Source organism: Poecile atricapillus, chromosome 13, assembly GCF_030490865.1.
Source record: "Poecile atricapillus isolate bPoeAtr1 chromosome 13, bPoeAtr1.hap1, whole genome shotgun sequence".
In the NCBI taxonomy this organism is placed as follows: Eukaryota; Metazoa; Chordata; class Aves; order Passeriformes; family Paridae; genus Poecile; species Poecile atricapillus.
The window spans coordinates 1,246,801-1,385,433 of NC_081261.1; the positions used below are offsets into that span (position 1 = coordinate 1,246,801).

Here is a 138,633-nt window from a genome sequence, read left to right on the forward strand (position 1 = left end):
CTTGTTTTAGTGACACAAAACACAGACAGAAACTCAACAGTGCAGGCAGGAAGGAGCCATCCCGGTGATGCCGCTCCGGCAGCTGCCGGTGGGCTGGGAATCGCCTGGGGAATTGCATCACGGTGCTAATGACAGAATATTAATGAGGTGTTTGACCTCGGGCATCCTTGAGCGTAGCAGGAGGTGCCGGGGAACAGCCCCGGCTGCTGCTCCGCCTGGGGAGTGTTGTACAGTCTAACAAGAACACAGCTTTTTCTTTGATTTTTTTTTTACTTTGCTTTTCCAAAGAGAGGCGGGGAGCGGAGCCTGGCGTCAGAGGGGATGGGAGCAGCCCGGAGTGACCCAGTGCTGGCCACACCATGCTGGGACCAGCCCGGAGTGACCCAGTGCTGGCCACACCATGCTGGGACCATGCCGGGAGAGGAGCCCTGCCAGCCCCAGCCCACAGTTCTGCTTTCCTCAGAGAATCCGCCCTGAGTTTCATCCATCCACTCTGTGCCCTGGGGGCACTCCTGGGCTCAGGCTGCAGCCCCCAGACTTGCCCAAAACTTACTCAGGTATAAATCCTTGCCTGGCACACCCAACTCCCTCCTTTTCCTGCGATCTGCATTAGAAACACATCTGTGATTTCACTGGAAATCCATGATGAATCCATTTCACTATGAAATCCACCGGCACGGTGCATCCCAGAAGCTCCAGCCTCAGTTTACAGTTCATTGCAATTCCAATTCAGTCTCGGAATTCATTAACGCCAGCCAAACACGACCACGAATGTGGGCTTAAAATAATCCCTGGCTGGTGTCTGCCACAGGCTCTTCCTCGGGCTGCTGTAAATAGCCCCCACACGTCACCTGACGTAAGGTTCGTCGGGATATTCTGGGATATTCAAATGGGAAAGGGATTTTGATCCCTTCCTCTGAGGGATCTGCCATCGGGCTGCCCTAAATCTCACCACAGCTCTCCAGAATCCCCCCTGTGCTACTGAAGTTACCCAGGAGCCCTTTACACCGCTTCTGTTACCTCAAGAATTTGCAGGGAAATAAATATTAAAATGTTAAACTCCTGGTTTTGTAGTTTTCCTTCAAACCTGAAAGATAATTAGGTATCATGGGTTTACAAATTAAGCCATGAGAGCTGAATTGCTGCCCACCAAAGAAACCGCAAAGAACCCAAGACAGGGGCAGGGACACAAAAAAGGAGCGGGCCCGGGCCCGGCAATGGCGCGGCAGGAGCGGCGGGGGCGATAGAGAGTACAGCTCTGCGGGCGCTGCCGCTCTGGCCGCCAGAGGACGCTTTCTCTATGGTCCAGGGGGACTAATTCTCTATGACCTTGGAGGACTCTTTCTCTATGACCCTGGAGGACTCGCTCTCTATGACCCTGGAGGTCTAATTCTCTATGACTCTGGAGGACTCTCTCTATGGTCCGGGAGGACTCTCTCTCTCTCTATGGCGGCCGCATCCGGCCCACAAGGCCGCATGTCCCGGCATGCCCCGTGGCCGCCGCTAGTCCCGCCGCTCCCGCGGCCGCCTCACTTCCGGCCCGGGAGTTAAGATGGCGACGCCCATGCACCGGCTGATTGCCCGCAGACAGGCGTGAGTGGGAGCGGGGGGCCGCGCTGGGCGGGCACGGGCTGAGGAGCGGCTCCCGGCGTTTTCCCGGCGCTCCGAGGCCTTCCTGCCGTTCCGCTGTGTCCCGGGGGCGCGCAGCCCAAAACACGGCTGGGGCGGAACGATGGCGGCCCCGGGTGTCCGTGCACGGCCGGGGTTTGAGCTCGAGGGTGGCGGGGGCTCCTTTCCTGCCCAGGGCTTTCCTCAGTGCGGTTCTGAGGAGCCTGAGGGAGTTGTTGGGCTCTGGCGCCCGGCGGGGAGCGTTGGGAGCGGCACCGGGGGGCTCGGGAGGAGCCATTGCTTTTTCAGCTCTTCGTTGCTTTGGGTGTTGCTTTTTTCCTTAAACTAATTTATTTCTCTTGTTTTAATTTTTGAACTGTGGGGTTTTTGTCCAGTCACAATGTGCAGAATGTGGGCAGCTGTTTACATTTTCCTAGTGGAAAGTAACTTGAGATTTCAAAGTACTCCTGGATTATTTGTTCTGAGTTGCTGTTTTATCTGAGTTGAGGACTCAGTGTTTAGATTTGATGTCTTTGAGGTTGCCGGGTCTGTGCTGAGCTGTCCCTCCATCAGCCTTTGCTCCAGGCCTGGGATCACTCATCCCTGCTAAAAGTTTCCTTCAGTTTTGTGCTTCCCATTCGTGTCAGACTCCTTAGTGCTGGTGTTCTCCCGTTAATTTTCTCGGGTTTAGGGTTTAATCCTCACCTTTTTGGCTCCCACGGGGTTGTCTGCTGGTGTGAGCAGCTCTGCAGACGCTCAGTGATGGGCTGTAAACATCCAGAGCTGTTCCTGTGGGGTCTGAGGGAGACAAACCCTGGTTTTGGGGGTTGATATTGATGAAGAGGAGGGGGAGTCGTGGCTCTGCTGATTGTAGCTGCTGTGGCGAGGAGACAAAGGCAAAGCAACCCCCTCTGAGCTGCTGGCTTCTGTTCATTCCCAGATATTCTGATTCCTGCCCGAGTCCAAGCTCATTGTGCTCTGCAGGCTGGGAGTTTAATCAAGTTTTCGTGCTGAGAATTTCTGAGGCTTGAGGATGAAGCCAAATGCTCTGCATTGGGAACGTGATGAATGCTCAGCACAAGATTCCCTTCAGGAACTGGCACAAAAAGTGGTGGCTGAAGCTGAGGGAGAAGCAATTCACAGCTTTGCTCATTGCTGATCTGTCCCTTCATCCTCATCCATGAGTCTGGGAGCTTCCCAGGTTAGCCAGGCTGCAATTTCAGATAGTTTACATGGGCTGGCCTCGAACAATTCATATTTTGGTGCTTGGAACAAGAGCTGAAGGTGGCAGGAGGAGACAGCAGTGGCAGGGAACTGAAGTGGCACAGCCCTGAGCCCAGAACTAATTTTGGTTGTGACCTTGAGGAGGACCCGGGCTGGGTGAGTTCCCTTGTCTGTAAAGGAGGAGAGCAGCTGGGAGAGGAGGCAAAACAGCTTCAGAGCTCCAGCATGAAAATAAGAGTGTTTTCCTTTCCCTGATTTCTAAAAATGCCCATGGGATTTTACCAGAGTGAGAAGTGAGACTGAGTGTGAAATCTCCCTGCTGCTGCAGGTGTTTGGGCACGGGGCACTCAGGGAGGTTTGGCTCCATTCACTCTGCTCAGAATTTGGGACCCTGATTGTCCCAAAGATAAACTTCATGCCAGGCTTGCCCAGCTCCTGGGTGTAGCTTGTTTGGATTTACTGGGAGCCTCTCAGAGAGCCCTGGGCTGTGGGTGAGAATTGGGCAGTTTGGGACTTGGGTGTTACAGTTCAGGAACTGGAAATGAAGCTGCTGTTCTAAAACAGGATTTCAGTGATTTCTCTGCAACCAGAACCACATTGAGCTGTGTGATTGTTGCCCTGTGAAAGTGTTTTAATAAATGAAGATCTGGATTCTGTATCTATTTGGTGTTACTGCCCATGTCCTGATTCAGAAGAAAACCTGAAGCACTTGTGGACATCTGGTTTAATCACAGCTTGATTAAAACTGCATGATAAAAAAACCTGACTATTTTTTCACTGGGTAGGACAGTCCTGGAATGAGTTACTTAACCAATTCTGTGTTTTTCTAGGGAGGCAAACAAGCAGCATGTGAGGTGTCAGAAGTGTTTAGAGTTTGGCCACTGGACATATGAATGTACAGGGAAGAGAAAATACCTGCACAGGCCTTCAAGGACAGCTCAGCTGGCCAAAATCCTTAAGGAGAAAGAAAAGCAGCTCCTGCTGCAACAGAGGTAAGACTGGCAGGATGAAATGTCTGGTTTATGATTGAAATAAAAGAAAAGATGTTGTCCCAGACCATTTTCTGTGATCTTTTCCTCCAGATTTTGGGTGTGTGTTTAATGTTAGAGCTGATTTGTGTGTTAGGTGAAATATGTACACTCAGGTCCCAGAGAATTAAAATCAACATTTTAATTTCATTAACACCTGCTCATCTGAAATACATTTAAAGCTGTTTTGGCCTGTCTGAAACAAAAGCCACACACTGAGCCCAAGTTAAATTAGTTGGAGTCTTTCTGGTAGTGGAGCAGTTTCCTGGATTCCCTGGCTGGTTGGTTTGGTGTGGATGTGCTGCCCAAGCAGATTTACAGTGAAAGCTGGAGATGGATTTGTAGCAAACCCCGTGTCCAGGTCTGCTGCTCAGAGCTGCAGTTAAACCTGGCCCAGCCCCACTCCTGCTGCTCCCTGGAGCTGAGGGGTCAGACAGGTGAGGGGCAGTTGGGTTTTCAGCTTCAACTCAAGCATGGAGTAAGAACATCTCCCTGAATTGCACCACTGCTTCCTCTTGTGGCAGCCGAGAAAATGGAAGGAACAGCAAAACCTGAACAGAACTCTGCGTGTGGCACCTGATTTCCTTTCCACTTTGCCCTGGGAGTGCATCTTAATGCTTCCCCCAGGTTAACAATTGTTTTAACAAGCAGAAGTAGTGCAGCACCTCAGTTTGCTGTGGAATTCCTCGATGTCAGGGTCGTTCCTGCCGCTCTGCTCCCGTTGGGTTTTGGGAGCAGGAGAGGAACAGGGGCACTCCCAGTGCCACTCCTTGCACCTGGAATTCCTGAGGGTTTGGCCACGTGTCCTCAGTCCCTGCCACTTCCAGCTCATCCCCCTGCCAGGGTGGGAGGTAGGGAGAGCATTCCCAGCTTCTGCTGCCTCCTGATGGGACAGGGAAGGGTGGGAGCTCAGGCAGGCCGGGCTCTTTGTCCTCCTCAGCTGCTTCAGCTCAGCAGCAGCTCTGAGTCACAGGGCTGATGCCCTGCCTGGAGTGGAGACTCTTACCTTGTGAGCAGAGTGATGTAAAGTGATTGATTTTGAAATTAATTTTGATCCAGTGAGTAATTGGGAAGTAATTAGTCACCCAGTGTTGTAGATAGATCAGGAGTGCTTGGGCTCTGACAATTGGCACCTTTGGAGGCAGAGTCTCTCCAGGGACTCAAGATTTTTAGGCTAACTTTAAGGCTCAGATTATTTCCTTGTTGCTTTTCTGCCACTTTTCTGGTGGAGATTTGGGGCTCTTACAGTGAGAGAGGAATGTTCTGGGAAAAAGCCTCTCGTGGAAGGAAGCCTGAGTAATCCCTAGGTGGGAGCAGTGTTTAATCCTGGTAAATGGGGCTGGATTCACGGGGGTTATGTCATCAAAAGCTCCTTAGCTGTGCCAGGAGGGATCCTGTTCCTTAGCTGCCAGTGCTACACTTCCAAGGCCTTTTCCTCATGGAAAAACAACTTCCAGGGTCACAGCTGTGTGACACTTTTTGTGTCACTTGCTGTGGGAGGTTCTTCCTTGCCCTGGGAGAAGTTTGGTGTCCCAGGGGTTGGTTTTGGAGAGCCTGTGTCACCACCTTTAAAGAGCCACACAGGAATCATTAACCAGAAGGCAAACCCAGCCTAAAAAGGTCAATATTTACCTCTGCCAACCTCATCCAGGCTTTTTCAGCATGAAGTCCTTTCCCAGTTGTTCCAGGCTCCCTGAGCTTGCCTGGCACTGGCCCCACAGTTCTGGGGTGAGCCCCTCAGTGCCTGCCCAGCCTAGAGCAGGGCTGGGAGAGCAGGGAGCTGAGGAAATGTTCCACCAGGTGCTGATGGAGCTCTGAGCCCAGCCCTGAGCTGAGGGAGTGTCCAGAGCAGAGCAGGAACTCCTGGAGTAGCTCCTAAAAAACCCACACCTCACACAGGAGAGGGAGGCACTCCCTGAGTCAGGTCCTGTCTCCTCAAAGGTGCTTTGGGGTTGAATTCTGTTCTCACTGTGACTCCTCTTACCTGGGAACCCCCTGGTTACCTGCAGAGCTTGGGAATGTAAATATGGATGGGAGGGATTGGAATGTGAATATCAGTGAATCTTCCCCTGGCACACAGGAGAGCGTGGGGAGCGTGGAAAGCTCTGGTGTGAGGATAATGTTTTCATACCTTGTGTGTGAAAATAAAAAATTGGAGAAATCTCATTTTTCTGGTGGCACACAAAGAGCTTCCTTCTGTGGCACCACTAAAACTGTGTGAGGTGATGAGCACTTGGGAATCTGAAAGGCACAAAGCTGGAAAGCATCAGTATAAATGGATTTTTCTGTTTCTTTCTGCACTTGAAAGAAATGTGAAAGCTACAGGCTAAGTCAAGCTTTTACCCTTGATCTCAATCAATTCACTTGTTGCTAAATATAGTTACACACAACTTCTTTGTATCCTTTTCTCCTGTGCCTTTCACATCCCAGCTGCTGCTGCCCGTACAAAACGAGGAAAAGGGCAGAGAGGAGCATAAATAGCACAGAAAATTAGAGCTGAATTGCTGCCTGTTCCTCCCCTGGCTCACAGGTGGGTTTTGCTCTGCTTTGCACAGGACTGAGCTGCCCAGTACCCTTTGAATGTTAAACTCAGCCTCAGTGTGCTGCTATTCAGTTAATTTTCCTATTGCATTAATCAAAGCCATTATTTTTTTTCCCCCTTAATTAGCTCTGGAGAAAGTGCTGCAGAAAAGAAGACCAAGAAGAAAAGGTACGTGGGGGTTGGTGGGACTGGCCCTGCCCTGATGTTCCTGCAGGACTTTGGGAGGAGGGTGGCAAAAGTCAGCTTTTGGTTTTACTGCTTTGAGGCTGTTACCAGCTTTTGTCTGACAAACATCTGGAGAATTTCTACTCCTCCCTGTCCAAAAACTCTCAGAATTTTATTCTCTGTTTTTCTCCCTGCTGATTCTCCTCCCCCTGCATGATCTTGCTGTAGTAATAAAAGTTCCTATTTCTGCCCCAGAGTCCATCAGGGGTCTCTGAAACAAGACTGGCACAGGGATCTCTCATTGCTCCACCTGCCCATCCTGCTCTGACTTCTGCTCTTTTCCTTCCCTTCTCCTGCCAGTTCTCTCTCTCTCTCTCAAGCTTTGTCTAGAGGATGAAATAAAACATCTTAAAAACCCCCTTGATCCCAAACTAAACCAAAATCCAGGAAATGAGCCTGTCCCTCTCCAAGTCCTGGTTGGAGCCAAGAACTCTTTTGACATTGTTTGTACTTTACTTTGCATTAATGTTTACTTGGGAATTTGCTTTCTTAGCAAATGGAAAGGAGGAACAGCCAGAACTGTGGCTGTAACACTCCTGGAATCATGTTGGAGTTTTCCACCAGGGACTGTCTTTGCATCTCTTCCCCTTTGTTGTCACTTCTGGGTCTCTCAGTGTGATCTAACCCAGTTTTCAGGAGGAATTTAAAGGCCAGGCCTTTGCTGTGTGTGGCAGGCAGTAAATAAGGCAGAGCAGATCTTTAAAGTGTTCCTTTATTCCAGGCTGCCCTGTGGAATGTGGTTTGTTGGAATGCTGGGCTGTCTCAGTGTGTTTTAGCAAGGGCTGCTTTCCCAGAAGTGCCAATTTATTGCTGGACTTACTCAGGACTGGTGAGATCATGAATTAACTGGTTTTGAGCTGGGCAGCTCAGGCCTCTTCCTGCCTCAGCTTCCTCAGACACTGCAGCCTTTGCTGGTGTAATTATTTACAGAGTGTTTGAGCTCCAAACCAGTGCAAAAACGGACAGAGCAAAAGGGTTCATAGGGAAGGGAGTGGTTTGGGCACTTTTTCATTGGAATTTTAAAACACTTGTAAATCTGCATTATTCTTCTGCTTCTATGCAAGCACTGAATCCATCATCCATATAAATTCATTTCCAGTCAGCTTGATATTTAGAATTTCATTATAATATGGGAAGAATTAAATGTGGAGAATCCAGCAAATTTATAAGTTCCAGATTTAAAATAAAACTCTGTCCAAGTTTGGGTTCTGGCAGGAGGAGCACGAAGCTTTTCCACAGAGTGTGTTTATTTTGATATAAACACTAATAAGGGAGCTCAGGCCTAACCAGAAAAACAGGCTGAGGCAGAGCAGCTGCTGAGCTGTGACCTCAGGTGACAGAGCCACCTTCCTTGGCCTCAGTGTCCCACCAGAGTCAGAGATGAACTCTTGGAAACTTGCCCTGAGGAGGATGAGTGCTCCTGCTTTAAAAATTCTGTGCTTTCTCAGGGGTGTGATAACCCCAAAGTCTTGGATTACCAGCCTGCAGCCTCTGCAGCCACGTTCCCAAACTCTGTTTTGTGTTGGGGTTTTACCTGTTCCCATCTCCCTGCTCCTGCTGTCAGTACCAGCCCACGTGTTGCCTCTCCTGAGAACAAGTTCCTGCCTGTTTCCTCTCCCCAGCTCTTGCTTCCCTCTGGGAGAGGCAGCTTTAAGTGCAGAATCCTGATATTCCTGGGGATGGGTTTTGGGATAAACCCAAACATTGGCTGTCCATGGATTGCTGCTGTGGATTTTGTGAAAGGTGATCAGGAAGAGCAAGTTCAGAGTTACTCAGGGGCTCCTCTGATTCCTGCCCATCTCATGGAACTGCTCAGACTGAAACTACTACTCCCACTTTTTATTTTCCTTGTCTTAGTGCTGGTTTTTTTTTTTCCCAGAAATGGCAGTGTTTAGGCAGCCCTTTTGGATGTGTGTGTGATGAGCAGTCGTGTCTGCACAGAGATAGCAGATTACAGATGTGTTATAAAAACTTCAGTGCTTTGTGGCTTAATCCACACCCACATTTGTCAGCTGACAGGGCTGATATGATGAAAAAACCTCACACTCTTCAATAACCTTAACACAGGCACTTCCTGAGTTGTTACATTTACCCAAACCCTCTGATAAAAAACACTGCATGAATTTTCTAATGGAAACAAGATTCTGCATTATGATTTATGATTTTTGGATGCTCTTTGATTGACTTTGGTGGGAAGGCAGGTGAACCAGTCTCTTGTACTTTGGGGAAAGATCTCTGGGAGAACTGAGTTGTCCTTTCTTGGAGTTCATGTCACCCCCCTTAATCAGAGATGTTGATATTGAGAACAATGGCCCCAGGAAGGGCTGAACATGGAAAAAAATGCAGAGCATACAGAAATCCTCTCTGCTCTGTTCATCATTCTGTCTTAATCTTGGATTGTTTCCACCCTTCTCCTCCACCTGGAAAACACAATCATCCTGTAGTGGCAGGTACTTTGTTTTCTTTTGCCAGGGGTAATCTAAGAACAGTTTTTGCTGTGAACAGCTCTGACCTTGGTGAAATCACTGCTGAAACCTGCCCTGACTCTTGCAGAGGCAGAATTTGGCTGTTGCAGTGGTGAGGCAGGGGCTGAGCCGGGCTCATTTTCCCCAAGGCTGGGGTAGCACAGGGCAGTGGGGCCAGTAAAGCCCTGCTCAGGGCTAGGAACGAGCTCCTGGGCAGCTTTCCCTGCCTGCCTCTCTCTGCAGTCCTGCTGGGTTATGGCATGCCCTGGGGCCACTCTGCCATTGCCCAAATGGCCAAAATCCACTCAGCCAGGAGTGGAAAAGGGAGGGGAGGGCACAGGAATGCATCTTAGATGGTGAGGCCTGGAAATTTCGATGGTGGGGTGTGGAAATTTTCAAGGCAAAGAATTGATCTGTGGATGATTACAACAGAGCAGAGGGAACACGGTGTGATGGGCTCTGCCAGGGCTGGGCTCAGCTCTCTCTTCTCCCTCAGGTCCAAGAGTGTGACCAGTTCCAGCAGCAGCAGCAGCGACAGCTCAGCCAGCGACTCCTCCTCTGACAGCGAGGATTCCTCTACCTCCTCCTCCTCCTCTGACAGTGACAGTGAGGACAGCAACTCCTCCTCCTCCTCCTCCTCCCCCTCCTCCAGCAGCTCTTCCTCCTCCTCCGACTTCGAGTCGGATTCCAGCTCCTCCAGCAGCAGCAGCAGCAGCAGCAGCACAGACAGCAGCTCTGAGGATGAGCCCCCGAAGAAGAAGAAGAAGAAATAGCTGGGGAGGTGCAGGACTGGTGTGGAGTGAGTGACACAGCCCTCCCTGGGGCCTGGAGCACATCTGCCAAACATTCAGTGGTCAACATTTCTACTGCTCCAGTTTCTAAGTGTTTTGCGTAGTTGTTCACAGGACATGGAAGGTATTAAATGGCACGTGAGACTTACTGAGAGAGTATTTTTGTGGTTTATCCTTTTATGGAAGATTTTACTTTTTTAGTTCCAGAAAAAAAAATAAAATTAAAAGAGTTCTATCATCAGATTTGTTTATATGAGCTAAAGTCCAGTAACCTGGATGTTTACATGCTGGAAAGCAAAAGCTTTTTATTGCAGATTATGCTGTGCATCGTGTGCTGTTCTTCTGTTAATGACAGCTTCACTTCCATTGAGAAAAAAACCCTCCAAACTGCTCAAAGCAGAAGTTTTTCAGTGCTGCTGTGGAGCTCTGGCATTGTTGAAGCTGAATGCACAACGTGTCCCACACAGAGCCTCCCATCTCGCTGGTGACAAATGGATTCTGTGTGCTGAGCTTGTGTTCCAGTGGCTTTTCCTGATGCTTCCAGGTCGAGTCTTAACTGCACCATCCAGTTGAGCTGTGTTGATTTGTTCCTGGTCAATGTAGTGCTTGTCCTGCCCACAGGCTCTGGGCTTTTCACTCCCCTGTGTCCTTGGCTCGTGTGTTGGAGGTGTTTGCTGAGACACAGAGTGCTGGTGTTGGAAAGCAGCAGCTCAGTGAATCGGGTGCTGCTTTAGGAGGTTCATCTTTGTGCCTTTTTTTTGTAAATTCAGTGTAAAAGCCCCAGTGAGACAAGTTCTGCAGAAGTCCACCAGAATATTCCCATCCATAACATGGCCAGCAAAACCAGAGGAATCATGGCAAACAGAACTGGATTTTCACTGGATGCTCAGTAAGAAGGAAACTCCTTGGAAATGAAGGTCTCAAAGGGAAGTGTTCCCCTTTGGATGTGTTTCCCAGGGAATGTGTGAGATGCAGGATTGCAGTGCTGCAGGAATTCAGTCCTTCCTTGATTGTGGGAATGGCCCTGGAGCAGCAGGAGAGTGCAAAACCCCCCCAAACCCAACGAAAGCAGATCCAAACACGCTGCAGAACGGGGATTGCTGGATGCAGAGTGGGAATTATCTGTTTCTGATGGATTGAAGCAGTTGTCATTAGTATTTTATTTGGTGATGGAGGGGGCATCATTTGTGGAAGAATTCTGAAGTATCTTGGTTTAGGTTAAATACAGTAACTAAACTATTTTTTATATTTTTATGGAAAAATAGTGTGTAGAGTTAATTTGGAATAAACTGTACTTATTTAAATGTTTGAAAACACCTGTGCTCTGTGTCTGTCTGTGACCACTCCTGTGTTTTACAGAACACACTGCAGACTGTAAATAAAACTACCAGAAAGGTGTTTAAGTCTTGTGGAGTGAATGTACCATTTAATGGGAAAATGAATAAATTATTAAACAGTAGATGCTAAGTTGATGCTTACTGCAAATATCTAAAATATTTGTGGTGTTTGTGTGCAGGTTTCAGCTGGAGTTGCCCTGGCATTCCCTCACAGAGGGGCAGGATTGCTCCCCAGGAAGTTCTCCAGCCAGAAGTCAGTCTGTATCCAGACTTTTTTTAAAACAAAACCAGTTTAGTTTCAAATACAACGTTTGTATTGGCTTATTTTATTTTTCTTCTTGCCTTTTCTGGTTACTTTGTCTCTACATGTTCTTATTTTACAGATTAAACCCCAGAGCCTGGCCAGAGCCTTACCCTCCTTCATCCGTCACTACCTCACTTCCTGCTCTCCTGCTGGATTAGGAATTTTATAAAAACCCTGTTAACCAGGAATTGTTCCAGGCCTGTTTAATCCCTCCCACTCCAAGCAAAGCTGCCACTGCTCATTGCGGGGGAGCAGTTGATGCAGCCTGGCAGGAAAACAGCCTCAGGAAAATCCGTCACCTTTCAAGGAGAAACGCTGGGAACAGAGGGGAGGGCAGGAAAAGGGAGAGACAGCCCCATTTCTGAGTGCAGGCCTTTCTTAATGCAAACAGCTGCCACTCAAACAGCTTTTGGCTGCTCTGGATGCAAGTGCATTGCACAGTCTCTGGATTAGTGCATTGATTTATTTTCTTAGGGAGGAGTCCTTAATAAATAGGAGGTTCTCCAGTGATGGATTTGCTTTGTGAAGTTGTGTTTGTCCGAGCCCTGGGACAATGAATGGGTCCTGGCTGAGGTGGATCTGCACAGCCTCCTTTGTTCACCCAAGTGTGTGCTGCCAGCCTTGACCCCAGAGCGGCGGAGAATCCCAGAATCCCAGGATGGTTTGGGTGGGAAGGACCCTAAAGCCCATCCAGTGCCATCCCTGCCATGGCAGGAACACCTCCCACTGTCCCAGGCTGCTCCAAGCCCTGTCCAGCCTGGCCTTGGGCACTGCCAGGGATCCAGGGACACCCACAGCTGCTCTGGGCACCTGTGCCAGGGCTCACCACCCTCCCAGCCGGGAATTCCTGCCCAACATCCCATCTATCCCTGCCCTCTGGCACTGGGAGCCATTCCCTGCGCCCTAAACCTCCATCCCTTGGAAATCTTCTCTCTCCATCTTTCCTGCAGCTCCTTCAGGCACTGGGAGGACACAATTGGGTGACCCCGAACCTTCTCCCCTCCCGGCTGAACCATCCCGGCTCTCCCGGCCGATCCCGAGCTGATCCCGGGCCGTTCCCGGGCCATTCCCGGGCCGATCCCGGGCTGTTCCCGGGCCGATCCCGAGCTGATCCCGAGCTGATCCCGGGCTGATCCCGGGCTGTTCCCGGGCTGATCCCGGCCGTTCCCGGGCTGATCCCGGGCCGTTCCCGGGCTGATCCCGGCCGTTCCCGGGCTGATCCCGGGCCGTTCCCGGGCTGATCCCGGCCGTTCCCGAGCTCATCCCGGGCCGTTCCCGGGCTCATCCCGGGCCGATCCCGGGCTGATCCCGAGCTGATCCTGGGCTGATCCCGGGCCGCTCCCGGGCCGCTCCCGGGCCGATCCCGGGCCGTTCCCGGGCTCATCCCGGGCCGATCCCGGGCTGATCCCGAGCTGATCCCGGGCCGATCCCGGCCGATCCCGGGCTGACCCCGAGCTGATCCCGGCCGTTCCCGGGGTTCCGCGTCCCTCCCTCCCGCCGCCGCCAGGGGGCGCCGCGCCCGCGGGAGCGCTCCCCGCGCGCTGCCCACGTGACTCTCCCGCCGTCGCGCGAGGTGGGCGGGGTCTGGATCACGCCACGCCCCCCACGCGCGCGCGCTCCGCCGGGGTCACGTGTGTTCCCGCGCGTCACGTGATCGGGGCGGCGGCGGCGCGCGGGGGCCGCCGGGAAGCGCCAGGCGGGACCGGGCCGGGATCGGGATCAGGACCGGGACCGGGCCCAGCGCAGCCCCGGCCGAGCCGCGGTCCTGCCCGAGCCCTGCGAGCCGCCAGCCCGGCGCCGGCCCGCCATGGACCGCCGGGACCCCTACGGAGCGGCCGCCCCCTTGTGAGCCGCCCCCCCTCCCCCGGGCCGGGCCCGCCCCGCGCCCCCCGGCGCTCCGTGACTCGCCGCCGGCTCTTCGGGCCTCATCGTTCGCCGGTGGCGGCAGCCAGGAGATGGTCCGGGCCTAGCGGAGCGGCCAGCGCAGGTGAGCGCGCCCGGGCCGGGCCTCCCGCCGGCACCGGGGCAGCGCCGGGGCCGCGCCGCGCCCGCCCCGGGCACTCCCGGGCACTCCCGGGACATCCCGGCCGCCCCCCCGGGCGGAACCGGCGGGCCCGAGGCTGGGACCGGCCGCTCCAGGCGCATCTCCCGCCGGGAGCCGCGGATTTCCCCGCGCTCGCGGCCCGCGGTGCCGCCCTGCGGAGGGCGGGGGTCCCTCCCCGGGAAGCGCCGCCCGGGGCATCCCCTGGAACGGGGATCTGCGGCGGGCTCGCCGCTGCGCTGCCCTCCCCGCTGATGGATTTAATCCTGTTCCGGTAATTGACGTCAGGGCTTTGTTCCTTCCCCTTTGCTCTCCGCGGTTTGGGGCCGGCGCCGCTCGGGATGGAGCGGGCGGGACCGGCTCGGGCCGCGGGGCTCGGGGGCTCCGCGGGGCTCGGGGGCTCCCGGGATCGGCCTCGGGCAGCTCCTGCCGCAGCTCGGGGAACGAAGAGTCGGGGTTCGGACACAATCCCGTCCCGGAGTGAGTGGGTGGCTGTTATGTAAAGCCTCATCCCTGGTGGGGGGTTCTGCTGGACTTTGTAAAAGAGGAGTCGCTTAACGTTCCTGGACTCTGGGCTGGCTTTTTTCCTTTTTTCTCCCCTTTTCCTATGAACAAAACAAAGCAAGAAAGTGTTGAGATGTGTAAGCCAGGTATTGGTGTGTTCAGTGCTGTGTCTGTGGTTCTCTTCTGGAAAGGAACAAGTGGTTAACTGAATTTTGGGGGAGAACTGAGTGCTTGTCCCTAAACCTCACTCACAGCCGGGGCAGATGCTGTACAATGGAAAAGGAGCATGAAAAGGGGCAGGTGTGGGACCTGCTGTTCCCCCTGCTCATCTCTCTCCTCTTTATGGCCTTGTTTGATCATTTTCTCAGGAATACTGGTGATTTTAAACATTTCTGTGTTTCCAGTGATGGCAGCCAGGCCCCCACCTGCCCCTGTGGGACTGGACAGGCCCTTCCTCAGTGTCCCTCTTTAGAATGAACTGGTTCTGCTCAGGGCTGTGTGTTTGTTTGTCACCTGTGTTCCCTCCCATCTTCTGATCTCTCAGGTGTATTTCTAGTTCCTGACATTCCTTTAAAACTACTGAATTCTTCTTTCAGGTCCCTGGCAAATGGGGATTTGCAGCCTGGGGGGGTTATTGCAAAACAGGGTCTAGTGAAGTGCTTTGCAGGAGTGGTTGTGCACCTGATTGGTCATTTCATGTCTCCTCTAATGAGGGAAACGTGATTAAACTCCCTGTGCTGCTGTTGTGTGTCAGCCTCGAGGTGTGGGACCGTCCCAGTGTCACACTGGAGTTACTCAGTGGTTATACTGGGATGGGAGCAGGTCTTGTTCAGGAACAAAAGGGAAAATTCGTCTTTTGGCATGATGAATATCTTGGCTTTATTAATGTATCAATGTCAGTGTTTGTCATTTGCTGCCTCCCGTACAGGGTGTTTGCAGGAGTGAGACAATCCTGGCATATCCTGAGCTGGGAGGGACCCACAGGATCATCCAGTGCCACCCCTGGCCCTGCACAGACCCCAAACAATCCCAGCTCCATCCCTGGAGCGCTGTCCAAGCTCTCCTGGAGCTCTGGCAGCCTCGGGGCTGGGACCATTCCCTGGGGAGCCTGGGCAGTGCCAGCACCCTCTGGGGGAAGAACCTTTCCCAAAATCCAACCCAAACCTCCCCTGGCCCAGCTCCAGCCCTTCCCTGGCTGCTGTCCCTGTCCCAGGAGCAGGGATTGGAGCTGCAGCCCCCAGTGAGCTCTGACCTCAGGCTCCTCTTCTCCAGCAGAACAAACCAAGTGCCCTCAGCAGCTCCTTCATGGTCCTTCCTCACCCTTCCCCATCCCCATGTCCCTTCTTTGGATGCTGTCAGCATTTTATCTTTTTTATATTGTGGCACCAAAAAGTGCCCCCAGGACTCCAGTACAGTTAAATAGCAATGAAGGAAAACACTGAATTTCAACTCTAATCTCAAAAGCTGTCTCAGGTTCCTGATATTTCCTCTAAACATCTTTGCAGTTCTTGTTTTATGACTTCTCTCCCTGTCTGAAACATCGAGTGAGTGAGACTGAGCCCCTGGGGTCAGTTTTTGTGTGAGAAGCCACACAGCAACCTACAAAAATAATTCATATTTATATGTTTAGCATTCTTGCCAGTTCTAGTGACCTGAACTTGATAAAACACGATAAAACCCCAGTGAAATACGACTTGGATTTCTAGGATGTTTTTTTAGGAACCTGGAATGTGCAGATGCTTTTGCACGGTTACGACCCAGATCTTTAATGAGAAGATGCCACATTTCTGTCTGCACAAACCATAGAGTTTGCTTCTTGGGGGCTTTGTAGACAAAGAGAAATGTGTCCTGAGGTTGCAGCTGGTCCATGGCAGGGTGGCATTTGCACTCCAGTTGCTGCTGTGGCTGCTGGCGGGTGTGTTCTGCCCCGGTGTTTTCCAGCGTGGGTGCTCCCGTGTCGGATGTGACTAAGGACATCTGTGACCTGTGCCTTACTGACTGAGACAGCAGCTCTGGCATCTTCTGATGCCTGCCACCAGGGACTCTGGGACCAGGTGCTGCTGGAGCTGTCCTTGTGTCCCTCACTGCGTTTTCAGTGAGCCAAAGCTGCTCCTGACTGCTCCCTTCCCTTCCTGCTCATCCTCTTGGTTTGGGAGTTTTTGTGATCATCACTGCTTGTCCTCTTGCTCAGATCATCAGAAATTTGCAGTGTTGAGGGCGGAAATACTGAGAGTCGAGTCTTGAGAGCTGAGCCAGGAAATCAGCACCTCTGCCATAGGCAGATTTGGGCACATGGAGAGACCTTGAGCAGCTTCCAAGAGGCCACAGCAACATGTGTGCTGAGCTGGGAGGAGTATGAGTTACAGTGTGGTGTTTGGAGTCCCCCAGTGTGAGGATGTAGGGATAGTCTGGAGTTTTTGGTGACTGAGGTTTCTTTTCTGTGGCAATAATTGTTCTTGGCCACATCATTTCAGTTTGTTACTCACCTGTGGTTTGCTCTACAGGCCTATTTCCTTTCCCCCACTGCTGTGGTGTCACAGTTATCTTCAGCAGAGGCTCAGAAATAACGAAGTTTGAGATTAGATACCTAAACTTCAGTTTAGATTAGATCCACTGAAGGAATCCTTCCCTGGGAGGGTGGCCAGGCCCTGGATCCCTGGCAGTGCCCAAGGCCAGGTTGGATGAGGCTTGGAGCAGCCTGGGACAGTGGGAGGTGTCCCTGCCCATGGTGACACTGGATGATTTTTAAGGTCACTTCCTACCAGAATCCCTTGTCCTCCTTTGCCTTCAGTGTCTACCTCAGACCAAAACCAAAATGAGGTTGGTGTCACCTTCTCTAAACTGGAAGAACAGAGCACCCCGAGCTGTGGGGAGATGGAGAGGCCATAGGATGAAGAGGGAGTGTCTGGAAACGAGTCAGGAAACTTTAGCAGATTACATTTAGCTAGAGCAGGGTTAGATGCATATAAAATATCTTGCTAACTGTGTTAAACTAAGAAAATAAGCAATCAAGTTCATAGAATTGCAAAACTCAGGATGAAAGAACTTGTGTGGCAGTTATTCTTCTCTTGCAGGATGGTTCCTTCTCTGCAGTCACTAATGACTAAGGAGATGCTCTGCAGCTTGTGAAATGACAGGGCTGCTGTCAGTGCTTAGGAAATCCAAGCACAGCCCCTGCTCCTTCCTGTCACCGATTCTCTGCTGAGCGCACTCAGCCCCTGGAGCTGTGCCGCTCTCTGGCCGTGGCTCTCTCCTGCAGGAGTCCAGGTTTATTCTCTTTTTAGCTGCTTGCACTAGATGCCCCTGTTCCAGCTGAATTAACACTTCCCACTTTGGAGCAGCGCTGGTGCTCTCTGAGGTGACCGTGTGCTCCTTGGGGCTGGGCCAGCCTCGGACGTGCCGGCCAAAATTCCGTGTTCCTGGAGCTGGGAGGTCGTTGCCTCACGCACTCGTGTCTCAGTCGGTGTCTGCCATCTCCCCAGGCTCTCAGACTTTTATTACTTTCCAAGTTTCTTTTTTCATCTCTGTGTTTCAAACCCCTCTTTTCCCTGTCTTTTCTCCCCGGTGTTTGGAGTTCCTCAGGTTGTCTTGTCTCTTGTTCTTACTTGGTTCATTAATTCTTGCTGATGAGTGTAAAACCTGGGTTATTAACTGCCAGTAGCACCAGGTACCAGCAGGAAAAAAAAAAAATCTCCTTATACTCCATGCTGCACAAACCTGGAATAAGGGAAGTTCTTGCCCTGAAGTCTTGAACTAATTTTCTGTTAGCAGCTCATTAAGAGAAATCTTCCTGTTCATCTTTTTATGGAAAACAACACCTCATGAGGCAGATCAGAGCCCTCTTTTACTGACTTTTTTTTTTTTTTTAACAGTTCATCTTAGTTTTTATTCATGTCACAACATTTATTGATAAATTGCTTGAACGTGCTGCTTTCATGTTTTATAATTAAACAAATAGAGTGTACTTGTGCTAATGTGTAATCCCCTAGTGATGGTGTTTTCCAGGAGAGGCAGTTTTATCACTCCCTGTGGACAGGTGTGCTCCTCTGCAGCCTCACAGCAGTTTCCCACTATTCCCAGTGCTGCACTGGGAGCATGAGGAGGGAGGAGACCAGAGGCAGGGTAATGGTGTGCTTCTCTTCAGCGTGCTTGTTCCTGAAGGATTGATGTTCCCACGTTATTTGCAGTTTCCAAGGGCAGCTTTAAGCTGTTTCTCCTTTGGGCTGGAGCTTCTCAGCTGCCTCATGGAGGGCAGAAATGAGCCCTGGAATGGTTGAGCTCCTCCTGCAGCTCCTGGGGTGGCTGAGAGTTGGGAAGTGTCAGGAAAGGTCTCCAACAAAAGCAGATCCCGAAGCTTTGAGCTTTTCCAGCTCTGTAACCTTTGCTGTGTGTGGTGTTAGAACAGGAGGACAGCCAGGTTTTGGTGTTGCTTTTTCATCTCCTGAAGTGGGGGTGAGCCCTTGGTGCCTCACTGTAGCTGGGTCATACATCACTTTTACTGACAGGCATTTTCCAGTTTAAGAAGAAAATAATGTTTAATTTGCAGAACCAGACACTGGGAAAACAATGTTTGTGATCAGTGACAAGTTAAACTCCTGAGACAGAGGAAACTGTTTCCACTTGTCCTTAGCAGGGATTCTAAGATTTCACCGAGATAAATTGTTCCAGAGTAGATATTTCCCTCAACAGTTGGTTCCTGTGGAAACTTCACGCCATTGAACAGTCATTCAGCTTTTCACTTTATTTTCCTTTGAAAGTCCTGATGTTCACTTTCCTTGGTGTGATCCTGTTGAAGGTGTCTGATTTTAAATGTGTTGGATACTTATATTGGTTGTCTGCTATATTTTTATATAAATCAGGCTTTACACACTGTGTACTGCCATGTATTTCCCCATTCCTGCTGACAGGACTATAAAAGCTCAAACCTGATCATAATTGTCCAGCTTTGTGCATTCACATGGAGGTTTTTGGTTTTTTTTATTTCTGCATTTAATTTAATTTCCAAAAGACGCTAAAGAGATTTCAGTGATGGAAGTGCTTAAATGGTTTTAATCAGGCTTTGATGTGCACAAATCATTAAAGCGAGGAGGATGAAGAGATAAGAGTCCACAATTCCCTTTGTATGGTTTGGCTGCAGAGGAACTCACAGGAGGAGGAAGTGTTCAGGAAATCCCAAAGGCGCAGAAGCAGCGACAGGACAAGGGAAAATGGCCTCAAGCTGTGCCAGGAGAGCTTCAGGCTGGATATTGGGAAAATTCCTTCATGGAAAGGCTTCCACACACTGCCCAGGGAATGCTGGAGTTCCCATCCCTGCATGGGTTTAAATTAAATTAAAGTGTGCAGGTGGCACCTGGGGGCTTGGAGCGGTGGTGGGCAGTGGGAATGGTTGGATTTGAGGAACTTGGAGGGCTTTTCCAGCCTAAACAATTCTATAATTCTGTTTTTCCCACAGGGAAAGGGAATAGCAAACCGAAAAAAAAGCTGCATCAAAATGGGAATTTAGTTTGTGTGATGTCGTGCGTTTCGTGGGCAGAGGAATTACCAGAGTTTCTGTGGGGAAAAAAAAAAGTAATTTGAGAGATCTGCCAATGTAACTTTCCAGTGTTGCATTGCAATTAACATAAGCATTTCCTTATTTAAAGATAATTTTAAAATTATTTGGTCAAAATCCAGATTTGAAAACATTAAGATGGAAATTTCAGAAAACTGAATATGGGAAACAGGTTGAAGAACTTAAAGGAACATATTGTAACTTCAGCAAGTTTTCCTGTGCTTTGGCATAAATAAAATGAACCTGTAGGAAATTGCTGAGTGAAAAATGCTTGATTTGACAAAGATCTCCTAATATTGTATTTCTGTAACTTCAAGAGGCCTTGAAGCACAAATATTGTCCAAGAGGAGGCTAAATGGATTTATGTACTGATATTTTCCCTTTCTCCTGGGCTCTTTTTATGTGTCCTCTATGGAACAGAGCTTCCTGAGAGTTTGTTTGTGTGTTTTAAGGAGGTTTTTATATTCTGGAGTGAGGTGCTTTGTTTGTTTGGCATTTCCCATTAAACCTTCCAGTTCACCTCCAACTCTTACTGGTGTGGAGCTACTGTGGCCACATGGAATATTGGTTTAAATCGCCTGGTGAAGTTTGGGATTTCTAAATAATTAATTTGTTTTTAAAATCAATTAATTTAGGTTTAATTTAGCCTTCTGATGCTGATAGGATGAATTAGCATCATATTATAGCGTTGATTTGCCATGCTGGAAACTGGTGTTTGGTGTAAACCAGCCTTTAAAAGATAAAGGGTGAAAAGGTTTTTCCTGGAGCAATTGCTCGTGCTGAAAGAGCTCCACTAATTATATTTAATGAGCAAAAAACACAAGTAAGGACTTTGCACTGTGACACATTCTTAGCCAATAATTACCAGAAATATGTTTTAATAGGAGAGAGTTTTAACAAGTAGTCTTCAGCTTAAATTTGTTAATCACTAATAACCTCCTAAAAATTGCTTTCTTCAGTATTTTTTCTTCAGTTTCTTTTTTTTTTTTTTTCTTCAGCCTTCTCCTTTTTATTTTTTGTGGAAAAAGTTGCATTATTTCCTGGCCACGTGAAGCAAGGTCCATGGTGAATTGGCGTTCAAAAATGTTTTTGTTTGTTTCTTCTTATTTATTCAAAGGAATGTTCAAATCTGTCCAGTCATGATTTGCTGACAAACTTGAAGCTCAAGATGGTCAGAAATGGGTGTGGTTTAATCTTCATTGCTATTTTAGGGGTTGAAATTTGGATCTCATTAGCTGCTCTAATGGGCTGATTCCTTGCTATACAATTTATTTCAATGCATTATTCAATTTTTAAAAAATTACTATGTGTGACTATAAATACTGAGTCATACCTTTAAAAAAATTTAATTTCAACTTGTGCTTAGAAGTTCTTCTAATTAATGGAATTAGTTCTAATACTTCTAATTAATGGAATTAGAAGAATTCCATTAATTACACCCTCAGCTAGGGGTGTCCATCAATGCCTGGTCCTGTTCAGCACAGCCTGGGAGCTTTAGGTGCTCTCACCATGGAATTTCTGTGGTGCTTGGAAGCAGATTTGGCTCTTCCAGAGACATTTCCAGGCTCCAGCTCTGACCCAGCTCGCTGTGAAGTTGCCTCTTGCCTGAAGGGTTTTGAAACCCAGTTGAATTCTGTGTTTTGTAGTTTCAGGTCTTTTGGTTTAAGCCCACATCCAGAAAAGTGAAAAAGGTTGTAAGAACTTCGGGGGAAAAAAACCCAAACATCATTATTATGGGAAAATATGATGTCATTTATATCAAAAGAGTTTTACAGCTAAATTAACATTTATCAACTGTTTTCCTGAGGTAAAAGACATTACACTAAATGCCCTGTTACTCAGTGGGGACAGAAATACGAATGTTTTTCTCAGTCTGCTCAGGGGGATTATAAAGTACAGGTGTAAAGATTATAAAGTACAGTATTTAGTGTAGGTAGGATGAGAAGTGAAAACTTTCCAACATTTTAGGCAGTGTTTGTTTGGAAGCACAGCACATCAAAGCTGTGGCTTTCCTGCTGCATTTCAGCTTCCCTCTGTAGATACTTCTGGGCCCTTCCTCTCACTTCCAAATTTTTCTGCTCTGCCTGCAGATCTTAAATGCTCCTCTTCCCGAGGTTTTTCCTGAGTTTTAGCTACTCTGTGCTCTCATCTTTGGCGTGATTAAATCTAAAAAGAAAGTTTGAAGGTACCAGGAAGCATCCCAGGTCTCAAAGCTGTCATGCTCTGACAGCAGATTTTAGACAGGTAGGAAATGATGCTGAGTTTGGTAAATCCTTTGCATACAAGCTAGGGCTGAAAATTGGGAGGGAAAACTTGTATTCCTACTTTTCTGGTACTCAGAATTATGGATTCTGTGAAATCTTTGAGCTGTAAAGCAATCCTAGAACTGCTGCAGCTGCCAGTGGGGAGCACTGGCCCTGTGAGGGTTCAAGCCATCCCTTTTGAAAAGATATTGATAATAATTAATTGATGATAATTTAGAAAATATATCGATGCTGACATGGATCCAGCCCGGTGGTTGTGGTGCTTCCCCTGCAGTTGTTCTGGGAATCTGCACACGGATTTCCCTTTAGGCCTCTCAGTTGTTCTGTGGCTCACCCTGAGTGGTTTCCCGTGGTTCTGAGGAGAGTTAAATCATTGAACAATGAAGTTTTTCATTCTGGTTGCTCTGCTGAGCTGCTCCCCAGCATCCTCCTGCTCTTCCTCCATCCCTCACAGCCACATTGCAGAATTATTATCCCAAACCCTGATGCTCAGTTCAGTGAGGGATGCAGCACAGTGGGTGAACCTTGGTCGTGATGGGAAGTCCAAGATAAATGTCCTGTGGGCCAGTGCAGACAGATGATCTTACACTGGGGCTGGAGGAAGTGACAGTTAAACCAGAGTGAAGCATCTGATAAACTTCTTCTCTCCTTTCTTTTCCTGTAGTTGAGATGGAAGAAGGATGTGAACCTCAAATGTGATTTTGCCTTTTGCATTTTCACTCCTGGTTTAGATGGCACCTCATTAAAACCTTATCTGCTGTTTCAAATCTTACCCGGAGCAGATTTATTAGAGAATTTCTGTCAAGTGAATCCTTTCTTAATCCTAATGCCACAGAGTTCATAGCACTCAAATGTAATGATGTCTTTTATGAAAGTAAATTATTGGGAGGAAGTCAGAATGATAATACCCAGATTAATGTTAGATGTCTGAATAACTATTGCTTAATAAAATCTAAATGCCAATTGTCTTGGCGTCAAAGTTTAAGCAGGTGAACATGTAGGCACAGGAATTGGGTTATTAAGTTTCTGCCCAATTAAAGGGCAGAAATTTGTTGGGAAACTGTTGGAATATGCTTTGGTTAGCCTGTGTGGACATGAAAGAATTGCATGTAAAAATGCTGAATTTGTAATGGTCCATCTTTGCACTGGGGGAATTAGAGACTCCCAGCGATGAGGGGTGGAAAGGATGGGGAGGATGTCCTTGGTTGAGTGGGAGATGGAATTGGGCTGAGCAGGGATTTAACTGAGAAAGAAAAGAGTGGTCCTGGTGGATGGCTGAGCTCAAGGTCAGCCTGCACTGCTGGACTTGGTGATCTTCTCAGGGCAAGGGATTTCAGTGCCTGGTTAAGAAAGCCCCCTGTTCCTCAGAGTAGATACTGCAGGATGAAGCACACAGAAATGTAAGGGCTTGAGAAGGTAAAGTTGAAATTCAGCTTTGCTGAGCAGCAGCAGCTTCACTTCCCCCTCCTGTCTGGGGCTGGTTCTTGTGGCAGGAGTTGGTTGAGGCTCCAGTGATCTGACCTGGGATCCTGACCTGCCCTTGGGGTAGGTGCAGAAAATGACAATTTTAGTGGCTTTGTGGCCTTATGGTGTCAGTCCCTGAGGTTCTTCTCCTCTGAGTCAGGGATGGCACTGTGGCATCTCCCAGGATGGAGGGACCCTCCCTCTGCTCCCTGGCCATGGAGAGGGGAGGAGGGAGCAGGGATCTGTGCTGTCACCTGCAAGGCTTCCCTGTTCCACTCCCATTCCAGAAGAGACGAGACAGAAAGGAGGGACTGAAGTTCTTTGAGCTCTGCTCCCTGTGAAGGAAAAGAGTTGGGAATTAATTTCTGTGTTCATCAGGGAGGGGGGACCAGATGTTTTCCCTCTTGGGTAGCACTTCTGCACAAAAATGAGACACTTCAGATGTGTGGTTGTGCATTTTTGAGGTCCCTTGAGTGAATAACATCAAACCAGTCTTGCAAATCTTGGATATAAACAATTTTAAGCTGTTCTAGTAGCATGATTTAAAAATGGACTTAGAAATGGTTTTAAATGAGCTGCACTGCAAGTGCAGAATTTAGAAATGTCCTCCTTGACTTGCCTTCTAAAATCCAGTTGCTGGGGGCTCACTTTTACCTTAGTTCTTTTACCTTACCTTGGCAGGAGGAGTGGAACTGGATGATTTTTAAAGTCTCTTCCAACCCAAACCCCGTTTCTCTCTTGCTTCTGTGTGCTGAGTCTCACCTGTGATGAATGATGCACCCAGTTCTCATCTGGACTTGTTAAATGAAATGTTACACTTGCAGAGCCTCTTTCTAAAGGATCCCCAAGTCCTTTTCCAGTGGTTAGTGTTGATTTACAAGTGATCCCTGGAATTCTTCTATGCACCTTTGCTGTGTGTTGGCTTTTCAGGTGGAAGATGCTGACTGATCCTCAGGTAACCTGCTATTTGTGGGATGAAGGGGACTCTGGCAGCTCAAACTCCAAAGCAGGATGTAATTCCTTGCACCATCACTTGTCTGAGACGCTGGAATTAAGGCCGTGCTCCCACAGAAGGTGCTGTGGAATTTCAGCTAACGGTGGTGAAGGATTTGTGCTGCTTTGTCTGGGGAGCAGCACAAGTCCAGGCACATCGTGCTTGGTGGGGATTTCTGGGTGCTGCAGAGCTGAGTGGGAAGGAGAAGTGCCTGCAGCAAACTGCTGGCTCTGCCCTCCCTGGGAGTTCTTGTCAAACATTAACCAGACCTAGGCCAATTCACTTTTTTATTATTTTTGTTTAAAGCTCTCTCACCCTCAGTATGTGCAAAGGTGTTCCCAGACAGCTCTTGAGGCACTTGATGATCTTCTCCCTGTTGAATGTGCAGTAGGAATTCCTCATGGAAGGGTGGGATAGAAGCATTTGTGTTCATACTGTAGGAATGAGAAACATTTATGTTTCAGTTAGTGGTGACTCTGATTTATATTTGTATCATATTACCAGTACGGTTGTGTTTGAATTGTATTCCCAAGAGCTCACATGAGACCTTGGAAAGAGGGAGATGGAGCTGTGGGAAAGTTCATTCTCATCCAAATAGCTGAGCAAGATGATGGCTCAGGGTTTCCTGTGTTCACCTGCGGCCTCACCCTGTGATATTGAGTTATGGGATAGAATTTTGGGATACTGGTGGTGTCACAAGCTTTCCTTTGGCAGAGCAGATCCCGTGTGCACCAGGAGCCATCCCAAACCAAATCCCCCTCCCTTGCATGGAGCCTTTGTGTCAGAAGGTGAGGGACAGAAACAGAAAACTTCATGCTTTTGAGAAGTTGAGGTTTTTTTCTCTATCTGGACACATACAAAAACTACTTGAATTCTTTGTAAACTCTTGTTTTTACTTGTGTTCCTTATTTCTGTTATAAAATTCTGAAGATGACTCTGCTTCTTCTGTATTTGCACCATCACTTATCCTCTAAACCTGTCCTGGAGAATCATCCTGTTTGTGCTTTTTTTGGGCAAAGCTGTATTGTTTTAGTAGGAAATGTTATATTTTTTTCTCTGTTTTTCTTCTTCACCATCACATAGAAAGTGAAAGATTATATGTACACTTCTGTAAGTAGTTCTTGGTGACACCAGGGCATGTTCCTCTGTGTGTGTCGGTGTTTTTGTGTTAATTTTGTTGTTGCAGGGCAGTTATTTTTCAATCTCTCCCTTTTTAAGCAGCTCCTCTGGGAGTGTGTATGTGTTAAAAGCTGACAAAATAGCATTTTATACTCCTGCACAAGATTTCAGGGCAGGATTTGTGGTGATGCTGAATCTGGGAGAAGTGTCCTGTGCCAGCTCCTGACAGGCCCCTTGCCCATGGTGAAAAGAATATTTGAAATAATCAACAGGCATCTCTGGATGCAGCATTAAGGCAGCTTCAGGTATTTTTAAACGCCTTCTGAAAACATCATTCCTTGTTACAGGCAGGCTCTCCAGCTCTTTTTCCCCTTCCTTTTAAGAAAAAAGGATGAAATCATGGGAGCTGGGTGTGCCCCAGCAGCTGGGTGTGCCCCACAGGGAGCTGGGATCCTGCACGTTCCCTCTCAGCCCCTTTATCCTTCTTGGCCAAATGTTGTCAAACAAAATTGGGGTTTCATCGCAGCCAATTAACCAATTAACTGTTTGATTCCTCTTGCTCATGAAACCAATTGAGATTGAAGAAGCCCTGGAGTGAAATGAGGATGTCTGGCAGGAAGTGGAGGTGTTGCAAGCAGGCTTTGAAGATGCACTGGTGGCTGGGTGAGGTGTGGTGGGTCAGATCCCTGTGGATGGGCTGCCTCTGGAGGGTTCCTTGTGCCAACCTTTGATGGTTTTGCCTCACGGTGCCTGGGAAGATGAAGAGATGCTGCTGGAGCTGAGCTGGAGCGAGGACTTGGGTGCCTGATGTGGTTCAGGGGGGTGAGGAGGGTTTGGCCAAGGTCCTCTTTCTTTTAACAGCTTTGCCAGGAAAGCTCAGGCAGCGTGGGTGTGCTGGTTGGGGTTTATCTTTAATCTGGAGCTGTGGTCCAGAAGTCCCAGAGCTGGGATTTGTCCCTTGCCTGGAGCTGAGGAAGGTGGGAAGCAGGAGGAGAAGGCAGCGATTTCTGCCATTTCATACCACAAGTTACACATCCAAGGTGATGATCTCCCAAACCAAAGCCATGCCCTTGTTGGATTAGGGATGAAGAGAAATGCCAAATGGGATTTAGGAAGAGGTTGGAAGGAGAAATGAAAGCTGTGTGTGTGCTCTGGGTGCTGCGGTGGCTCGGTGACTGATGCTCTCGGTGTGCCTGGAGCAGCAGCAGATGGTGGTTCAGGAATCCACACAGGGGGAGGTTGGCTCAGGAGTTTCTGTGAATTCCCTGCTGGATTTCCTGCTTGCTTTCAACTCTTCCTGTTGAGCTGGAGCAGAGGTGTGAGATGTGGAGGGTTGGTTGTGCAGGGAAGCCTCAGACACAGGGACTGTTCAAAGTCCAGTGGGGCACACTGTGGGAGGAGTGACTCAAACCATGTGGAGTTCAACTTCCTAAAAGTGGAAATACTCTGCTGTGCTTTAGGCCTCTTTTCTGAAGGTTTTGGAACTTCTCTTTTCCCAGATGTGGAAACAGAGATGACTTTGACCCTTGCTGCAGGGACATTGTTCTGGCTCTCTCAGCCTGGCTCTATTCCTCCTTCACACTTCAGCCCAGGCCACCTGGGAAAAGGGGAATTTTAGCAGGATCATCTTGGTAGCATCAGATACAAGGCAACAAATTCTTCATCTTCCACTTCCAGGCCTGTGCAGGGGGGGAGCAGAGGTGCTGTCTCTGTTCCCAGAGGATGGGGAAGGAGTAGTGGGAGCAGTCCATTTTAGTGGCTATTAAAGGTTTGTTACAACTTCAAGTGGTCTGAAAACTGAACTCCTGCAGTTTCCTTCCCAAGACAGCCCAAAACAGATTATCTGCCTTTCAGAGTACCTCTCCTTGCTTTTCCTGAGCATGGGAGCATCTCCCTTCTGCTTGTGGCTGTGGAAGATGTGGGTTTGAGTGGGAAGTTGTCTGAAGCACAGAGCTAAGGAAGCCCCACAAACTTCCTCTATTTACACATTTAATGCTGTCATGATTTTAATGGCCTTATACACATGATAGGCACTTAAAATAGCTCTGTGTGGAGATTGGATGATTAGATACCAACAAGTCTAACTTGTATCACAGTCAAACTATTTGCTCTAATAAAAAATGTAAAAGAGCTAAAAAAACCTAAACTAAATCCCCCTACAGTCAAGGTGACTCCCCATGAGGGTGTTTCTCATTTACTGTATTACAAAAGGCTGGGGGGGAGTGGTTAAAAGTGTCATTAACTGGTGTTTTCTGGTGACTAATTTTACATTGACCTGGGCAGGGACAGCCAGATCAACTCTGGGTTTGCAGCAGCTCAGATCTCAAGTGAATCTTTGCTGTAATGTTCCTTTTGTGTGACAGTGTTGGTACAAGTGATGGTTTTTTTTCAGCTCTAAGAGTTATAGGAAATGTTGATGCAATTTTAGAAGATGTTGCTTGTCTCTGTAAAAAATAGTGAAGGTCTTTGTGAATATTTAATCCTCTATTTGGAAATCAGAGATGTAAAACTCTTGGTTAAGATTATAATATTCTGGATATATAGCTGTATGTAATTCCTGATCTTAGTGTATTGGTGGGAATGAACCCTCCAGAAGCAGAACATTTCTATTCCCTGCCTCAAAATTTGCCTTTAATAGTAAATGCCACGGACTCAGACTGTTCCAGTTGGCTTTAACTGATCAGTGTCTATAATTAAATCTGATATTTATCTGTGTTGAAATCCTACATATGTAACAAATTGGGCTGCAGTCTCAAGAATGAGCTTTTTAAGCCTCAAACTTCTAAAACAAGTTTGTCATCAATGCCCGAATGATCCCAGGAGTTTGCTGGCCACATTCCAGTGCACAGGTCCCTCTCTCAGCCTTGATGGCCCCCCGTGGTTCCATGAGTTCAGCAGGTTACAGGAGAACTGGAGAAAAAAGTGATTTTTCACATAAAATATAAGTTGTATTCATGGGTTTGGTATCAGCACAGAGTTGGGTTATGCCAGTGCTTGTACTTTGTTTGCAAGGCAGGGAAATTCAACAAACCTGGTGCCTTAGAAAGCATCAAAGACCTCAGCTTAGCCCTGGGTTTAGTCTGCTTTGGGCAGCCTCTGAGATTTCACTGCTTTCAGAGCAATAGACAAAGTGAAGTCAAATGGGGAAGAAATGTAAGAGGCTGAAATGTTACTGAGGTGAAAAGACTCACATTTTAAATACTGAGTGATGGGGTGAAGTTTCCATGTAGAGAATGCAATGGCAGGGATTTGCACAGCTTTTAGAGTCATGCTCTAACAAGTAATTTATTATTTTCAATAATCAGACAGCCATCTAAAGACATGAAATAATGATTTTCTAAGCAGCCAACATTTTCATTTTAGACTCCAAATTATGTGGTGGAACACATTCTTTCCCAGATGCACTTACTGTACTTTGTGCAGATCAGTAAAGAACATTCCTACATCTCTTGAAGCAGAGTTTAGCACATCCTGTGGCTGCCCCTGGATCCCTGGCAGTGTCCCAGGTTGGACACTGGGGCTGGGAGCAGCCTGGGACAGTGGATGTGTCCCTGCCATGGCAGGGCTGGCACTGGGTGGCATTTAAGGCTCCTCCCAACCCAAACCATTCTGTGGTTTGATGTTAAAGGAGTTAGTGGCACCTTATTTATCATCTCATTTTGTTCACTCCTTTATGTCCCAATGCTGTGTCAAGCTCAGAAGGAATCTTTTCCAACTTCTGTGTGTGTTCTGCAAGAATTTGATGTATTTCTGTGAACACAAGCAGCAAGACCAAACTGCAAAGGAAGGTTTAAGAAGGGGGATTGGCAGGTTTTTAATCTGCATTTTTGCAGTAGGAGGATATGGTCCAAGGCAAAAGGTGCGTTATTGCCAGAACTTCCCTGAAATTACTGCTTTGAGTTGAAATGCCTTTTGGGAATCAGGGAGGGAGAGAGACCTGGAAACCACATCAAAGCTTGAGGTTAGAATATATTGGAGAGTGGGTGCCAAAAAAAGGTATGTCAGCACCAAAAATAACCCTAATCTACAGGAGAAGTCAAGCACTGAATGGGTGGGGGGAAGGCAGAACATCTGGGGGATGTGGGGGAGAAAAGGTATTTTAGAAATGAATGGGAGATGTTTGGCGTGGGCTGGAACCGAGATGATTCGAGCGGGTGAAGTGGTTTGAAATAGTTACTTGCCTGAGGACTTGGTTGGATATTTTTTTTCAATTTTATTTTTTTTATTGCTGCATAAAGTTTCCCTGTTAGAAGCCAGCTGTGGGTTGGGGGTTACAGCCCTTTGGAGGGGGCTGAAATCTGACAGTTTTGAGGATTTGTGGCCCTGAGAGGGTTCTTAACAGAGATCATTCCGTGGCCAAACAGGGCCAGAGGCTGCTTGGGGACGTTTAGATCCTTCCTTTGGGCACTGTCATCCATCCCCTGGGCCTTCACATCCCTCCTGCTTCCCTCTGTGATCAGGACTGATCTTTTTGCTCGTAGCAACATGAACCGTGAAGACCGGAATGTGCTGCGCATGAAAGAAAGGGAAAGGCGAAATCAAGAAATTCAGCAGGGTGACGAAGCCTTCCCACCCAACTCTCCTCTCTTTGCTGAACCATACAAAGTGGTGAGTTCCTGCAGAAACTCAGAAAAATGCAGGTTTTATGACAGAAATCACATGCAAGTTAATATTTTATTTTTATCTGCATTCTTGTTGGATCGAAAGCTCATATGGCAACCAAGTGTTTAAACAGGGCTTGAAAATAAAGCTGGACAGTCACAGCTCCACTGGCAGATTTATAATGCTTGGGAAGGGGAAGAACCTTTATAGGGAGTGAGAAAAGGGAAAATAAAACCATCAAAATTTTTCTTCACTTTCTATACAGTGATTCAAAACAGTTAAACTCTCCATTATGTGATGTCAAATTGCCAATTTTGGGGTGCTTTTCTCACCTTTCATCAATGTAATCCAGACCTGGATAAGTTCAGGAAGAGAATGTTTAAATAGGAGGTTAAATATAAATGCTGGAATGTTTGATATGACAGAATTATCAGCTCTACCTAGTGCCCCAGTGGTTTGTATCTGAAGTTTTAGTTTGTTTTGAAGGAGTTGATTCTGCTCATGGTCTTGCACAGCTTTCAGCCTGTGCTGGGTTTCCTGCCAGGTTGCTTTGCTGAACAGAACTGGAAAAAATAACCTAATTCTGGAATAACTAATAAAATATTATTTAATATGTTAATTATGTAGTTGAAAACTCACTTTGAAAGCAAACCCTTCCCTTGTTGCAATTTCAGCTGGTTTGCAGGAAGTAAAACATGACTGAAAACTGTATTCCTGCAGGAGGAAAGTAGAGAAATACCTGGTGGATTTTTTATTCCTGTCCTCTCATCACTTTCTTGTGCTTGATAACCAGATTCCACATGTATGAAGTTAACTGGAGCTGGTTGGGATGAATGATCCATGATCCCAGATTTGGAAAACTAAATAGTTATAGAAGAAAGAACCCTTTTAACTGTGTGCAACAAACATGGTGCCAATATAAATACCAATTAAAAATGACTTACAGGGGTGAGGTTGATTTTCTTTTACTACTAATTAAAACCATATAGGACTGATGCATTCTGTATTAGAGAAATTACATTCTGTAAGGTGACAGGAGGCATCTGCAACATTGGAACTTACATCCAGCTCAGCAGTGCGTTATTTGATTATTGCTGGTTCAGCTGTACCTGCTGCTGAATTTTCAGTATGTTTTAGGGAGTTAAATATGCATTATTACATATCTTCAGTATGTTTTAGGGAGTTAAATATGCATTATTACATATCTTCTGTATGTTTTAGGGAGTTAAATATGCATTATTACATATCTTCAGTATGTTTTAGGGAGTTAAATATGCATTATTCCATATCTTCAGTATGTTTTAGGGAGTTAAATATGCATTATTACATATCTTCAGTATGTTTTAGGGAGTTAAATATGCATTATTACATATCTTCAGTATGTTTTAGGGAGTTAAATATGCATTATTACATGTCTTCAGTATGTTTTAGGGAGTTACATATGCATTATTACATATCTTCAGTATGTTTTAGGGAGTTAAATATGCATTATTACATATCTTCAGTATGTTTTAGGGAGTTAAATATGCATTATTACATATCTTCAGTATGTTTTAGGGAGTTAAATATGCATTATTACATATCTTCAGTATGTTTTAGGGAGTTAAATATGCATTATTACATATCTTCAGTATGTTTTAGGGAGTTAAATATGCATTATTACATATCTTCAGTATGTTTTAGGGAGTTAAATATGCATTATTACATATCTTCAGTATGTTTTAGGGAGTTAAATATGCATTATTACATATCTTCAGTATGTTTTAGGGAGTTAAATATGCATTATTACATATCTTCAATATGTTTTAGGGAGTTAAATATGCATTATTACATATCTTCAATATGTTTTAGGGAGTCAAATTGCTGTTTTAAGAACTAAAATTCAGAATTCGAAACGCTGGCAAAGAAAGAGTCGAAATTCAGGTTAAGTGCTGTAGTTATCATCTAAATGTGCCTGAAGTTGTGATCCTTCTAAATCCTGACTTTTGTGGCTGCTTGTCCCAGACCAGCAAAGAAGACAAGCTGTCCAGCCGCATCCAGAGCATGCTGGGGAACTATGATGAGATGACGGATCTCATCGGGGACCGGCCGCTGCAGAAGATCGTCGCCATTCCCAAGCCCTCCGTCCCCGCCGCGCCCGATGACAAACCCACGCCCGGCTTCTTCGGCGAGCAGCGGCACGGCGCGGGCTCTCACCAGAGCAGCAAATGGACCCCGGTGGGGCCGGCCCCCAGCACCTCGGCCCAGTCCCAGAAGCGCTCGGCGGGGCTGGGGGGACACGGGCAGCGCTCCGGGGGCGGCGCGGCCGGCGCCGGGGCCCGGCACGAGCGCGACTCCTACGGCGGCGGCGGCGGCCGCAAGAAGGGCCAGCACGGCTCGGAGCACTCCAAGGGCCGCTCCGGCAGCCCCGGGAAGCCTCCGGCCGTGTCCTCGCTGGCCTCCGGCCACTCGAGAGCCCACGGCGGCGACCACCACGGCAAGGACCACCAGCGCTCCAAGTCGCCCCGGGACCCCGAGCCCAGCTGGGACTCTCCCTCCCGCGTGCCCTCCTTCGCCAGCGGGCAGCACTCGAACCAGTCCTTCCCTCCCTCGCTAATGTCCAAGTCCAGTTCAATGTTGCAGAAACCCACTGCCTACGTCAGGCCGATGGACGGGCAGGAATCCATGGAACCAAAGTTATCCTCGGAACACTACAGCAGCCAGACCCACGGCGGCGGCGTCAACGAGCTGAAGCCCAGCAGCAAAGCGCACCTGACCAAGCTGAAAATTCCTTCTCAGCCGCTGGATGTAAGTTGCTGGCTGTGTCCTGCCTTCTCACATGTAAATCCACTTGGGCTGGGATTTTCCAGCGTCTCCAAAATCCCAATTTGCCCTACCCAAATGGAGTTTTTAGTAAACACTGTGTTTTTGTTACTCAAAGCGCCTTCACCTAAGCTTGTGTTTTCAATGGGGAGCATACAAAGTAATTATTTTTGTCTTCTGCTTCTTCAATGTGGATACTGGGATTTTTATTAAATAAGGGCTGAGATGTTCAGAAAGACTTGTTTAACCCCAAGAGGCCAATTTTCACAGAGTATTTCTCTAGTCTGGAGTTAGGGAAATTGTAGGATATCCACAAATATTTTGACAAGCTGGGTAAATACATTGTTGTTCCTGGGAGCTGAATTGACTTAGAGTTGTTGATACAATCTGCCTGTATCAGATTTTCTTTTGAAGTGAGTAGCAATTACTAGATGTGATTATTATACCTTCACACCAAATTGAACAGGGTGCAGAACTTTTATCAGTTGTGCTGGATATAAAATCCTATTGGGTTAACAACTTGGAGGAGTTTGGTGATTCCCCAGTCACTAAGACACTGACTCCAGCTCACAAGGAGAGTGCCTTTCCTAGTAATAAACTCTCATTTCATCTCCTGTCTAACTGCTTGAGTTAGCCAGAAAAAAGCTCTTGTTCCTGGGATTGCAGCAGATAGCAAAGTAAGATCCAGCACACAGGTAAGGAAATGAGAAATTTATTTGTGAAGGCTTGTCACATCAATGCTGATGCAGTGAATCCTTTAGTAGCTTTGCTTCTTTCTGCTCTTGGCAGCCAGGGATGCAGAAGATTCATAGTTTGGTAATTATTGCTGTTTCTGGGATCACTCTGTGATGAATGTTTTACTTGGGAATGCAGTTTGTCATTCCTGTGCATTCACGGTCCTGCACTTGAATTCAGATATTATCCTGGGGCTGCTTCCAGGAAATGACTGAAAGCTGTGATTCTCTTTCCCCTCTCTACAAGTTTTTAATATCACTGACTGCCTGTGATCACTTTAACTGTCAAGTGAACAGTGAAAGATTATTATCACAGTTTTATAGATGTCATGTATTTGCTTTTCATAACTGTGACTCATGCCATAAAAACATGGATCTACCTGATATTAAAATTGATGAAAAGAGCAAGGGCTGTTTGTGTCTATGTAGAGTCCACATGAGTCACAATAAGGATTGAAGTTTGTTTTTAACTGTTTGTTGCCCCTGGAAAATGTGGGAGATGTTAATTTTGAGTTTTGATTTGTAGGCATCAGCCTCTGGTGAGGTGAGCTGCGTGGATGAAATCCTCAAAGTAAGTTCTCAGTGTTCTTGTTTCCAACTTTGTTGAAAATACAGCCATGGCCAAGGAGGGGGAAGGGCTCTGCAGTTCTCAGAACCTGTCCAAGTGCAGGTGGTTTCAGGAGGCCTCTCCAGGTGCTCCTCCAGCACAGGGAGCCTGGGCCAGACTGGGAGCAGAGCTGGACTCTGGGTGTTGTGGTGTGCACATCACCTCCTGGAGAGCCTCTCTGCATTCCTCCTCCCTGATAACCAGAACTACATTTCTTTCACCAAAGTACAGTTTTTAATCTTGATATTTTACATTATAGTAAATGCTTTGCTTGGCCCATGGCAGCACTTTTCCCCCCTCTCCTTCATGGGTTATTTTCACAAGTCCTTTTACTCCTCCTGTGATCCCCTGTCCTATGTCTGCTCTCACAAAAGGATTGTCAGGTCCCTCTGGAGCATTTCCATGGCTTATTATTTCCTGTGACCTGTATTCCAGGGGCCTTGGAGATGCTCTGAGAGAATTGGAGCCACTTTCCAGCTGCAGACATTGGATTTCCCCCCTTTCCTCAAACTCTAGAGGTTTCCCTTTCCCAGGATTCTTCTTCCCACACAGTCTGAAAGGATCAGACTCTGACTTGCACTGCAGTTTATCTTCCAAGGCCAGCCAAGTTGATTGATTTATGCCTTGCTGCTTGTTATTATGTCATAACTCTCTCTTCTCATGGGTAGCAGTTTAACATTCAGGTTTACATGCAAAATCTTTGTTGTACATTTGGGAAATTAAGATTTGAATATAAAGCTTAGTGAAGGGTGAACAATGAACTGAAAATTGAAAGAATCCAGATTGCAAGTTGAAATCTGATTTATTTTGTTAATAGCTTTCCTTTTTGTTGTGCTTTAGGAGATGACCCACTCCTGGCCTCCTCCACTGACTGCCATCCACACCCCCTGCAAAACTGAACCCTCCAAATTCCCCTTTCCAACAAAGGTCAGTGCTGAGTCAAACAGTGGATGCTGTTGAAAAAGTAACTCCTGTTAAAGATCAGGATTTTGGAACTCCTTCATTCAGTTCTGTATAATCTGGGTTTGTTTCAGTGCTTTGTCCCTCTTCATTATTCTTCACATCATCTGTCAGCAGTGGCCTTAGGAAAAACGTCCTTGGTTTTCTTCTGCTTTGCACAGTCTGCAAAACTTTATCTATAACTACACTTTATCTATATTACCCTTTTAATTTTTGTTGGAAAAATTCAAACTTTCAAACTTTTGAAGCTTGAAAATGCCTTTGAGCCCTTTCCCTAACAGGGAAATGCTTTGTTGCACCATTTTGTGTAGAACCGAGTGAGTTTCCCTCCATGTAGGGAAACAGAGGCTGAATGGTAAATGCTGAGAAATTTCAAGGGGCTTTTCTGCATAAACTGAATTTTCCTCTTAGTTTGAAATTCATTAATAGTTGTATGAGTTGGTTTTTTTTTGCATTTTCAATTACAAAAAATGAAGACTGTTTAAGAACCACATGTTTTGCTGAAGAAATCACTCATAACAAAAGATCCTCTTCCCGGCCTCCTGTGTTCTTAAGAACTGCTGAAGGGTTTAAGCAATTAATTCCAGAGAGAAATCCACCTCTGCTGCTGTTGACAGCGCAGGGCACGTGTCCAGGGGAGCTGCTGGAGCTGACACCTCTGAGGAAGGAATTCTCCTCCCCTGAGGCTGGGCCTGGCAGCTCCAGGGTTCCAGGGCACACTGGCACCGGGAATTGTTTGCCTTGAGAGCAGCTCTGCAGGATCCTGGAAACCCAGGACAGGCAGGGGAGGCAGCTGTGGGTAAAACCCAGCATGGGGAGCTGACTCACCCAGGAATTCATGGTCTGGTTCCTGGATCTGCTGATTACCACTAAAAGATTCAATTCAACAACGTGATTTTTCTCCAGACTCAACATCTCTCTGGGATGAATTGGGGTGCTCCACCCCTAATTTGGCAGAGCTTCAGAGTGAAGAAATTGCACTGTTTTTCTTTTAGAAGTTACCTATGTAATAATTCAGACCATGCTCTCTCTGACCAGCTGTTCTAGACACCATTTAATTGCTCTTAATTTCCTGTTTGATCCAAATTGCTCCCCAAAACAGAACATCTGAGGGAATAATTTTAAGAACACTTTCTCACTGAGGTTTCTACTGTCATCTCTCTAATCCCATCCTTTAATGTGAATGCTTTGACATGACCTTCCTTCAGCCAAAGGTTCCGGTCCCTGTTGGAAGGGCACATCCACAAACCTCCCTGGACTGGTGGAGTTCAGATTCTCATCCTGGCTGGATATCCCAGAGCCAGGGGCAGTCCTGCTCTGTGGGACCTGCATTTGGCTTCTCTTCAGTATCAAAAAATACAGGATTTACCATTCAGTTCTCAGCTTTACTTTGGAAGGCATACCTAGAAATAAATCCTGTTTTCTGTTTTGCTAGCATTAGATCAATATTAATCTTGCAAATATTACTTTTAGTCAGGGTTTATTTGTGTGTTATATAAAACTGTCAGCCTGGAAATAATTCATACCTTTTCTTATAAGGAAAGAAATTCCACACCTTTCCTCATCAGCAATGGTCCTTATTCCACTGCTTTGACTACTCATTCTTGAACCTTTAGGGAGATATTTTCCCTTTGCATTTTTGAGCACTCTTGGCTGTGGGGCTGCTTGGTTTTAGCTTCCCTGGCATTTGACTGAGTTTGGGAAGAGGAAGGTGTGCAGAAATCCACGTGGCTGTGACACAGAGACCACGTAAAGCTGCACAGCTCTGGTAATGTTTGAAATGAAAGGTGGCTTGTGGGGCTTTTTGAACCTCTCAGCCTGGATTGTGTCTCTTCACCCAGTTTGCAAAAAAATTCCATTTATGGCTGCTCCGAGTCTTTTGACTTTTTGCCAGCTTTTTTATTTTGTGGCTGCACATCTTAGCCATGGAACTCTGTCAAATTCTCTCTCTGCATCCAAAGCCTATAATTTCCTCTGCCTTCTCCCCTCTGTCATTCTTGGCAGCAGCAGCTCTGCAGAATTCCAGGGAGTTAGTGAGCCATAGGCCTGTGCAGTCTGGGCCCAGAGCAGAATCCACCAAACAAAACACAACAGTGGTTTACTTTAATCAAGCAGTTCTGTTGGAGGAGAGCTCCTTCTCTTTAATACTGTGCTCCATTTATTGCCAGTCATCTGCTGAAATGTTTCACAGCATTGCCCTTGTGGGCAGAGCTTGGTGTGTTCTTCCTGCTCACATAAAATGATGCTGCCCTTGGTGCACCACTTGATTTTATTTGTCAGACCCTTGGGATGGGATCACTTTCCCTGTGTGTAAGGAGTGAGTAACTCCAAGGAACCCAGCCTCCTGACTGGGGCCTCTCTGGTTACTATAAATATATCTAATAGCTCCCAGGAAGTTTCTGAATCAGAAAACTCCACGAAAATAGGTCAGGGAAAGTTGTATGGATGCTATGGAAAAATGCAGATTCCTGTGTCTTGATAAAAAATGTTATCCTGTGACCTAACACTCTATAATTTTGTCCATGGGCTCACAGTCAGACACTCAGAAATCCAGGCAATGTTTATAAATGCAGTGAGCAGCCCAGCTGCTGGCTGGGAGGGAAGGGGGAGCCTGGCTGTACTTGTACCTCTGCAGAGGTGGCTCTGTGCTGCAGAACCGAGGCCAGCAGGGTCCCTCCAGCCATCCATTCCCTGCTGGGATACACAAACCTCCTCCTGAGAATTAGAAATGGGATCTGACCTGAGGTTTCAGGTATTAACTGGGAATGGGCCCCGTTCCCCTTGGCCAGGGCTGTGGGATGGGAATCCAGCCCTGCTGCCTCCTGTCCAGATGGAGAATTCCTCTCTCCAGCTTTCTTTGTCAGAGTTTTTGTTTCCTGCTCCAGTGTCTTCCCTGTGTAACCTCAGTCCATTATACTTTGCTTTAAAGGGTTTCCTTCCTTTCAGTTGTTTGCAATTTCTTTCTGAAGCAGAGCTTTAGAAGCTGCTGCTCTAAATAACCTGGGAGTTGAAAGTAGAGCTTTTTTTTTTTTTTTGTCTCTGAGTTTCTTAAAGAAATATGTATCCAGTAGATGGCAAGGGAGTTGGAAAAAGTTGCACATTGAACCATAACACCTCATTAAAGTGCACTTAGCTGAGAGCCAGTGCTTTGCCTCTGAAATAGGAAGTTGACTCAAGTGAGCAATTAGGCAGGTGTGCTCTGCAGAATTCCCAATCCATGTGCTGCTGGAAGGGGTGCCAGTTCCCCATCCCGTGCTCCCCCAGTGCTGTGGCTTTGGAAATGTGGAGTTTGTAGTCTTTATTTCTTTTTTCACTCTGTTGGTTTGGCTGAGCTGCCAGTGGCAGAAGGAAACCAGGGATTCACACCTGCCTCCTCCTACCTGTGCAAATGATAAAAAATGGATTTATTTTGGAGGAAGTGTGGTTGTTCTCAAGATTTCTCTCCGTCTTCGCTTTGCTCTTGAATTCTTTCTTAATTTCTTTTAATTATTGTTTCTATTGTCTCTTCCTTTCAGTTAGTAAAGAACAGAGGTATTTGAAACACCTCCCAAGGAAAGCTTCTTAAGAAGTTCTCCATCCACAAAATTCTTGTTCACTGCATTGTTCCATTTTTGAAACACAAAGCTGAGGGGAATTGAAAACATCTCAAGGGTGCTTTGCTGTGTAAAGCTTTTGTATGTTTAAAAACTTCATTCTGTAAATTGCCTCTGTAACCACTGCCTGGCACTGGCTTGGTGTGAGGGAAAACCAGGTCACAGGTGTACCAGGAAAAATGGAATTCATTGTTGAATTGTAGTTCTGGTTTGCCTTTGCCAGAGCATGTAAGTGAAATGTGTGTATAGAACTAGAAATTGAAAATATTTGACTCGATTTATTTTTCTGGGGCCATGAGTTGTCCTCATTTTGAAATGAGGTCAGGAAGGTCCTATTTTAAAAAGGCACTTGAGCCTGGAAGGGAGTTTGCAGTGGCTCAGCAGCCTGTGTGTATTTGTTAAAACAATGGTTTAGGATTTCAAAAAGCTTCATCATCTGCTGTGTCCTGGGAGTCAGAATTGGAGCTTCTGAAATGGGAATACTGAGGGTGATACAAGTGCTAAAATTTGCAATGCTCCTGGCTGGTTTTATAGGATAATAGAATGAAATTCCTGTGACTCTATAGCAGCAATTTATTGTTTTTTGTAGCAGATCTGGCTGTTCCAGGCTGGAATGCTGTGCTGCCCACCCAGGCTGGCTTTACCAGGGACCCACCCAGAGCCTTTGGGGCAGAGTGTGCAGAGCTGATCACATTTGAAACCTCACCTTGTCCCTAAGGCTCCTTTGTGGCTGAGGAATAATTTTTGTTGAGAGGTTTTCCCTGTTCCCATTGCTGTGTGTGCCTGGAGAAGGAGAATGAGGAGAAGAGTCGGAAGGAAAGTATTTCAAACAGCAGCAGAGTTTGTGTGTGTATGAGGAGCATAAACAAACATCCTGAACAGTTCCTCTCCATCCTAAACACAGAGGAGGAGGGGATTTGGGGAAGTCACCCAGGGATTTGGGAGTTTCAGCCTTGATGTGCCCTTGGGAACAGCAGGAAGTGGGTGAGGAAGAGGAGTGTGAAGGTGTCACCTGGGGTGCCCCAGGGCCCAGAGAAAGAATCCCATTTCTTGCTTGTTGTTACTCCCTTTTGCAAAGATTGTCATCCATTAGGTAGAAAAGATATCTTCCTTACAGCCTGGTTTTAGTACCTTAAAATTCCCCCTGAAAAAAACCCATTTGTGATCTTTTATTTCCCCAGGAGTCTCAGCAGTCCAGTTTTGGCACTGGAGAACAGAGTGAGTACACGAAACTTCCTGGAATGTGTTGAATGTTTTTTTGTTGTCATTTGGTGTTCTCAGCATCTCCTGAGATGTCAGGGCTTTTAGGAAATGAGGTTTTCCAGACTGGTCACAGGATGGAGTCTGGCTTCAAATTTTCTCTGCTTTTTCAAGTTTTAAGCTGTTAAAGAGCTGCTTGATATTCTTTTGCATTTCTTGTTCAGATCTTGAAAGTTATCACTGAGTGGAAGGGTGGTGTGTTTGAGGAAAAATGATATATTTTAATTGATCCCTTTCTTTACAAAATACCTCTGTGGTTGATTGATTTGAGAATAACTGAGTACTAAACCAAAACACCTTAAAAAACCCAACTCCCTGGTTTGGGGCATATTAGAAACCAAAAGAGTGCTTTTGCTTTTATTTCAGTAGAAAAAAGCACATGACAATTTCACCCTTTATTTTCACTTTGACATTTTAAAGTCAAGAGAGAGAACTGGTCAAGAACTTATATCATAATGTGCTACTGTCCTTGAGCTTCTTGCACTTTTGGACTTTACAAAAAAGTATTTTTTATTTATTTTAACTGTCACTATTTTGAATATTACTGAAATGAACACAAAACTCAGGTAAATACCAGGTAAAATGGAATTAAATTTATGTTGTTACCTTCCCAAAGTCCTTCCACTCCCTCTTGTAGTGATTAAACAGCTTAAATAGCAAAAGAAGAATGGTTTATTCTTAGATATTCACAAGCAGCTTAATCTGAACATCTGATACAGTGGGGAATTAAGGGAACAAATTCAAGCTTAATTCCATAATGCTAAACCATAGGCTCACGTTATAGGAGCAGCTGATCTTTAGGTGTGGAAAAGAAGAGCCAAGGTTAATTAAACACAGAGCCAGTTTCCTGTGCCTGTTTGGATTTTCTGGAGAGCTGTGAACAGCCTCAGTTCTTGTTTTTGTTGAGCTGCACTCAGTTATTCACCAGAATTAAAGAAAAGGGAAGGGAAGAGACCCCAGACTAAGAAGCAGATTTTATCAGTGTGCATTCCTGCTGTCAGAATTAGTGTGTGAGTTGGATTTTGGGATGTGGAGGTTCTCATCCATCAGAGAAGCATTCAGAGCTCAGCAGATGGATCTGTATCCCATATCCTGCATGTAAAAGGCAAGAGTTTCATCTTGGTAGGAGAAGAACAGTTTTCCACACCATTAATAACAAATAAAGTGTGTATTGGTTTACACAGCAATGATTTAAACGATTTTCTCTATTTTCCTGGTTAAATTATTTGCTGTATTTGGTGTTTTGCCTCTGCATTCCTCCCTCAGTCTGAGGAGGTTGTACCTGGTGTCACCTGGGTGCTGCTCCCTGCTGTCCCCTCACATGGCCTTGCTTTATCCATCACTGCATCCTTGTGGCAGCTTTGGGGTGAATTCTTCTGCTGTGCCTGAGTTTTCAGCTGTGCTTTTCTTCTTTTCTTCTCCTAGAACGATACAATCCCTCATCCAAAACATCCAATGGTCATCAATCCAAATCGTAAGTGGCTGCTGGGCAAACATTTCACCAACAATAGTTGTATTTTAAGAGATTTAGGAAATAGTGTTCAGTAGAGTGTGAGTGAGACTCCAGCATCCTTCTCCTTGGCTGGCAGCAAAAGGGGATCATATCCCAGCTGGTTTTTTTGGACAATAAACAAATAGTGCTCACTGGAGTGAGTAAGAAATCCCTGTGTCCCAAGAGCAGGCACTTTAGGGATGTGCTGAGGGAACTGTGCTATTGCCAAAGCTGGGAATGGGAGAACCCCCGAGAACAGGAGGAGACATTGGACACCTGCTGAGCTGGGATGCAGGAGAAGGAAGTTTAAATTATATTTACTGTGACAATACAACTTTAAATATATTTTTTGAGTGATTATGATCTGGTGAAGAAAACCCTTAAAACCCTTAGCATCATTTGTAAAATGATAACAATGACCAATAGTTCAGGAATGAGCTGCTAGGGGTTGATGTTCCTGTTCAGATCATCAATAGAGCAGCTCACTGTGAAATTCAGGAGAGTCAAACTTCTAATTATTTCTCATTTTCTCTCTGCAGATGTGAATCGAACCAGACAGAGTAAGATGTTTTATTTTTATAATCAAATGTTTCCAGTAATCACAAAGACCCTGCTGTGTGTTTTCATTGTGCTCATGTATTCTCAGTATGTGAAACTGTGTGTATGTGACTACCAGAAGTAATTATGGCTTTGATTAATAGTAATTAACGATGGCTTAGGACAGTTCCACTGCTGCCACGAGACAGGAAGCAGCCACTGGGGCTGGCTCTTTTTCCTCCATTTCAAACACAATTCTTGCCCATTGTATGGAGTTGAACATACACAGGTTACCTCCTCCCACACCAGTAAATTGTGTCAGATTTCCTTTCTAAATTTAACAGAATGGACTCAGGAGCCAAGGTACCTGAATCCTCATTCTTCTCTGAAGAATGACTCAGCTCACCATTCTTAGCCATGAAACGTGTGAGTTGTGTCTGGTGCCTCTCACCCACGCAGCCTCTGCGGGATAAACAGTGCCATGTTGAAATCTAGCAGAATGCTTTGGAAGTCATTCAAGTACTTGGAAAAACTTGTCTCACTTTCTCCCTTTTCCCATAGTATGTTGAAAGATGACTTAAAACTTAGCAGTAGTGAAGACAGCGATGGAGAGCAGGTACGTTCCTTAAATGACTTCCCCAAAACCACTGCACTCATCCACGGGGCAGCCCTGGGCAGGGATCAGTGGCCCAGCAGCAAACTGGGCAGCTTAGCAGATCTGTGAGACTGAAATCTCATGGAATGTTTGCAGACAAACCTCAGGTATTCCTAAATGTAATCTTGGGGAAAATGTTGTGCAAACAAATTGAAATGTTGTGTTTTGTGGAAACAGTTTGCTTTTATCTAGAAATTCTTCTTAACTGATTTCACATGGGCCTTCTCTGAACATCACATGACAGCAGTGCACTTTAAAACTTATAAAATGGCTCTTTAATTGCAGATAAACCCCTTTGTGTTCTGCCATCCCAGCTCCAGAGCTCATGGTGTGAACATCTGTGTGCATTGGTGCCCTGGGATGTTTGGGGGTGGCAGTGGGCTGTATCTGTCCCTGGGAGTACAGCTGCACCTCTCTTTTTATCAAAAAATCTCTTTTTTACTCTTTTCAGGATTAACTTTGTGCAGCTTCTACCAGACTGGCACTTACCAGGCTAAATAAAAATAAAATATGTGTCTGTGCTGCCCAGTAACCCCCACTGCTTTGAGGTTTCTTCTGTTCCCAGTTCTGGTACTTGATTTTCTCCAAGTGGAAAACCTGGAGTTGGTGAACTCCATTTACCCTGAGCATCTTGGGAAGATCATTGAATCTTTTGATTCAAAAATGTGGAAACAGGATATTAATTAGTGGTAAAAATGGGAACTCTCACAAATGGAGTCAGAATATAGAGATTTGTGCTGAAAACCCGGAGAAATAACACTGCTTGTCTTTGTGTAGAAGGAAAATGCAGATCAATTTAAACTACTGCAAATTATGATTTTTAAAAAAAAACCAAACTAAATCTAAACTGATGTTTTGCAACTTAATTGTATTTACAAGCCTGAAATAGCTTCTAGAAGCTTCATGCTCTTTTTTTTTTAATTGCAGGACTGCGATAAGACAGTGCCAAGGAGCACACCTGGAAGGTAGGAATTCCTGGGTGATTGCAGCACAGGCAGCACAGTGGGGATGTTCAGCCCAGTCAGCACTCCTGGCTTGGTCTCGTTTCCAAAATTCATTTTTGTCCTTTGGCTTGTGTAAAGCAAGAGGTGATTAGAATGTAATCAGTGATTAAATAGTAATAAATATAATGTTAAGTGTTTCCTGCAAATGAGACTGACTGCTTTGGGAAGGGGCAGCACCCAAAATCTCTTTGCTTCCAGGCTGAGCTGTGTTCAGTTAGACTGAATTTTCTCATGAATGTTGATTAAAATGTTACATTTTGTTACTCCTAATGAAAGGATTTGAAGGATGTACTTGTGCCCAGGGTAATGCTTGGTTTCCCTCCTTTCTGTTGCAGTAATTCTGAGCCTTCCCAGCACAACAGTGAAGGAGCAGATAACTCCAGGGATGACTCGAGCAGCCACAGCGGCTCCGAGAGCAGCTCCGGCTCCGACTCGGAGAGCGAGAGCAGCTCCAGTGACAGCGAGGCCAACGAGCCATCCCAGAGTGCATCCCCCGAGGTAGGGCTGCCAGGACCTGCCCTTCAGCAGCTTGGCCCTCATCCTGGCATTTAGCAGCACAAAAGTTCAATAAAATCTCACACTGCTAAAGAAAAAATAGATGGACCAACATGGGCTCGCTGGCAGGCTGGGCTGTTCTGCACTTCCTGTGGTGGATGTTGTGATGGATCCTTATTCTCTAGATAAGCCCACATTTGATATTGATTTGAAGTGGTTTTTACCACCAGTTGTCTGTTGGAGAGCAGAGTTAGATATGGTATCAGAGCCCGAAAAAACCATGGCATCAAATATTGCCTGTTGGTAGCAGAGGGAAAATTTGTGTTATTTGGGCCTGTATTTCACTTCTTTATCTCGGGTTTTGGGTGTACCTTGTACTTTGGTGTGCAGCATCATACAGCTGCCACATGGAAAAGGTGGAAGAAATGGGAAATATCTTCTCTAACTCTGCTTTTAACTTTGTTTTTAGCCAGAGCCACCGCCCACAAACAAGTGGCAACTGGATAACTGGTTGAACAAAGTTAATTCCCATAAAGTGTCACCAGCTTCTTCCGTGGACAGCAATATCCCTTCTTCCCAAGGCTACAAGAAAGAGGGACGGGATCAGGGTACAGGGAGTGGGTACACTGATCAAGGTGGATCCAAGGACTCCATTTCTTCTACACCAGGGAGAGATTCCAAACCCACCCAGAAGGGCTCGGAGAGCAGTCGTGGGAGGCAGAAATCACCTGCCCAGAGCGACAGCTCGACTCAGAGGAGGACTGTAGGGAAAAAACAGCCCAAGAAAGCAGAAAAAACATCTGTGGAAGAGCCCAGAGGGGGTCTTAAAATAGAAAGTGAAACCCCAGTAGACATGGCAACAAATATCCCTTCAAACAGGCACAAGGCAGCCACCAAAGGCTCCAGGAAACCCAATATAAAGAAGGAGCCCAAGTCTTCCCCTCGACCGACAACAGAGAAAAAGAAATACAAGGCTTCAAGCAAATCTGCCCAGAAATCCAGGGAATTCATCGAAACAGATACCTCATCCTCTGATTCAGATGAAAATGAGAGTCTGCCTCCTTCCTCACAAACACCCAAATACTCTGAGAGCAATAGGACTCCTGTTAAATCTTCCATGGAGGAGGATGACAGCTTTTTTCGGCAACGAATGTTCTCTCCTATGGAAGAGAAAGAGCTTCTGTCCCCACTGAGTGATCCTGATGAAAGGTACCCACTCATTGTGAAGATTGACCTGAGCCTCTTATCCAGGATACCAGGGAAGCCTTACAAGGACGCTGATGCTGCCAAGGTGGAGAAGAAGAGCGCTCCGGAGAAACACGCCCGGGAATCCCAGAAACAGCCCTCGGACAAGAGCTCCACAAAAGGCAAAAGGAAACACAAACAGGTGAGGACTCTGGGGAGATTTCCCTGTCCTCTCAGAGCATTGAGTACCCCAGAATCCAGGTGATGCCTCAGGGTAGGGACTGAGCTGTGCAGGAGATGCTTTCTTTGCTGCCTTGTGTGGAGCTCCTGCATCAGCCCTGTGCTGTTTCAGGAGACTGCTGGGATTTTCCTATGGGAACACCTGGAGGAGTGTCAGCCCTGTAGCCAGAGCTCAGGGAGGTCACAGATCCTGTGCCTCTAAGCTCTGCTTCCAGCCCTCTCCTGCCTCCCTGGAGCCAGCCCCTGGTGCTCTGCAGGCCAGCTCAGGCAGCTGATCCAACGGGAAATCCACCTGGGAAAAAAACTCCAAAAGTCAGTTTGCAGCTGGATCAGCTCCCTGAGCCATGGAATTACTCATTGCCAGGATAAGGGATGGGGCAGGACTGGGCCTGGGGCATGGCAGCAGCAGAAAACATCTCAGGTGCTGCTTTCCTGTGAGCAGGGGGATCTCTCCATAAAAATACTGAACCTTTTCCAAAAGCATTTCATCTTTCCAGCAAGGAGTAAAAAGCAGGAATGGTTGGGGGACAGTAAAATGGGCAGGAGTCAGTGGGGGAACTGAGTAAAAAGGATACTCTTGGAGGGGGGAATGTGAGTAGTCAATGCTGGTGTAATTTTAAACTGCTTTTTGAAGGCTCAGCACAGGGACCCTGTATAAAGGGCAGGCCTGGGAGTGCAGCAGGCTCAGTGATCCAGGGAGTCTGGTTTCCCTGAGGCCCTGGGGCAGGGATTCCAAAATCCCTGTGCTGCTCTGGATGTCACTCCAAAAGTTTCCTTTTACCATGTCAAAGGGATGTGACAGGGGTTGGAGACTTTGTTGACATCTGCAATCCCAGGACTCTGGGAGATCATTCCCAGAGTCATCTGAGGACCTGGATCATTACAGTCACACCAGTTCCCTGCTGAGCAACCAAAGTTAACTTGCTGAAGTCAGTGTCATGCAGGAGCCCTGACATGGAACTGCAAACAGATTTCTCCTGTGCTGTTCCTAACTAAGATTCCTGTTTTCTCTGGCTGAGGAAATGAGGTGAGAAAATGAGGGAATAACTCTGACCACTACAGTGAGCAATTACTTTTTGCTGGTGTTACTCTATAACTCCTGATGTTCCTGGGAAGGCACTCACGTGTTCCAGTGGGTCTGAATTCCCTGACTTCTCTCTCTTTGGCCACTTCTGCCTTTAACCACACATTTGGAATTACAGTATTAAAGATCTGTGCTCTCACATGCAAGTCACAAAGCTTTGGTGAGACCAGTTAAATTTAGGCTTTACCCCAGGAAATGGTGGTGGTTAAATGTTGTGAAGCCTCAGATCACTCTGATGCTTCCTGAGAGGATGGAACCTGTGTGAGCCAAGGACAGGACCCCCTTTCCTCAGCCCTCAGTTCTCAGTTTGTGCTCCAAACCCAAGTGGCACCACTTGGTTTTCTACATTTCCTGGGTTTCCTTCCTCACAGTTCTCAGGTTGCAGCATCAGTAACAAAACCAAAACCTTTGGGGCTTCAGTCTGGGGTTTGTTACCAGATGATTTATTCACTAAGACCCCATTTTCCCTCTTATTCACTGTATTGATCCTTCCAGTGCTTGGTGAAGATATCTTAGAAATTTAATTTCAAGACCCTGTGACTTGAGGATTAAATTGATAAAAATACCTAGTTTTCAACATCTCTGAGCTGACTTTAATAGACTGATGAGATTTTTAGCCTTTCCTGGCATTCATCAGACACCTCTCTAGACCCCACAACATTAAATCTGTCTCCTGATCTTGCCAAAGCCTTTGGCAGATTTTCCTGAGATTTCATAGTTAGAATTTATCTATGAAATGAACAACTTGGCTGTTGCTGCTTTTATCAGGTTGTAATTTAGTAGCCAGACTGGGATTTTCATTTTGTTCCAGTATCAGGGTCTGGTAAGGATTTGCTGAGGATGAGCTGTGGTTTTGGGGTCTGTATTTAGCTGTGAAACACCTGCTGAATGTTGTCTCTCAAGGTGAAATGCTTCCACTCTCAGTGATGTGTAAATGTGGATCTTTGGATGTTTTTCTCATTTGCTTTGCTCAGAACGAGGATGAAAACAGAGCCAGTGAAAGCAAGAAAACGAAACTGGAAGAAAAAGCTCCCTCAGGACACAAGAATTCCAGCAGCAGGGAGTGAGTATCTCTGCTCTTCCCTGCACTAGGGTCAGGGTGGCCATGGATGGTGCTCATCATCCCCCTCTTCTCTCTCCCACCCCAAGTCTTCCTCAAATAATTGGTAAAATTTCATTTTTTTTTTTTACCCTTCAAATGAATTTACTTCAGAGCTTCTACAGGCAATTGGTGGAAATGAATTTTTATCCCCAAAAACACTGGCTGAGGACAATTGTGCTCCTAACAAAGTGAGGTGACCCCTCCTGTGAAGGGAATATTTCCTTCCTGGTTTTCTCTAATACACAGTGGGGTTTGGGTTTGGTCTAGAAATCAAAATCTGTGCTTCTAAATTAACCCCATCTGGTAATTCTCTGCCTGGTAAGTTTTAAACTGAACTGGCTTTCTTTGGGAAGCTGATGGCATTGAGCTTTAAGTCCATGGATTTAACTTTCCAGCTCTTTGATTTGTTAGTGCAAGAAAAATGTGAGTGATACCAAAGCAAAGTAGTAGAGAATTGGCAGATCAGCACCATTGTTTCGTGTGTTATTTCTGGATTCCCCATGCTCTTTGCAACACCTGTTACGCCTTTATTTGATTGATTTCTTGGGCAGTGTTAATCCACAGGAGAGATTAAGTTTTTTTGTACTGCATTTTGAAACTTCTGTTTCAGTTCAAGCAACTGAAAACTGGTATAATTGTGTCATGGAAAATATTCTGTCCAGTGAGTAATTGCCAAATTGCAAAGATGGGAGAAGCTGCAGCAATTTGGATGCTGCAACTTCTGTTTGTCCCTTCTGAATTAAACAGTGTCTTACTGTTTGTTAGGGAGCAGCTGTAGAATGAATGGATGCATTTCTGGTTTGATTTTTTTACCTGATACTTGATCTTTTTTGTGGTGTTTGCTTGAATGCCAGTGCAGTTCTCTGAAGGACAATTAATTAAATGAAACTATATGATTTTCTAGAAATAATGTGTAGAAATAATAATGGTGGGAAGGCAGGAATAGCCAAACAGCATCCCTCAGCAGCCAGGTGAGTGTCCTGAAAGGCTGTGCTGGGGAAGTTTCCCATTCCCTGGGTTCCAGAGGTTTATCTGGAGCATCTTTCCCTGGAGCTGTTGGCTGGCTGGTGTGCACAGACAGCCTGGCGCTGGCATTGGCTCCCACTGCTGAAATTGGGAGGGTTTGGGGTGGTTTTTGTGCAGAGCTGGTGCAAGGGTGTGGTTTTATGGTTAGAACTTGTCTGGTTTTGCCTGTGTTTTCAGGTCAGAACAAATAAAATGGTGAAAACAAGTTCCATCTGGCTTTGGAGACACCTAGTCACTGAGAGGATTATTCTGCTTTTCTGCAAAGCTGGGTCTGACAGGAAAAATTTTGGGGGGGGAAAAGTGTTTAGTTTAAGATTTGTGTGTTTGGTTTTTTGGGGTTGTTGGTTTTGGTTTTGTTTGTTAAGGCAAGAAACTCAAACCCTGAATTTGTTCCTTTTTTTCCAGGTCTTCAAAGCCAAGTGCTGTTAAAGAGAAGGATTTGCTGCCCTCCCCTGCTGCCCCAGCCCTGCAGAAGGATTCCAAGCAGGAACATGGCTCCAGGAAGAGAACAGTCAGTCAGTCCTCATCCCTAAAATCCAGCAGCAACCCAGGCAAGGACAGCAGCAGTGGCAGCAAGAGCAATTCCTCTTCCAAGCAGAAGAAGACAGAGGGGAAGGGGTCCAGCAGTGCCAAGGAAGCCAAGGTAAAGGGCTGGTTCTGTCTCTGCCTCTTGTATTTATTTTTCTTAGTTTGATCTAAGCAGCCATTTCCAGCTCAGTTTAAAACATCATTAGTTTGAGATGTGAATTGTTTCCTGTCAGAGCTCAAGTGCCTTGGAAGGCCATAAATGAGAGGACAACTTGGAGAGATCATGGAATCTGAATGCTTACCCTGCCAAATTCCTGTGTGAATAGAGGGATGGGTTTAGTCATCCCCTGGTGCTGCCTGTTCATTGTTTGAGTGGTTCACAAGATCACTAGAAAGCTGTCTGCACGCTGGAAATGGAGCTGAGAGGCTGCTCCTGTCTCCTCAGAGCAGATACAGAGCTTGTCCTGGTTTCAAAGGACAGCAGGAGCTCAGTCTGTGCTCAGTGCTGGGATGGGAAGCTCTGGCTCTCATTTTATGACATTGTAGAAAGATGATTTCAACTCCAGTTCAGTAATTTGCAGAGCTCTTTTTGGTTGGAGGGGAGAAAACACAGTCATGGAGATGGTGCAGAAAATGGTTTGTAAGAGATTTAGGTTGGGAAGATTGATGTGATAGAATTTAAAAATATAAATATCCCCAAGCCAGCTGTTAATTTGTGATATGTTTGTTATTTTATACTTCAGGTGTGCTTACTCATGTCTTTCTCAGAGGAGTAACTAGTCCTGTGTGGGTTTTTCAAGGCAGCAGCATTCAGAGAGAGTGTTGTTGATAGAAATCCTCAAAATCCTCCTCATCTCTGTTAGAGTAGAAAAGCAGGATTTAGAAACAGTGACAGGTGAGATGGAGGGAGGGATTTCCTCACCCTGGGTGTATCTGGAGAGCCTTGGCTGCACCCTCCCCTCTGCAGTGAGCAGCCCCAGTCCTGTGGGAGCACCCTGGGAGCTGAGTTATTCCCACTGCAGACTGTTCTTCCTGGCTGGAAGGGGGGAATTTATACAACAAATGCTCTTCCTGTACTCATGGCATGGATTTCCCTTCCAGGAGAAGGTCCTGAACAATTCCTCCAGCTGCCCTCCTGCCTCTGCTCAGGCCACGGAAAGTGTGAAGTCGAGGAGAGCAAAGCTTGTTTTTGATGATAGGTAAGGACAAAAAATTCCCTTTCACTCTGGGGGGCTCTGGATCTCAAGTACAGGCAGCTCCACACGGAGGAGAGTTGGTGTTTTGCTCCACAAAAGATGTTACACACAAGCTCTTTGTCAAAGAAAATACCTTGAAAAGAAAATAAAACAAACATTTCACCATCTTGTGTAGACTTGAGGTTTCAATTGGGCCAATTCAGATGCCAGCTTGCTTTGAAAGCACTTCTTAAAATTCACTTTACAGGTGAAGTTATGTTTGCACCAAATGTAAAATAACTTTCTGCTTAAGAACTTGCTTGAAATACTGTTGGAATTACCTGAAACTAGAGAATTAACTTGAAACTACTTTTAACAAAATTATCATAGTAGTTAACTAATTTAAGAGATTCCTTTAAACAGTTTTAGCATAGTGTAGCTTGAGTTAGAACAGAAAAAGCCCTGAAATGTGGCAATATTGTTACATAATACAGTTACAAAAGGCCATGTGTGGCTCCAGTCCCTAAATCCGTGTCCTCCTCTCTTGCAGGACTTACTCAGCTGATCACTATTTGCAGGAAGCGAAGAAGCTGAAACATAACGCAGATGCTTTGGTGAGTGGCTCTCCAGTGCCCACCCAGGGTGTGCCCTGGGGTTGCTTTGCTGCCTTTTCCACCCTCCTGCCCTTCTGTGCTGGAATTCCCTTGCATTTCTCTGCTTTCTGTTGCTGAGTTGTTCTCCCTCCCCGCAGTCGGACAGGTTCGAGAAGGCCGTGTACTACCTGGATGCTGTCGTGTCCTTCATTGAGTGTGGGAATGCATTGGAGAAAAATGCTCAGGAATCCAAGTCCCCGTTCCCTATGTATTCAGAAACTGTGGAATTAATCAAGTAAGCTTTGCAGAGCTCCTGCAGGGGCAGGTGGGTGGGGGGAGCTCTGGGAATCAGAGCTTTGAGGTGGACAGAGGTTTTGCACCCAGCTTTTGAGATCTGTTGTCGTTCCCAGTAACTCTGGAGCAGTGACCATTTCATTCCAGTTGCTGGGGTTTAAAGCATTTCCAGGGAGGGTGAGGTGGTCCCCAAGTCCCTTCAAGTCCCTCTACAATGAGTGACCCACGAGGAGCAGAATTATTCTGGTTACTGCTGAGTCGATGCTTTATTTGGGGCTGAGAGATGTTCCTAAAACAGTGGAGACAGCTGAAACTGGAAATTCCTGAGAACATGAGTGTTTTGTGAGTGATAAATGGAAGTAGTTTTTGTTCTGGGGCTGATTTGCTGCCTTTCTCTGCAGATACACTATGAAACTGAAGAATTATTTGGCCCCGGATGCGACGGCTGCGGACAAAAGGCTGGCAGTGCTTTGGTGAGTGTGCTGGGGCTTCCTGCTGCACCCTCGTGCATCTCACACCTGTAATCTACACAAAATGCTGTTTTACACCGAGCTCTTGGGTGTTCCTGGACCAAGCACAGGAGATTTCCACTTGGCTGTACACAAAAATCAATCTGTGTCTGATTACTGAAATGTCACCAGCAAGGGCCAAGGCCTTGAAACATTGAAGTGAGAGCAGAAGGTGCCTCTGGAGCACTGAGCCAGGAATAAATCCCACTTGGACTGGCTGTGGGCTCTCCAGGAGCCCTGAGACTGAGGGAGTGGCTGCAGAAGGTGTAGAGGAGCAGAAGCCTTTGCTTCAGGAGAGAGCAAAGGAAGGCCCTGGCAGGGCTCAGGGTGTCCTGGCACAGGAACAATAAATGAAGCCCTTGTCTAGGAAGTCACTGCTGTCTCCCAAGCCCAGCAGCATCATGGAGAGTTTCAGTTCCAGCTTGAGGCACATGGAGCTGTTCCAGTTCCCTTCAGAATTTCAAGGTGGTTGTGGATTTTCTGGTTGAGTTACAGCTTGAGAGCTGAGCTGGCAGGGAGAACATCAAGGCCACAGCTATTTAGGTTTTTGACATGCACTGAGTTAAGCCTGACTTTAATTGTGACTGATTTGTCCTGTCTTTGGGCAGCCTTCGATGCCAAGCTCTTCTGTACCTGAGGCTTTTCAAACTGAAAAAGGAAAGTGCATTGAAATACTCGAAAACTCTGACTGAACATCTGAAGGTAATTGCATCTGTATTTTCTTAGAACATTAATACCTAATGGTATGGAAGCTCTACATCACTTAAAGTTCCCAAATCCAATTTCAGATTGCTGCATGTGAACACCTGTTTAGAACTGGACTTGAAGGTGTATTAAAGCTGGGCAGAGCTTTAATAACCATAACCCTGCTGGTCCTGGCATGACAAGTCTCTGTTAATTTGTTCTTCTGTAATAAATGTAGTAGGCTTTAAGGTTGTTTGCAGTGGGATGTTGGGTGGGTTCAGGTAAATTGCCCATGAATTGATGTAAATTTCTGTGCAGCTGATTCTGAAACTTCCAGTCTCAATGCTGAAAAGGCTCATCACATACCCAATCTCTCAGATTTGGGATATCTTTAATTGTTCAATGCCAGTGATAACAGATTCTTTCTATTAAAAGGTTGAAAAAACTAAAATGTTCCCATAAGGGGCAATGGACTACTCTAGTACTTCTTTGTTTTGATGAAATAACTCCTTGATTTGTGTTTTAGCCATCAGTAAAAAAGGATAATTCCTTAAATTTCAGTTTACTGTGATATTGAGTACATTAGTTGAAAGTACAACTACAAAAAAACCAACATTGGTTTAAAAGAACTAATTGAACAACCAGATAAAATGTAACTAGTGAAAGTACGAACACAAATCAGGTGAAATGTGTCTTTTTTTCCCCCACACAGAATTGCTACAATAATTCTCAAGCACCGTCACCTGGTATGGGAAGGTGAGTGCTAAAAGCTGGTAGCTCTATTTCTCATCTTACAGGACGTTTTCTACATTTCCTGTGTGCCAGGGGGGCTCAGGGAGCAGCTTTTGGGGTGATTATTTGAAGGGGGTGGATTTTGATCCATTTTTTGTGTAGTTATCGTGGTGGAGGGAGGTGCTGCAGTTCTGCACAGGTTGTCAGGCTAAAAAAGGGCCAGTGTGCCACCAACCCACAAGTCCTTTATCCCAGGGAGTTTTGGTATCCAATTTAATGCTTCTCCCCCCAAACAAGAGCTTTATTAGTGCTGCAAGGCCAGAGGTTACAAGCACTTGCAGGATTCTCTGTTCCATAGATTGGCAATTACTTCTGCTCTTTTAAACCCAATAATGGACCTTTGATAAATTATTCAATGAGTTTAAGGGGAGGGCAATTCAGATTTCCATGGTGTTATCTGCAGTAATGTTATATAATGCAATATTCTGGCATTGGAGTCACCAGGTAGCTGTAAGTTTTTTGTTCTTACTCTTTAAAAGTTCATTTAAACAACGAATTTAAGATTTTATTGAGTTAAGAGATGCTCAGGTTTGGTAATTAGGTTTTGTAAGCTATAAATAATTGTTGGATGATCCTCAGCAGTTCCCAGCTCGATATTTTCATTTGTTGTAGGGCAAATCCTGATTTTTGGTGTGTAAAGTGGGAGTATTTTCCCATCCCACACCCTGGGCAGAGGGATCTTAGGGGACATCCCAGAGCATGATGTATCTAAAGCTGATGCATTTCTGCCTTTCCTATTCCATCCTCTGTGGGTGAGCAGCAAACCTGTCGGGATGCCATCTCCAGTGTCTCCAAAGCTGTCTCCAGGGAATTCAGGAAATTACTCTTCCGGGGCAGCCAACCCTTCAGGGAGCGGGTCCTCGGTGACGATCCCGCAGCGCATCCATCAGATGGCTGCCAGCTACGTCCAGGTCACCTCCAACTTCCTCTATGCCACTGAAATCTGGGAACAAGCAGAACAGCTCTCGAGAGAACAGAAAGGTAAGGGCTGCCTCAGGGGGACTGGAAGCTCCAGAGGGGGCTGGGACACTGCTGGGTTTGGTTTTGTTGATGGTGCTTTGGGTACTGAACCTCTGCAAAATCATGGGGAAAGTGATGTCTTGGGTTGCAGGGATACCCCAGGCTGGCTGTTGTGGTTGTCGAGGTGGTGGTGGAGTTGTGACATAAAAATCTTGGTTGTGTTTCCTGTAAAATGTTCAGGGTAGGAAGAGGAAACTCGGTGCATTTCCCTTTCTGAAATTCTTTAGTGAAGACTTCTTAAGGAAGTTTGACAGTAGTTTAATTATTTTCAACTAATGAAATATAAGTTTTAGAGGAAAACGAAGAGGTTAGGCAATGGCTTAGTTGTTTCCAAGCAGCCTTGTGCAGAAGAGTGAAGAAATGGATTAGGAAGGACCTTTCTCCCTTACTGCCCCCATTCCCCCAGCTCTCCTCACTCCCTTCCTCTCCATCCCAGCGGTTTGTGCTGGGAACTTAGGCTTGCATGTGGCTACCAGATGTGCACCTTTAACGTGTGTTTGTGCTGTTTTAGAGTTCTTTGCTGAACTGGACAAGGTGATGGGGCCCCTGGTGTTTAACACGAGCATCATGACGGAGCTGGTGCGTTACACCCGGCAGGGCCTGCACTGGCTGCGCCTCGACGCCAAGTGAGGAGCCCCAGCCCCGCCCGTTCTTCAGCTGCCTCTGACTCCTCTCCACAACACTGTGTCATGTCAATAAGGAAGACTGCCATAACACATTGCTTAGTTGACACTAAGAGCAAGGAATGCTTTCCCATGTCTCCCATCCTCATTTGTGTTTTGTGTTAAACCCCAAATCAGCTGGTTCATGGACTTCTCCAGTATTCCCGGTTTAAGTTATTTAAATATTTGAAAATTTGCTACATGAAAGTTGTAGTTTTGCTGATCTGTCGTGGATAGATCATTGGGATTCCAGTCACACAATACATGAATAGTCAGTTTAAATCCTATTTATTTTAATTTTTTTAATTTTAATTTTGAAAAGCCTCATTTGGGGCTGGTTTTAGCTATTTCTTCTTCCCTAAATTTCCCCTTTTGAGTACTTAGAAATTAAACCTAGACACTTTATTTAAGTACTTTGTGAGCTTTGTTACTCTGTAATGTCTTGTGGTGGTAGAGCCTGTAAAAGGAACTAGGGTTGATAGGTTCTAACGAGTAGGGACACCATACTTCTCATGCCTAATGAGTCAACTAATAAATGACAACTACAGATTTATTATTGCAGAATTTGTACTAAATAGAAAAGTTCCAGATATTCTTCTACGTATTGAGATACTTCATTTAAATGAATTATAAAGAAATTTATATGGAAAAATATTTAGCTGGATCTGCCTTGGATTGTTTCCAAGGCAGCTTCAAGCCATCGATTAACACTATAACAATCACAAAACATTACAGTAATTTGCATTTAATGTAACGTCCAGGCAATGGTGTAGGAATGACCTTTGGTCCAATGGGTGCGATGCAAACAGGAAAGGCTTTGGAAAAGGACAATCTCGTGCTTTTTTGCATCTCTTCATTTCAAATACCTTTTGTTTCCGTGCTTGTCACTTTTTGACAGTTACAAAATGGGGGGAACTCGGTGGTTCCAAACCAAGAGTAGTTCAATTCCTACCAGAAGCGTCATTTGCATCTTTTCCATTGAGTGAGAAACCAGGAATCTTTAGTAGAACTCTAGGTCCATTTTGTCCTCTTAGGGTCTGCTGGGTGATGGACACTACAGGCTGGCAGCGCAGCAGCCACCGTGGGGTGGGAGCAGAGCTGCTCCTGCAGGAAGCACCGTTCTGTTCTGTGCAGGATGATGGCAAACTTGGCTTTACCCCGTGCTAATGAAGGTCCCGTTCATGTCACGTCCGCTCCCGAGGGGCTGCTGGGTGCCACGGAGGGTTGGTGGAGCTGCAGGTGGCCCCTCTCCGAGTGCAAACCAAAGTACCTTTCCACGTGAGGTGCTTGTCTGAGTTAAAGGTTTCAAATGCTACTGCTTTCAGTATTGCTTAGTGCCCCCAACATGTCTGGTGTGCCTTATGCCTTACTTTTAGATGAAGATTTTATGAACTGTTTACAAGATGTTTTACAGCAGGACCAGGTATACTGTATGCAGTGGTCTTCTGCAGTACTTGGGTAAAATTCCATTTCCTTTTTCAAAGTCCCGGTGTCCGTCACACAAACTGACTCATCGTGGTGGTCTCCTTCCCCAGAGTCCAACTCTGAATCCTTTGGAGTGAGATTGTGGAATGCTGCTTTGTTTTCTCTCCCATTGAACCCTTTATTCTGTACCAGATATGAACGTGCATGTTCAGGAAAATTATTGCACTAAATTTTTTGTGTAGGTGTAGTTAAGTGCCAAAATCACGGCAACCTCGAGAGAAGGAATAGAATTCTACGCTCCTTAGTACTGCAGTATGTCCTATGGGCTTTAAGAGTTTAGAAGTTTTGCAAATTAGTAACCTACTACAAGGTAGCTGCATCTTCGTAGAGCTTCCTTTGCGTCCCAGCGTGTTTTGTACTTCCAGAAAAGCTTTGCTACGTCCGGATTGATAAACGGGGAACAGACCTGGGCTCTCCCTGACTCGACTCTTCAGGTCTGTCGGAGCATCCTTTTTATGGAATCACTGTGCAAGGTCACCTTTCTGTTAGTCTTTGCTGTTGGAGACAGAACTCTGTACCCTCAAACTCCCCGCCGTGGGCATGGGACACTGTCAGCTGTGTTTCCTTTCCTCCTCTGAAGTGCCTCGCACACCTCTGACGCTGAGAAATCCCTTGGTAGAAGTTGCATTCGTGGGTGGGTTTGTGTGTAGTGCTGCACTAGCCAGCGTGGCTGTTCTTGGCTTGCTCCTTTGTGCACAGTCACCATTGCTGTCAGCAGGAATGGTGTCATCTCGGGGAATTTTTTTTCCTTAACTAGAGTCCCACAAATACCTTTGGGTGTCACGCGAAATCGGCCTCTCGAAAACGCATCGCTTATCCCTAGAGCAGTGGATCTTAGAAATTGGCTTCAAACAACCAGAAGGTTTTTTTTTTTTTTTGCAAAATGTGGAGCTGAGCTGGTTGGAAGTGTCCCAGCTGAAGGGTGAGCTCCATGGTGGGATATCCTCTGGAGCGCTGGCCCAGGTGGCGTGTCCATGCGGGGGATGGATAGGAAATGCCTCGTGCAGCTGGGGCTGGTGCAAACAGGTCAGATAAAACCTCACAATTCCAAAAGCATATCTTCATTTGGGATTGACCCTTGTTTCCAAGAGGAAAGTTCTGTACTTGATGAGATTTTCTAGCCAAAAAAAAAAAAAAATTAAAAAAAAAAAGCAAATACGTCCTAGGCTTCCATCCCTCTGCCAAGGTAGGAGGGCTCTGTCCCTGTCCTTGGCAGCTCCCAGCACCACAGGGGGAGTGCAGGTCACAGGAGTGGCTAAGGAGGGACTCCCCAATCCTGGCTTCCCAAATGATTCCCTGGACAGGGAATATGTATCAATACATATCAACTCTGTGATTTTAATTCCCTTGCTGATCATGGCCCCAGTTGGTGAATCTTAAAAATGGCTCAATCAGACTAGGCTTGCTCAGCTATCTGTGCTGTTTGACTTTGCTCTCAGACTTGCAGGTTCCAGGTGATAAAGGTGCAAACCATTTCTAATTCCAAACAAATCTTCAGGACACCAGAGTAAACCAGCCCAAGAGTTTTGTTTTGATTTGAATCTCAGCCATAAAGCAGAGCAGACGGACGGCTCTCCTTGGCTTCGATGGCAGTATGCAATTTGTATTGTATGTGTCTTTTAATATATATGTATATATATATGACTCAGTCTGTCCAAAGTATATGTTATACTTGTTTTTAGATTATGGTGCAACTGACTATATTGATATATTATTTATTGAGTGCTGAGTCACCATCTTATTGGTGATAAATATTGCATATTATCCAGGAGTGCAATGTATATTCCTTTAGATTGCTGAGGCTTGATTGCTGTGGTAACAAAAAAATGCCCTGAAATGTATTTATGAATGGCCCCAACACACAGAGAGTCAGAATTTATGGGAATGATGTAGCACTTGCCTGGGGCAAGTAAAATAAAGCCGTAGGCAGAGAATTATGGGGTTTGCCCAAAAGGCAAACTGCTGGAAAGAGAAACTACCTTTGCTGTATTTAATGTCATTTTCTGAACAGATCTTTGCTGTCACTGCAGTGTTTCCATTGAGGCAGATCCACAAGGGCCTGAGCAAGTCAAGTTTGAATTACCCATTGGGGAGTAAACAACTTCCAAATTTCTTACCTTCCCGACAAATCCTTGGGTCAGGGTTGAAACTTCTCCCTCTGATGTGTCAGTGTTCTGGAAAACCCCTGGTCCCGAGCAATGAGGTCAGTGCTGGCCATCCTGAAGGACAGAGAGGAGCCAGAGCTCCCCCAGCTCCAGAGCAGTTCCAGGATTTCCAGGCAGGAGGTGTCGGTGGGAATGGTGGCGAGGGTGGGAGGGCTGGGGCAGCGATGCCCCCGGAGCCATCCCAGGTTCAGCCCCTGCATCCCCTTGGGAGCAGCTCCAGCTGCTGTGGCAGCTCCAGGGAGCCGGGCTCCTGCTGTGGCCGTGCTTCCCCTGGCTGAGTTCCCCCTGGGAGCTGAATTCCCCAGCTCCTGTCTCTCCCCCTGTCCCGGGACGCGGCTCCCGGCGCTGCCTTGGCATTCCGCATCCCAAACTCTACTCCGAGGACCAGGCATGACTTTCCAAGCACAGTTCCTGACATTTGTATCTGGTCCCCCTTTTAAATTGTTTTAAAAAAATTTTGTATATGGAGGATAAAGTGCTTATATATTTATTAAAAATCCTTTATCTTATTTGAAATTATTATTTGGTGAAGAAGGGGTTTTTCTTTTGGGGGAGGGCTGGGGAGGGGAGGTAACTTTTAACCTGTCACTTATAAATGAAGCCCTGATTAATCCTACAGAAAGGTACTATTAGTAACTAATGGGATGTCTCTGTTTTATGCTTTGTACATGACAAGTCCATGTGTTACATTTTGTTTTCTATCAAAAGATTTGGGCATCTGTCTTCAACCAAAACCAGAAAAAAAAAAAAAGAAACAAACTGTGATTTTATTTGTTGCAATACATTTGAAATTTCAAAGGGTACTTTGGGGCTCAAAATTAGGATTTCTAAGTCAGTATGTGCATTTCACGTAATAAAGCTGTTAATGGTGAGCAAAGTATTATATACTAACTAGATTTTTTCCACATCTGTATAGTATATTCTATGTATTTTGTGGTATTGAGATTATAGAAAGTTTAGTGTCTGAAACATGCGTTTAATGTGTATTTTTAAACAAATTTATGGCAATTAAAATATTTGGAGAAAAGGGTATCACATTTCAATTTGTAAAGATCTTTTTAACTACTGTGTCATTAAAATGCTTTGTACAATGCAAAACTGTAACTGGAGAAACTAAGTTTAATAAATATCAAATAGATTTTCTGTATTAAACTTCCAACCCCCTGTGCTTGTATCTGTTTTGTGGGACCTTCTCCTTCCTGGAAGTTCATTTTTAGGCAGAATTTTCTTTCCTTGATCCTATTGCTCTGTGAAACAAAAGAAAAGTAGCATCCAGTGTGTGTGTCCAGACTTGTTGATATTTTTTTTTTGTCTTTCAGCCTCCAAGTCGACATCCAACACATCAAAACAGCATTTTGATCAATTCATTTTGAGACAGGAGATAAGGTCAGTGGCAAAAGTCAGTCTAGGACATGTATTTAAGTAAATTTGATTAGAAGAAATTAAAAGTAAATAGTTCTCATTGCACTTATCGCTGAATATATTTGGGATATTGGAATTGCTATCAGTATTATCAGTTTGGCTCCCTCTTTCCAACAGGCCTTTATCTGAGGACTGATAAGAGCTGGACTGGGAGGAGATGGGGCCTGATCTACTTTATGCTCTTGCCAGGGGAAGGATAAATGTCCAGAGTCTGGCTGGAACTGAGCCCCAGCTCTGTGCTCACCGTCCACTTTGCTCAAGATACAAGGAAAACCAAGCTGCTTTGCTGAATATATATATTTTAATTCACACCTTCAAATAAATAATAGAAAGCATTACAAAAAAACCAAACGAGGAGGAGATGCAGAGCCCCTTTATTGAGCTTGGCCAGAGGCCTCCTGAGGCGTGGCTGTGGGAGGAGATGCTCTGGAGCTCCTTGAAGTCCTTTTATCAGCACATGTGACAGAAATATTAAATACCCTGATTGCTCGAGGCCCTTCCAGCTCCTGAGCAGTCAATAAATACATCCCATGGTCAGCAGTAACAGTGCAGGCTGTGCTTGGTGCCAGCTCACGCTGAGGCCGTGGAGAGGAGGCAGCGATTTTTCCTGGGGGAAAAGAAACCATCGTGAGACACCAAGGACTGGGGCTGCCCCTGCCAGGCTCAGCCAGGGCTCCCAGCTACCAGCAGTGCTGGATCAGGCACACTGTGTTCCCCTCAGTCTTGAGTCATTTGTTGGTCTTTGATTTCCATCAGAATTCCAAACATAACATAGCAGCCCAACCACCCTCTTCTGTTTACTTATCCTAATAATTTATTATGTAATTGTATAACTATATTATAATGATATAGCTTATATCATTATATAACTATATATTTATAATTTATAATATAAAATAAGTTATATTTTATATATTTATTATATAAGCTTATTTATAACAATTTCATTAATAATAGGATATACTACATTCATTAATAATAGTATATATTTATCCATTACTGCTATTACATATAGTAGAAAATGACTATTTTCTATCCTGTCTCTGAGTGCTAGTGTATATCTATAACAGGTGCTATACAAAATCGTGTTTCAGTCATTAGTAATGATTTTAACTAATCAATTTATATGTAGTTCAACAATTTGCTCATGCCTAATGAGAACTAAGTAGCTTTTGATATTATAGTTGCTTTTTAAACTAGGAGCTTAAATAATCACCTTAAAGTGATTAATTTAGGGTAATTATTAATATTAAATATTAATATTAAGATATTAATACAGGTTTTTTCACTTTTCATTAAGGAAAATTCTCCTTTTAAAAGGAAAAAAAAGATTTCTTTTAAAAGGAAGCATTAATGGGAAGGTCTGTAAGTTGGCTAAATGCTGTCTGGAGCCCTCTGTTCTCTTTGCCCAGCCAGGTTATTTGGGGTTGCAGTGAAAGGACCAGGGCTGGCACTTGGGAGACCTGGACTCTGCTCTGTTTGCTCTGCTTACTAAAGAGTCTGAGTCCTTTGCCCCATCCCTATTCCTGGTATCTTTTTTTATGCACAAAGTGACCTCTGGCTGCGGTTTGGATGAGGCCAGGTGGGAAGTGCACGCTGAGCGTGGTTACCTGCAGAGCATGGTGAGGCACTCGCTGTTGTCCCTGCACGAGGCTCCGATGGGTCTCAGGGACACTCCTCTCCAGAAGGGCGTCATCCTCCTCTGCCGGGGACTGCGGGGCTGGCCCAGGGCCAGGGACACGCCGTGGCTCTGGAACAGAGCAGGGTGACCGTCAGGACTCGTGGCAGCTGCAGCACGGCCCTCTTCTGCTGCTCAGGTCAACGGTCTTCATTTTGAGTGAAGCGCTTGAGATCTTTCTGGTTTTACCCTCTGGGTAAAGCACTGCTTGCAGCCCAACCCCAAAGAAATGTCTACCAAAATTAATGATGGTTTTAATCTCCTTGGGAGTGAAGGCAGAATGAATGGCTGAGTCATGGCTCAGAGTATGCCAGTATTCATTAGGCAGTAACTCCACATTTTTGTGATGCTGAATCCTCTGAAAAGCCCTGCTGTCACCTCTTAACTCCTACCAGTTGTCCATCCAAGTCATAAGAGCTTTTATGGACTGCCTGTCCTTTGAATTAGCCCTTTAAATATTTATTTCAGTATGATCTCAGTTTACCTGGCTGAGCAGCAGTGAGCAGAGCAGAAGGGCTGCCATCACTTTCCACCAGTGCATCTTCCCAGCGGGAGCTGTCACTTGGAGCACCTGTGGGCAGAGGAGGCACAAAGAGCTCCAGTCAGGACTTCCCAGGCTTTCAGCTACATTTTTATAGACTTCATTCTCTTATCATTCCATCAGCTGCCAGTTATTACAGGACCAAAGTTCGCTTTGGAGCAAGAGGGAATTGCTAAGTCTACATGTGCTGCAGTGATCTGGTTCAAGGCCTATCTCAAGCTAATGATTTACTCCCCTTCCATTTGTACTTTGTCTGGGCAGTTGTGCTGACCCCTTGTGCCAACTGTTCCTGTTTTAAAGCCCACCTAAGATGTTACCAGAACTCTATGGTTTATTTGTAAGCAAAAGGGGGGGATGGCCTAATTATTATGGTCAAGATCAAAAGCCTAATTTAACTTCTGTAGCTCTGAGTTAGCCAACCAGGGTAAGGGTTGTCTTGCAAAGCTGATTTGGAGTAGAGAATTGTGCTTTTGATTTGTTTCTCACTCTTGGTACATGAAAGAACCGTAAGGAAGTTGCTTAACCTTTATTTCCAGGCACACAGTGCTCAAAAAGCAGGTGTAACACTTTCCAGCTGGGTTTGGGAATGTAAAATATGTGATTACTCACAGAGCTCTTCCCCCAGGAATCCAAAGGTGTCAAAGATAATCATCTCTCTGCAGATAATGGAAGAGGCTGCCCAGGGCTTGTCTGGAGCTGAGGAGCTCCATGTGCAGACTGTGGTTTCCCTGGATGAGCCATCTCTGCCCCCAAGCCGTGTCATTCACCACCAGGCTTCCAGAAGTGACAGCAGCACCCATGGGGGTGGAGGGGCTCTTTGTCATTGAGAGGAAGCTTCAGTTTTTCCATTGTGGAGTGAGACTGCAGCAGCAAAGTGTGAGCAGAGCTGGTGCCCCTCCCCTCCCCTCTGCTCACACGCTTGTGCTTGTCCCAGTGTTTGTGTCTCCTGCTCCTCACCTGTGGGATCGGGTGGATCCTGTTGGATGGGGCTTGGGCTGGTGAAGGTGGGGGAAACTGCAAGAGTTTTAAGGGCCTTTCCAACCCAAACCATGCTGTGCTTCTGTCACACAGGCTCCCACATCTGTCCCACATGCCCCATATCTGTCAGGTCAAGACGTGTGAGATGGCAGAGTGACAGAGAATCCCAACTTGTGTCACTGTGTGCAAGTTTTGGAACACACTTTTAATTCAAGTAAATACTTCATAAAGTAACAAGTGTGTAATGAACTGTATTTTAGCTAAATTGTAAATACAGATCTGGATCTCACAGGCTCCATTTCTCTGATTGCTTAATATGAAGGCACAAGTGCCAGCGTGGAGGGCAAGTGACTTAGATTAAGATAATGCTGTGATGTCAGATGATTAGTCCTTAGCCCAAATTTCACTGTGATTAAAAGAAAAACCTTCCCAGCACAGTCTACAAGCACTATTTGATCATTCCCATCCTAGGATGGTTCTTACACACCTTCCTCTGCCCTATTTGTTTTGCTTCTCTGGGAGGAGGAAGCAAAATTTTCATCATTTCACCTTGGATCTTAAGGGAAGGAAATGGGACAGTAAATCATGGCAGACAAGTAGCTGAACTTAAAAAGTTTATTTTATATTTGGCTGGAAATTTTTCAATTGCTTTTCCCATAGAGTCCTTCCTTTTCATGCATCTGAGTTGTAATTTCTGCTGTTTCCATCAGGCACTAGTGTAGAACACAAAGGAGACCAAGGCAGCAGCAGGAGCCCTGACTTTTTCCATGAAGCACAGGATTTGGAAGAGCAGCAGAGCCCTCTGTAAGTCATCCTCTCTCAGCCTTTCTGGCTGGGGAAGGCTGGTACTTTGTGATGATATATCAGAATTGTTGGCTGTCCTTCTGGGTCACTAATAGCATGAGACTATCCCTGCCAGGCAGCAAACTGCTCTGTACAAGGAACTGGGGGGAAAAAAGAGTATAACTGAGCTGGTCCTTTCCGTGCCCACAATTCCCGCAGGCCAGTAAGATGCCACAGCAGAGATGTGAGAAAAGAAGCACAAAATGTTGCTCAATTTCAAATAATTGCCCAAAGGAGAACAGAAATAAATAAGTGAAAACTTTTCAAGCACCTTGTTCAGATTCTGAAATGCCCATGGATCAAACTCCCAGTGCCACAGGTCCGGCAGGAGCCATCCCAGCTGGGAATGGGGCCTGCATCCGAGGTGGAGGTTGGCTGGGAAGGTTTGGGATGGCAGGGCAGGTAGCAGCAGCAGCTGGTGGAGCAGCTCCGTGCTGCCCCTGCCCTCTGGCACTGAGCCTGTCCCTCCGTGCTGACCCTGCCCCGGGCCGGCGCGTGCCCGCGGTGCCGCTGCCCCTCTGTTTGCGTTAGTCTGGCCCCCGGGCCAGGCACGGTTCAGCCGTCTGCGGGCAGGAGCAGGGACCTGAGAACCCCGGGCAGAGCTGCTGGGAGCACACTCGGTGCCAGAGCTGCCAAGGCAGAGCTGCACAGGGGCTGTCACTGAGGCCACCCAGCCCTGCGGCTCCCAGAGGCACCGTGAGCAGGACCCCACGTTCTGAATGGAACATCTCGGGGAGAGGGACTTGTGTACAGGCACACGGTGACAGACAAGGGGGAATGGCTTTGCACTGCCAGAGGACAGGGCTAGATGGGGTATTGGGAAGGAATTGTTCCTGTGAGACCCTGTGGTTTCCCAGAGCAGCTGTGGCTGCCCCTGGATGCCTGGTAGTGTCCAAGGCCAGGCTGGACAGGGCTTGGAGCCACCTGGGATAGTGGAAGGTGTCCCTGGCCATGGCAGGGGTGGAATGGGATGAGCTTTGAGGTCTCTTCTGGGATAAATCTGCCTCTATGCACCTCTGCCAGCTCACAGCCACAGCAGCCAGTTTGCTGCTCCCCACTTGCTTAAGCTGCCTAGAAAGTACCAGTGACCCAAAATGCAGTTAAGCACAGAATATTTTTGGCACAACTTGGGAGCACTGGCTGACTGATTTTATTGCTACTTCTGCCAACCTCAGGCTGTGCTTGGAAGCTGAGCTCAGTCTCACGTGCTCTGAGTGAGCCCCAAAATACTCCAGCAGTGAGCTATAAAAATTGCATTGCCCCAGCTTCCTGAAGTGAGAGCCTGAGCATCATTGTCTTCCTGACAGCCTAGCCCTGAGCACACAGGGAAACAGAGGGAAACGTCATTTCTGCCCTGCAGATAAGATAAACTCCCAGGACAGCTACAGGAATAGCATAGCAGGAACACCAACGTGTTGCTCTGCATGGGGCGGGAGCTGGAAGCAGTCAGTGGAGCACTGGGAGGAAAAAATTAGGATAAAGGAACCAGTCAGGTGTCACTGAGCTTCCAACAGTGAAGGTGTTTCTACACTCAGAGACACAGGCTGAATTTGTCACATATTTAAGCAACTTTATTACCAGCAGCTGATTTTTTAATCATCTTCAGGCATTAAATAGACTTGCTTCTCCCAGCAGTTTTCAAGAAGGTTCTAATGCAGCCTCTTACTCTAATCAGGTATCAGAGTGTAGTTAATCACCTAATTAACATTAGTATAACTAGGTAATTAGAATCACAGGATCAGAGAACAGCCCAGGTTGGAAGGGACCTTGGCAGATCAGCTGGTGCAGGTGTTTGTGGGAAGGGAGCCCAGAGGAGGTTACCTGGCACCCCGTCCAGTCACCTCCTGAAAGCCCCAGGCTGTTCCAGGGACTGATTGTTCTCACTGGGAAAAATTCCTTTGTTACACAGAGATGAAACCTCTCCTGGTGCAGCCTGTACCCGTTCCCCTTCATCTTCTGCCCAGGGCTCCCGTGAAGAGCGAGCCTCTGGCCAGAGGTCAGGGTCCATCCCAAATCCCAAGCCACCAGCCAGCCCATCCAGCTTTAATCAATACCAAACCAGGGAGTGTTTGTTTTTCACAGATCTCAAGGCTGGAGGAAAAGCGGCAGCCAGTGATGGGAAAAATAAAGGGACAAGGACCAATGTCAAACCAGCCCTTGCGGCACTTAATATTGAGGAATGTTTCAAAGAATGAATTATGAAGGCTGGAAGTGCTCTAAGATAAAAACATCCGAGAACATGGAACTTCAGCCTGATTATCTGCCTGTACAGAGAGAACCAGACAAGGGATTTGATGCTCCTCACCTCAAACAGCTCAAGACACAGATTTCACACAGAATCATGGGGCAAAGTTAGACTTTATTAGCCAAGGCTTATCTCCCTGTTAATCCCCTCCGGCCATGGGAACAAGCACAGCAGGTCCCCAGGGAGCTCGGGAGCCACGAGGTCACTGCTCGTGGTCACTGGTGGTGCTCTGGTCACTGCTCGTGGTTGTAGTCAGCCGGGTTCTTCCTCTTGAGCCGCTCGAACTCCTGCGTCCCCCAGGAATAAATGAGGTAAGCGATGGCCAGGGCTGGCAGGGACAGAGGACAGGCACAGTCAGGGGACACCGCAGTGAGGGGACACTGCTAGAAAGGGACACTCTCCATGCAGGGACAGTGGAAGGAGGGAACACTGCTCTAAGGGGATAATTCAGTGAGGGGACACTGCAGTAAAGGGGCATTCACAATAAATACAGTGAGGGGACACCTCTAGAAGGACACTGCAGGGAGGGGACACTGGAATAAGGGGATTTCACAATATGGGAACACCGACACTGCACCGCGCACAGCACCTACCTCCTGCGACAAAACAACATCCCACACCCCCCGCCCCAATGCTCCCTCTCCCCACATTTACACTACGAAGGAGGTACAGAGAAGAGGGAATCCCTCCTGTACTCACGGGGCACCACCTTCAACACCTGGGAGGCGAAGCGGCGGCCCACGTTGGGGACGCCGTGGGACACGACATTGGGGAAGGCGCGCTGCTCGAAGGGCGACAGGCTGTAGGTGATGACATGGCGCACCCGCGCCAGGTTCCCGAAGTGTTTCCCCATGGCCGCGGTGTCCCCTCGGTCACGGCGCGATGGTCACCGCGCAATGGCCGCCGCCCGCCCCGGAACTGCCCCGGCGACGCCTTCCCTTCCGGGGCAGCGCGGGCCGCGCTTTCCGCTTGTAACAAACGGCGGAGGCGGTGAGATAGGTGTGTGATAAATCACGGTGCTACTCAAGCGCCTTGTGAGCGCACATTTGTGAACACGATTTGTGATAAATGATGTGCGCCATAAGCGGGCCCGGCCCTGAGGGGAGGGGGGGGGGGGGCACCTGCGCCATGAGGGGAGGGGGGGGCGGTGCCTCAGCGCGGAAAACCCGCCAAAAATAAATAACGGATTAAAAAACCCACTTTAGTGTGGCGATTGTGGAGTTCCGATCAAAAATAAATAGTGCCGTGAGGGAAAAGAATCACTTTAGTGTGGCGACTGTGGAGTTCCGATGGAAAATAAATAATGCCGTGAGGGAAAAAACCTGCTTTAGTGCGGCGACTGTGGAGTTCCGATGAAAAATAAATAATGCCGTGAGTGAAAAAAAACACTTCAGTGTGGCGATTGTGGAGTTCCCATGAACAGCGGGAGCGTCTGAAGCAGAAAACCGTGGAATTATGAAATAGTTTGTGCTGGAAAAGGCTTTTAAAGATTAAATATCCACGCCCACCCCCGCAATGAGCATCGTAAATAGTGGAATTATTATTAGAATGTATGAGACGTCTACTACATAATTGAAATTACTATTAAACTATATTAGAGACTTTAGGTATTACTGGAATGATTGATAGAGTCTATTATAATTATTAGACTGTATTAGATATATTCCATGTTATTCGAATTATAGACTATATTTGACATCAAACTTATTTAAAGTATTATAGAATATATTTGAGATCTTCAACAGTATTGCAATTATAATTAGAATATATTAGAATTATAATATCAGCTTCCACATTAATGGATAATTATTAGAATTACTATAATATAATTAATCACCTTCCATATAATGAAATTATTAGAAGCTATTAGAATTATTAGGCATATTTAGCATTACTGGAATTATTAGAATAGATGAGAATGGTTAGAACATTAAACATTTTCAACATTATTTGAATTATAATAGAATTATTAGACTGCATTCAACATTTTCAGCTTTATTTAGATCATTATGATATATTAGACATATTTGCCATTATTTAAACTACTATTACAATATATTGTTTATGTAATAAGATTTATAATAAGATTTGTTAGAATATGTTAAACCTCTTCAACTGTTGGAATCATTATTAGAATGTATTAGATAGGTTCAACATTATTAGAATTATTACAATATAGTATGCATGTTTAATGTATTATTGGAAATATTAGACTACATTAAATATTATCCCATTAATGGAATATTAGAATATATTAGGATTATTGGATTACATTAGACATTTCACCATAATTAGAAGGATTTGTCTCAGGAAACAATTCCATGTATTTTCTTCTTCTCTGGCAGGTGAGCAAAGCCAAATTCCCAGAGTTTGAAGGGATGAGCAGGAGTGACACAATCCAAACTCACCCAGTGCTGGGACCAGGATGGTTTTATGAGACACCAGGATTCTGTCTTGAGCTTTTGGCATCAACCACTTTGATTTCAGCAGTTAGAGACTGAGACCTGGAGCAGGATCCTCACTTTTAGGGCAGATTTGTGCCTGTTGCACCTCCAGCAGCTCTCCAGACACCCATGGGTTCAGTGACACCACACAGCAAACACTCAAGAGCAGTCCCTGACCTGCCAGGCTGAATTCCCAGCCTCTGAAATTGCTCAGGACCTAAGGTAGGGGCTGGTTGGGTGGCTGAGTGCACAAAGTTACAGCATTTATTTATTAATCCATTAGCAAGTCAATGTTAAAGGATGTTCTGAACGAGTTTTACAAGATAGTGCTGCTCCACAGCCTTTAATTAAACACACAAACAAACAAGAAAAATCCCCACTAAAGCTGAGAAGTTTTGTGTATGAACCCCAAGTCTAGGAGGAAAAGAGAAATCATAATAAATCACTTACAGTAAAAACTTAGTGTGAAAGCATCTAGAATTGAGGCACTAGTTACCTACAGTTTCATTGTGAGAGGAAACAAAACTGTGGCCCCACATTTCCAAATGTTAAACACATTGAACAACATTTACATCCACACATTTAAGGCTTTTAGAAGCCAGTTTTGGGGATTCAGCTTTTTAAACAATTCTCCCTACTTCAGAAACCAGTGGCAGTGTGGCTCCAGTGGACAATCCTCTGCCCTCACCCCATGGACAGCTGCTCCTTGTTCTTGAATCAAGGGAGCTTCACCTGATGCCAGTTGTTACCAAAATAGTGCCTTAAGTGTTCACAAATTACCTACAGCTGTCCTTAAATTCTTACCCTTCTTTTAGCCGAGAAAGCCCAAAGAGTGTAACAGAAGAAAAGCAGAAAACAACCTGGTAACTCCTCTTTCTAGAGCTGTGAGGAAGGGTTTTGTCATCCTGCTTGGAAGAGCTGGGATGTGGTAGGGAAAGAATGAAAAACTGAATAAATAACTCTGACATTAAGGACTTTCTTCTCTTCCTAGTCATTGCTGGAGATGCCACGCACAAGGTTTCTGTAGAGGCAGAGTAGCAGGCACTGTGTGTTAGGGTATGTGTGATAGCCATTTATTTCTCTTTTTTAATCTGTAATAAAGCAGCTTAAAAATAGACATTTAGTAGTTGAAACCTTTTCCCCATTTTAAATGCAAAATTCTCCCAATAAAAAGACACTATTTACATTTAACTGCACATTCTAGAAAGGCTGAGTGAGTACAAAAATCAGTGCTCTGATGTGAACCTCTTCTGCTAACTCCGTGCTAAATCCCAGCTCCCGGAGCTACAGCAACGCTGCTCAGTCGATCGTAGCTACAGATCTCGAGAGTGCAAAATTAAAACCTGCATTTGAGAGTGCAAATAAACGCAAATAAACCCCAGGGCGGAGCGAAGCCCAGTCCCCGCTACCGGCAGGTGCACTTGGTGGCGATCATGTCCTCGTACTCCTTGTAGGCGATGGAGCCGTCGGGCTCGATGGTCAGCACGCTGAGCGGGCTGTAGGCGGCCGGCACGCACGAGGGCCGCGGCACCGAGGGGTCCAGGCGCTCGTAGATGAGGGTCTGCACCATGGTGTGCACCGGGGAGCCGTAGCGGTGGCCCAGGGCGCGGGGACAGTCCCCCCGGCAGAACTGCGGGCTGTACCTGTGCGGGGCGATGATCCAGCGGTCCCAGTGCAGCTGGCTGAAGCTCAGGCGAAAGTTGTGCAGCTCGCACTCGTGCTGAGGGAACGCAAACTGCTTCAGGTACTCGCCCAGGTTATGAGATGAAGCAGCTGGGGCCGGGTTCTTGTTCCTTCGCTGGCGAGAGGCCCTTTTGCCCCGGGGATGTCCTCTGTCACCCTTTGGAGGAGCCGCAAGCGGGCTGCTGCTTTTCCTGCCATGCCCCAGTGAGCTCCCCCGGTGATAAGCCTGCTCACTGGTGTCGTTCAGATACAGCAGAAGGGAAGGGGGAACCAGTGTCACATTAACAGCACTTTCCAGTCCCGTGCTTCGTTGTGGGTCACCCATCACACAAGTGAAGTTCAGAGCCATATGGATGTTCCTCCTGCTCGTAGCAATCAGAGGCTGGAGGAAAGAAGTCACATCCATCTCCACCCATTTGCGTTTCCTAACGTCAAAGTGCAGGCTAAAAGCTAGAGAGTGGGAAATGCCAGGACAAACTTGGCTGGAAAAATCATATTCCTTAAGGGATAAATGGCATATGCAGGTAATGGAAGAGGAAATGGGAACAGGTGTGTCAAAGGAATAGAGCAAGACAGACTTGAGTAAGTGCTCCAGAGCAGTAACACGATCCAAGTTGAAGAGTAAATCCACCGAGTGAACATCTCCTGGGAAAGGAAACAGATTCCTGTAGTGTTAACATGTCTTATTTTTCAACCTAGACATAAATACTGTTGTAGTGGATAAGTAAAAATTATTCAGCAGAAGAAAGCAATTTAGATGCCCTCCCTTACATATACTATGTGAAATTTTTACTTTGGTCAGGGGTCTGAGAGTGAAAAATTAAGAAATTAAAACAAACAGAAGAAAATCCCTGATTTTCTCAGTTATTAGGATTCATTTCTTTAAAAGAGCTGGCACAGGAGGAAGCCAGCTGTTGTCTCTTCAATGCTGGTGTGGGGTAACAGGGACTAAACACTCCAGATGACACAAACCATGAACTCCATCTCAAAGGGCTGTTCCTGTGCAGCAGTGCAATGCTTGTGTTTATCTGTCTTTCTAGTGAAAAACCTGAGTCAGGAGAACTCAGGCCACCTCAGCAGGATTAAGAGCCAACGATTTCTAGGTACTGTTGTTATCAGCCCACATTTAAGAAAGCCATGGAAGCACCATAAGTTACAGGGTGCCCAGCTGTCCCATTTCTGAGCCTGACTTGTGAGTAATTCTACTCTTCCCTTCAGCTTTTGGTCGTGATTCTTCTCTAGCAAATGTACCAGGCAAGGAGAGGAGTCTCTGGCAGTGGGTTCTGGCACTTTGGTACAAGTCTCATACCAGTGCTGTGTTTTTTTTTAAAAAAGTAAGACCAAGGTGGGCTGTAGAAGGAAATGTGCTGCCCGTGGTGCCTCAACACTTTTTCCACTTTACTTACTTCACTTAGATCCGCTTGTGGCTTTTTCTGACTCATGAGGAGATGAGTCAGCCCGAAACATCGACGTGTCTTGTACATACCATTTGTGTGGTGTTCCCCAGCCTGTGAAGTCTGTGCCTAATGCCATTCAGTGAGAAGTAGGCTATGAAAAACTCCCACAGTTTAGGGGAACAGCCTCCAGAACTAAAATAGCAACAGCTCTAAAGAAAGGAGGTATTTTTATCGCGTGCTGCCGGCACAGAACAGACAGAAACCCGGTGTAACCTTCCCAGCCCGGCCCTGCACACTTACCTTTCCCCGGGCCGCGGTGCTCGCACTCCCAGCACGGCGTGAAGAGCCGCACCGTGTTATAGAGGCGGCCCCGCTGCTCCTTGGGGATGCCGTCCCTGGTGGCAGACATCCTGTACAGCCTCTTCATGTACCGCAGCGCCCTGGAGTCCGGCTGCAGCCGCGGCTCCTCGCTCTGCCAGCCCCGGGGGCCGCGGTCGCGCAGCACCCTGAGCAGCGGGGGCAGCAGGGCATGGGCTGCTCCCGCACCCTGCGGCAGCTGCAGCACCGCGCTCAGCTGCCTGGCAGCATCCTCGGGAGCTGCCAAAAACCCGGGGGCATCCTCAGAGCCCCCCCGGCCCCTGGAGCGAGGGGAGCGCTGGGTGCCCGCAGAGAGCCAGGTCAAGCAGCAGTACAAACAAACACAAATCCTCCAAGTGCTCCCCATGCTCCTGAGGGCTGCAGAGGAGGAAAATACCTCCCATCAAGTATTCAAGGAAAAACGAGAGTGCCTGAGCCCCATCCCTTATATAGGTTGCAGGTGTGGAATGTGAAGGAGGTTTCTTTCTGATTAGGAAGCAAAGAGAAAGGTCTGCAGCTGGCCCCTGAAAACACAGGTTCATTGCAGTTGCGCTAAGCCTTGGCCCTGAAAGCTTATTATAAAGAGATACTAATTCTGAATTAACCTTTTTCACATGGGAAATTACAGGCTGGAGCGAGTGCCAGCCCGCAGAGGGAGCTGGGGAGGCGTTCGTGTTGCCTGGTCTAATTAATCCTGCTTTACTTGCAGGAATATATAAAGCTAAATATTACTGCTCTTGGCCTTTGGCCTTTCTCTATGTGTTGGTGTAGTTGTTTTCACCAGCTCTGAGCTGAACAACACAGCCCCTCACTGGGTATAAAGCTGTGGGTTTTATTAAGGAAGAAGGTTTGAGGCTGCTTTGAGAGTATCTTATAGGTAGCTTAATTTGGGGGTTATGTCAGATGTTCTTCCTCTTGCTTTGGTGTGCTGCAGTGAAAAGCTGAGTTTCCCAAGCTTGTTACTATCTCTTTCAGCTTCTCTGGTGTATTTCCCTGTCTGACAAGCTCTTGTTTAAAATCTGGAGAGTAAAGAAAGCTCTGAAGAATCAAAAATTGTGAAAAATGGAGAGCCTGGTGGTGTTATCTGCCCTGTTTGCTGCTGAGGTGAGGTTTGAGGTCACCTGCTGTACACCAGCTGTGAGTTATTTTTTTCAGAAATTTTTTCATTGCTCCTAAATAAAATAACACTTCTGGTCCTTCTTGCAGGATCTCCACCATGGGGTTCAGTTGTGGCTTTAAGGTAGGAGTAGAGAAATGGTTTCTCATTTTGCTGGTCTCTTGTTTATTTTACATTATTATTGGATGTGGTGAAGGTGCAAGTCTGGTGCTGCAGACTCCAGAGCAGGGGGACTGGAGGTTTTTTGTAATTGGGAAATACAAGTCATTTTCAGAAATCCCTTCTTGTCTTGGTAACCAAATCTTACTAAGTATGAAGGCAAGGGCCAATTGTGGCGAGTCAAAAAGGTTGCTGAATTTACTTTGAATTACAGAATTTACCAAATTTATTTTGAATTATTAATAGAGGGTATATGGAACAAAAAGCAACAACCCCAAGCTTTACACAGCATCTGCTCAGTGCTGGCAGTGGCTCACTGGTGATTGGGCTGGTTCCCACTTCCATCTTCCCAAAATAAGCTCTATTTATTTTTATCTTAATGGGTCAGGGCTGCAGCTCCTAAGCAGAGCTAGTGGTCTCAAGGGCATCCTTTAAGTTTAAACAGGGTTTTGACTCATTTTTATGGGGGCTTTTGGAGAGGGACAATCACTCTCTGTAGGCTGCTTACAGACTTTCAAACTGCTTTTATGCAGGGCAATAAAAATTACTCAAATCACCAACCCACACTAAGACTGGAGGCCTGTTGGGTGGAAAAATGCTTCTTCCTTCCCATTAGTATCTTCCCCAAAACCCCAAAGCACTGACACTCATCTTTGGTGAGGCACACTCCCATTGTTATTGCTGGGTTTTAGGCTGTCTCCAGCCTCAGGGTGAATTTCAGCTCTTCTGGCATTTGCTGAATCATTTTATTTGGTTACAAAGTCGTGGCTGCAAGGTCAGTACCTAACAATGAAACCAGGGAGTGCTCAGAAGGTAAAAAAGGGGAAATCCTTCCAGGCTGGGACACAGCCCTGTCCTGGGCTGGGAACTGATGGTCACCCACATTTAGGCACTCACTTCTCCCCCACAGCACGTGCACAGCAACAGCAAAGGGTGATTGAACTTTTAGGTGACTTTGTCCTGCAGGGTTAAGAATGGTAAACCAGATATATTTATATAGAAATCAATGATTTATCATGCTAATGATAAGACAAAAAAGGCCTTAAACAGAATTATTTGCTACCTAGTATGGGCAGCCAGAACTGCTAGTATAGTCAGTGCACTATTTTTGAAGCAAAATTGAAACATTTCTATTAAAGCAGTTATATTGAAGCAGTTATACTAAAGAGAGGAAAAAAATATTAACTAGAGAATGGTGTTACTCATCCAGACCAAGGTCTGGACAAATCTCTGGCCTTGAGGGGTGTCCCCACTCCAGGAAGGAATCTCCACACACTCTCCAAGAGGGGTGTGTTGGAAAACCCTCTGTTCAAAAGTGGGCCTGGGCTATCAGATGTGTCTGGGCCAGCTGTGCCAGCTCAGCAGCTTTGGGGAAGGTGTCAATAGCATCACTTGTTTGTTCCTTTATCATGCACTTTATCATCTGCCACGTTTTCATCTCACTCTCAGGATGCTGAACTTTGGGATCCATGTGTCAGGCTGGTTTTAGCATTATTCACCCCAAAAGCAGCAGTGAACTTTTTCTCCACACTGACAGCTTTTCAAGCAGGGCATTGTTTGAGTTGTTCCAGCAGGGACTGCACCCCCAGCCCACACCTGTCCCTGAGCCAGCCCCCTTCCCTGGGACCCTGGGGACACCACAGGAGTCACAGCACAGAGGGGGCAAGATGTGCTGTAACATCCTTTGCAGTGTCTCACTGACACAAAAAGCACTGAGCAGAGTCCCAGGCTGCTCTGAGTCTGTGCAGTTTGTTTATTTAACTGATTGTGCTGCCAAGTGATTTCAGCAGAGCTGTCTGGGACCCTGGTGGGGCCTGGCCTGGCCATGCAGCACAGACAGATTTTTCCATCTGCCTGGCAGGAGCTTCCCAGCAGTTTCTCTCCATGCTGCTGAACTAGGTCAGGCTCTCACTGCCTTCCCCATGCTGCAGACCTGGGCACAAAAGCACCCTGAGCTGTGAATTCCCTGCTCCTGCCTGGAGCTGCCTGACAAGATTGCTGTGTGTCCAAGTGTCCTCTCATCCCTGGCCCACGTCACACCCATCCCAAAGCACAGATGCCATGGGGTAGGAGCAGGATCAGCAGAGGAGTGAGCTTTTCCTTTTCCACACCATCAGTGTCTGAGGAAACCGCTGTGGCTTCCCAGGTCCATCCGACTGGCACCACAGCAAAGCCCACGGGAAGCTTTCACCTGGTTTCCTGTTTCACATGCAGTGCCTGGAGCCTTTTGGCTCACACCCAGGCAGAGGGGCCCAGCAGGAGAGCTGGCTTCTCACAGACCTTATGGAAATGGGTGAGAAGTGAGAATTTCTACCTGACCAATATCCAGAGCAGCCCTTGGAGCAGTGTCTGTCCCAGCTGTGCTCACCCCAGTGCCAGAGGTGAGCCAGCTTGTCTAGAGCAGCCCTTTTCCCAGGGAAATGCAAAGCTGGGAAGGGAGGTTGTTCTCCTGGAGATTGTTCAGTGTCAGGGGGCTGGGGTGCTGGCTCTGCAGGAGCTCTGTGGGACTGTCAGCACAGCACAAAAACAGCCCTGTGCTTCCTCAGCCAAATGTTCCAAATCCTCCCAGGAGCATCTAAACTGGCCCCAGCTCACAAAGCCAACTGTGTACAGACTTCATTTTTATGTTAGATCTGTTCCCACCAAGTGCCAAAAGCAAGCACAGGGGAAAGCTTAAAAATAAACCACAGCAGCTCTGAGAAGGATGAATTTGGGCAGAGCAAGGAATGACAATTCCAGCATTCTCCCGATCAGCTGATGTTCTGCACTGAGCAGGAAGGATTTACTGGCTGCAGGGCAGGGTTTGGAGCCCTGCCACTAGGCACATGCCTGTCCCACATCCCGTGCAGGATCCTGGTGGGGCCAGAGCAGGAACCCACAACCAAAGCTGAGTCTGGTCAATCCCAACCCTGGCAGCATCCCAGAGCATCCTGTTCCAGCCTCAGCTGCTGCTCCTGCAGTTCCTGCCTTACCTGGAACAATTGTTGGGGGGTTGTAACTACTTTCCAAGCTTCAAACAAGACTTCCCAAGCTTTCCCAAGACAGAAGCATTCCTGCCCTGCTATCCCTATGACAAAGTTGTCTGTTGTAAAGCACATCAGCCTAAAGAAGTGCTGAGGTACAAATTTGTATTTGCAGAACTGCTGCTTTATGACTTTGTCCTTAAATTCAAGCCTGGAGTGAGTCAAGTGAGTTTCCACCCCTAAGACAAGATTTTCTTCCCTTTAACGCTCTGATAAAGTGTCAAAATTGTTCCCCAGCTGGATCAGCGTTACCCATTCCCTGCTTGTGTGGGCAGTGACTACAGCAGAGAGGGGCAGCAGCAGTCAGAAATGATCCAGGCAGCCCCTGAGCCTTTCCTCCAGGACTGCAAGGGAGAGGGAGAAAGGGAAAAGCTCCCCAAGCATCAAGAGCTTTCCAGCCACATGTGTGTAAAAATCTGTTCCCGTGCCACGTGACCGAGGAAGAGGCACAGATCCATTACACAATAATAAAAATATGCCTTTGGCAACGTGGAGCCAAAGTGGAGCTGCTGCAGGGAGCTCAAACTACGCACGAGAAGAAGTAAAACAGGAATAAAAAGGACCAAAGTCAGTCCTGCACAGCCCTCCCAGGACCTGCTGTGGCAGGGGTGGGGATTGCTGTGGGGCTGGGGATCTGCAGCAGAACATCTGCCTGAAGCCCTGGGGGCTGCCAGCGCCTGTCAGGATCTCACTGAGAAGGAGATCAGGCTGGTGAGTAGACCCACTTTTCCTTCTCTTTCCTCTCCCTCCTCTTAACCTTAACTTTGAAAACCTCCCAAATAAGGTCTGAGTCGCTGGAGCACTCAGGTTTCCAAAGCCAGCACAGGAATCCGTAAAAGCAACAGTTGCCAGTTAAAGAAATAACACCATGAGCGAAACATTTCTCAGCTTTGCTGGGAGCTCCCACCTCTTTCAGCCCGTCCCTGCACTGGGCAGCTGCGAGAGGGTTTGAGCTCGGGGCTAGGGAAGGTTTGGCACAGGAATTCCTGGTGTTTCTGCTCCAGACTAGGGAAGGTTTGGCACAGGAATTCCTGGTGTTTCTGCTCCAGACTAGGGAAGATTTGGCACAGGAATTCCCGGTGCCTGAAGCCAAGAGAGCACTGCAGGTTCAGGACGAAAGGTGCATCCTCTGCCTTCCCTCCTTTGCCTTGCTTTGTGCAGCAGCAGGGAACAAATCAAACCCCTGTTGGTGTAAGGACTTCCCTGGCTCCTCCTGTCAGCTAAATCTACCCATTTCAGGTGTTCTGTCACTGCTGTCACACCTGATTTTACCTAAATCAGCCTTGCACCCGAGGGCTCCTTCTGCTTCCAGCCGGGGACGCTGCAGGGCAGCCTCCAGAGCTCAGAATTAGACTCATGGGGATAATGATTATCTTGAAGATGAATTAAGGCACCTTGAGGTACACTAGGAAATTGTGAAGCAGAAAGATGGATGTTTTGTTTGAGAAAGCCTCAAATATTGAAAGGAAATAGAAAAGAAAGTCATGGTGTTCTCTCACTGCTGGGTCCCCTCATCCTGCTCCTGCCTCCCTCCAAGCAGCAATTCCCCCTGTTTCCTATTCCCACCACCACATGGCACAGGGTGGCTTCACTCGCCAAAAAAATCACCATCCAACCTGCATGTGCCACCAAACCCTGCATCTGGCAACCCTCAGGGATATTCCTCTGGGATTTCAGCCCAGCTGCCCTGGAAGCAGCAGAAAGTACAGCTGATCCTGACTCTTCCAGGCAGGATCTTTTCTTACAGAAACACTTCTTTAATGCACAACAGGCATTGGTCATGGCCCAAAGGTCCCTAACCCTGGTGACAAAGCCATTGGTTAAAATGTCATTGGAAAATCAGCCCTGCTGCTGCACAGCCTCCTGTGCCGGGCTGGCTGCCCACACCACGGAGAGGGGAGATGCTGATCTGCTTCCAATTTGCTTTTTGGAGCTCGTCAGGCCTTCTACATCGAGGAACAATTTTCCTTTTAAGGTGGAACAGCATGAGACTTGTTCTCTTTCAAGAAGATTTCTTGAAGAGGTTATTTATAGATGCTCTTGTGGATGTGGTGGTGCTTTGCATCCCACACATGTCACTGGGATATGGCATGAAGCTTTCTTGTGGAGCTGTTAATTAGCACCAGCTCTGGAGCTGTGCCAGTCCCTGTTTATCCAAGTACTGGTTCCACAGACCTCCCAACCTCGGGAGATTTTGTTTGCCACTTTTTATCCCATCAGGTCAAGGAGCTCCCTTTCCTCAAGGTAACAGAAGTGATTATGGTAAGAAACTTTCAGAGGAGGAGCTGCCCTTCCACCCTCTGCTCCTTTCTTCTCCACACAAGGCATTCCCAGTTTTTCTCCAGGTTGTGCTCCACAACCACAGTTTTTCCCTGCCACAGCTTGTGCCTGTCATCTACCTCCAGACACCTCTCACTTCTCTGCCCCTTTGGAGGGGTTCCTGGGAAGCAGTGATGCAGCTTTCCTTGTGATCTCCTGCTCCACAGGCATTTTGTTTCCATTTCCATGAGCTCAGAAGCCTTCATTCAGCTTTCCATGTGAACACTGCATGGTATTTTCCATCTCACAAGTCCATTAAACCAACGCCTTTCAGCAGCAGCAAATCAGAGATGGAGAACCAAAGGGCTTAGCAGCCGAATCCAGCCCTGGATCTGGTTTGCATTTCCTTGTCCTCTCTGCTTGTTCTTAATTATAATATCACAGAACTGGGGGCTCCCACTGTGCATAAATATGTAGGATCAGCTGGCTGGATTTGGAGCATTTAAATATGCATCTCCACCCCTCAGGAGCTGAGAGCAGGATGAGAGCTAAGGCTAACATGGAATTTAGCCAGTGCTTTAAGCATCTTATTTCCACATAACACTACTGGGGAGCTGCTAAAGATGAGCTGCAGTGGGGAAGGGGATGAGGCTCAGCTGGGACAGGCAAAAAGCACTAAGGCCTGGCCCAAAGCCTGCCCAGCCTCCCTTCTGAGCCCTGCCCTGCATCACCCGATGGGCTTTGTGCTTTGAGGAAACCCCAGTGACCCAACCACGGGCAGGTCATGCTGGGGATGTTCACACGAAACCACTTCTTCTTCTTCTACTCCCCTGGTCCCAAGCAGCTCCTTTCTGCCCTCCTCTGCCATTGCTCCCGGTGTTTTGGGGGAAAAGAGACTCAGGGAGCTAAACAAAATGAGGGATGGCCACAGATACAGACCTGGAGAGGAGTTAATTTGATAAAAATATTGGTCTGACCTAGAAAACTCTGTGAGCCAAGTCCTTGGAATCACATCACACCGAAGCAAACAGCTCCCCCGCCCTGCCAAGACAAGCCCAATAATCTCCCATTTTCCTGCAAGTTTCTGCACCAGCCCATGCCAGTGGTGCCCACACAGCTCCCAAATCCCATCTCCTCCCCACAGGTGCACCATGATCTCTGCCGTGCTGCTCCTCTGGACCGTGCCCTGTGTGGCAAACCACATCCTGGGCGGCTTTGCCAAGCGGGAGCTGCAGGAGGGTGCCCAGCTGGCCTGCAGCCTGCCCGGGCCCCCCGGACCCCCCGGGCCCCCCGGCCTGCCCGGGGCTCCCGGCACCGTGGGCAGGATGGGCTTCCCAGGCAAGGATGGCAAGGACGGCCAGGACGGGGACAAGGGCGAGCACGGCGACGAAGGTAAGAGAGAGGTACTCAGCAGAAGAGTGGAAAGGTGGAAGCTGTGATGCGACAGCCCCTTCACAGCTACACCTGATGGGAAACTCCTCCGGGAATCCCCGGTGTCCCTCTCCAAGGGGTTCCACTGGCACATCGCGTCCTGAGAGCTGCCCGCAGTCTCTGTTGGCTTCATTTTGTGATGGTCAGGTTCGCCCTGCGCTGATCAGGGCTCTCCAGAGGAGACGAGGAGCTGGGCTCCGGCTCTGCTCGCAGGAAAAGCGGAGCCCCGTGAGAAAGGAAGGCTGGGCTGCAGTCCCGGAGCGGTGTAACGGGACAGCGCTGGCCACAGCCCGGAGCGAACAGAGGCGAGGCGGGGCTCGGGATCCTGGCGGGGCCGGGAGGAGCAGCCCCGTGCGGAGCAGCGCTTTCCCCCTGCCTCGCTAGAGAGCACTCCTGCCTCAGCAACGCCAGCGAGCCCTCCCCACACCGGCAGCCTGCAGAGCACATTTCCAGCCACAGCTGCCTTTCAATCTGCTCTTGCTACAGCAGGTCAAGAGACACCGCATAAATCCTCTGATATTGCTCATATCAGATACCACCGAGCCAGAATCGCTGCCAGCCCAACTCCCTTCCCATCTCAAGGCAGCCCCTGCCCCCGGTGTTTGCTGGTTCATCCCCCAGCTGGGCTGAGCTGGGCTTTTTACCATCTCTAGATTTACTTTTACCTTGTTTTAAAACAGTTTAATGGTAAAAAAAACCAAAACAAGCAAACAAAAGAAACACACCAAAAAAATACATGAGATTAAAATACTCACCTCTCAAAGTGAGGCTCTGAAAGCTTCACAAACCTGCCCCAGTCTGTTAAACCCAAACATTTACAGCTTGTTCTTTAATTCCTCCTTTCTCTCAAGTGAGCCAGATAATGGAATCAGAATTTTCGTCCTTGAAAAGGACAGAGTTCTACTGTTACCACACCAACTCCCTGCCTGCCCTGGCTGGGGAGTTGTCCCAGACAGATGTCCAGCCCCTGCTGGGATTTCATTGGGATTCTCACACCAGCAATGTCTTCCTGCTAAATGAAATCCCTGCTGTGCTGCTCTGTCCCCCTTCCTCCCGCTGTATCAACTCTTTCCCTCAAAAGTGATAAGGAAAATTGAGATAATTTGTCTTCCAGGTCCCCAGGGCAGAACAGGAAACCCCGGCAAGCCAGGCCCGAAGGGGAAAGCAGGAGCCATTGGCAAGGCAGGGCCCCGGGGGCCCAAGGGTTTAAAGGGTAACCCCGGGAAAAACGGGGCCCCGGGGAAGAAAGGGCCCAAAGGGAGCAGGGGTGAGCCTGGGCTGCCGGGACCCTGCAGCTGCAGCACCAGCAAGGCCAAATCTGCCTTCTCCGTGGCCGTGTCCAAGAGCTACCCCCGGGAGAGGCTGCCCATCAAGTTTGACAGGATCCTGATGAACGAGGGGGGACATTACAACGCTTCCAGCGGGAAGTTCATCTGCAGCATCCCAGGGATTTACTACTTCACCTACGACATCACTTTGGCCAACAAGCACTTGGCCATTGGCCTGGTCCACAATGGCCAGTACCGGATCAAGACTTTTGATGCCAACACCGGGAACCACGACGTGGCCTCTGGATCCACCGTCCTGGCGCTGAAGGAGGAGGATGAGGTGTGGCTGCAAATCTTTTACTCAGAGCAAAATGGGCTCTTTTATGATCCTTACTGGACAGACAGCTTATTTACTGGATTCTTGATTTATCCTGACCAAGATTATCTCAACGAAGTGTAGGATGAGAAACTATGGGGAAAAATGGGAAACGGGCCTCAATCCAGCAAAGTGTGGCCTTACGTGGGACATGTCTGGGATTATCAGATGATTCCACATTTGCCTATGGGATTATCAGTTGATTGCAGCCTGTATGGGCTATTCAGACTTTTCCTTGATGCCATCAAACCCACAGGGTACCAGGCTTTCAGCAGCCTCATGAATGTCTCCATCCCAAAGCCACCCTTATATATTCCATGATTATTCCAACATGCCATGGACATGTAACTCAAATACTGGTGCAGAATGCTTTGGTTATTGCATTGTTATAATAAAGCATGGAAACCAACATTTTCCTGAAGCTGAGCAGGGAAGTGCCATTGACGCTGGAGATTGTGTCACTGGGCCTCCTCCCCTACACCCCAGCACAATCCTTGTAACTGAATTAGGCTTTGCCAGCCAGCTCAGAGTCAGGAATTTGTCAGCTGGAGTTGTAAAAGTTCCTCCCAGCCCTGTCAAGGCAGTTCTAACAGCAAAGGCATCTGGTCTGCACAGGAAGTGATTAAGAGGTCTTGTTTTTAAGGTTCAGGGCTCCTGTCAGGGCACAAAGTGGTGCTCTGAGCACCTCTGGTGTCCTTCAGAGCAGAGAATCAGAAGGGTTTGGGTTGGGAGGGACCTTAAATCTCATCCTGTTCCACCCCTGCCAGATATTTAGGAATGGGGTAAGCATTAACATGAGGATGTTTGTAATACCAAGAAAGAGACAAAGACAGAACTTTATTTTATTGATTTTATTGTTGGATTTCAGTGCACTGGAAGAGACTGGCCTTGCTGCCTTAGGCAATCTTTTTGCTGGTCCTTTTGTAGACTACACCAGAAGAAGTAGAAATCTGGAAGAAAGAACAAACCAAAACTTTGGTTGAACAGTGTAATGAGAGCTCCAGAGTCCCAGGGGAACAGCCCTGGAGATAGCTCACAGAATGTCCTTCAGATTTTTTTTTTGAACTTCAAATTTTGAGGATTGTCTTTGTTTTTTATGAACTAGACTGGATCTTTGAGCACTCACCTCTACCAGCTTCCCTCCAGAGATCTCTGCAGTGTGGCAGTAGTTGGGGAACTCAGCTACAAGTTTCCCATTTTCCATTTTGACAGTTGCCTGTAAGAGAGAAAGGGTTCACGTTGCTGGGGTTTCTGTTACCAGATTCTGTAAACACCTGCACACCTGATGCTGGAAGTTTGTGATACAGAGGTTGTGTTTTGCACAGGTGACCTCATGCATGGAGCTAAAATCCGTGGGCTTTAGTGCTTGAATGTTCACAGTTTAAGCAGACACTTGTTCATCTTCCAGTTCCTGCAGGTTCCAGATCTCCACATCACTCATTAACAGCTCTGAAAACGGTCCTGGCAGGCAGCCCAGGAATGAGTGATGATGGAATCAGGGGATCCCAGGATGCTCTGGGTTGGAAAGGGCCTCAGAGCCCTTCATGTTCCACCCCCTGCCATGGGCAGGGACTCCTTCACTAGGCCTGACACAGGTTTGCTTTTCACCCGAAATCCAAATCCTCCTGAGGCTGGGGAGCTGAAGGGCCCCATGAATTTACCTTGAACTTCTTCCCTCCCATGGTCTCCATGTCTGCCTCCTTGCCCACGGTGAAGCTGTTGGTGGTGGTGCGGCCTCCTGGGAAGTGCTGTGTCCAGGTGAAGTCATTCCCATTCTGCACCACCTCAGTCACAATTTTGCAGTTCCTTCCCATTTCAATCTTGTCACTGGGGAGACCTTAAACAATAAAAAAATGGAGTTTATCAAACCTAAGCTGAATTTGAACTGAAGGATGGTAGTGGTGTGTTTGTTCTCAGAGCATCTGATTTGTTGTTCATTTCTTATTTTTAACTTTTTTACAACATCAAAGCTCTGAGTTGAAATTACTGATGTAAAGAAAGATATTGGTACATTAATGCATCTGCTAAAATAAATCTTGCATTATTTTTCCTAAGAAAGAATACACAGGAAAAATGTACAAAGTACATCAAACATTCCCTTTTCCTTAACCTACACATGCAATGCTTGGAATTTCATGTGTGGGACCTTGGCCCTTTGCAATTTAGCTGCACATACCTATTTTTATATTTGCTCCTGCTCTTTAACTAGATGCACATGGAATTGTGGAATCTTTGGACAGTTTGGGTTGGAAGGGACCTTAAAGTTCATCCAACCCCAAGCCTCTATCCCAGGCTGCTCCAAACCCTGTCCAACCTGACCTTGGGCACTTCCAGGGATCCAGGGGCAGCCACAGCTGCTCTGGGCACCTGTGCCAGGGCCTCTCCACCCTCACAGGGAAGAATCTCTTCCTAATATCCCATCTAACCCTACACCCTGCAAGTTTGGATCCATTCCCCCTTGTCCTGTCACTCCATTCCTTGTAAAGTCTCCCTCCACCTTTCCTGCAGCCCCTTCAGGCACTGGGAGGCCAGAGTTGGGTCACCCCAAAGTTTCTCCTCTCCAGCCTGAACAATCCCAGCTCTCCCAGCCTTTCCCAAGTATTTTTATCCAATCCATGCCCCGTTCCTGACCCCAGCCAGACTCACCAATCTTCTGCACAAAGGCGTCGTAGTTCTCGTCTCCCTCAAACTCGTATTTGCCTGTGAATGCCATTGTTCCCTTGGGATGAGCCTGGGGAAGCAGAACAGCAGCTGGATCGGAGCAGAATGGATCAGCTGGGCTCAGCTCTGCCTTTAAAAGCCAGCCCAAGCTCTCAGCCCACCTGGCCCACACCCCTTGGAAATGGAGTTTTATGGCCCCCGTGAGTCACAGCGATGCCATCGACCTGTGTGAGATCCGAGGTTATCAGGCAATTGTCTTTGCCAATAACCTGGAGATCAGCAGGAGTCAAGGCCAAAGGCTCAGCTTCCCTTTAGTGCAGATTTAAACAAAATGATGTCTTTTTACTTTTAAGATTTCACTGGTTTTGCATTCAGGATGGAATGAAAATAGAACAATAATGGACCATACATGGGTTCTCAGCTCTGAAGAGAAAGATCTGAGGAAACTCACCACCAGGGTTCTTTTGCACTTTTGATTTACAAGTGGCTTTAAAACTACTCTTGACTATCCTGAAAACATATTTGACACTTAGTTTGTTAGTTAAAACTCCTTCATCTTAATGCCAAGATTGCTGAACTCAAGGAAACTTCCCTGCCAGCTGGAGCCCACTGCAGAGCAGAGCAGCGTTAGCACGGGGAGCAGGGCAGGGTGGCACAGGGGCCTCAGTCCTCACTGCTCTGCTCCACAGGGATCTGCTCAGCCTTGGGAAGGAGGTCCATGAACTCCAGCCATAAACTCTCCTGCACACATAAAACTTGCAGGGACAATTCACTGGTAGAGTAACACCACAGGGACCTTGGGAGACAGATCAAGCTGGATAAGGAAAGCAGCCCAGTCCTGTGTAAATGGAAGGAGATAATCAGATTATATGAACAGTACTTGAGCTTTTATACTCCCTGTCCATAAAGATCAGATTGTATTGATAGCTGTCAGTGCTGAGATGAGATACAAAAATGCTGACAGTTCCACACAGACATGGCCAGGATATTCCATAATGCCATGACATGATTCTGCTGGTTACAAGGAGCAGCTATGCAGAAAAGCTGCATTTGAAGGTACCAGCATGATGTAAATTCCAAGTGTGCGGCATTTGGAGATGGCGAACAGGAATAAGTTGTCAGAGAAGTAAAACTCTTGTGGAAGATCATCCCCAAAGGAAAAGGTCATCCAAAGTGAGCAGTGAATTCCCTCTGCCTCCCGAGTCAGCTGCCTCTGATATGCAAAACAGCCGAGTCTTCAAATGCTGCTGGGAACAGAGGGAGCTTTAAGGAGCCGAATCAAAGCCGCGGATATCTTTACTTTGAGAATTTGCTTGCACAAAATCATAACACAACGTTTTTGCATTCCTTTTGTCTGGGGAGTCCCCTTGCCCTTGGGTGGCTCCCAGCAGCCTCCCAGGTTTATTAACCTTTCGGAAGAGCTGCAGAAAGCCAGGGAGATTCACTCGGAGACAAAACGAGGATAGGGGAGGTAATTCCAGCAGTGACTGCAGCAGGCAGTGCCGGGCTTTGAAGTGCTTTTAGAGCTGGATTGCAACTGAACTGGGAGTACGGATTCAAAACATCAGTGGGAATTCTCCAGTGACCACGGAGTTCCACTTAATGACTCCCTCCGAATGAAACTTGCTGGGGAAAGCCTGTGGAGCCCTGAACCAGCCGTGGCTGGCAGCTCCAGCAGCCCTCCTCAGGAAATGCTAATGATTATTAATTCCTCTGGTACTCAGAGTAATCATTGCTAATGAATTCAGGATGAGCTCATTTGGCGTTAATGCTCTGGGTAATTCCAGGGGAGTCCTGTTAGCTCGGCCTTGTTAAATGCCCGTTTAGTCCGGTCCGAGGTGCTGCCGCTCTCCAGCCCTAAAGAGCAGAGAATTCATTACCAGAATGGGGCTGAATTATTGCACAGCTTGGACAGAGCTCAAAGCTTGCACAGAAATGCACCTGGCAAAGCTGCACAGGTGACACAGCACAGCCTGTCCCTGCCCAGAGGGGACAACAAAACCAGGACAAACAGGAGCTCACCACACGTCCAGAGACACAAACACCTGCAGGGGAGGAAGGCACGGATCTTCCAAAAATCCTGTTATCCCTAAAAGAAAATTCAATTATTTTGTGTGACAACACTCCATCAGGAGAACCTTCAGCGTGTCTGGGTCTCCAGAAAATAAATTTCCAGAAAAACAAGACAACCAAAGGATTCATCCAGGCTGCACAGGCTGGCAGAGCCTCTGTAGGAAGGGTTTGCATCCCACTGAGTGGAACCTTGGGGGGCTGCTGAGGACTGGGCTGGGAATTAGAGACAGAAAACTGAACCTGGGAAAAATGTACCTGGTACCACAACTTTGTGGGAATTTAATTCCCTCCTTTCTGCAGGATTCTTCCCTTTAATGAGCTATTTATCAGTGGTATCCAGTTAATTGGGATGGGGATGGAGAGGAGGAATGGGAAGCTATCTTGATTTTTAACAACTACAACAGAAGACTTGAATTTTGTTAAGCCAAACAAAATTTGTGTATCCCAAAAAGGCACAGGAAGAGTAATTTTGGCTGCTCTCAATTTGGCTCCCACAAAACTGCTCAGATTCCTTTGAAGTATCATCCTTGGATTAAGAGCCACTGTGGAATATTTTGAACTCCAATGGTTTTAGTCTAATATAGACAATATTTCAAAGGTTGCTAAAAAGGAAGATATAATTCAACTTTATCAGCAGAGTCTTCTGGTCAAAAATCAGAGTTAAAGCTCCTCTCTCTATGGATTTCTTATATAGAAATAGATAAAGTTCTAATGAAGTTAATAACTGACTGCCCTAAAGACAGGAATGGTTGCAACTCTTCTGGACTTTTCTGAGCAAACCCCAAAGCCACCCCCTTTATCTGCACAGTTCATGGGCTGTGTTGTAAAGATTTTATTACTTGATAATATCTGTGTGATTGTCCTTGCTGACACATCAGATAACACAGCTCCAAATGGAGCTTATCCTCCAGGGAATCTAATTGGGATTTCCTCACACGTTGTGGCATCCAGAGAAATCCTGTTGTTCCAGAGCATTCCCTCAGCTCTGGCAATTCCATTCAATTCCATCACTGCTCTTTTCTTTCCCTGAGGGCACATCTGGTTTGCAGTTGACCTTTTGGTATTCCCAAGTCACCTCCTCTCTGTCACCCTCTGAAGCCTTTCCTGCTCTCCCTTCCCCTGCAGCTCCTGCTCAGGCTCAGCTGGAGCAGCACCTGCCTGGAGCTGGGGAGAAACCACCCCAGGAACCAACCAGAAAGGGATTTGATCTGAAATAAACTCAAAGGCAGACAGGAGAAACCAATATTTGAGTGAATTTTTCTTATGTGAGTGCAGTGTTTAGTGAGTGCCCCACTGAAAATACTGATCCAAGTCAAGTGTGTAGGGACAGAGTCTGAGCACAGAAGGATTTCTTTCCTTGAAATACAAGAAAAGCCAGTTTTCTCTGCACAGAAAGCCTCTTCTGGGCCTCAGCTTGCTTTGATGTGTGTGATTCACAGCAACATCTCACTGCATTCTTTCAGCTCTTTGAAATTGTTTATATTGCCTTGGATACATTTATCAGGAGAAGAAAATACACTTCAGTGGCAGAGAAAATACACACATTTCACGTGCCATTCCTTCCCCACCTCCACACCAAGCAGATCTTTGCATCTCCTTGTTCCAGGAACTGCTTTTATTACATCTGGTGTCCCTCTTCTACAGTTTGATTTATTCCTCAGTTGCTCAGCACTAAGTTGGCTCTTGTTAATCAAACAACATTGATGGAAAAGTGGGAAAATGAGACTGGGTTGGTAACAGCTGTGATTTTCTCAAATCCTGGAATAAGCCACATTTCTCTTAAAGATTCCTTCCAGAACCAGAAGAAAAATGTGGAAAACACTTCAAAATCTGAACTTCTACTTAAGTGTTGTTTTACTCCAGCTGTTTCCCTCCTAAACAATTGGAAAGCATCAGGGGCCAAAAAGCCCCTAAAAAGTGGCAGATTGGCTCAGTTGGTCAGAGCAGGGTGCTGACAACACCAGGTTTGTGGGTTCAGTCCCTGTATGGACTTAAGAGTTGGACTTGATACCTTGTGGATTCCTTCCAACTCAGAACATTCTGTGATCTGGACATTTGTTCATTTTTTAAAACTTGATTTTTAACCAAAGTTTGCCTTTTCCAATGGCTCAGACTGGTAACACGCACAGGTCACTCTCGGGGTGCTTAAAAGCTCAGTGACTGGGTAGGAGCCAACTTCCCAAAATTCTTCTTCCTCGGGCACAAAGTGCTCCTGCAAAATCTCCTTTTGAAAAGAATTTGCATCCAGGAGTAATGCAGGATCCTGGCTGTCCCTGTGGCTCCCCTGGTGGCTCCAGGAGCAGCAGGATTTGTCTGGCAGCCAGGTGAGCTCACCTGTGCTGGGCCACAGCACCATCCAGTGCTGGCTCCCAGGGGCAAAGCTGCAGCTTCAAAGGCAGCAGAGTAAAGGAACCAAAACACCTCAGCTCTCCCCACATCAGAACTGGGGTTTGTGTCAATTCAGGATCACAGGATCACAGGCTGATTTGGGTTGGAAGGAGCCTAAAGATGCTCCATTTCCAACCCCCTGATGCAAAGTCTGGGTGCATAATATGGATTTTGAAGCTGAAAGGGAATCTGTGGGGCTTTTGTTGATCTCAAACCCATCAATCTGCATTTCTGCCGAGCTTTTCTACCTGTGATCTGTACTCAGAGCCTGTTTATACCCTGTTTTGGGGGGGGATTTTTATCTGCTCTGTTGCCACCCAGCATTGTTTGCAAGCCAGGGCTCACTAGGACTCTTTGGCCAGAGCATTTGAACCTCCTGAGTCCCAACCTGTGGCTGCCTCCCCCTCCTCTCCCAAAATAAAACCTTGCAGGTTATTTGTACTCCCTGCTGTTCTCTGCTGAGCCAAGGCCAAACCCTGGATCTGTTTTCCCTCCCTTCCTCAAAGGTGGAAAGCAGCTCAGGGAAGGTGTTTGGGCTGTGTGTCCGTGCCTGAAGGAGGAATTCCCCCAGGGAAGCAAGGAATGAACCCCTGCAGTGGCTGTTGGCCATGGAATGATGCTCACAGGGGTGGGAGCAGCAGGAGAGGTTTGTCCAGCCCCTGTGGGTAAGGACTGGGAAAAAGCAGGAGCACACAGGGATGGGAGCTGCAGGGAGAGGTTTCCCACCCCTCCAGCCAGGATTGATTCCATGGGGTCAGCACAGCACCAGGCTCAGGAAGCAGCTCCGTGCCCCTCCTGCACTGCCAAGCCCAGCAGAGCACACGAGGCTGCAGCTCTGCCCATCCTGGGAATGGGAATCCCAGCAGAGCGAGACCCAGGGAATGCTGCAATCCTCCAGTGCTAATTTAGGGTCTTGTTTGAGAAAAAAATCCTCCTTCTGCAGCAATGGCTTTGTTCTGAGAGGTTTGGTTTTGACTGGTCAGTGCCTGCTCTTTTAAGTCATTGTGACCTACATACAGAGAGGATCCAAATAAAAAATTAAAGAGAAAGAGCTCTCTGTGACACTGCCTGGCTGAGCCAGCCCTGCAGTTCTGTGGCCTCTGGATTATTTTTTCACACAGGGCCAGATATGAGTTTATATAAATTCTGTATGGTTGGGTTCTTCTCTTCATTATCATATGAATGTTTAAATATCCCTCTTCAAGGAGAAATGTAGAGTGTACCCACTGAGGGTGAAGGGATGGACACACCCTTGCTAGTGCTGTTATCCTGCTAAAATAAAGAAAGATCTGGCCTGGAGCTGTGCCTGTGAATGAAGCCCAGGGCTGAGCACAGGAGCCGTTCCTGGAGCTGCCACCTCAGCTACCCTGAGCCCCAGGTTCCTGTGCCAACCCAGGGCACAACCCAGGCTTAAATCATTTTCCCCAGGACACTTTGATGAGGTTTGGATGACACAAGGAATTACTCTGGAGATGTGGAATCCAAGCCCTGCTCTAACTCCCATTTAAATCAGGATTAGTGGGACCATGACTCCTGCTGACTGCTCATTAAGCTGGGTGAGATCAGTCTGGGACCAGCCCAGGGGCTGCAAACCGATTTCATACCCCAAAGATCTGCTCCACCTGGAATAAGCCAAGCCCTGAGCCGAAGGAGAGCTGGGCTGCAATCCCTGCAGCACCTGAGAAACAAATGAACTCCCAGGGCCCGAGCTGATGCTCCTGCAGCAGGGGCTGCACAAAGAAGCTCCCCCAGCCTGGCACCTTGCCCTGCTCCCAGAGAACAACTGGCATTTCAGCCCAGCCGAGGGAAGCAGCTGGCTGGGGGTGAAGGAAGAAGCAAATTAGAGTTTATGGGGATCAAAGAAGCCCACATCACTCCTTGTGCTTGGGGCTGCGAGGCCAGCTCGCATCCACCTCTGCTGCTGATTGGTTTTTTGACAGGAATTGCTCCCCAAACAGTCATGTTCAGTGATTATTTGTCTCCTTCCCTCTTCCCCTGATTACAGCCAGACTGGGACATCCCTGATCCGCATAGAAATGAATATTTGAAAAGGCAGGGCTGTCCTCCAAGGGCCCTGTGCACCATTAGGCCTCCAGATTTACTGCCCCACCAGAGGCCAGGGGGTAATGAGGCAGCAGCAATGGGCTGGAGTCAGGAGAAAGGAGCTCAAAGAAAGGGATTTGCCTTGGCACATTCCTGACTGCAAATTAAAATTATCACCGAGGTCCTGTCTCTGCATGAGGCATTTTCAGCTGATTCTGTAGCCCCACTGCAGAGCCTGCTGTGCAGCGAGCAGCTCCTGTTGACTCAGCAGTGTCCCGTGTTTTTTGCCTGTGCTGATGGGCAGCAAGCGCCACCATCCAAATCCAAAGCACATTGAAACAGGACTTTTGCTGTGTCACTGCGGTGGGTGAGCTTCTGCTGTTCCCTGGCTCTGCAGGAGAGGTTTTCCCTCGGAGCTGAGCTCTGACTGCTCCCTGTGGGCCCTGCCAGGAGCACAGATTCTCCCAGGGCTCCGGGGGAGGCACCAGCACTGATGGCAATCTGTGCAGCCAGGCTGATCCAGCTGCAGCAGGAATGCTGATGAATGCCAGCAATTGCATCCTCCCTGTGGAAAACACATCCCAGCCCCGGCACCTCAGCTCAGTCCTGCAGCCACCTCTGCAATCCAACATCTCCAGCCTGGGCACCTTCTCTGCAGGTCTGTGCTGCTCAACGCTCGGAACTGACTCATGTTTCCCCTCATTTGGGAACATTCAAGAACTTCCTTTGGCCTGACCACATCTGACTCACCCCGGGTGACTTCAGAAATTCAAATCAAATTGAGATTGGCAGAGAAAAAAGCAAAACTAAAGTCAAATTGTAACTACTGATGTGACAAAGTATTCCTGCCTCCAGTCTGCAGGCAGAGGAGGATTTATCGGGTCTGTCACTGGTCCAAGCCTGCATGCACCAGCCAATCTGATTTGATTCTGAGGGGAAGATATCACGAGTATCAGGAATCCCTTTTATATTAAATTTATCCCCTAGAGGAAAACCCTTTGCAATGGCAAAAGATTCCCTGTACCACAGAGATAAAGATTCCCAAAGGCCGCTCACACACGGCTGTGAATCCGTGGTGAACACGCAGAGAAACAGTTTCACATTCCACAGATACAATGTCCTGGAGAACAGGGTTTTCACTGCAAAGAGCTAATTTGTTTGAGGAGCTTACACAAGCATTTAAACCTTTCCCATTTCATGCAGGAGACAGTTGCCAAGTCTGTTCTGTGCCTGCAAGCACGGATGAGTACAGAAGATGCTTTGTGAGGACTGATTATATTCCATTTTTACCAAATTTTAAACAGCTCTGATTTTTACTTCTTTCATTCTTCATCTCAGCGAGGACAAGAGATTTTCTCCTTCTTCCTCTATTCCTTCCTACACTGGGGAAGGAACTTTTGGCTGCTTTTATGCAGAATCCTGACTGAGACTTCTCCATTCTCATTAAGGGATAACTTGATTCAATCCTGGCAATTCTTTTGGAATCCAGCCCCTCACCTTGCATTGTGTGATTCACCAAGGGAATTTCCTACAGAAATGTGTCCCTTGACAGGTGCAGCATGAAATTCCAGACCTCAGAACATTTTAGCCATTCTGAGGGATGCCAAAGCAGAACAAACAGAGCACCCCAGATATGTCCTGGACTGAAGCACAGGAGGTGGAGAAGGAGCAGCAAAGCAAAGCAATGCAGGGGCTCTGATATGAATTATCCAGTGCAAACCTCAGAAACACAAGGGATGAACCCTGTGTGAAGGGCAGATTGCTTGCAAACAGCAGCTGTAATTCTCAACCTTTTTCTCAGTACAAATACAATATAATGGGTACAGTTCATTTGTTTCCCTTACCATCTTCCATCCCTTTTTATTCCAGAAATTAGGCTGAGCCTAACTGGAGGAAACCTACAATCTTGCAGCAGAGCAGTCATTACTGGGTGCTTCCTTTTCAGCATCAAGTACCTCTGTTGTGGTTTCATTTCTGTATTTTCTAAACTAGTATGAACAGTGCCTGGAAAATGCATTTTTTAGAGCATTTCTCAATATTTTGGAAGCCTAACCTTGCCTACTACCAAGAGAAACAACCACACACTTCCAACCAGTTGTTCCAGTGAACAGAAATAAATTCAAGCTGGCAAAGGTATCTTTTCCCAGCAGAGCTTGTGTTGCTCAGCACGGTGGTTTCAGCAGCAGTGGGGAAAGAACTGTTAAAAATGAAATATTATCCAGCTCCAGCAGCACATGCTGGGCACTGCAGCTTGGGCCCTGCTCTGTGATAAACCCCACATGGGGGATTAGATTAGGGGAATAGACAGAAAAGCAACGTAGCTACACCAACACATTTCCTTACGAGGGTGGTGGCACAGTCGTTGAAGGCTTGAATTTTTATTTTTGTTATTTACTGAAGGGTGAGTGGGGAGAGTTTCACTGGGCCAGCTCTAGAAAGAGGGTCAAAGGCAAGATCCAGCTCCTGATCCCAGGGAATAAAGTTAAAATCAAAAACAGAGCTTTGCAAATCATCAGGAGTGGTTCTAATTATTCATCTTCTGCCTTTGGAGCTGCTCACAGACAGATGTGCAAGAGTCACAGCTGAGTGACCCCTGACAGAGATGTTCTCATTCCTGGCCTTTGTCACTTTGTGGACTTGTCTGTGACAGGACCAAGGAAAAGGACTTTTTATAAAGAGTTTCTATTCTGATCGCATCACTCCAACTCTACACTCCCCAAAACTCTTGACAAGCAACATTTACTATCTTTTTACATAGATCAACACATGTCCTTATCAAATCTCTCACGTCAGTCAGCTCTGCCGTGGGTTTGTGGAGCAGCTGCCAGTCACTCACCCTGCCATTGCAAATCCCAGTGGTTTATTGATTCCAGAATCACAGCCACAGCCTGTTTTGTTCTGGAGGTGATGGGATGTTTTTTCCATGGCCTGAATTCGAGAGTCTCTGAATGAGGGCAATACAATTTCCCAACCACTGACAATCCCAGGAGGGTAACAGAGCAAACTCTTGGTTTGATGAATTCTTTCTCTTGCTGTGCAAGCCCCTTGCAAATGTTGTTGCTCAGAGTCAGAATTTACAAGATTGCCTGGGAAGAGAAATTAAAAATTGACCCGACTTTATCAAAGGAAGTGACTTGCAAAGGACCATGCTGGGATTTGCAGGTGAGCTCTGACAGGAATTCAGGCTGAGCCTGGGCACTCCATCAATTGATCCCACTTGGAATTAGATTAGAAAAGGGTAAGAGAAGATGTCTACCAGGTCTCCATAAAATACAGGGATACATCTCTGGCTGGAAATACACTTGGCACAAGAGGTTCCACAACTGAAAGTCCACAAGGAACCAGAAGATGAGACAATGACAAGAACAAAGGTCTGTAAGGGAACACAAGGTAAAACACTGACAGAGCAATCTGGGAGATAATTTCCTTACATATTATTACATATTATTCCTTACATATATATATATTCCTTACATACATACCTCAAGCCCTGTGATACTTTAAAGTAATAACAAACTTCTCATTTTTATTCATCACCGGGGTCCCTTCATTATTTTTATCCAGAATGCAAAAATGCACAAAGCAGACAGAGACACACAGTCCAAGGTCTACTTTCAAAATCAGAAAACTGAAAATACTAGCCTGTGATGACAGCATTTCTTTATTCCCACTCCTTCCAGGGGAGCTGCAGACCTCAGGAAGAGCTGGAACTTATTTTTTGGGTTGGTTTGTTTGGGTTTTGACTGAAAGACAAACTGCATGGCACAGCTGAGCTTTTAATACTTCTGCTTTTTAAGCACAACTTAAAAAACTTGACTGCATTGTCGTTTATGCCCCATCCCTGCCTTTGGAACAGCTTCAAAAGTATCACAGGAGAGGCAGAGGGACTCAGGGGAGTGTGGAACCCCAGGCTCTGCAGTGTCTCCATCACAGACTCTGAGCTCCCAGGAAGATCCAGGTACAAAACCTGCAAGTTCTGAGTGACACGGAAAAGCAGACAAGGACGTGGGACAAGAGTTACTTGGTTTTACTCAGCTAAACATGAAGGCAAGGGGAGGACAGCCTCCAGGAGGGACAGCCTGTTACAGGTCCTTTTGAATTCTCCCTAGAAAATCCCACTACAAGTTTGTTTTTTTGGTGGCCACCTGCAGGGCTTGGCTCTGGTCTGCAGCCAGTCCATTTCTAATTGTTGCATGTCAGACAATGTTGAGCTGGAAAACACATTTGTCTCCACCAGTCAATTTACTTAAATCCATCCAATTGTTAAAGGCAAACAATTAGCAAGAAAGCTGAATGTCTCAGTAACTCTTCATTTAAGGAGAGAAATCGGTTTGTAATTTATGGAATAACTTGATGATCTGAAAGACCAATTTTCTGGTCCCTGTGTCATTGTCAAGGATAACATTTAGCACTTACACAACACTTCATCCTCAAGTTGTTTTTGAACCTTCACTATAATTAAACCACATCACTCTTGTGTGAATGAAATGTTATTGTCCGTTTTTCACAGCCAGCAGAGCTGAGGCTCCAGTAAGTGCCAGAGAGAAGGACACGGTGTCACAGGGAGTTGGCAGCTGCTCCTTCAGCTCGGGAAGTACAAAGGATCCAAATGATTACCAGTCAATTCCGCTTCCTCCATTGTCCTGTCTCCTTCAGCTCTGTCAGCAACAAACCTCCATGAGAACAGACTGTGTAGGATTCCCACTCCTCTAATTAAGGTGTTTTACCCTTCCTGCTATTCCTGTTTGAAATTGGATCCATCTCCAGGGACCACAGGTGAGGAAAGGTCACACCTCAGCAGCTGGACACTCTTGATGTGAACAGAGCTTGGCTGCAGATGTAGAATAACCTCAGAAACACCACAAGGAACAAAAAAGTTGCTCTGACATATTTATGGCTAAAGAGACTTCTGTAATTTCTCAGAAGACTTTTATGAGAAATTCTCTATTAATTACAAAGCTTCCTTATCTACAGTTGAGTTTGCTCCCAATCTGTCCTGGCTCTGCATTTGCTCTGAATGCAGAAATCCATGGAGATAGAGTGTGGATGCCCCAGCACCTGCAGCTGCACAGGCTGCAGAGGAAGGCAGAAACCAGCCAGATTTCGAGATAAAGCAGGAAGTACCTTCAGACTCCATTTCCTCACAATTACGAAGTGAGATGTCAGCAGTGAGACAGTGCCAGTACTTCACCCCAAGGACTCACAATTACCCTTTTTTTTTAAAGCAAACCCCAACTATGGAAATCCATTTCAATCAATTCTCCATACAGACATTAGATAAAGCCCCACTCATTGACTTCATCTCTTGTTCACAAGAAATGCAGCACATAATTGACTTTTCAGATTGCAGGGCAGAATTCTGGGACACGTGTGCCTGCAGTGAGATTTCCCAAATCCTTTAATGCTCATTCCTAAACCCAACAAAATGAGCTCTGTGTTCATAGGGCCACAGAAATCAGTTACCAACATTTCAGGAAGGACTGATGATTTTCTCACCCCAAACTAACTTTCTGAAATAATTCACTAACAAATTTCAATCCAGCTTAAATATAATTAACAATTGTTGTAAGAGCATTACTTTCCTAACCTGTTAGAGGAGCAGTGAGTTTGCAGCACACAACCAAGACCAAGATTTACTTTCAGTTTATTTGCCTGTGTCCCTCTGCATTGCTCATGAACGTTGGTTACACTTCTTTCTTTTTAACTTAGAAAGCTTTGAACACTCCCCAGCAGCAGATCATGCCTTGAAAACGCTGACTGCTGGATTTATTAGCACTGTGTAGAGCTGTGAACATTAAACCTGGCTCAGGGAGGGTTTGGTGGCCCTGCCCAGGCTCACAGGAAGCTGCTGTTGCTGCAGCTGGGTTGAGCTGGGCAGCAGAGCTGTGAGGATAAAAACCAGATATAATCCAGTGAGGATATTAACCAGATGCAATCCAGTGAGGATATAAACCAGATAGAATCCAGTGAGGATATAAACCAGATAGAATCCAGTGAGGATATAAACCAGATAGAATCCAGTGAGGATATAAACCAGATAGAATCCAGTGAGGATATAAACCAGATATAATCCAGTGAGGATAAAAACCAGATATAATCCAGTGAGGATATAAAACAGATATAATCCAGTGAGGATATAAACCAGATAGAATCCAGCGAGGATATAAACCAGATATAATCCAGTGAGGATATAAAACAGATATAATCCAGTGAGGATATAAACCAGACGGAATCCAGTGAGGATATAAACCAGATATAATCCAGTGAGGATATAAACCAGATAGAATCCAGTGAGGATATAAACCAGATAGAATCCAGTGAGGATATAAACCTTAGCTGGGAATGTGGGGAGTCCCAAAGCCTCAGTGGGGCTGGTGGAACTCCAGACTGAGAACATCCTCTCTAAAGTTCCTCCACCCCACCGCAGGTATCGGGAGAGGGATCTGCTATCCCAAAACCTGTCCCTGTAAACACACACATTCCTTCAGAGCCCTGTGTGCCCACATGGACACGGATCAGCTGCAGCAAGGACAGCACAGGGACCTCTGCAGCTCCTTGGATCCTGCAGCACCACAAATTCCAGCCACTGGGCAACTCCCAGGGCCAGCTCCTTGTGGAGCCCGCTCACACAGCTGCTCCCAAGGAAGCTGAGGGAAGCTGAAATCACGGATTTGGCTTCACTGGAACCCTGATTTGTGTCCATTTATGAATATTGCTCCTTAAAGCCTTGCACTGGGTGCTGGCTCTTCCATGGCAGTGCATTTCCAGGGAACTCGATGCCCAGAGAGTGATGTTCCCACTGCCCAGCATCTAAAAACTCCCACCCCATTAGTTATCACCTGAAGTACTCAGACCTGCTGGGACTGCTCACACTTCCAGAGTGGAGTTTCAAATCAATATCACTAAAGCTGAGTTCAAAGGTTCCTCTGCCCAGATCCGCCTCATGTCCCAGCTTTGTCCCAGACAATTCCTTCCCCGTGGGTGCTGTGCACACAGCTCCAGCTGGATCTGCTGCTTCCCCACATCCCCTCACTCTCCCCACCCAAACTCACAGCTTCCCCAGCTGCTCATCCCAACAATTTACTGCAACACATCTTTATGGAGCTCGGCATTTTTCCTGCCTTCATTTTAATTGTTTTATTCCCTCCGGTTGTCTCCGTTCCTCTCTGTAATTTATCGTTTCTTCTCTCCACTTCTGTCCTTCCTGCCACTTGCTGAATACAGAGAGACTTGTTTTAATTTACAGAGAGTGTGGTAGTGCAATCTGTTTCATTAACTTAATTAGTTTTATTTTGGCAGTTTCTAAAGGTTCTAGGATAGAAAAAAAAGACTCCACTCCAACCATGCAAACCAGCCACTGTAAGGCAAATCCTGTCAAGGAGATTAGAGGTTAGATTTGAAATAAATAGAAATTAAATGGTGATCAAAGGTATTTGGGATGGTAAAAAATTATATAGTGAGGGCTTTTTTGTTAAATTTACAAGTTCCATCCTGCACCCACATGCCTGTGTTGGCGAGGTCGAATGTAACAGTTACCTATGGTATTTCTGTGGGGCATTATTCTGAGATATAAATGCCCTTATTTACCTTTATTTAAAAGCACACACAGCACCTTTCAACATTCAAAGGAGCTGTTTATGTTTTATTTTGATCCCTCAGTAGGGTCAAGCACATAATCCACTGTTACTGCAGTGAAGCAGAGAACAAGCCATCCACCCACTCTGTTCCCTATGGAGAGCAGGAATTGCTGGGGATGTAAAACACAACAATTTGCATTTAAATGGCCACTGTCCTCCACAAGCAACACCTGCTGAAAAGGTGCGCTCCAGCAGAAGACTTGCAAGAGGAAATCTTCTATTTTATGCCCATCCTTTACATAAGTCTGAGCTTAACACAACAAAGAGCCTGCTGGGCTGAGCTGATGGATCTGAGCATCCCATCAGCTCCAGGGCTGAGTAGTTTTAGTTTCTCTCTGTTTTAGTCCCGAATTCCTTGTAGGCTCAGGATTTAGGGCCTTGTTCTCTGCTCAGCAGTCACAGGGAACAGGGCCTGAGTGTCCTGAGCACACAGAGGAAATATCATCACAAAATAAAACCTCTCCCCTCTGTCGGGAAGGCCGTGACCCTTCAGGCTTCCCTGGAACTCGGCTTTGGCAAACTTCTGAGTGCAAAGGGCCCGTGAATCTTGTGAGGGACAGAATCACAGAGCAGCTGTAGGGAAGGAAATTATTCACTCCTTTTCTCCCCTTTCCACTCCGTGTTTTCCACCTTTACCTGATGTGCCCAGTTCATGGTGCTTTACACTTGGAAATGCCGATTTACCTCACAGAAGGCACCGGTCCCTCTGCCTTCCCCACATCAGGGGAGGGCAACAGGAGGGTCAGCCCTGATCTGTGGTGACAGGGAAGGGCTGGAGCTGTGTCAGGAGAGGTTTGGGTTGGATTTTGGGAAAGGTTCTTCCCCCAGAGGGTGCTGGCAGTGCCCAGGCTCCCCAGGGAATGGTCCCGGCCCCGAGGCTGCCAGAGCTCCAGGAGAGCCTGGACAGCGCTCCAGGGATGGAGCTGGGATTGTCGGGGGTCTGTGCAGGGCCAGGGGTGGCACTGGATGATCCTGTGGGTCCCTTCCAACTCAGCATATTCTGTGATCTTCCCTCTCCGCAATGCCATCCCCCAGTGCTCCTCCAGCGCGGGCACCACAGGCTCCCCTGCCCGCGCTGTACAACGCAGAGACAGCACCGGGCTGTGCCTCGCGGGGGAGCCGCTCCAGGGCGATCCCAGGAGGAGCAACCCGGGCACCCCGAGGAGCGACGCGATCCCTCTGAGAGGCGACCCGGCCCCGCCATGGCCGCCCTCCCGCCCTCGCCATCTTCCCCCGTGCACTCCCGGCCCCGCTTCCCGCCCCGCGACAGGCACTGCGCTCCGCCAATCACCGGCGTCCCTCGGGAGCGACGCCTCCCTCCGCCAATCAGAAATCAGAGCAGCCCCACCAGCCCCGCCCCTCCCCTCCCCAGCGGCCTATAAAGCGCCAAACCACGCCCCCTCTTCCCCTTCCCGGCTCTGCACTGAATGAAGCCCCCGCTGGCCAACGAGAAGTTCCCGCGGGGCCGGATGGACAGGTACACTGTCCAATAGGAATGCAGCATTTCGGCGCGTCAGCCAATAGGACGCCGCCTGCGGGCGCGGGGGGCGGGCCCTCCCTCCCCGCGGGCCGTGGCCGTCGCTCCCGCTGCTGGAGGGAGGCGGCGGAGAAAATGGCGGCCATGGCTGCGGAGGCGGCGGCGACTGCGGCGGTGCCGGGGGACGGCGGGGCCGGCGAGGCCGAGCCCGAGATGGAGCCGATCCCGGGCAGCGAGGCCGGCGCGGACCCTCTACCCGCCGTCAGCGAGGCCGTGGAGTCGGCGGTGCCGGATGGCGAGGAGGCCGACGGCGGCAAGGCCGAGGAGCCGCCGCCGGTGCAGCGCGCCCGGAGCCCCGGCGGGACTCGCGAGCCGGACGCGGGAAGGACGGAGGAGCCGCCGAGCAGCCCTGGGGTGGAATCGCCGCGGGCCGAGCCCCGCGCAGCGCCCAGCCCGGGCTGCTCGGAGCCGCCGCAGCCCTGCCCGCCGCCCGAGCCGGCCCGGGAGCCGCCGCAGCCCTGCCCGCCGGCTGCCGGGGGCTCCGCGGGGCCCGGGGAGGAGCCGCCCCGGCCGGAGGAGGAGGAGCCGGATGCTGCCGCCGCCGCCGCGGTGGAGCCCGAGCCGGCGGTGCCCGCGGCCCCGGGCGGAGGGGAGGCGGAGGCGCCGGCGCTGCTGCCCGGCTCCGAGGTGCGGGTCACCCTGGACCACATCATCGAGGACGCCCTGGTGGTCTCGTTCCGGCTGGGAGAGAAGCTTTTTTCCGGGGTCCTCATGGACCTCTCGAAAAGGTGAGAGCTCGGGGGGAGCCGAGCCCGAGCCCCCACCCAGCGCCGAGCACCGGCAGCGCTCCCGGAGCCGCCGGGGGCGGGATGGGGGCGGCCCCGCCGGGACCCTCGTGGGCTCTGCAGCTTCCCTTCCCTTCCCTTCCCTCCCATCCCATCGCTTCCCGTTCCATCCCAGCCCTCCTTGGCCCCTGTCCGCTCCGGGCCAAGCAGCTCCTGCCCCCGCGTCCTCCCCGGGGAGCGGAGCACCAGCTCCCGGGCATCCTCTTCCTCCTCTTTCTCCTCCTCGACCCCCCTCCCGCCCGGGGAATGGGAAAACGGGGGAGCCAGGAGAGGGGCGAGCACACGGGCACAGCCTTTGGGCTTGGCCGGGGTTCCCAGGGCCCGCAGCAGCATCCCCGTGTGCCGGGAGAAGCAGCCGAGCGCAGAGCTTGGCGTTTATTCCCTGCTTTGTACAGAACAGCCCCACAGATCCGATTGCCCTGTTCGTTCGGGCTTACATTGCCTAGGTAACCTTCTTTCTCACTACATACTATTTTCCAAAATAATGGTTTTCCCGCTAGGCGGTTGCAGTTATTAATTAGTTCTGATTGCTCCTTGTATGTGATGAACTGGGTGAAGTTTGATGGTTCTTAAATATCCTCGTGGATGGGGGGATTTTTACATATCTCTGAATAACTTACCAGACAGCAGGGCTTGGGGTTTGCTTTTTTTCACTGCCTTTCAATAGTGAGAAGCTCTTGGGAGACCAGAAATCATTGTATCTTATAAACAATCTAGGTTTTATCGGCAGGTGAAAATACTTCTTCATCGTCGTGGGTTTTTTTCTAGACGTGTAAGGACTCAGCAAGTTCATGAGAGAAAAGTGAAATTTAAGCAAGGTTATTTTTTAAAATAATTGGTATGCAAAATATGCAGCACTTTTTCCCCTCAGATTTAAGCTGTGTGTGGACACATGCCTTTTAGCGCTCCTTTTATGTTGTTAGTAGCTGTTCAGCAACTTCCTGGAATATTAATATTGTCAGTGGTTCCTAAAAGGAAAATTGTGGGGACCAGCACTTCTGTCTTGGGCCTCACTGCGTGGTTGGGGTTTGACACAAAAGGCCTTTCCTGAACCCCAAGTTTTGGATAATGTCATGGAATGACTTTTTCCGTCTGTCACTTGATGAGGTGTGAAATGCTGAGCAAATCTCCAGCCTCTTGTAGGGTGAAACAGCATCTCAGAGCAGGTCAGGAGGTGACACAAATGAAGTGTAATCCTGGGTAACACACATTCTTTTGTAGGTTTGAAGTTGTCCCAGCAGAATGCCATGGCTGCCCTGGGCAGGAGTGCAGGAAAATACCAGCTTCTCCTTTTCTCCTGAAAGGGATCCTGCCTTCCTAAACACACCCTGGCCACCAAGATCCCACATTTTCCCAGGTTCTCGTGCACTGAGGAGCCTCTGGCATGCAGCAGATCTGCAGCCCTTTGCAGCAGAAGTCAGTTTGCAGGCTGGCTGCTGCTGCTGCGCCTTGGTGGAAGCATCTCCAACCTCCCTGGGTCCAGGCCCAGCTCCTGGGACAAAGCTTTGCAGTGGGAATTGTGGAAAAGCCATGCAGGGAGGCTGGGGCTGTTCCTCCCGGGTTCTCTTGGCAGTGGAGCTATTTATTCCTTCAGAGGTGCTTTTACATGGGATTCCTGGAGGGGAAATTTAAATTTTCAAGGCCAAGCTCTGCAGAGGGCCTGGACAAGAAGAACAGAGTTTTGAGACATAAGGTCTGTCATATTTGGCTGGTGATGACAGAACATTGGTAGATGACAGGAGTCTTTATCAGATGTCTCAGAGCAGGAAATGCAGTGGAAAAGAAGCTCTAGAAATAGTCCAAGAACTTCTTACCTCTAGGAAGTTGAAACATTATTAAAAAAAAGTGTTGCCTGTATGTCCAACAGTTCGATTTTACCACTGCTGTGGTGACTAACAGGTGGTATTGTCTAGGTGTCAGCTTTTCCTTATGTCTGTTTATTTTTGTTTGGTGTAGCAGCACCTGGACTTGCAGAACATGAATATTTCTCATGAACTTCCTTCTGTATCTATGGCAGGCCCTGGAATTCTTCTCCTAAGTTTTTCCACTGGACCAAAAAGAAAAAAAGAAGGGCAGGGTTAAATGAAAACCACATAAATCCCATTCATTTACATGACAACACTGGGATTTCCAGCATGGGAGATGGGTGCTTGCTGAATCTGTCTCATTCAAATGCATCTCCCAAACTTTCCTAATGCCCGAGGGATCAATATTTTTAAGACTGGCAGTTCTTACTAAATAAGTGTCAATTTGTATTAGAATTTACACATTCAGTAGCTTCCAAAAGTACCTGTGTTCACTGCAGGTGCTAATGCTGTATTGGATGATCAGAGGGAAATCATTCCTGTTCCTTTTTGGATCTTAATTTCTCTTTCCCTTCTGCACCCTCCAGAGCAGTGAAGGTGCTGCTTCCATACAGTACTAAGAAGAATAAGTTTAAGTGACTGTTTTAAAAACCTGTTCACAGTGTTCTTTTTTGTCTTCTTGAGTCATGTTCTGAATTACTTTAACTTCACAATGAAAGAAAAGCAAAAAAATTCTCATATATTTATGATTCTAAAGTTGTTTTTTGGCTGTTTTATCTTACTGCTTTTTCCATTGTTGAGGTGATGCCCTGACTTTGCATTTTATTCTGTGTGACTCCAATATGAAGTCAGTGATATTTGTGTGAAGGGCCTGATTCCCTCTCCCACCCCCCATAAATGGGATTTATTTATCCCTTTAGGAGTTTATACCACAAGCCCCTGGGTGTTGGGTGATCTTTATTCCTACATTTATTTGAGGTATGGAAGCATTTCCCTGCCTGTACCTGTCCCCTGTGCCTGCTGCCCAGGAAGTTTTGAAAAACAGCAGAAAATAGGAGCCTACTTGTCCTGAGTGCCAAATCCATTTGTTATGTAGTAAATCCTCACCTGGAGAGGAGCATGTCCCCACTTGGGTCACTCTAAAGGCTCTCTGCACAAATTAAAGTTGTGTTCCTCCTGGAGAGGAGCATGTCCCCACTTGGGTCACTCTGAAGGCTCTCTGCACAAATTAAAGATGTGTTCCTGCTGTTAAACTCCACTGGTGCTGCTGCCATCACCTTTAAACGCTTTCCTGCTGCAAGGGGGAGGTTCTGGGGATTCCTGGGGTGCTGATGGGGTCCTGAGGGGAGCCAGGGAAGGCAGAATCCCTCACACAGGGAGGAGAAATGGTTGGGAAAAACTCATCACATCCAGGGCTGATCCCACAGCCTGGCAGCAGGAAAAGGGGGGGATCCTGCCCTGCTCAGGTGAGACCTCACCTGCAGAGCTGATCCAGAGGAGGCACCGAGCTGCTGAGGGGAATGGAAGGAGCAGTCTCCCTATGGAGATGGGCTGGGGGAGCTGGGAATGCTCATTCTGGAGAGGAGGAAGGTTGTGTGAAGACCTCACAGGGTCTGAAGGGGCTACAGGGAAGCTGGAGAGGGAACTTCATCAGGAACTGGAGGGACAGGACAAGGGGAATGGCTCCCAGTGCCAGAGGGCAGGGCTGGGTGGGATTTTGGGCAGGAATTGTTCCTGGCAGGGTGGGCAGGGCTGGGTGGGATTTTGGGCAGGAATTGTTCCCTGGCAGGGTGGGCAGGGCTGGGTGGGATTTTGGGAAGGAATTGTTCCCTGGCAGGGTGGGCAGAGCCTGGCACAGGTGCCCAGAGCAGCTGGGACTGCCCCTGGATCCCTGGCAGTGCCCAAGGCCAGGTTGCACAGGGCTTGCAGCAGCCTGGGACAGTGGGAGGTGTCCCTGCCATGGGGATGGCACTGGATGGGATTTCAGGTCCTTCCAACCCAAAGATTCTGATTCTGTGGGGTTTAAAGTCTCTGTGAGCTGCCTGTAGCTGGCATTTGCTCAGGGGACAAAAGATATTCATCCCACCTCGGAATAAATCCTGCTCTGCACCTGGAGGAAGTAGGTGGGAGGGAAATACCTGAGAAGTGTAGTATTTGTAAATCTTAAAATACAGGATTAAGAAGTTGTGGTTTTAGTTTGTTCTTCTGGAGAAAGGATAATTATTTCTGTGTGTTTTTGTTTTTTTTTGTTACCTTCCCAAAGATTGGGGAGGAGGGGGATTAAATTTATGTTCTGTTGTTTTGCCAACAGTCAAGACTTGGCCTTTTTATTGTTTTATCATTTAACTGAAATTTTCCTTCTAATCCTGCAGATGTGAAGGACATGTGTCTTGTCTTTTTCTCTAAACCAGTTCCCTTCTGACTTGTGTGTGTTCATAATAGTTCTTGAGTGAGAGAGGAAGAGCAAAAAGTTGTTTTGTGACCTAAGAGCCTCTAGTTAGATATCCAGAAGATGTGCAGTGTGTTCCTAGTAGACATATGTTTGAAATTATGTCTTTATTGAGCTTTTGTTATGGAAGATAAGGAAGGACTTCCTGTACCAAGGTGTGCATGAGCTGTATGATGAAAATAAACTTTTATAGGCAATTTGCAATTCTTACAATCCCAGAAGCAGTTTGCAGGTACAGACTCTTGAAAGCTGTGCTTTTCCCAGTCTGTTAATTCAGCTTCTACTGCAGAAGAATGATGTGAGAAGGAAACAGCAGAAGCCTCACTTGAAAAAAATGTGGAACATTTTTCCCTGCTCTTTCATTTAATAACCAGGGACAGCGTGTGCTCATCCTTGTCTGGGGAAGGACTGGGTTTTGTAGGAGGCCTGGTGCTCTGTGATGCACATTCTCAGCAGTAAAGAAGTGTCTGTGACTCAGGGTTGTGTGTTTTGGTTTATTTTATTTTAAAACTTGCACTCAGTTCCCAAGGTGTCCCCACACCTCATCACCTGCCCTCTTCAGAGTTTCTCAGGAGCCCAGAGGAGCTGGGTGAAATTCTGATATTTAAGGAGCAGCCCCAACACTTCTTTGACATTTGTTTTAATACCCCCAGAAGGTGGAAAGCTCAGGTGTGATGGGAGTGTGGTTGAGAGGGTAATTCAGGTGTCTTTTGCTTGTGACTGACAGAAGTTTTATTGAAGGTGTCAAATGTAGCCTCACTTAGAGAGTAGGGTTAGAATTGGGCTCTGGATTGGGCCTCAAACTCCTTTCCTGAAGGAATCTGTGCTCCTCAGCTGTTCTTTGTTGGTCTGGGAGGTGACAGGTGATGGTTGATCTGTCTTTCCTTATGGAATTCTCTATTCCAGCAGCGTGGCTTGTCCTGGCTTTCTTGGGTTTGCTTGGCTTGGTTCAAGGTGTTGGGGCAGGGCAGGGGTGAAGTTCTCAGTCTGCATTCAGTTCATTTTCTGTTGGGGGACTGATGAGTCTTGGCCATCCTGGCACTTCATCCATTATTTAATGGTATCATTCTCTTCCATATGTCCTGGGTCTGGCATATGGATGTTCTTGAAGAGTATATTCAAGGTATAATCCTTCAAAATTCATCCCAGCAAATGTATCAGCGAAGCGTCTGCTTCAAAGTGCAACTGACAGCTAATAATGGCAACAGATGTAAAAATTAAAAGATATTTCAGTTTAAAAAGACCTTCAGCTTTATAGATGTGCCAGGAAAATTATGGTAGTGAATGGAAAGCCTAACCTCAGAGCATCCTGTCTTTATGTTGTGCTGTTCCAGAGAGTCACACTGCAGTCCTTTGCTGTGGGTTCAGAGCTGTCAGTGAAATGTGCATTTTCTAGGCTACTTAGCCTGGTGTTACATTGCTCAGGGGGTGAATAAACCATGGAGCTGATTGTTTGGCTTCTAGGAATGCTTTTTTTCAGGAAGGTGCCTGCACTTAAAGCAATAAATTCCATCTTGTGCTTTATCACACCAAGTAAATCCTTCATTAAAAATAGGTTGTTGCATAATCTGTGTTTTCAATGCAGGTTATTTTGAGGAGTTCTGCAAAACTTTGTGTTCAAATAGCTATGATCTAACTGTGTATTACATGGAATGTTATAATTTAAACCCTCAGTTTAGATGCATGAAATACATATCCATAGTTCTTTCAGCATATTATTATACTCCTGGAACTTCCATCCATGCAATAAAAATGGCTTCAGCTGTTGCTTGTCCTGGCTTTTGCAGAACACCAAGGATGATCTTGGCTGCAAGAGCAGAAAAGGTACCAGGACATTTCTGCACTGCCTTGGTGGTGAAGATGGGTTTTGATCAGTCATTTACCACAGACTTCACACTTTAACACAAGTTTCTCAGCTTTGTTGATGTCAGTTCAATGTGTCCAAAGACAAATGGGAGATAAATAGTTCTGAACCTGCCCAGTGGCTTCACTCCTTTGGCAGAACAAGGGGCTTTTAATTTCTTTCCCTTTTAGTAGAGAAGTCAGACATTGGAGGCTAAAGATGAGAACTTAAAACTTTAGGTACTAGCGTAGAACACTTTGCCCCAGGGAGTGTTGTTTATGTACTTTGTTTATGTACACACGGTCCTGAGTTAAAAAGGGATTTGTTCCTTATCTCTCATGGTTATTTCTGAAAAAATACTCTGTAACTGTTCTGTTTTGCATATAAATTGAGCAGTGAGATGCATTCATTGTAGTAATTCTGCTGCAGGATTTAGATTTGAGAAAAAGTGGCTTTAGTTTCCTTAAGTACTTAAGTTTATATGTCTGTAGTACAAAACTGTCTGGCTTTAAATGAGAGATTTGGGTTTGGTACTCAAACTGGCTTTTGGATGCCATGGCTGCCTATTAATTAACTTGGCAAACTGGAAATGAAGCCTCCCTGTTTTTACCCTGGTTCTGTCTCTGCACACCTTGGTCAATTGAGAGTTCTTCTCAATGTAAATATCTGCACTGCCAGAATTGATCAGGCTCTTAGTGCACTGTAGGTCCTGCTTTCCTGTCATTTCTGTCTCCAGTGAAAATGTTCTTTGCAGTGGCATCTACAGCAGAAGTGCAATCAGATGCTGCTGATTGCTCTGGTTACTCTAAAAACCTCTGAGAAATGAGTTTTGTACAACATCACACCCATCCTCTCTTCGAGGTGCATTTTCAAGGCAAATGAGAGCTGGGACACCTTTGCAGGAGAGGAACTGGCACCATGGAAAACTGGCTGTGATTTCCATAGGTAGGAAGCAGCAGGGCACTGCTTCCCAGCACTCCTTGGATTGAGGGTGAAATACCTATTCCTGAGTCTGGCTTTTCTAACACTTCACTTTTAGATCCCCTGTCAGTGAATCTCGCCATTCCTTGGAGTGTGAGGGTCTGAGGCAGAGGTGTTACACGAGTCAGGAGTGGGCTGGGCAGGGAGCAGCTGGAACTTGGGCACCAGGGAATTTTTATTTTAAGCAAACAGTAATTGCAGTATATCTTTACTTTCATCCAGAAAAGCCTATTCTTGAAATCTTGTGGGGTGAGGTGATATTTGGGATCAGTGTGTTTTAAAAAAATGATTTTGTTGGGATAAAGACAAGGCAATTCCTTGTAGAACTTGACCATGCAGTGTGTGCTGAGAGGAGCGTGTTGGGAGTGTCACTGTGGGGTAACTGGAATGGTTTCTCTTCCATTCCCACCCCAGTGACTGACTGGGGGATCAGTAAATGTCATGATACAACTGAGCTGTGTGTCTTGGGAGTTTTTAAATTTTGTTTTCTCTAGATGCCCTTTAGTCTTCCTTCATCTCTGTGGCAGATGAACCAAAAGCTTTTTCAGCTTTTCTGGCTACTGACACAGCTAACTACTTCAGCCTTGCAGTTGGTGTGACAAGAATTACTGTGGCTGTTTGAGGAGTATTTATCTTCAAGGTCCACCAACTGGGTGTTTGAAAACGGGGCTTGAAATTCTGGTACATGCAATAAACACTTGTGCTTGCTGCAGGACTAATTAGATGCTGTGTCATGCCTTGTCCTGAAGAGGTTTAAGCTCACATCTTCATTCTGCTGCTTCTCTTAGGAAAAATAAATCCCCTTATTCTTACCTTATTATTTGTCTTTATTCTTTCCTGTAACCTTTACTGCTTCATTTGCAAGTTTTGTTTTATCTTCTTTGTTTTCATTCTCCAGTTGCTGGAGAACTTGATTAGCCAGGGAGGAAACAGAGATAATCAAAAACTGTTTATAGATCCAGTCTGCTGTTGGGTGAGGCCAAGAGAAGACACAATACACTGAGCTGTTGGAAATAATGATCAGTCTTTTGGCTTACCAGTTGTATTTTGTCCTGCAGGTAGATTATCCTGACTAATTGTATGTTTGTATTAACACATCATTTACAGGGGTAGTGCTGTACATAACTGGCACAATATCCATGAATGTTCTTTACTTCCCCAGTTCATGAATTTGTAGGTGCACAGGGGTGGGAGAGTCTGGTTTATTTTTTAAGCAGTACCTTTTTGTGAGGAGAGCTGCACTCTGGATTTGTTTTGTGTCTTGGATAAAAATTGCCCTTTGTGGCTTCCTGTTCATCAGTTCTGGCCTGTGTTTTGTGCTTGAAGGAGAGGAGAGGGGAAGGTGCAGAATGAATCTTTGATTTCCTGGTATCAGGCATGTGCTGAGCTTTCCATCAGCTCCTTTGTGCCTTGGAGGGAAAGGAATGAAAACCTGGGAAAAGAGATGAAATACTTGAATGGGATCCTTCTGGAACCCCTTGCAGTCCTCTTCATGCACCTCTTCCTAGGGACAGCTAATTATGCTCAATTTCCTGACACAGAGTCATGTAAATGCCCTCTGGGAGATGGGCTTGGCTCTGGGAATGGCCTGTGGGGTCTGGAAAGGCTCTTCCCGAGGCACTGGGAGTGCTCCTAAGGGATGTTTGTCTGTGTGGGGTTTGATATCCCTCTCCTGTGCTCTTTGGGGTTGGAATTTGCACAGCAGAGATCTTGCCCTGTCTTGTTTTCAGCTTTTACCATAGCTTAGCTTTTTACCAAAACCTCTAATCTTTATCAGGTGGTGAATGATGGGATCTCAGTCTTATTTTCGTTTAGAAGCTGAAGGTCTTGATGCAAATAACACTGAAAATATTGCTAATTTAATTACTGTCAGCTGATAGTTTCTTTTAAAACCCTACTTGGAACTGAGTAACTTGCTTACAATCCTTTGTGGAGGGAAAAGTATTTGTGGAAAAGCAACTTCTTTACCCTTGATGGACTTGTGGGACTTTAGGGAATGTAAAACTTAGTTATGAGCGAGTCCCTTGTGGTTTAATGCCAGACCATAGGCTGGAAAAATGTCTGTACGAGCTGCTGAAATGCAAACTGGCTGGATAATTTAATCTTGGGTGGGTTGTTTGCTTCAGTTACAACTTCAGATGTAGAAAGAGGCTTGTGATAAGCAAAAGGACAAACAAGTGATGGCTTTTGTTGGGGACACTGTAAAGAACCTTCTATCATGTGATGGCTTTTTTTTCAAATCCAATTTTGAGTAAATAAAGGCAACATATAGGCACTTATAGAAAGAAAAAAACCAAAAACTTCAGTTTAATCAGCTGAGGGGATGTTGCTGTTGAGAGGCCACAGTGCAGCACAAACCTGAGGACAGATCTTGGGGGCCTGTCCCTTCCCTGATCTAGAGCAATTCCATTCTGGAGAAAAGGAGTGAAAGGTTGAAAATCCTGTTTGCTCCTGGGACAGTGAGGAATAGTTTGTACTGAGTTGAAATAAGGGAAGTTTTACTGGGAGAAATTCAGGCTGGGCTGGGGACTTTTGGGCTATAAAGCATCAGGTGCTGAGCTTTTGTGGATGAGGGTGGTGGCGTTCCCTGTTCACTGCAAGGATTTAGGCAGCCCAGATTTGTCTCTGTTAAATCTGGACCATTCATCCTTTTCTGCTGTGCTAAGAATGGAAGAAAAGTTCCTGAAGATGTCTTTGCATGAAGTTGACTTAGTGTGGAAAATGAGCTTGGGTAGGTTGGGAGTTGTTGGGGTAAGTTTGGATGTCTGTAAGCATTTTCTAGAAGCAGAAATCAATTCTTTTGCTGCTGTCTCGGGGATGTTTTTGTTACATTTTCAGGGCATCTTGTTGATATGAGGGAAACAGATAATGAGTGAAGTTGTGTGTTTTTTGTTTTCTACTGACTTCATTTTGGTGTCTTGCATTTTCAAAGCTTCCCATAAGGCTGGACATGAAGCTTGAATTTCCCTGGGTCTCATGGTTTTCAAATGCCAGCTACCTAATGCAGACACATTTTCAAATGCTTTGTGATAAGCACTGCAAGAATTCCCTCAAAACACTGATTTTTTTTTTTTCTTTTTTCCTCTCTCTTTAAGGTTTGGCCCCCATGGAATCCCTGTGACCATATTTCCTAAAAGGGAGTACAAGGACAAACCCGAAGCCATGCAGCTCCAAAGCAAAGCATTCCAAGAGGAGGCGCAGGTGAAGTGCGAGGCCGATGCTGCAGTCCCTGATGACTCCTCCCTCACGCAGCCATCAGAGCCCAGCATAGCTAAAAGCCTTTGGACTTCTAAACCACCTCCTCTCTTTCACGAGGGAGCACCGTACCCTCCTCCTTTGTTTATCAGGGACACCTATAACCAGTCAATACCTCAGCCTCCACCCCGGAAAATCAAGCGGCCCAAGCGGAAAATGTACAGGGAGGAACCCACTTCGATCATGAACGCCATCAAACTACGGCCCCGGCAGGTCCTGTGTGACAAGTGCAAGAACAGCGTGGTGGCAGAGAAAAAGGAGATCAAGAAAGGTGGCAATGCAAGTGACTCTTCCAAATACGAGGATAGTAAAAAGAGAAGAAACGAGAGCGTGACTACTGTGAATAAAAAACTTAAGACTGACCATAAGGTGGATGGAAAAAGCCAAAACGAAAGCCAGAAAAGGAACGCTGTGGTCAAGGTTTCAAATATTGCCCACAGCAGAAGCAGAGTAGTTAAAGTTTCCGCACAAGCAAATACTTCAAAAGCGCAGTTAAACACAAAAAAAGTTCTCCAGAGCAAAAACATGGATCATGCAAAAGCTCGGGAAGTCTTGAAAATGGCCAAAGAAAAGGCACAAAAGAAGCAGAGTGCAACCTCCTCTTCCAAAAATGCACATTCAAAGGTCCACTTCACGCGGCGTCTTCAGAACACCAGCTCAGGGTCCCTCCCGCCCCGATTGCGCCTAAAGCCCCAGCGGTATCGCAACGAAGAGAATGACTCTTCCCTCAAGACAGGACTTGAGAAAATACGGAGTGGCAAGATGGCAACTAAGCCCCAGTCTCGCTGCTCCTCCACCCGCTCAGCAGGTGAGGCCCCTTCAGAAACCCAGAGCCCCTCAGAAGGCCCCGAAGAGGCCAGCAGTGAGGTTCAGGACACGAGTGAAGTGCATGTAACTGTTGATCAGGATGAACAGCAGACACTGGGCAAGAGAGGCAGCAAAAGCAATATAACGGTTTACATGACCCTTAATCAAAAGAAATCTGACTCTTCCAGTGCATCAGTTTGTAGTAGTGATAGCACAGATGATTTGAAATCCACCAACTCTGAGTGTAGCTCTACTGAAAGCTTTGATTTTCCTCCAGGCAGCATGCATGCACCTTCCTCCTCCTCCTCCTCCTCCTCTTCCTCCTCCTCCTCCTCTTCGAAGGAAGAGAAAAAGCTCAGTAATTCCTTGAAAACAGAAGTCTTTTCCAAAAACGTCTCTAAATGTGTCACACCAGATGGCAGGACCGTATGTGTAGGGGACATTGTTTGGGCCAAGATTTATGGCTTCCCTTGGTGGCCGGCCCGTATCCTTACCATAACTGTGAGCCGCAAGGATACCGGGCTGCTGGTGCGCCAGGAGGCTCGTATCTCATGGTTTGGCTCCACCACCACGTCTTTCCTTGCTCTTGCACAGCTCTCCCCCTTTTTAGAAAGCTTCCAGTTGCGCTTTAATAAGAAGAGAAAGGGTCTGTACCGCAAGGCCGTCACTGAGGCAGCCAAGGCTGCCAAGCAGCTCACGCCCGAGGTGCGGGCCCTGCTGACGCAGTTTGAGACGTGAACGTGGAGAGTAAGGTAGGCAAGAAACCTGGAGGCTCCACCAAATCCGTAGCCAGGTTAGAGAGAAAGAACTGCCAGGAAGGACGTGGCAAAGTCAGAAGTTGCACTCGGTTGACTGCTCTTTTTACACGAGACTCGTGCCGTGCGTGGCGGGTCGTGACGGTTAAAACCAATTGAACATGCAATCAAAATTAGCCTGAAAGTGAGGACTGAGGTATTTTTCAAGTGAGAAATTTTTTTAAAGAGAAAGAAAAAAGAAAAAAAACAAACCAAACCACCCGATGCATAGGAGCCATAGCTTCAGCTGGAAGGCAGCTGATTTGCAGGGAATTTTTTAGTAGTTTCTACCCAGTATATAACTAGTTCTGTGTGGCCAAGGGTTGACACGAGGGATGAAAGTAGTAGCTGTGACTTTTTTGTTTTATTAGGTGGCCCATCAGGGAAGTGTAGAAATGTAAGCCTTGTCTAAATGGTCTTTAAAGATTATTTTTAACCAGTCTCTAATGGATTTAGTCTGGCCAGGCCCGGTGGGTTCCATTCTCCGAGTGGGCCGGTTTAAATGGCATTGGAGACGTGCTCCGAGTCGTAAGGAAGAAGAATTTTAGTGACTTAAAGACCAGATTAAATGGGGTTTTATCGTAGTGACCACTTAAACACTCAACCTTTCTATGCACATGGGGGCACAACTAAATCACTTCAGGGTTGGAGAAGTCGAGGGATGCCTGTAGCTCTAAGACAAAGCTGAGGAGGCCTCAGTGTTTGGGATCAAGGGCTGTTAATGCTGCATAGGTGTGAATCATTCTGGTCTTTCTTCCTGAAGAAATCTTTCAGGCCGTTTGCCTGGAGGTTTAGCTTAAGAGAGGCTTTGTTTTGAATGTGTAAATAATTAATTGCTGAAATTGGTCAGATTTTCTCCTGACTGGTTGTTCCTAAATTCTTAGGATACGTCCTAGTAAATTACACTTTGTGAATTGTCAGATGTGTAATTGTTGCATTTTGGATGTATCTAACTTTTTTTTTTCTTTTTTTTTTTTTTTTTCCTTTTTTCTTTTTTTTTTTTAAATATTTCCGTTTAAGGTATCTGTTTGCAGGTCAGAAAAATGAGATATGTAATTGTGTAATGCTCTGAAATGTAAAAAAACAAACTGTAAATAAAATTGACTAAATCTGAATTATTTGTGTGTGTTTCTCAAAAAGCTTTGAAACAAATCCAGGATGTCAGAGTATTTTATCTGTATGCCGGATTTAGAGGACACCCTTAAAAAGTAAATTGTCCTTTTCCATGCATTCTTAAAGATGAAGTGCTCGATGTAAATACCATTGGTATACTTCAGTCTTAATTTGGAGATTCTGAATTCTCAGTCCCTTTTGTGTCAGAACCAGCTCTGTAGAGGGCTTTCTGCAAAGTTGATTCAGTTTCTCCCTAAATTAGCTTTTGGTCCCTATGTTTGAGCAGGGGCTGTGGATAGTGTCACTTGTACAGTGGGGAATGTTTTGTTTCCATCTGAGCCAGCCAGAGCTGCTCTCCACTGCCATTCCAGCTGTTCTTGCATGGTTTTTGCTCACTATTGGGGCATTTTCATGCAATGCACTTGACTTTTATTTTTATTTTTTTTGCTGTGAGTTGTGGTCCTTACCTGACCATGTGAATTCCTGTGTCCTCCAACCCATTCCTGCTTCAGCCTTGCAGTGCCTTGTGAAGAGTCTCCTGGTGCTCATCCCAAAGCAGTTTTCATCCTGGTTTTTCCAGAATTGCCCACGTAGGCAGTCGTGACAGATGTAAAAATTTAAGCTCAGACTGAAATTAAACAGACATGAAAACGGGGGCAAAGATTTAATCATCGAACCCTAAAAATATTTTTATTTTAAGATTTAATTTCTTATGTTCATGATACTGTCTGGTCTTGCCAAGGCATTCAGTTTCTTTTTACCTTTTTTAATTATTCAGTCGTGCCCACATAACTATTGGAAATCTAAAGTGTCAACCCCATGGCTGTTCAAATTTTCCTCAAGCTGGCAGTCATTAATTGCTAATTAAGCTTCCAAATATAGCAGCTTTACCTTTGCATTCTAACAGTTCCCAAAAAGCCCCAGTGGTCAATGCTTTTTGAATGTGATAAACACACAATAAATTTTGTTAAAAAAAAAAAAAATTTGGGAAAAAAAAATCAGTTTCACTTCTCTGTTTTCTCTCCTGCAAACAGAAACAATTTCTTTAAGTAAATAAGCTGTATTTTGTTATTAAAGCAAACTGCTTTTTGGAGTCAGGAACCCATGTGAGGTGGGTCAGATGTCTACACCACTTCCTTGAGGTTTAGAAGCTCAAGTGAACTGGTTTTAAGTTAGTTGTTCTAAGCCAAGTAGTGGCAAAATCAATATTGACATTGTTATTTTTTCTTTAGAAGACCTGGAAGCTTTGTTCTCATAATTTATATAAAATTAAAATAGCACTGCAGCTTACATAGGCAGAGCTTGCTCAGGTGTTCACTGGGGGAGCAGCAGGTATGGGAGGGCTTTATTTAGGTGGTTTTATGTTCAAAAGAACTGTTTATGGAAGGCATTTAAAGTCACTTTTGATTTGTAGCTGATGAGTTTTAAGTCTTTCCTCAGTTTCATAGTGGATGTGCTGTATCTCTGCAGACTGAGCAGGGCTCAAAACAAGAAATTCATTTTGTTAAATTAATTTTTTTACAATCCTGTATTACAGTAAGTTGAAAATCTCTTCATATTCCTCCCTTTAATTTTGATTTTTTGATTTTTCCTTTAACTCCAAGGGAGGTGCTCCTGTGGATGCAGCAGTTTCCAGGGGATGGGATGGGATGAGGGAGAGCCTGGATGAGAAGAGCCTTGAAGGCTGGACAAGGCTTGGGTCTGGTTTAGCTGAACCCTAAAACCCCACTTTGATGTGCCTGTGGTCCCCAGCAGTGCCACAGCTCTGAGGCAGTGGCACTTCCCATGATTTATCCATGATTTATCCATGATTTATCCATGATTTATCCATGATTTATCCATGATTTATCCATGATTTATCCATGGTTTATCCATGGTTTATCCATGATTTATCCATGGTTTACCCATGATTTATCCATGATTTATCCATGATTTATCCATGGTTTATCCATGATTTATCCATGATTTATCTATGATTTATCCATGGTTTACCCATGATTTATCCATGGTTTATCCATGATTTATCCATGATTTATCCATGGTTTATCCATGATTTATCCATGATTTATCCATGATTTATCCATGGTTTATCCATGGTTTATCCATGATTTATCCATGATTTATCCATGATTTATCCATGGTTTATCCATGGTTTATCCATGCTTTATCCATGATTTATCCATGATTTATCCATGATTTATCCATGATTTATCTATGATTTATCCATGGTTTATCCATGGTTTATCCATGATTTATCCATGGTTTATCCATGGTTTATCCATGATTTATCCATTGCTGCCACCAGGAGCAGCTGGGATCAGGCACAAACGGCCTCAGGGACATCAGCTGGGCTGTCAGGAGGAATTTCCCCATGGAAAGGGTGGCTGGGCATTGGCACTGCCCAGGGAGCTTTGGATCCCCATCCCTGGAGGTGCCCAGGGAATTCCTGGAGGTGGCACTCAGGGCTCTGGTGGGCATCAGGCTCAGAATGGACTTGGTGATCTTGGAGGTCTTTCCCAACCTAAACCCTCCTGTGACTCTGCAGAAGGCAAACAGCAGCGCAGAGGGGAATGTTCCTTTTCCATGAGTTCAGTGGGATAAATTGCAAATGATCCTTGTTTAGTTCCTGAAATGCCTCGGTGTGCTTGTCGAGTGTTTAGGGCAGGATGGGGCACGATGAGTTTCTAGTGCAGGTGTTCTGTTCCTCTGAAGATCTTCAGCCTTGGGACAGAGAGCAGTTACCCCAAAACCTCTTTCCCCAGAGGGGTTTGAAGGTGTGAGGCTTCAGGAGAAAAGGGGAAGTGCTTGTGTGTGTCTGGAGTGGAGTCATGCAGGAAATTGCACTGATATTTGTTACTGTTCTAATTAGGGTTGGAACTTTGTGTCAACACTTCAGTGACATAATCATCTCTGACGATTTGGTTTCTCTTTCAGTCACTGCTGTGTTTAGTTTGGAACCTACAGAACTACCCTGGGGTGGAGTTTGTGGGGTGATTTAGGTCTGTGCAAGGCTGAAAAGACTTTTTTTTTTTTTTTTCAGCATGGTGTAAAATACCTTTGTGTTTTTTAAACCTAGTTTCTAACTGTGATTAGGCTTCAGAGTAGCACAAGTGAGGGTAGGAGTTGCTTTTTGCTTTGCTGGCCCTTAGGTCTGGTTCTATTTAACTCTCTTAAGTCCTGATAATGATTTTCTTTCATGTCTGCTAAAATTGTCAGAGTAGAATAGGAACGTGAATTTTGGAAAATAAATGTCAGTAGCTCATTCTTAGCATCATCATCTGTGCTTCTGCCTGTTCTGTGAAGTCCAGTGAGAAAACAGAGCAGCTTTCTTGGCTGAGGAGCTGTGGAAGGAGCAAACTGACAATCAGGGAAAGGCTATTTCAGTCCATCTTTTGCTCTGTGGTTGTGTTGCCACGAATTCCTGCAGGAACAGCAAATTCAGGCAGTGCAGGGGGTCCCTCACTGATCTAAAGACTGAGCTGGGAGGGAAGTGCAGCGAGCCTAAGGGATGGATGGCAGTGTGTGGTGGCATAATCCATTGGGGAAAATGACTAGCACTGTTTAAAAAGGGAATTTTCCCATAACTAACAAAACTTCTGATCATGGAGTGATGAGGGGTCACCCACATTTAACACTGAAAACTCATGTAGCTGCCAGCTGACTGAGGATCCATTAGATCAGCTTTGAGAGATGGGGATGGGAATATCCAGCATCAAATGATCCTTAATCCCTGCTGGAAAGAACCTGTGTTGTGATCCCTGTCCTTGCAGGGAGGGTGGCAAATCCCAGGCAATGTTTAACCCCCCCAGCTGCTGCTCTCTGTGCCACCTTTGGATTTTAGTTTAAACAGTGTGTTCATAGAGTGGCTGTTCGGGTACATTTCATCCCTTGTACGCTGGATTTTCCCTTCTCTCCTCACCCTCCTGGCATTTTTATCCTGGCACCTGGTCTGGTCTGACCCCATTATCTCTGACCTCCGTGGTAAGAACTGTTTGTGGTCATTTGGATGGGTTTTACCAACCAGCAGCAATTCCTCCCAGGTCAGAAATTCCTCTAATTACTGGGGTTTAATTGTTGGATCCTAATAGCAGCTTATGATTCCCTCTGATTTACTCATACATTTCAATTTTCTGTATTTACCTGGGGCATGGATACAATCCAGAGTCATTTAAATTATGATTTTTTTCTCCTTAAATTTAACAATGGCACAGGTGTCCTTGTGTGAGCACAAGGCAGAGCAGCAGCTCCCAGGCAGGGTTGTGGTGCTGGGCTGTTGGTGACTGGTTTTCCATCCTGCTTTTTTCCTGCACAGCTCTGCTGTTGCTCCCAGATGGGGAAGTTTGGGAAATTCCCTGGAGCACCAGCCAGTGAGGAGAACTCAGATCCACAGCTCCAAAAAACAATTTGTGTTCCTGGCAGGAGGGAGCAGCAGGAGCTGGAGAGGGAGCAGAGCTTTCAGGAGCTTTCAGGAGCTGCCTTGCACATCCCAGAGGGAGACACATGGGAGTGAGAGGGGAAAAAAAAAGATGGAATAACCTGGAGAAGGTGACTCCCTGTGCTTGTGCCATGGGATGTGGTGTCTTTGATCTCTTCCTGCCAGCCCATGGCCTGAGGGGAGAATTTAGCAGGCTGCAGGTAGGAATTGGCTCAGGGAACAACTCAGGATCCCCTGGAGCAAGTTTGAATCCTCCTTTGCTCCTTCAGTGTGAGAAGAAATGGATCTGTGGGGTTTATTTGGGCTGTGTTTGACAAGTTGCTTCCCAAATGAGGGCCAGGCAGGTTTTGAACAGCTGTAATTCCATTTCTGTGGCAGCGATTCCATCCCTCAGTGCAGAGGAGGAAGGGAGGACTGTGGGAACTGAGGATATTCCAGGTGTGTGAATCCCTGTGGGATGGGGCACAGGGGAAGCACAGCTCTGTGGAATTCAGCTGGGACAGGAAATGATATTCAAACTGAGGCAGGGACAGAAATCAAGCACTGGGAGATTGTGTTTGTGATAGTGAAACCCTGGGTGCTGTTTGTGTAGTGGCAGGGCTTGGACAGCAATGGATCAGGCTGGGCTCAGTGCAGCCAGGGCTGGGAGGGGACAGCTGATGGCTCTGTCCTGTCACTTTGTCATTAGCAAGGCTGATTTTGGAAAAACAGAATATTTGTGAGAATATGTCTATCAGGGAGGATTCTGCCCTCTGTGTCCTGGTCACATCCTGCAGGAATCTCACTTGGAGTAATCCAGGTTTGATTTGAACCTGCGCTGCCCCTTTGTGCAGCCTCCTGCTTGGCTGATGCCATTTGTGCAACAGCAACTCGAAATCTGGTTGTTCTTTAGGAAAAAAACAGATCTAGGTCAGTTTTCATGTTTGTTTACAGATGTTTTGGATGTCAAATATGCAATATGAATAAGGAATATTCTACATGCCAGGCATGGGAATCTCTGCTTTGAGAGGCAAGAGCTTGTTCCCAGCACTGAGGTTCTGTAATAGAATCACAGCAAATTCAGGTGGCAGAATTGTCCTTGCCATCCTTTAACAGGTGCACAAAGAGGGAAATGGGATCTTGGTTTGTCAGTAAAATAAGCAGGTACAATTCCAAGCAAATATTTGCTTAAATGCTAATTTAGCATCACTTTTTATTTAGTAATGTGTAGAATTTTTGTTTGGCTTTAGGAAATGTTGGGGTTTAATTGCACCTGTGCAGTGCTTCAGGATTTTAAAGCATGTGGTGTACTTAGAAGCTGTGGTGAAAAGGAACTAAACCTACAAAAATTATTTTTAAAATAATTGCAGTCAGTTTAGTTAGAAGTTTAGTTAATTAAAAAAAAAAAAAAAGTCTTTCCTTGAGGTATTTCAGGTGTTGAGGGATTTAGGAATAATCTCTTCTGATACATTTATATGGAAAAAACTGGGTTGGACCATGTTTTAGGAATTCTTGATACTGTGACATATATTTCAGCGAATTAGGCACATAAAACAAAGAATGTGTTGCTGCTCTGTTTTCCTGGTGGCTGAGGTCCTGCTGCTGGAGGCTGTGAAAGAAGGAAACAGTTCTTGTTTTTAGTAGTTCATCATCTGGAAGAGCAGCCTGGTTTCCCTCTTCTCCACTGGCTACAAATGGAATCTGTAGGAGGAAAATAGGAGTTTTGTGCCTTTTGTTCCATAGTTTTACACAGACACAGCATTATCCCCCAGGAAGGTGCATAAATGTTACTGTAACTATTTAAATTTGGGCTCCTGGCCTTGAGGTTTGATCCCTGATGGGATGTGCTGCTATTTTTGCTTCCCTTGTCCTTCTGGGGTGCCTTTTCTCCCCCTCCATGGCTGCCTGGTGTCCTTCTGCTTTTCCTTTGGAGATAAAAGCCTTTCAAAGGCAGCGCTTCTCTTTGGACAGCAGTGAATAAAGGGATTGAGAAAATGTTCCCAGGGAAAAATCAGAATCCCCATGGCAGTGCTGGCTGCCAGGAAAAGGCCACGTGAGCCGAGTTCAGTGGGACAGGCAGGAGAGGCCTGAGCTGTGTCAGTGCCTGTCCTGACACATCTGTGCCTTGTTCTGGGGCTGTCCTTGGCAGGGCTCCATTGGGAAGGGGCTGGAGAATTCCTGAGGGAGCTGGGAAGGGGCTGGAGAATTCCTGAGGGAGTTGGAAAGGGGCTGGAGCAGCTGAGGGAGCTGGGAAGGGGCTGGAGAATTCCTGAGGGAGCTGGGAAGGGGCTCAGCCTGGAGAAAAGGAGCTCAGGGGGCCCTTGTGGCTCTGCACAAGTCCCTGGCAGGAGGGGACAGCCGGGGGGGTCGGGCTCTGCTCCCAGGGAACAGGGACAGGAGGAGAGGGAACGGCCTCAGGCTGGGCCAGGGGAGGCTCAGGGTGGACAGCAGCAGGAATTTCCCCATGGAAAGGGAGCTCAGGCACTGGAAGTGCCCAGGGAGGGTTGGATCCCATCCCTGGAGGTGGCACTCAGAGCTCTGGGCTGGGGACAAGGTGGGGATGGGGCACAGCCTGGACTCGATGGGCTGGGAGGGCTTTCCCAGTCTGGGATCTGTGTGATCCTGGGATTCTGTGGGATTCTGCCTCCAGCAGTTGAATGGAGCTGCTTCAAGGCAGAGTCCAGGCTGTGAGCTCCCTGGAGAGCCGGGAGAGCCGTGTCCTCAGCCAGGCTGAGTGTCACTGTCCCACACACCACAGACCCCACATGGAGTGGTGACCCCATGGAATGGCTGACAGACGATGCAGTCAGACACTGAGGGACACGGGCGGTCAGGGTTTCAGTGGTTCCATCTGAGGAGCACAATCTCCATGGAATCCTGGAATCCCAGAATCCCAGACTGGTTTGGGCTGGGAGGGACCTTTAAGCTCATCCAGTGCCACCCCTGCCATGACAGGGACACCTTGCACTGTCCCAGGCTGCTCCAAACCCTGGCCAGCTTCTCTGGGCACCCTGTGCCAGGGCCTCCCCTCCTCCCAGTAAGAGCTGGTGCTTGACTGGTGATGGTTCATGCAGGGCTCAGCACTGAGGCTGTTCCTGTCTGCTTTAGCACAATTTATTCCCGTTCTCTGGAGTAAATGAGGAAACACAGGCAGCCATGGGAAAGCAGCACCATTAGCAGGTTTATAGCTCAGTGCTCCCTCAGGCACTCGGCTCTCGTGTGTGGAAGGGCACCGCAGGGTCAGCTTTAGCTTTGTGCTGGGAACTGCCATCAATGTATAGATTTTGTGAATTAATCTCCCTGCTTCCTGAGCTGTCTTTAAATGTCTTTACATTTGGAATTCTCTCTGGATGCTGAAATGGGGTGAGATGTAACAGATTGGTTCGGTGGCTCCTCCTCAAACCCCAGCCCCCGGAGGAGTTTGCTCACTTGTGTCTGTCTTGTGATAATGTCAATCTATTTTTTGTCTTCTGCACACGATGCACAAAGCAGGTGAGCCAGTAACTTTTCTGGCCACCTCAGCTTTTGCTTTACCTACTTCTGCAATATGTACTGGAAGACATTTAACCATGTTCCCTTTCTCTCCCCTTTTCAGCTCAGAGACACTAATGACCCGCTGTTTTTATGGAACCTCACTACACTGCCACGAAGAGCACCAGCTCATCAGGACTGAGAGAAATCTGAGACTGACTTGTCCTATTTTTCCTCTGAAATCTTCACCGAGTAGTAAACATTTTTTTTTGAAGGGGAAAGGGGGTAAAAGATGTTAAAGCTCCCCCTTGCACCATTAGGGCACCTGTACCTAATGTACATTTTCCTTAAAATTTCAAAAGATGTTAGGAAATATTTTATAAAACTTTTTTGCAATAAATGACGCATGAAATTACGAAAGACTCTATGACACTTACATGCAAGGAACCACTTGAATTATTAGGATGAAGACTCACTGCAGATAACTGGGGTTTTTGTAATGTGACAGTCACGTTTGTATGTTTTGAGAGGTGCCAGTGACGGAGCCAATTTGCCTGGGAAGTTGACTGTAACTTTTGAACTTTTCTTTTTAATTCTTGACTTTAGCATTGCAATTTTCCATTCTCTGAGGCTTAGTTAGTATTTAGTGCAGGTGTTAGCAGAGCTGTGATCTGTGATCAAAGCATGTCCAAACCCAGTTGTATTGTGAAATATGAACAGTCCTGCTATTGAGACCAACATTTCCCATAGAGGTGATGGAAAGGACAGTGACCACAAACTCCATGGATCTCTGTTTTATGGGAAAGCTCCTTCTGTGTGAATATGGTTGCATTTTATTTATGCTATTGTAACACTTAGGGAATTGAGAGTTGTGAAATAACCTTGAGAGGGGCTACAAGGCAGAGAGCAGCGTTTTGCTTATAATCTTAGAACAGGATGGGAATCATGAATGGAGAGTGATTCAATGGGATGGCATTTCTATTTCAAATCATGGCTTATTTTTTCCTTTTGACATAAATATTTTTCAGATAGGTAACTAGTAGAGAGCAAAGGTTTTATTAGAGTTTCTGATGGTTGTTGATCTGAGTTGCGTTGACTTCTTTGAAAAGCTGTAAATCAAAAAAAAAAAAACAAAAAACCCACTGGGTTTTATCCATTTTATTCCCCTCCCACAAAGGTCTTGGGTAAGACTGACTTCAGTGGAGCTTGGGAATGCTGGACACGCTGCTGAAATCTTGAGTTATTAAATATTAATTTATTTGTCACTAATTATTTCCATTGTGTGCACACTGTCTCGGCAGAACCATTTCTTTAAAGTCCTTAGCAGGGGATTCATTGTGTAACCCGGGAAAATAAAATATTTGTTTTGAAGAGATGAAAATGTGCACATAATCTACTAAAAGTCAAATTTCTGTGTCTATAGAGATGAAAGGACTTGTAGGAAACTCTTTTCCTCCTTACTGATATCCTGATTCAATTGGAGAAAATAGAATGTCTTTGTCTGGATCGTTTAAAACCAGAGGGACTTTTCCAAGGGGCCTCTGGGTCAGCACAAAGACATTTTCTTCGTGTCTGGAGCCTGAATGAACCACATAAAATTTGAAGTTAGGACAACTCTGTCATTGGCAACAGGTTTATACTTGTTAAACAATCGGAGAGGGGGAAGTGACAGGCTGGGACAGGCCCCCAAACCCCAGCCAGACCCATCAGGGATTCACACACTGAGTGTGTGGCAGCTCGTGCTTTGTGCTGGTTCAGTGTCTGCTTTTCAGAGCTAAATTCTTTATTTATAAGTGCAGAAATTGAATATTCACTACCTACTTTTTCAAAACAGGCTGTACAATGCTGTGCAGTGCATTCAAATTGTACCGTTTGCCATAACGATTTCATCATGAAGTACAAACTTTTTTTAAAATTTGGATGAATATTTGTTCTACAGTGCTTTTCCTTTTCACCAGTGGAAGAGGCCCAGCAGTCTGGTCCTGCTCAAGGCCTGGGATGTGATTAGAACTGAAAGACTGAGACATGTGAATGAGGAAAGGGGTGACTTGGTGCCGGGTCCGTGCCAGCCTTTCACCTCCGCTTGCATTGACGATGGATGGGGGCTTGGCCTCATCAGGTACATTTTCCCTCACACCCCCCAAAAGAAACCAAACAGAAAAGCCACCAAACCACATGGCACAAACCAGTTTCTGCTCAGGAAAAAGGCCCGGGGCTGTGGTGGCAGGGTTGTTGCACATGGGATTGAGGAGTGCCTGCTGTTGTTTTGGAAGCCGGTAGTGCCTGGCTGTGCCCCCGGATCCCCAGGGCTCTCCTCCCCTCCCCTCCCTGAGCACAGCAGCTGAAGCAGGAGGGATTAACCCAAGGGATGCAGGTGTGCACTGGAGAATATGGGTATAGAGCAAATAGCATCCAAGGGAGCTCATGTCTGCCTTGCTTTTCCCAGCATTGCGTTGGAAACCATATTTTCATTTGGAAATGAAATTGTCAGGGATATTCTAATGAGAGAGAGTGACAGTAATGTATTGCTTTTCACTTTTTTGCTTTAGTTGCTTAATATTTAAGCTTTGCTCCGTGCTACCTTCTTGTCTGTATATTGAATGGTCACTATGCCTCTTTCATTTTGTAGACTTGAATGAGGAAAATCTGATTCACCCTTTAAGGTTTGCTGAGAAGTAAAAATGATAAAGAATGTTGTGTAACATTTATTCAAATAAAGCCTTGATTTTTTTCAGTGCTCTTTTAAAGGGAAATAATGTTTTGATGTCTTTAACTTTCTTGCTTTATTAGTCCTTGACCCCAAAGCCTTTGATTTACGTCAGAAGTGGTTTTTCTGCATTAAACAAAGATTAAACTGAAGTTGCTAGTCCACTGCTGAAATTCCATCAGGTGGACGAGTCTCTACCTAACCTCACCTTTCACCAGTGGCTGAAAGATCCCAAGCCGTGCTCAGCCAGCTGGATGCTTCCCAAAGCAGTAGGAAAAATTGTGATTAGCCAGAACAGTGTGGTAGAGATGGATCCAAGGAAGCCCTGGTGGCTCTGCCACAGTCCCAGGAGGAGGAGGGGATGCCATGGGAAGGGGCTCCTGCCCTGGTACATGCAATCCTTGGGCTGGTTTTTATGGAATTCTCAGTTTCAGACAAATCTTGCTCTCACAGGTAAGTGTGTGGGGGAATTTCTCCATCCAGGGAGGAAATGCCTTGTCCTGAGCTGTGTCTCCTTGCCCTGGAGCAGGGATCAGGTGGTGCTGGAGAGGTAATTTCTGTTCCAAGCTCCATCCCACTGAGCTCAGAGGAGGGCCATGCCAGCAAGTATTTTTCCAAAATATCTGCTGGTGTTGGGTTGGTGCTGGCACCTGATGATCTGAAAGGTTCTTTTTCAACCTCAGTGTTTCCATGATTCTCTGGAATGGCAGACCCTGGAGCTGCGCTTTCCCATCAGATGGAAGGCAGCATTTATACAGATCTTTCTCTACTTGCATTTCTGGTACTGTAAAGAAAGATTCCCTAAGTTGAGTTGAGCTCCTGGACTAAACAAAAAATAAACTGCTTGAGTAAACTTGATTTGTGGGAAGTTGTGATTTCCAGGAAGCATTGATGGTTTTATGGCACAGGGTGTTTTTATGGCACAGAGGATGCCAGGAGCTGCTGGGTCACCCAAAGGTACTAACCCTGATGGGAAGGGGTTGTTGCAGTGACCTGTGATAATGAGTTTTTTCCCCAAAATGGAATTTAGTGTGAAGTGCTGCTGGGGGATGCTTTGGAAGCTCTGTGACAAACACCCACATCTGGCTGTGGCCCGAGCACAGCTCCAGCAGATGGTTTTCTTTTCCTTCACGGTTGTTTCTCATTCTGTCGGGATTACAGAAACTCCCATCCCCTTGCTCTCATTATTCCTTCAGCCTTGCAGCAGTTCCTCTTGAATTGGCGATCCTCATTAGGCTGGGAAATCCTGCTGAAATGTAATTGCTCGCTAATGGCTTTTCCTTTGTGACACGGAGCTGGCAGCGGCCGCGGAGCCACGAGAGAGCTCGGCCGGGCCGAGTTCAGAGCTCTGCAATTACTCCATGGATTAATCCTCACTCCGGTGGCTGGAAAGGGATAAAGGTGACCCGAGGCCCCTCTAATGGCGTTTGCTGCTGCCCCAGCATCAAAAGGGCGACGTTTAATGCGGGCAGAAGCGCAGCTCTGGCAGCGGGGCCTGCAGTGCCCGTGAGGGCTCAGAGCTGCGAGCGTGTGGGGAACAGAGCGGCCATGGCTGAGGGCTCGGGGCCCTGAGGGGCGCTGGGGGATCACACTCGTTCACACTCATACACACACTCACTCACACTCATACACACTCATACACACACTCACTCACACTAACACTCACACTCACTCACACTAACACTCATACACACACTCACACTCACACTCACTCATAAACACATTCTCACACATTCACACTCACACTCATACACACACTCACACTCACACTCATACACACACTCACACACACTCATACACACACTCACACACATACACACACTCACACTCATACACACACTCACACTCACTCACACTCATACACACACACTCACACTCACACTCATACACACACTCACATTCATACACATACACATACACACACTCACACTCATACACACACTCACTCACACTCACTCACACTCACTCACACTCACACTCATACACACACTCACTCACACTCACACTCATACACACACACTCTCACACTCACACTCATACACACACTCACACACATACACACACACACTCACACTCACTCATAAACACACTCTCACACATTCACACTCACACTCATACACACACTCACACTCATACACACACACACTCACACACACACTCACACTCACACTCATACACACACTCACACTAACACTCACACTCTCACACATTCACACTCACACTCACACTCATACACACACTCACTCACACTAACACTCACACTCACACTCGCACTCACTCATAAACACACTCTCACACATTCACACTCACACTCAGACTCACACTCATACACACATTCACTCATACACACGTTCACACTCACACTCAGACTCACACTCATACACTCACACTCACACACTCACTCATACTCACATTCACACACTCACACTCACACTCACACTCACTCATAAACACACTCTCACACATTCACACTCACACTCACACACTCATACATTCACTCATACACACGTTCACACTCACACAGACTCACACTCACTCATACACACATTCACACACACTCACACATTCACACACTCATATACGCACACTCACATTCATACACACACACATTCACATTCACACATTCACTCACTCTCACACTCACCCTCACACTCACACTCACTCACACACTCTCACACACACACAAACACACACACACACTCACACACACTCACACACTCACTCTCACCCTCACTCTCACACTCACACTCACACTCACTCTCACACTCAGACACACACACACTCACACACACTCACTCTCACACTCACACTCACACTCACACTCACACTCACTCTCACTCTCACCCTCACACTCACCCAGCTGTTTGGGAGCATTTGTGTGAGCCCTGCCCGAGGCTGGGTTTGAGGGGCTCCCGATTCCCCCGGGGCTCCCTGGGCTCATCCCTTTGGGAAGGGCTCATCCCTCTGCCCCACAGGGAGCAGCACCAGGGCTGAGCCCCCGGCTCAGAACCGAGGCCTTGGCACCATCTGCCCCTCACCTCCGTGCTTCTGTGTCCTCCTCCCTTGTCCTTGCTCCACTTGATTTGGGATTTGTTCTCCCTGTCGTGTTCTGCAGAGCAGGGAGCCAGGAGAAGGCTCCTGTTGTTTGCTGGGTTGTGCTGTGGGGTTTATTCACATTCCATATCCTGCTTCCATGGTTCTGCTCCTGCTTTTCCCTCCAGCGTCTCTGTGCTCTTTGTTTTGCCTTCCTCGCTGGGTTTGCAGCACAAGCCGTGGGTGCTCGGCAGCCTGGGCACCCCTGCTGGGGTTTTTGCCATGTTCTGTGTTTGGGGTAAATGTTCCAAGCCCGGGAGGGGTAGTCCTAATTTTGAAATCCAGACTTTTCAGCTGAGCTCCGCATCTTGAGAGCTTGGGGGCTGGAATTTCTGACTGTGGTTGTCTTGGTCATTAAATATTAAATGAGGCTGTTGCTGCTGGAGGGTTCATCCAAACACCGAAGGCTCTGAGCTGTCAGGGGAAGTGGTCAGGGATGGATATTGGACCGTGCTGAGGATAAGGCCCCAGGAATATGCACAGTATTGGGTGTGGATGATGCTCCTGTGAGTCACTCACTTGGCTGTGGTTGCCTTTAAAAAGGCAGCATTGGCCATGAGCTGTGAGAGCAGAACGGGGGGGTTGGACTTCACACCCCTGTGCATTAACACTGCAGGATGCTGTCAGGAGCCATCAGCTCCATCTTGCCTTGCAAAACCTGCTGCTGGCTGCAGGTTCAGCCTCAGCTGCATTCCAGCTGGGAGCAGGGACACAAATGTGCTGGAGCTGTCGCTTCAAGGGCAGCTCAGGGCTGGAGGCACGGGCAGGAAATCTCTGAGCTCCCAGCCTAAGCTCCCAAATACTGCAATTCTTCCTCCCTCGGATAGAGAGGTGCCCCACGATGGAGGGTCACAGGCAAAGGAGCTCATGGAAATAGGACAGATGCAATTAGAAGAGCCCTGGCCCCGCTGCCTCTCCAGGGCCCTGCTGGGCACTTGCCAGCACCACTCAGGAATACATTTAGGAAGCTCTTCCAGCAGCCACCGCCCAGACGAGATAACAGCATTTCCTCTTCTTCCTGCCATCCCTGATCCCTGGAGTGGCTGCAGGGAGGGGGATGCTGCAGCTCACTCACCAGAGAGGAACAAAAACCAGCCTGTGCTTCCCCAGAATGGGCACAACTCCCTCCTGGATCCTTCCTGGCTCCGTGGCTGCCGGGGGGGTCAGTCCTGGTCAGTCCTGGTCAGCCTGACGCCCTCCTGGACACTGCCTGGAGCCCTTGGACACTGGGCAGGGAGTCCTGGGAGCCTGGAGCAGGGCCAGGAAAGGCAAACCTAATCCTGCTGCATCCATTTAGGGAATGCAGGATTTGTAAATTGTCTCCTTGAGAAACAGCGGGGGAGAAATGTGCAGTTCTGGGGACTCCAGGCTGCAGCTGCAGATGGTTTCCAATTGGGAGAATCCCACTGAACGTGCAGAATCAGGAAAAAGGGGGTTTCTTTTAATTTTCAGTTGATTTAGAGCCTTTAATCTTTGTCAGGGTAGGCAGTGATGCCTCTGGCTTAGTGCCACAATTCCTGTGCCAAGGGCTGCCCAAACCCCCCCAGCAGTCACAGCCCTGCCCGGGGTGGGAAAAATGAAGTTGCTGAGCAAGAAAATATTGGGATTCGTCCAAAGAGGGAAAGCTTGTGAATGAGCAACGTATGAATGCTGCACATTAAATGTGCCCCAGCGCATCTCTGCCCATGTTGGAGAGGAGGCACTGGGATATAATTGGTTCTTGGCTGCAGCAGTAATCCCTTGGGAATAACACAGCTAATTAAAGCCTAGGAACTGGTGACCAGCAGCTTCTCCTCTCTCCCTGGCTGAGGCTGTGCTAATCAGGGGCAGGTAGATCCCAGGAAGTTTTGTGCTAATCAAGGAGGGAAGGATTTGGCTTCAAAACTCAGCGCTTTGTCAAATCCTGAATATCCCAAGGGATGAGCTGGGGGGGATTTTTGGATCCTGCTGGGCAGGAGGGATCGGCTGTGCTGGGCCTGTGTCAGTCCCACCGACCCTTCCCTGGAGTGTGGCCTCTGGCTGCCAAAGATGTGAACTGGGGAGCTGCTTTTTTATCTTTTAAGAGATGTTAAATGTTCCAAATCTTTGGTGGGATGGAGGGAACTGCAGGTGTTCAGCTCCTCTGAGGGCCAGGCCTTGGGACTCACGAGCAGAGTCTGGAATGAGGCCAGGTTGGATGGGGCTTTGGGCAAACTTGTCTCAGGAAGGTGTTTCTGGTCTATGGAAAGTGTTCCTGGTCTCAGCAAGGGGTTCCTGGTCTCAGGAAAATGTTCCTGGTCTATGGAAGGTATTCTTGGTCTCAGGAAGGTGTCTCTGCCCATGGCAAAGCTTTAATGGATGAGCTTTAATGTCCCTTCCAGCCCAAACCATCCTGGCAATCTCTCATTCTAAACCTCAGCCTATCTGCAGCCAAAAGGATTAAAGTCTCTGAGGGGAGAAACAGAGGAGTGAGAACCTCTGCATAAAACAGAGACAAATCCCAGCTCTGGTGTCCAAAAATGGAACCACAAGTGTTATGGAAATTCCAGAGTAAGTTCTTTGTAGGGAGAGACTTAACCCACCTCATGGACAAGACCAACATTCCCTTTATTTCTGTGCAGACACCTCAGGGGAAAGGCCAGGTACTGAAAGGTTTTGTGTTTGGCAGGCAAAGGAAGGAGGAACGAAGGTGGGAGCTGAGGATGGACAAGCCTGGCTGGAAAAGAGGCACATGCTGGTTACCAGGAGGGTGAGTAACTGCTGGAACAGTTGAGCAAGGAACTGTTTGGTTTAAGAGCAATTACATTTAAAAGATTGTGTTCCATAAAACAGTTTTTTTCCTATTAGAGGTTGTAAATCCAACATGTGTGACTCAAAACTCCCTGGCACTCCCTGAGGTGTGGCCAGTGGCACCAGGAGGAGGCACCATTTGTTTTACTGGTGGCAGCTGTGAGGACTGGTTTAGACATAAAAAACCACTTAAAAATCAAAAGCAAGATACATGCACTTGTTCAGGATTTGGACAATGCAAAAGGACTTTCAGGCAATTAACTGGAATTTTGCCTGGAGGAGAACTTGCTGTGGTGGCAGATAACACCTGCCAGAGGTTCTGGTCCAGCTGGAGCGTGGCACTGAGGAGGGAGGGAGGGAGGGAGGGATGACCTGGAGCTTTGAGCCCTCAGTACCAGCATGCTCAATTCCCAGTGACTCTCACACAATCCAATTAAACTCCAAACACTGATCAGCTGCAGTCCTGCTTCCTTTGCCCTTCCCTTCATTGGAAAACTCCAGGTGCACATCAGCCATCCTGCAGGGGAGTTGCACAATGATTTGATGATGTGTTTGCACAGCAGGTAGGAAATTCAAAAGCTTTGTTGTGCTTCTATTTCCCAGAAATCCCCCAGTCTCCAGCTGAGAAGGAATATTTGCAGCTCCCCAGGCCTCCAAGGGGGTGAAGCAGGAGCAGAGTGGAAGGAACAGAAGCCCTGGAGCAGCAGGTTGGAGAAGGCCCCTGGTGTGACTGGGCACAAGAGGCACCCACGGGTGAGTGGGGACAGAAATCCACTGCTCAGAGCAAGGGAATGTTAAAGAATTTCAACATTTAAAAATGTGAAGCATGCAGGGCAGTTCCAAATGGCTCCATTTTGCACATGCAGGGGTGTGCTGGGCTGTTGCAGGAGTGGAAGCAGGGCTGGTGATGCAGGGCTGGTGATGCAGGGCTGGTGATGCAGGGCTGGTGATGCAGGGCTCCCTGCAGCAGCCTGGACACCTTTGCTCTGCAGTGCTCCAGGTTCTAGGGAAGATTTTTAACATTTCTACTAATCCCAAAGCACTGAGCCCTCCCTGCAGAGCTCAGCTCAGGCAGCAGAGGTTTCACAGCTCATCCGACCCCAGGCCCAGCTCTAAACTAAAACTAAACTAAAAATGCAGCAGGACAATGAGAAAAACTGCACAGCTGCAGAGACAAAAATGACATTGAAGCACCAAACCTGCTGTGTTTGGAAAGGCTTTTCCTTTCAGTGAAAGGCTGGAGCTCCTCAAGTTCAGACACAAAGAGACTTCCGGAAATAAATTGGAGATGACACCCAATAGCCAAGGCAGCCACTGCTAATTATTTAATTAAATCATGTACTGAAATGTGCATGGAGACAACTGCAAAATCACCTCCAATGCAAACACTTCAGCACTGATAAAACCCAGGAAAGCAGGAATTATAAAAGGCACCTTCTCCAAAACCTGAATGAACCACCACAACATATAAATATATACATACACATATATTTATATTTATATCACAGCCTGGTTTGGGCTGAATGGAGCCTCAGAGATCATCTCATTCTAGAAACACTTGCAAGTCCTCCAGGTCCATTTACTGTGGATCCCTGCAACATGAATGGATCTCAGACAAGCACATTTCATTTGAAGGTACCTTTACAAGGTGTGCAGATAGAGAGGGAGGCACAAAATGTCACTGTTGCCTTCAGGAAAATCAATACCCAGTAAAGAAACTGCTGGAAGGGTGGCAGGAAGTTCAGTGACAACACCACTGCAAGCAGGGCCAAAAATCCCACTGCTTCCCATGAATGTCCTGCAAGGAGTTATTTAATGCCAAACCCACCCTGGGGAGGGCTCAGCCCAGGCAAGAACCTCACAACCCAAAGAGCAGAAATCCCAAGCCTTTATTACAAGATCCATGATTCCAGGGCAGAGCTGTGGCCAAGGGGGTGCCAGTCCCACCCAGCTGAGGGTGGGGCAGTGCTGCTGCTGGATTTCCCCTTCCCAGGACACCACCAGCCTTTGTTCCAGCCTTTGGATTCCCCTGAGCTGCTGCTGCCAGCCACTGGGTGGACCAAACCAAGGAACTGCCTCTTGGAAAAACCAAACACCTCAAGGGAAGGGGAAAAAAAATATTAAAAAAAAAAATAAAATCACACACTGGACACAGTTATCACTATGAGAAGTTGAATGAGTTGCTTTACATCCACAATGCAAATAATTTCACAAGCTGGGAAATGAGTTTGCTGAGTCTCCCCTTCCCCTGGGGGTGGAGGGTGTTGGTTTGCTGGATCCTGGCATGGGATGTGCAGAGCCACACTGAACCCATGTTATCTGTTGTTGTTGGGGTTTTGAACAAAATTGATGGAGTAGGAGCCAGTTGATGAATCCTGTTTGACCTGGAAGTTCTCTGTTGACAGGCCAAAGGGGCGCAGGACCAAATTGCCCAGATCTTTCAGTTTGCCTGCAATGACATCCCAAGAGAGCAGGTGAGAGCTGAGCACAGGGAAACTCCCATGGACTTACACCCAACTACACAGCCCAGCCCTGCTGATTTATCCATCACAGCTAAATGCTGAGGAAATCTCTGCGTTTTGTTAATATTTATAATATTTCTTAGCAGGAAATAAAAATCATTGTTAAATATCCAGAGAATATGTGAGTTAATAAAGTCCTGTCAGTGTATGGAACTCATGTGATTCCTGACTCTGGGAAATGAATTTTGCTACAGCTGTAAGAGGAGAAGGACAACAAAAGAACATCCTTTTTTGTTTGCTCTTTTCCAAACCCATGAACAGCCCTGACTGCCGTGGGATCCACCCCACAGCTGGAGCAGTGCCCGGGAGAAGCTCCCCAGCACAGCAGGGATTTGGGGCTCTGTGAGAATTCCAGCAGCACATCCCAGCTCACCTTCCTGCTCTCTGCCTCCCCGGGCAGGCTCTGGGGCAGCCACACTGAATTAATTGTTAACGAGGCAGAAGAAAGCCTTGGCTTTTCCGGGCACTCCAGCCCGGAGCTGCTGCTGCTGTCCTGGCACACACAGACCCAGCATTGTAGGGAAGCTCTGGCTCCTCCTCCCACAGCTCCTTTCAGCCCTAAATTAAGGGCTGTAGTGAACTGCAATCCCCTCCTAAAGAAAAGCTCCCTCAGAGCCTGTGCTGGGAGGAAGGAAAAGGCACCACGTGGAGCTGGGACTCAGCTGCAGAGGCTGCCCAGCCTCCAACAGCCCCTGTCCCCAAGCAGGGTCACCCTCTCCTCCCTCTGCCCTTATTCTCACCCATTTTGCTCTTTTCTCTTTCTAACACACCCTGTTTATTTTCCACCTGCACCTCCAGCACATTCAGGTTCTTCACCAAAGCAAATATTCAGAGGTTAAGAAGAAATCAGAACTGTAAAAATCAATTTAGGGCTCAGAAGTCTGTGATTCATTACTCACCTAAACTGCAATTCAACACCCTATTGAAAGAGGCAGATGCAGGAAAAGATTACTCACAATTTACATTAAGATGTAACAGCCAAAATTAATTGCTATTCAGTCTTTCTGGCAACAATTCTGGCTTAGTTGCCGGTGTTAATGTGGGGTTTGGAAGTTGAAAAGCTCCATCTTGCTTGTGTAAAGAATTCTTTTGGAGAAAAGACAAATGTCCTGATGAGGTCTCCTCTCTGTGTAACTTCTTGTGTTACCAACATTTTTAAGCAATGAAAAGAGCAAGGGCAAATCCCTCTCCCTTCCCTAACTGGTAAATGAGGACTGAACTGTAACTGTAATTTGGCTCTGGTTTAATGACTTAAAATCACCTTGTGCAGGGTTGGGGTGTAGCAGCTCAGCTGCAAACACAACATAACTGTCAATATTAAAAAATACCAACCCATAATTCTTTAGGCACAAAGCCTAATAAAGATCTTTGCTGATCTCAGGTAGCTGGAAAAATCCTTTAGGCAGGAAGGCCCAGGTAAGGTGCTCTGGCTTCCAAACTGCTAAAACCATTCTAAAGCTCACACCTTCTCCCCAGAGGAGTGGTGCAAGATATCACAATAATTATAAAAGTCTCTAAACAAGACTGGAAATGGTTGGCTTTAAGGAAAGAAATACAAACTGCCCCAGAAAATGGTCACTGTTCACATCCTCAGTCACTGAGGCTCATGGAAGTACAGAGGGAAAAGTCACTTGGATTTAAGAGCTCCTTCCCAAGGCTGCTCCAAGTCCAGCTCACTTCATCCTGAACAAACTTCAGTGGCAGAGGAGCTGATGAAACCATGGAAATAACTGAAATACAAGTGTCAGCCTTGGAAAAGGGACATCCTCGAGGACACACAGCACAAGTGGGCTTGGCTTGGCCACAAAATGGGATTTTTTGGTGATATCAGCCTCAGCTGTCACATGGCCCACAAGGAAAATCCAGACAGGAATGTGTGCTCTGGGTTATTTACACACAAACACTGCACAAGGGGTTCAGCCTCTGACAGAAATGAGCTGCAGCCCTGGGAAACAGGAAACACACTTGGGAAGGAGGAGGATGCACTCCGTTTATCTGGGTTGGTTTGTACACAGTTCCTGTTTCATGACACTGGGAGATGGTTGGACAACCCAGGGCTTGTTTGAGTTGAAAGAATAAAAGCTCAGCAAAACCAGGACAGGCCAATTCACTGACTGAGGATCAGTTCAATATCCAGAGGAGCCAGAGCACAAATTGGGACATTTTTCCTAATTTCAGTTTAGTGTCAGTGCTCCTGCAGCAGGCCTGGCCTGGAATGATCAGGATGCCTCAGACTTGCTGTCCTGGAGCCCAAAAGTCTGGAATATAACCCAGGCACCTAAACTGCCCTGTGGGAAGGGAGGATTGTCCCCCTGGCACTGTGCAAGCCCAGTCACCCAGCTCCAGTCACAGTGCCACGAGCCAGGTCCATCCTGGCAGTGGGAAATGCCATCAGAAAGGGTGGAAAAGTAGGAACAGCTTCAAACAAATTCACTGGAAAACAAAACAATCCAAAGGAATCTCAGAACCACCACATCCCATCGAGTTTCTCTTCTCCCACTCCTTCCAGAGCTCCCATCTAAGCCTCCCTCCAGGGCTTTCCCCTGACCTCAGACAGAGCTGCACAGTTTCAAATCTTGGGAATTGTTTCCTTCCTCCAGGGGCAGCTCCAGGGCACCACCCCTGCCTCCCTTAGCAGCACCCAGGGAATCCTGGAACACTCAGGAGAAGGAGCTGCCCACAGTCCTGACTTCATGTTGAGGATGTTTTGTAGAAAGCCCTCAGTGTGTGTGACAGCAGAGCTCAGGCAGGGCTGAGCTCATCCCCCTGCCCCAGTGCCACCACCTCAGTGTCACTGCCCCAGAGCTGTGACAATCCTGTCACACACGAGGCTGGCATGAACACAGGTTCTGTGCTGTCCTACCCTGCTCTCCTTGTGTGACATCACTGAGAAGAGATTTCTTTCTCCAGAATCTTTTGGGAGTGGCTCCCAAAAGCCCAGCTCGGTTTTGAAACCCCAACTGCCACATTTAAAGTATTAACACTGTTGAAAGAGATCCCACCTAGTCTGATATCCAGGAAAAAAACAGCAGTGCAGAACTAGGGTTGGATTTACTGTTCCTGTCAAATCCCTTGTGATTAGTGAGGTCTTTTAGAGTTCAGCAAAGATCAGGAATTATTTTCATATTACTTTGTGCTGAAACCCATCCCATGTCCTACCAATGGGCCTGATCCTTCTGGAGATTTTCTGCATTTGTCATTTATTTATAGCCCCATCACCCCTGACCTGCTTTATTTGGGGCTTGCTCTCAGCACAATGGGGGAAGCAGACTCTGATCCTGCAAAGCTCTGCTAGGTCAGAGCAGAACAAAGCCAGAGCAAATCAGAAATGAAATGACAGAAAAACATCAGCATAAGCTGAAATGGTCTCTTCTTCTCAAATATATCAAGAATCAGTGTGAAAGACAGGCTGAGTTTGTTTAACCTGATTTTCTGCAGAGCAGCCAAACACTGCCTTCCCTTCCCACCAAACACTGCCTTAGGAAATGTAATTCCACTCCTGGTGCTATCCCTGGCTAGGTCCAATTCAGCCTCCAACCAAACAGCAATGAAATTCTGAATAAATCAAAGCAAACACAAACACTTGGAGGTCTCTGGGCTGGGAGTGCTACAGAAAGAATCACATTTATTTCTTCAGCCCCCAGATCAAACATCCCCAGTTATTCCAGCTGGGGGAGTTCCTTTAGGTACAGGTTTAGTGAAAGCTCTGGTTCATCCCTTTCAGGGAAATGTTTGCAGGGAGAAAGGGCTGAGCAGTTGGGCTGTGTCAAACCATCTTCCCCAGCTCTTACATAAATCAATATGAAATTGTTTTAGAAGGTTTTCTTTCTTTAAATGGAACTAATGGCCTTTTCTGCATGGGAGAATTCCTTGTCTTCAATTTACTGTAGGTGAAACCAAGCAATTCAGAACTACAAAGAAATCAGGAATTTTGTTTAACACTAAACAAATATTTCTTTTCAGATTTACCTCCTTTAAATTTTATACAACAGATTCTATTAATGCATTTTTTTCCTAGTAAATTGTGAAGGTTTTTATGGAAGTACATGCTACTCACCCAACATTTCTTTCTTTAATTTTTCATTCCTCTCCTCAATTTGCTGTGGTAATCTCTGTGGAGAGAGAGAAAAAGTGGGATCAGATCCTTGCTTTCAATAGTGCTCCCATTTTGGACATCAGCAGTGACAGAGACACAAATCCTGACTTGTGCAGCTCCTACTCCAGACTCTGAACATTGCTAATCCAGAGATTCAGCACTTCCCACTCCAGGAATGTCCTTATGGACACTCATTTTTATCTGGTGTCTGTGATACTTATCCCAAAGTGCAGCTGCTTCTGGGAAATCACTTTATATCTGCCCTAAAATCCCTCAAAAACTGTGTGGAAGCTGAAATTCTCCCAGGAGTTACACACCTGGGAAAACCCAAACCTAACCATTGCTCCCATAAAATGAAACTTTCTGGGAAAGCAGCAATAGAGATGATTTGACCACAAACCATGATAATTCCAAACTGTTTAGTCTGGCATTGAAAAAGTCAAAAATAACCGAGGATTGAAATCAGAACCCCAGCTCTGCACTCCTGAAATACAAACAGTGCTCAAGTATTGGAGCAGGTACCAAATCAGGAATCAAAGAACTATTGTGCATTTCATATTTTAATCCATCATTTAGCGGGGTCATGACATTCCCTAGAGCAGTGTGAGATCATTCCTGTGGGCAGGGAGGAGGAAGATTTGCTCTAACTGTGAATGAAGCCAATTTGCAGATTTTCTTGAGGCATCATTTTCATTACCAGTGAGGGGGAAAAGATCCTGTGACATTTCTGCAAAGCAGAGATTTTACCTTTCAGCCTCTCAGCCTCCTCTGGGTTAGAGCTGTAACCAGGTATGTGCAGTCAGCAGCTGAAGCCTGGGAGGGAGTTTCTTATGAAATTTAGAGATTTATGATAAATATTTGAAAAGTGTAAAATTCTGGCTGTCAGGATTTCCTTAAGAGGTTTTCAAGGAGGGAGTTTTAAGCTTCAGTCTCAATAGTTTTGCTTCTCCCCTCAAATCTGACAAGGACCAGCTCAAGGCAGAACAGACCAAATGCCAGTGCAGGGTAACTTGGGGGCATTTTGTCCAAAGGGCTCTGCCAAGGGAGGGCAGGGAGCAGGAAGGGTGGAACCCCCACCCTCTGCACTGCCCAGGCACAGAAATCAGGAATAAACACTGATCACTCTGAACTGGGCCTGCAGGATGGCCAGAGGAGCAGCAGCACTGCTGGAGATTCCCTTCTGGGGCTGGGCAAGGGCTCCTGTGGGATTCTCAGGGCACAGTCACTGAGAGAAGATCCTGGCTTTGCAGAGGTCCAAGGACAGTGTTTGCACTTGCAGAGGCTCCAAAGAGCCTGAACAGAACCAGCCTGAACAGAACCAGCCACCCCTGAGGCTCTGACTCAGAATCCTGGATTATCCTGAGTGGGGAGAGAGCACCAGGATGATCCAGTCCAGCTCCTGGCCCTGCACAGATCCCCCAGC

General features: G+C 46.9%; 9 protein-coding genes across 15 annotated transcripts in view; 4 read left to right on the forward strand and 5 right to left on the reverse strand.

Moving 5' to 3' along the window:
• The first annotated feature begins 1,442 nt into the window (after window positions 1-1,442).
• LOC131584295 (zinc finger CCHC domain-containing protein 10-like) lies at window positions 1,443-11,528 on the forward strand. Its single transcript, XM_058849222.1, has 4 exons — window positions 1,443-1,593; window positions 3,663-3,824; window positions 6,529-6,570; window positions 9,589-11,528. Exons 1-4 carry the CDS (start codon window positions 1,553-1,555, stop codon window positions 9,863-9,865), a joined length of 522 nt encoding a protein of 173 aa, XP_058705205.1. The 5' UTR covers window positions 1,443-1,552; the 3' UTR covers window positions 9,866-11,528.
• Window positions 11,529-13,578: 2,050 nt separating this feature from the next.
• On the forward strand, window positions 13,579-60,392 carry AFF4 (ALF transcription elongation factor 4). 3 transcript variants are annotated; one of them, XM_058849204.1, is made up of 23 exons: window positions 13,580-13,839; window positions 29,943-30,069; window positions 32,068-32,850; window positions 34,126-34,170; window positions 35,047-35,133; window positions 39,941-39,977; window positions 41,445-41,493; window positions 42,051-42,071; window positions 42,610-42,664; window positions 43,631-43,668; window positions 44,043-44,205; window positions 44,672-45,589; window positions 47,686-47,774; window positions 49,245-49,482; window positions 50,469-50,566; window positions 51,093-51,156; window positions 51,294-51,430; window positions 51,831-51,902; window positions 52,547-52,640; window positions 53,335-53,378; window positions 54,175-54,395; window positions 60,066-60,132; window positions 60,286-60,392. In XM_058849204.1, the coding sequence occupies exons 1-23, from the start codon at window positions 13,820-13,822 to the stop codon at window positions 60,302-60,304; spliced, it is 3,486 nt and encodes a 1,161-aa protein (XP_058705187.1). In that variant the 5' UTR covers window positions 13,580-13,819; the 3' UTR covers window positions 60,305-60,392. The 3 variants fall into 3 exon arrangements, with proteins under 3 accessions (XP_058705186.1, XP_058705187.1, XP_058705185.1); XM_058849203.1 differs by having other exon boundaries at window positions 13,579-13,839; window positions 60,066-60,386; XM_058849202.1 differs by lacking the exons at window positions 60,066-60,132; window positions 60,286-60,392 and adding an exon at window positions 54,946-59,898 and having other exon boundaries at window positions 13,583-13,839.
• Window positions 60,393-60,526: 134 nt separating this feature from the next.
• Window positions 60,527-62,486, reverse strand: LEAP2 (liver enriched antimicrobial peptide 2). Its single transcript, XM_058849226.1, has 3 exons — window positions 62,331-62,486; window positions 61,779-61,918; window positions 60,527-60,775 (listed from the first exon to the last, which is right to left on the reverse strand). The coding sequence occupies exons 1-3, from the start codon at window positions 62,385-62,387 to the stop codon at window positions 60,739-60,741; spliced, it is 234 nt and encodes a 77-aa protein (XP_058705209.1). The 5' UTR covers window positions 62,388-62,486; the 3' UTR covers window positions 60,527-60,738.
• A 688-nt stretch (window positions 62,487-63,174) lies between these two features.
• C1QTNF2 (C1q and TNF related 2) lies at window positions 63,175-82,376 on the forward strand. Its single transcript, XM_058849221.1, has 8 exons — window positions 63,175-63,263; window positions 64,076-64,169; window positions 68,799-69,119; window positions 73,310-73,438; window positions 73,541-73,574; window positions 76,871-77,344; window positions 80,037-80,284; window positions 81,438-82,376. The coding sequence occupies exons 7-8, from the start codon at window positions 80,044-80,046 to the stop codon at window positions 82,049-82,051; spliced, it is 855 nt and encodes a 284-aa protein (XP_058705204.1). The 5' UTR covers window positions 63,175-63,263; window positions 64,076-64,169; window positions 68,799-69,119; window positions 73,310-73,438; window positions 73,541-73,574; window positions 76,871-77,344; window positions 80,037-80,043; the 3' UTR covers window positions 82,052-82,376.
• Window positions 66,548-67,392, reverse strand: LOC131584297 (cytochrome b-c1 complex subunit 8). The gene is made up of 2 exons (XM_058849225.1): window positions 67,153-67,392; window positions 66,548-66,781 (listed from the first exon to the last, which is right to left on the reverse strand). The coding sequence occupies exons 1-2, from the start codon at window positions 67,304-67,306 to the stop codon at window positions 66,687-66,689; spliced, it is 249 nt and encodes an 82-aa protein (XP_058705208.1). The 5' UTR covers window positions 67,307-67,392; the 3' UTR covers window positions 66,548-66,686.
• On the reverse strand, window positions 69,113-72,762 carry GDF9 (growth differentiation factor 9). Its single transcript, XM_058849215.1, has 2 exons — window positions 72,278-72,762; window positions 69,113-71,225 (listed from the first exon to the last, which is right to left on the reverse strand). The coding sequence occupies exons 1-2, from the start codon at window positions 72,699-72,701 to the stop codon at window positions 70,303-70,305; spliced, it is 1,347 nt and encodes a 448-aa protein (XP_058705198.1). The 5' UTR covers window positions 72,702-72,762; the 3' UTR covers window positions 69,113-70,302.
• Window positions 82,377-82,521: 145 nt separating the features above from the next.
• FABP6 (fatty acid binding protein 6) lies at window positions 82,522-84,926 on the reverse strand. 2 transcript variants are annotated; one of them, XM_058849224.1, is made up of 4 exons: window positions 84,614-84,926; window positions 83,629-83,804; window positions 83,094-83,183; window positions 82,522-82,917 (listed from the first exon to the last, which is right to left on the reverse strand). In XM_058849224.1, the coding sequence occupies exons 1-4, from the start codon at window positions 84,678-84,680 to the stop codon at window positions 82,864-82,866; spliced, it is 387 nt and encodes a 128-aa protein (XP_058705207.1). In that variant the 5' UTR covers window positions 84,681-84,926; the 3' UTR covers window positions 82,522-82,863. The 2 variants fall into 2 exon arrangements, with proteins under 2 accessions (XP_058705207.1, XP_058705206.1); XM_058849223.1 differs by having other exon boundaries at window positions 82,522-83,183.
• Window positions 84,927-100,196: 15,270 nt separating this feature from the next.
• Window positions 100,197-132,324, forward strand: PWWP2A (PWWP domain containing 2A). 4 transcript variants are annotated; one of them, XM_058849209.1, is made up of 4 exons: window positions 100,197-101,034; window positions 111,265-112,232; window positions 130,471-130,551; window positions 131,196-132,324. In XM_058849209.1, the coding sequence occupies exons 1-3, from the start codon at window positions 100,265-100,267 to the stop codon at window positions 130,500-130,502; spliced, it is 1,770 nt and encodes a 589-aa protein (XP_058705192.1). In that variant the 5' UTR covers window positions 100,197-100,264; the 3' UTR covers window positions 130,503-130,551; window positions 131,196-132,324. The 4 variants fall into 4 exon arrangements, with proteins under 4 accessions (XP_058705192.1, XP_058705189.1, XP_058705193.1 ...); XM_058849206.1 differs by having other exon boundaries at window positions 111,265-112,983; window positions 130,471-132,324; XM_058849210.1 differs by lacking the exons at window positions 130,471-130,551; window positions 131,196-132,324 and adding an exon at window positions 122,148-124,776.
• Window positions 132,325-132,462: 138 nt separating this feature from the next.
• TTC1 (tetratricopeptide repeat domain 1) overlaps window positions 132,463-138,633 on the reverse strand; it is a 19,061-nt gene continuing 12,890 nt past the window's right edge. The window contains exons 7-8 of the mRNA XM_058849218.1: window positions 137,172-137,226; window positions 132,463-133,041 (exon numbers count right to left, since the gene is read on the reverse strand). Of these exons, the coding sequence (XP_058705201.1) occupies window positions 132,908-133,041; window positions 137,172-137,226 (189 nt within the window). The 3' untranslated portion in view covers window positions 132,463-132,907. The remainder of the gene's footprint in view (window positions 133,042-137,171; window positions 137,227-138,633) is intronic.

Coding starts and splice junctions, on each gene's coding strand:
- LOC131584295 (XM_058849222.1), top strand. CDS start 1,553: ATGGCGACGCCCATGCACCGGCTGATTGCCCGCAGACAGGC. Junction 1,594..3,662: donor CTGATTGCCCGCAGACAGGC/GTGAGTGGGAGC, acceptor GTGTTTTTCTAG/GGAGGCAAACAAGCAGCATG. Junction 3,825..6,528: donor CAGCTCCTGCTGCAACAGAG/GTAAGACTGGCA, acceptor CCCCTTAATTAG/CTCTGGAGAAAGTGCTGCAG.
- AFF4 (XM_058849202.1), top strand. CDS start 13,820: ATGGATTTAATCCTGTTCCG. Junction 35,134..39,940: donor AATTCCCCTTTCCAACAAAG/GTCAGTGCTGAG, acceptor TTATTTCCCCAG/GAGTCTCAGCAGTCCAGTTT. Junction 52,641..53,334: donor CTCTGACTGAACATCTGAAG/GTAATTGCATCT, acceptor TCCCCCACACAG/AATTGCTACAATAATTCTCA.
- LEAP2 (XM_058849226.1), bottom strand. CDS start 62,387: ATGCACTGGTGGAAAGTGATGGCAGCCCTTCTGCTCTGCTCACTGCTG. Junction 61,919..62,330: donor GCTCACTGCTGCTCAGCCAG/GTAAACTGAGAT, acceptor GCTCTGTTCCAG/AGCCACGGCGTGTCCCTGGC. Junction 60,776..61,778: donor TGCCTCACCATGCTCTGCAG/GTAACCACGCTC, acceptor CTTTTCCCCCAG/GAAAAATCGCTGCCTCCTCT.
- LOC131584297 (XM_058849225.1), bottom strand. CDS start 67,306: ATGGGGAAACACTTCGGGAACCTGGCGCGGGTGCGCCATGTCATCACC. Junction 66,782..67,152: donor GGTGTTGAAGGTGGTGCCCC/GTGAGTACAGGA, acceptor TGTCCCTGCCAG/CCCTGGCCATCGCTTACCTC.
- GDF9 (XM_058849215.1), bottom strand. CDS start 72,701: ATGGGGAGCACTTGGAGGATTTGTGTTTGTTTGTACTGCTGCTTGACC. Junction 71,226..72,277: donor GCACCGCGGCCCGGGGAAAG/GTAAGTGTGCAG, acceptor TTCCTTTCCCAG/GAGATGTTCACTCGGTGGAT.
- C1QTNF2 (XM_058849221.1), top strand. CDS start 80,044: ATGATCTCTGCCGTGCTGCTCCTCTGGACCGTGCCCTGTGTGGCAAAC. Junction 80,285..81,437: donor GGGCGAGCACGGCGACGAAG/GTAAGAGAGAGG, acceptor TTTGTCTTCCAG/GTCCCCAGGGCAGAACAGGA.
- FABP6 (XM_058849223.1), bottom strand. CDS start 84,680: ATGGCATTCACAGGCAAATACGAGTTTGAGGGAGACGAGAACTACGAC. Junction 83,805..84,613: donor CGCCTTTGTGCAGAAGATTG/GTGAGTCTGGCT, acceptor TTATTGTTTAAG/GTCTCCCCAGTGACAAGATT. Junction 83,184..83,628: donor TGGGAGGGAAGAAGTTCAAG/GTAAATTCATGG, acceptor TCTCTCTTACAG/GCAACTGTCAAAATGGAAAA.
- PWWP2A (XM_058849206.1), top strand. CDS start 100,265: ATGCAGCATTTCGGCGCGTCAGCCAATAGGACGCCGCCTGCGGGCGCG. Junction 101,035..111,264: donor CTCATGGACCTCTCGAAAAG/GTGAGAGCTCGG, acceptor TCTCTCTTTAAG/GTTTGGCCCCCATGGAATCC.